The sequence below is a fragment of the Lontra canadensis genome, unplaced genomic scaffold (assembly GCF_010015895.1).
Source record: "Lontra canadensis isolate GAN:19392208 unplaced genomic scaffold, GSC_riverotter_1.0 scaffold1, whole genome shotgun sequence".
Classification (NCBI taxonomy): Eukaryota; Metazoa; Chordata; class Mammalia; order Carnivora; family Mustelidae; genus Lontra; species Lontra canadensis.
The window spans coordinates 89,469,647-89,613,825 of NW_022630995.1; the positions used below are offsets into that span (position 1 = coordinate 89,469,647).

Genomic DNA, 144,179 nt, shown 5'->3' on the forward strand with positions numbered 1-144,179 from the left:
GGCTTAACAAATGTTTCTTAAATTTCAAACCTCCAGAAACAATGAAAAAAAAAAAAGAATACCCAACTATCAGAGTACTCATCCTTTAATCCAATGGCCACTTTTGTTATATCTGTCATATCTCTATCTCTATCATTGTTGATATCATGATGCATCACCCCCACAGAGCAAATTACTCTTCTACGCAAACATTATACCATTATCACAATCAAGAAATTTAATTCTATACAGCAATATTGTTATTTGTAAATTTCCCCAGTTGTCTAAATACTAACATTTTTTTAAAGATTTTATTTATTTATTTGACAGAGAGAGATCACAAGTAGGCAGAGAAGCAGGCCGAAGGAGAGGAGGAAGCAGGTTTCCCGCCGAGCAGAGAGCCCGATGCGGGGCTTGATCCCAGAGTCCTGGGATCATGACCTGAGCCAAAGGCAGAGGCTTTAACCCACTGAGCCACCCAGGTGCCCCTAAGTACTAACTTTATAGCTTTTTTTTTTTTTTTTTAAATACAGTACCCAAACCAGGATCAGGCATTACATTTTGATGATGGATTTCTCTAGCCTCTTTTACTCTAGGAGTGTTCTGGTATTCTCTTTGATTTTCATGACTGACATTTTTGAAGCATCCAGGCCAGATGTTTTGTAGAATGTCCCACAATTTCAATTTGTCTGATTGTTTCCTCATGATTAGAGTCATTTGAAATATTTTTGATAAAAATATTGAAAAGGTGATATGTCTCTCTCAAATGCATTACGTTAGGAAGCACATAATGTCACTTTTTCCCATTATATTTGTTACTTTCTAATATATGTATTCAAAGTTTTATAATTCCTTCCAACTGCCATCACAGTTGTATCCCACAAATATGGATAAGTAAATTCATTTTTATACAGTTCTAAATATCAACTTCCATCGTGGTTATACTTTTTTAAAAGATTTCAAAATTATTTATTTTGGGGGCACCTGGGTGGCTCAGTCGTTAAGTGTTTGCCTTTGGCTCAGGTCATGATCTCAGGGTCCTGGGATCGAGCCCCAAGTTGGGCTCTCTGCTCAATGGGAAGCCTGCTTCTCCCTCTCCCACTCCCCCTGCTTGTGTATTCTCTCTCACTGTGTCTCTCTCTGTCAAATAAGTAAATAAAATCTTTTTAAAAATTACTTATTTTTTAATTTTTAGGTAATCTCTACCTAGAGTGTGGGGCCCAAACTCACAACCTTTACATCAAGAGTTGCATGCTCTACTGACTGAGCCAGACAGCCACCTTCTAGTTTTACTTCTTCAACCCTTAAATTACATAGATGCATGATTTGACATTCTAAATATTTGTGTACTTTTTAACTTAATAATTTGAAATAATTGGAATTGTAGGAAATTTATCTTAAAGTTTCAGAAATCTACATAAAACTCCCATATGCCCTCATTTTTAAGCATTGCCTTATTGTCTGGCATATCAAAGTATTTCAGGTTTGCGCTTTACTGATCCAGACCTGGAAATAGTTAGTTTTCCAAAGTGCCTGGTTTCTTTTGTAGGGGAATGGAATTTAAAAGCAAGATCTGGGAACTGTGCTTCCTGTGTTTTTAAATGAACATAATAAGGCAGCATAAGATAGAGATGCGTACATGAATTTCTAAGTCAAAGCATAAGATTCCAATTTTGACCATGTTACTAATGTGTAATGTAGGCATTATTCTCTCTGAGATCTGGTGTCCTCATTTTTAAAAAAATAGTTAACACAAAAACAGTACTGATAACAAAGAAGTATGATGATATATAGTTCTTGTAATCTGATAGCTACTATTCTAAGTTCTTTAGTTATATGAGTATATTTAATCTTCACAAAAATATTGTCATACCCAGTTTATACATGAAGTAAATCAGGGTGATAATAAAATAGCTATATTCAAGGTTATGAAAACCAAATAAAAGTATGTGAAAGTCCTGTGTGAAAAAACACTATATATGTATATGGATTGGTATGTATATATTTATATAGGTATACATATAATCATTCAGTTGTTTACTGACTCAATCAATAAACATCTATTAGGTATCTACTAAGTATCATATGTTATGTTTATGTTAAGTATAAAATAGAACAATGTATATAAAAGTATTAAATGTAACGATATTAAATACACATATTTATATGTTTATAACCCAAAGAAAATTTCTCCAAAAGTGTACTTTGCAATAGAAATATAATGAGAGTCATATATGTAACTTTAAATTTCTTAGTAGCCACAGTAAAACTGCTTTTTTTTAAAGTGAGATTAGGGATGCTTGGGTGGCTCAGATGGTTAATTATCTGCCTTTGGCTCAGGTCGTGATCCCAGGGTCCTGGGATGGAGTCCTGCATCGGGCTCCTTGCTCTGCGGAGAGCCTGCTTCTCCCTCTGCCTGCTGCTCCCCTTGCTTGTGCTCTCTCTCCGACAAATACATAAAATCTTTTAAAATAAATAATAAATAAATAGATAATAAAAGTGAAATTAATTTTGATTGTATATTTTATCTAGCATATCCAAAATATTAACAAAAATATCATTCTTCCATGTAAATATAAAACAATTATTAATGACATATTTTATACTCTTTTTTTCATTTAAATCATTTAAATCTTCAAAATTCATTGTGTACTTTATACTTAGCACATCTCAGAACAAACTGCATCTCAAGTACACAATAGCCACAGGTATATCTGGTGGCATCTGTGTTGAACATCTCAGGTCTAGAATAAAATACAAATACAAGAAACTATTGGGGAGACAACGGAGGAAAAGAGACTTACCTTTTACTATATATTCTTTTTTGTTTTTTAAAGTTTTACTTATTTATTTTTAGAGAGAGAGTGGGGCAAGGGGGTACAGAAGGAGAGAATCTTGAGCAGACTTCCTGCTGAGCATGGAACCTGATGCCGGGTTCAATCCCACAACCCTGAGATCATGACCTGAGCTAAAATAAAGAGTCAGTTCCTTAACCAATGGAGCCATTCAGGCGCCCCTTATTTTATATTCTTTTGTACTTTTGGTTTTTTTATTCCATGTACTTGTTACCTATTCAAAGAAGTTTGGGAAAATATATTAATAAATTAGAAGCATCATGTTTTTATCTGTATGTGTACACATCCTTCTATGTCAATGGTTTGCAACTAGAGGTGGTTTGCCCCCCAGGAAACATTTTGGCAATGTCTAGAGAGATTTTGAATGGAGTGGGTTGTAACTACTGGTATCTAGTGGATAAATGTCAGGGATACTGTTACATACTTACCACCTGCATATATCACAGCACCCCTGGTCCTCCGCCCCCCAAATGTCTGGCCCAAAATGTCAATAGAGCTGAGGTTGTGAAACTCTGTTCTTTGTATATATTCCAAAAAGTAAAAATTTAAGTGTCTCCTACTTACTAGGCATTGTCAAGGCCATGGCTTTACAAAGAGGAATCGCACACATACAGCTCCTGAACCCCAAAGGCTCAGTTTCATGAGGGAGTGATATAGAAATGAATAACTGCAGGACTATAATAAATTCTCGAACAGAATACAAACAAGGCATTAAGCAAGAACTAAAGTATCTATAAACATATTCATTAACTAGAAAGCCACTTGTTTGAAACATCAATTTGAATGGAATAATTGAAACTAAAACGTCAGTTATTTCCCACTGAATCCTAGGTTGAGAACGCAGCACTTTATTCAAAGGCTTTAATGTTCCTGTGTACCAACATAATGTCAATAAAAGACATCTGAGGGGAGCCCTGAATTTGGTTATAACAACTGTTACTCTATTTCTGTGCTGAGTAACACATTTTGGAACTGTAAATGGACTCAGTGATATATTTTAAAAAGAATGTATAAGTCATGACTAATGTTGCTGTCTGAAAGAGATAGCTATATTTTATAAGAACAACAGTCCAAGGATTATCATGTTTTGCATATCTTCTCCCTCGAAGCCTCCATTTTTCCAAGAGGCTCCCAAGTTCAGCTATATTTCATCAGCAAAGAAACCAGACAAAGCTCAGACTCTGAAATCCATTGGCTTTGTTCAGCTTTTTTTTTTAAACCTTGGTGCTTTATACTTTTGGTTTAGTTTTTTACTGGTGAGCTCACAGAGTCCTGCAGACATCTGCTTGAAAAAAGAAAGCATGTGCCCTTCTTACTGCCTGTAAGCTGCCTGCATTCAGGGCAAGGCAGCACGGGGTCTTGGTGAAGGGCAAGTGCTTTGGCATCTGATAAGGCCTGACTTTGAGTCCCAGTTTCACATCGTAAGGTCTAACACATTATTTACCTCACCAAGCCTCAGTATCCTCATGCAAAGTGTCTGTATTGAAAGGGTTCCTGGGTTGATTAAATGAGATAATATATAGTCAATGTATTTATCATTGCTAGGAATTAATCAAGCAATGAGGACTGTTACTATTGAAATGACACAAAACATAAAGCAGACTTATTTGTCAAAGTAGTGCTGTTAGGGGCTCCTGGCTGGCTCAGTCAGTAGAACATGTGACTTTTGATCTTGAGGCTGTAAGTACAAGTCCCACGTTGAGTGTAGAGATTACTTGAAAATAAGATTTTTTTTTAAATAGTCCTATTAGTCAGAATAGTGCTTGTGTTATTTTTCCACTAGAATTTATTTTTTACTGTATTTTATCATCAGTATTTTTCTGAAAACTAAGTGATTTCCTATCTTTTTGTTTGACACCATTCTTAATCAGATGAAGAATCTTGAGGACTGTTTTGGCACTCTGGGTTTTATTTGTTCACGTTTGTGTTCATTATTCATTTGCAACTACCTTTGACCACTGTTCTGTTAGAATATGGTAGTAGCTCTTGTCTTTTGATGTTTGCAGTCTATGCCTCTTCCCAGCTAAATTCACATTGTCTATTTAAGACCAACTGTGTTTTGAAATTTCCCTTGTGCCCTCATTATCGCACTGACTAAGCCGCACTAGATAGTAACCTAAATCTCTTTGGTAATGAGCCCATCCTCAACAGCTTGAAGAACTACACTGCTCTGTAAATACAGAGCTCATTTATAGACAGAGACAAAAGGCTCTTCTTGATTGTAATTTCAGCAGACCAAGTGATTGTAATGTCACTATGGTAAAAATGCAGTTGCATTTTTCATGCTTTCTAGAAAAGTTGAGATAAAATCTCACAGTCACTCCACACGTTTTACAAATTAAGTCTCCAAGTGGTTTTACTTCATTTAAAAATGCTGAAATTATAAATTTCATTTTAAGTTTGTGTGAAAAGTTATATTGTAATAAATAATTTTCTTCGATACGCTTTTATTTCTTCCTACTATGTTAAAATATTCACAGCAGGCCTCACTAAAAGAGGCAATAGTTTTCTGATTCTTTTAATATGTTGTTGATATTTTATACTACCCTGTTTTAATGATAGCAAAAAAAAATGAAGACCGGATTAAAGAAGGTACATGACAAAGAATATAGGTAATTTCATTGTTTTTTGTTATTGTGATCAATATTAGTAGTTAATAGAGTAGAGCATAAATAAAAGGCAAGCTATTTCTCTAACAGCCTAATGACTGGAGACAGATAATTAAGGTTCCATTCCATCAAGAGGGATAAGAGAAAGCTAGTAGGTTTTTCATAGTGAGGGAGGGCCTGTTCCCATCTTTTCCTTAGCCCCACAGAGGAAGATGAGAAACAGACCCACTGCTTCTTTCATCTTTATTTCTCCTGTTTTTCTCTTTATTTCATTCCTGAGGGGAAAATTTCAGAGCTGGTATGCGCAGAATACAAGTAACAGATTTCAAAAGAGGGATTTTTATAAATGAAGGGGCATATACGTGAAAGGAGAAAATACAAACGGTGCAGAGGGAGAACAGTTTCTGGCTGAGTAGGCTCTGTAGAAAAAAATATCACTGAAATGGGTGTGGGAAGAGACAAAGAGAGCATTCAGAGGGGAAAATGGCTGAAGAAATGAAGGGAGAACAATTGGCAATATAGATGTTCAGAAATTACCATAAAAATCAAAACCCTCAAGTGGATAGTTTTATTTTTTCCCCAGAGGACATGTTCAAGTTGATTCTTTATCAAGTTCTGGAGATCTGTGGAAGTTGTTGGCCACACACCCAGAAGAATTTGAGCTACTCAACAAGCTACTCACAAAAGCATCTGTCTCAACCTGTTACTCGCTTTCACCTCTTACCTGGTCTAGAATTTTAACCTCCTTTCTCATTCCTCTGGGTGACACACCAAAGTGGATGGTTATCTTAAAAAGCTACAATTAAGACTGTTGGAGATGGAGTAGAGGCCCTGAGGGTTCTTTTAGTCTAGCACAAAGGAATTTATCAAATTAACCACTTGAGAACACTAACAGCTCAATGTTGTCCATCAGAAAGTGTTTGAGATTAGGGAATTGCAGGAAGAAGAAAGCTTGTAGCCCAAGGGTTGTACTCCTGAGGCTACCTTTTAAGTAACGGGAAAGCACCAGACCTAGCAAAGCAGGCCTGGGGTTCAGAGGGCACCCAAAGTGAAAAGTATAGAAAGCAAGAAGTACAAAGTTTTTAAAAGACTGACCTGTTTTACATAGGGCTTACCTTGGTTTGATGCCTGTTGATAGCCAAGACTAGAATGGGCCTGGATGGGGTTCTTCCTGGTCTTGAGAAGGCTGGTATGAAAAGTTAGAGATTAGGAGTGCCTGGTTGGCTCCATCAGTTGAGGAATGTCTAACACTTGGTTTTGGTTCAGGTCCTGATCTCAACAGTCATGAGATCCAGCCCCATGCTGGGCTTCCCAGTCAGTAGGGAGTCTGCTTAAGATTCTCCTTCTTTGCCTCCCCACCTCAATAATGCATGTGTACACATGCTCTTTTTCTCTCTCAAATACACAAATAAATCTTTTTAAAAAAGAAATGATAAGAAAAATTAGAGACTAGGGGCTCCTGGCTGGCTCAGTTGCTCAGTTGGTAAAGCATGCAACTCTTGATCTCAGGGTGGTGAGCTCAAGCCCCACCTTGGATATAGAGATTTACTAAAGGAAAAAAAAAATCTAGAAATTATACTGCTTTTCTTCCTAAGAGTCATTGAGTCATTGTGCATGATAGGCTGGGGCCCTCCTGAGAGTCCTGAACTAAGTTTTGGCACAAATGCCTTAAGGGATTTCACACTTGCCGAATAGTCTCTGAAAACAGATTAGGATCATAATTTATTGGTTCCAGCCCAAAATCAAGGAGATCATTTGAGTCAGAGATGACTAGCAACTAAAACTTATGGTAGAGCAGTGAGGAATTCTAATATGTAGTCTAGTACTTTTAAAAATGAGAGCCACACATTGGGGAGGGTATATGCTATGGTGAGTGCTATGAAGTATGTAAACCTGGCGATTCACAGACTTGTACCCCTGGGGCTAATAATACCTTATATGTTAATAAAAAATATTAATTTTTTTTTAAAATGAGAGCCACCATTTCAATCAGTGTTGTGGGTTAGAGTCCTCTGGAAGGATATTTATGGACTTTGATTAACTGGTAAGATTTAGATAGGTGGAGAAGAAGGTGAAGACAGTTATTCATTCATTCATTCCCTCAAAAAAATATTTGTGAAATATCTATGGGCCTGTGCCAAACACAAGGAATTCTGTAAAGAACAAAAGTGACAAGATCCCTGCCCTAATGGGAGTGTGGAGTCAGACATTACACATAGTAAAAGACAAAGATTATTTCAGATAGTGGTAAGTGCTATGAAGGAAAAAGGAAAAGTCCAATGGGACAGAGTGACTTGGTGGGGAGGTTTGATGATGAGTCTTTTAGGTAAAGAACGGAGAGACCTATCTGAAGAGGTGAGAGTTGATTAAGGTCTAAGAGATGAAGCGCTGACCCTGTGAAGGGACATTCTTAGAAGAGGGAGCAGCAAATATAAGAGGCTTGAAATGGCAATGAACTGGATGCGTTTGAGGGACAAAAATCATCAAAAACAGCAGCAAGAATAAAAACACAGCATAGCCAATGAAAGTAAACAAAAGACTAAGTGTCTAAGACAAAGTATTCACATAGAAACAGTTTCTTTTAATTGCAAAGAGAATTTATTTATTTTTTAAAAAGTTATTTATTAGAGACAGAGAGAGAGAAAGAGAGAACAGGCATGCACGCTCATGTGTGCTCAGGGGGAGGGGCAGAGAGAGAGAGAATCCTCAAGCACATCCCCGCTGAGCTCGGGAGCCCAAAGCCGGGCTTAATCCCAGGATCCTGAGATCATGACCTGAGCAGAAATCAAGAGTCAGATGCCTGACTGACTGAGTCACCCAGGTGCCTCTTAATTACAAAGAGAATTTAAATTTTATTTATTTATTTGAGAGAGAGAGAGAGAGAGAGAGAGATCACAAGTAGGCAGAGAGGCAGGCAGAGAGAAAGGGGAAAGCAGACTCCCTGCTGAGCAGAGAGCCCAATGTGGGGCTCGATCCCAGTACCCTGAGATCATGACCTGGGCCGAAGGCAGAGGCTTAACCCACTGAGTGATCCAGGCACCCCTACAAAGAAAATTTAAAGGGAAGATTAAAGTAGAGGACAACTGTGACCTGGAGAAGACTCAGAAGAAGCTTGAGTCCCTTACACTAGAATTGTTCTATGCGGATATGGAGAAAAGAGGGCTGGATATAGAGTTATAATAGTGAAAACAAGAGCTAAAACCCAGGTGACACCCTATGTCAGCAAGCTTTGGTTTAGAAATTCCTGCCTGAGAAAAAAGGCAAAACCCTCAGTGCTACTGTTGCCAGTCGGTAAGCAACCCCAGGGGTCAGTGCCATCTCTAACATTTTAGTTGCCACAGTTGGCACTTGAAATCTGGAGGAAAATGGAGAGGATGGCCACTGATTTTTTAGTAAAAAAAAGAACAGAAATGCGACATGACATAAGATTTGATGGCCTAAGTATTTTATATTTTATTTATTTTTTTAAAAGATTTTATTTATTTGAGAGAGAAAGAGAGAGAACGAGTGGGGGTGCAGCAGAGGGAGAGGAGAAGAAGCAGATTCCCCGCTCAACAGGGAGCCCCACTATGCACTCCATCCCGGGAGCTGGGGATCATGACCTGAGGTAGAGGCAGACACTGAACCAACAGAGCTACACAGGCATCCCCAATATATTTTTAATAAAGCTAAAAAAAAATCTAAAATTTTTGTGTGGGGGGCGCCTGGGTGGCTCAGTGGGTTAGGCCGCTGCCTTCGGCTCAGGTCATGATCTCGGGGTCCTGGGATCGAGCCCCGCATCGGGCTCTCTGCACAGCGGGAAGCCTGCTTCCCTTCCTCTCTCTCTGCCTGCCTCTCTGCCTACTTGTGATCTCTCTCTGTCATATAAATAAATAAAGTCTTTAAAAAAAAAAATTCTTGTGTGGGAACCCAAAATATACAAATGAATAATTTACTCCTTAGAGGTAATATTTTATTTGTTTTATGTTTCAAAGGCTTTGCAACATTTTTAATTTGGTCTAAATTCCTTTGTCTACCAATTTAAAAGACAAAGTTCACTTCTTTCCCAAAGAAGCTAAGATTTTAATTAAGTACACATTTACTAGACTTTGGGACTTCAAAAACACATTGGGTGAAGTTGGTTTTTTGTTGTTTTATTTTCTTTTTAGGCTAGTATGTTCTCAAGGGGCTGCAACAACTTTTCCTTAACAATTCTACTTCAGTCTAGATTATGAAACTGCTTCTTAATGCATACTTTGGTGAGGGAAAAAAAAAAACCATTAGCCATCTAATAATGTTGAACAAACAATGAGCTAATACAAAGGGGGAAAATGGGGCATAAAACCTACCATTTGTAGAGTGCCAATGAAGTAGTCAGCACAGGGCTGCCTGGGTGGCTCAGTCAGTTAAGTGTTGGCCTTTGGCTCAGGTTATGATTCTGGAGTCCTGGAATCGAGTCCCACATCACATTGGGCTCCCTGCTCAGCGGGGAGCCTGTTTCTCCCTCTGTTCTCCACCCCCAGCTCCTGCTCTCACTCACTCTTTCTCTCTGTCAAATAAATAGCAAATCTTCAAAAAAATTAAACTGTGAAGTAGTCAACACAGCACTTTTCACATCTCTGCACAGTATCACTCTGAGATGGTTTTGTCACCCACAGATGCAACTCAGACAGGAGCTAGCAAAGTTCTGAGCTGTCACATGTCACATGGCACTGATGACTATTGGCCATCAGTCTGTTTTCTGTCTGTCAGACATTATAGTATCCCCTAATTTAGATGGGACAGTGACAGTACAAGGAGTAAGTTTAATTACTAACGTTAAGAAAAATTTAGTAAATTCAGCTTGTTAATGGTCACATTAATTGGTAACACTCCCTGCTTCTGGTGGAAAAGTTAACTGCTAGAAACCTGCCAAGGATTTAGGTTATTTTTCAGATAATGTTTGTGATGGAGGAGGCCTGGGGAAAGGAGGGGGAATAAAATAGTTTGCAGCTGACTATAGCTTGCAAGGAAGCATTGGAAACATTATCCATCCAGGGTTGAGCAAAGGGAATTTCTTCTCATTCCTTTGGCCTGTTAACACTCAGGAATTCATGCAAAAGTATAGGATGAGCAGCTTAGAATGTTTAGAAACAAGCAATCTTTGTTTTTCCTTTCTTAAAAAAGCCCAGGTATATAGGAGGTCTTTCAGGTGACATGGATGTTAATGGATCAGTATTTGCTGGTGGCAGAAGATTGTTAGGCTCACTCTTAAGCATCAGTGAGTTAAGACTAGCGAGCCTAGTATTTATCCAGCTCCTAGGCAGGCCAAGATTGATACCGAACTTAGAGTTTCATAAACCACATCCAGAACTTACGTCACCTGTCCCTTTCTCAAGACAGCCTAGTGACCCAGTGTGCGCTATATTCAATTAAAAGTGGTAAAAAAAAAAAAAAAAAGCCAATATTCTTTTCAGAACTTTAGATTCCTTATGCTGTACTTTTTTTTTTTAGTAATAATAACAATATTAATAGCCATCATTTATCCAGAACTGACTGTGTGCCAGGCACTATGCTGGTTATTGTGTTATTTTATTTAATCATCAAACAAGGATCACCTCTGAGATAGGTATTAGAATTATCCTCGTTTTATAAATGAGTAGGCCGAGCTAAGAGTTACAAGTAAGCAATTTGTCTGATGTCACTTGAGTAACAAGAAACAGAGTCGGGGTTTGAACAGCTTAATCCTTAATAATTACATTGCATAATACGACATAATAAATAGAGAATTTCTTTGGGAATGTTTCTGTTATTGGCCAGAAGTTTTCAAAGGCATTTGTTATTTTCAATAATAGCAATTTATGAACTAAACCCTGGTTCAATTTCTCTTTAGTTAATACTCTTTTGATCACCCCCCTCAAACAAACAAACATATAAGCCAGGTACCAAGTAAGCGTTTTACAAAAATTATCCCACTTAATTCTCATAACAATTTTAGGATGCTTAGGGAGGTTACATAATTTGCCCAAATGGTCAAATTGATAGCAGGCTGCTGAGATGAATTTGAACAATGTTACTCTTCAGGTTTTTTTTGTTGGTTTTCAGTGTTTAAACATTTTAAACTCTTCACTTCAAAAAGTCTCTTTCTTACAGGTTTCTTCCTTCTGCTTTAATCATTATATGCCCTGTTGAGCTGGTTACATTCCAAAGGTTAATGTCATCCAAAGTTACTTTTGATTCTTTGAAATAATGTACTTTAAATATTTCTGAAGACAAGCATTCCACAAGACATATGCATTGCATTAACAGCCATTCTTTCACAGAACAAAACCTTTCTAGTTAATTTTTCTTATTTTAGGCTCATAGATGGAACCCAACATCTTCCATAAAGTTGTCTTTGCTTTCTACTCAGCTGTGAGCGCCAGCATAAGTGATGCCACATGCCAACTGTTGTTTTCCTTGTTGAGTGATGGGCCAAGTCCAGCTTTCTAATGACCATTTGATAGCAAAGAACATTAAGTCATATCTAGAGCCTTTTTATATTGGGTAGAGGTTTCTAAGCCTTCCAAAAATAAAGGCAAGTCTAGAGTAACGTCATATTTTTAATGCCCTGAGTTTGTTTTATTACATAACTTAGCTATAAATACTGCCATTGAGTCTTTGTTTCAAAACTGTATCTATCTTTCAGTACCCAAATGAGAGCCTATGTCCTTCACAATGTAACTGTTTTATGAAAGGGGAGAAAAAAAAGAAATTCTTTCTGATTTCAGCTCTACCAGCAAATTTTGTTTCTTATTGATATAACAGTATTATGCATACATATAAGCCTTTTGATACTTTGCGGTCTTTGTTCAGATGAGGGTGTGTAGAAAGCAACAGAAATGTGTGTAACTTAATTTCTTGAATAAGAGATTTTGTTGCATTACAAAATGCTGGGATCTGTTTGTTTTATAGATAGTGAATACAATTTAACTGCAAAAGGTTGTAGTTTTCTCATCAAATTAAACCATGGCTATTAAAAAAAAAAGATTTTATTTATTCATTTGATGGAGAGAGAGAGAGAACACAAGCAGGGGGAGTGGCAGGCAGAGGGAGAGAAAGAAGCAGGCTTCCCTCCAAGCAGAGAGCCCAAATGCGGGGCTAGATCCCAGGGCCCTGAAATCATGACTTGAGCCAAAGGCAGATGCTTAACTGACTGAGCCACCCAAGAGCCACTAAGCCATGGCTATTTTTGTTTTGCTTTATGCTTCTTTGTATGTATTCTAATTAGCAGTATTCTGATATGGACACCCTTATAAATGATACAATTTCAAGAGGCATCTTCCTTATCCAAATCACTGCTCCCCTGGATTCAGTTCAGGCTATGTCTGAAATCCCATAATTCCTTTGTCCATTCCATGCATTCTTTTGTCCAGTTAAAATGTTAATAACGCCAGACTGGTTGACACATTAAGTCTTATCAGGTAGCTGGTACACTTGGGAGTCTTTTACTAGGAGTCTGGATACCTGAATTCATTGATAAAATCTTTTATTTTCTTGCAACCAGACAAAGAATGAGTCTGCTCATAAAGTAGAGTGGGAGATGCAATTGTTGGGTAATTCAGACACTTTTGTTTAGAGCTGACTCTGTGTTTTACATAAAAACAATTGTTTAATTGACAATATACTCCTTAAGATATTTGGTATTTGGAAAATACATAGAGCCACCCTACAAATACCGTATCTGTTTAAATCTTCTGTTATAGAGTGATTTTGCAGAATATAACTATGGTAGCCAGCCTTAGAGAGGGTCCCCAATGACCCCCACCTCCTGGAATTCACACTGTGGTGTAGTTCCCTCCTCCACTGTACCAGGGGTAGTTTACTATGTGATAGAGTGATAGAATGATAGAGTGACAGAATATGTGTCACTTCTGAGATTAGGTTATAAAAGTCTTTGCAGTTTCTGTCTGGGTCATTTTCTTGTTCTCTTGCATCACTGGCACTGGGAAGCCAATGCCATGTTGTGAGTGGCCCTATGGTAAAGTGCACATGGTGGGGCACCGAGACCTCCAGCCACCGGCTCCACAAGTTAGCTCAGCAGCAGATCCTTCAGCAGCGTTCAAGCCTTCAGACTACTAAGGTCCCATCTACATCTTGACTGCAGCTTCACGAGAAACCTTGTGCCGGAAACACCCAGCTTACCCAACCATAGACTCCTGATTTTCAGGAACTCTATGAGATAACCAGTGCTTGTTGCTTTTGAGCAGCTAAATTGGGGGTCAATATATTTGTTACCTTGCTAGAGATACTGAAAAACCACCTATTCATTAGCCACCAGAATCTGTAAGCTGAAATGCCAGTGAAACATCATAGTTTAGCAAGAAATTCCTGCCAGATAAAAGAGTATAAATTAAATGTGATAAACTTACATGCTTAGAAAGTCCAGGCAGGGGGTGGCCATGATGAACTGAAATCTGTTTCCTAGGTCTGAGAATGGAAACAGCTAGAGATGCATGTTCCATGTGGGTATTGGGTTGCGATGTTGCCAGATCTTTTCATTTTTCAAGGTGAAGTATATATAGGTCAGTGTCTTCCCAAGCACACATTACACTCCAGATAATTAGCCCAAGCTAACCATAGTAAGTCTATCCTTTCTGCAGTGAAATTGTTCAGGAATGGGCATGTGATCCAGTAATGACAAAGTAAGTGTGAGGGGAAATCTCTGAGGAAGCTTCTGGAAAAGATTCTTAGACACAGAGGGAATAGCCTTTTCTTTTACTATCCAGCTGTAATGCCTTGTTATTTGCTGAGAGTCTAAGATGAAGCTAGCACTAAGATGACCAAGCAGAGAGATAAACATGGCTAGGCACCGAAGCAGTCAACCTCAGAGGAATTGGCATTTCCCATTGTATGAGGTCATAAAGTCTGTTAAAATACCTTATTTTAAGGCTGTCGGAGTTGAGGTGTCTTTTACATGTAGCCAAAAGCATTCTAACAGATACACAAGGGAGCCTGGTAATCCATAATTTTGTGGATAAACTGATTTTTAAAATGCATGAAAATCAACTTTAAAATGGTTCTGTATCAAATAAAATATATCTGGATGGCATGTCCATCCTACTGGCTGCTAGTTTGTGATCTCTTTTGTAGTCACCATATTACCATATTATAAAAAAATTTTTTTAAAACTCATTTACATTTTATTTGAAGATCTCATTTGTTCAATGACTGTTAATCAGCTGCCATTTTGGCTGCTAGAAGAAGCAGAAAAGTCCTGATAATTGTCTTCACATACTCAAATGATAGTCATTTTCTCAGCACAGTACTTAACATAGTATTTCTAATTCTTACAACTTTGTTACATGGACCTGTTCTCTCTATATTACAGGCAGGAAAACTATATTTAGAGAGGGTAGCGGTGTTTGATGGATGACTAGGGAGCCAGGATCCGTATATGGCATCTACCTGATGCCATACTCGCCACCCCCCACCCCCAGGCAAGAATTCCCCAGAGGACATTTATGCATTGAGGACAAGCCCAGACAAATGCAGACTTTTTACAATTAGCTGGGGTTGGACCCCAAACCCCAAAGTAGTTTCCTTGTAGCTAGGCCAAACAGCTAACCAGCTTCTATCTCTCCCATTCAACTTCAACCTGTAATCAAATCTCTTCATTATGGTTCATAAGATTCCCATGATGAAGTGAGGAAAAACACTATGCATAAGAGAGGAAAATAGGGCATTGATTATTTATGTGGTTACAGACTTTTTTATATTTCACAAGATAATAGGAGCCTAGTAATGAAGACTAATTACTGTTCTTGGACCTGCCCGCCCAGCAAATTGGTCTTGAAGGCCCATAGAGAGAAGTGGGGGAGAGTCTTTAGTGCCCCTAGAGGCCAAGAAACCAAAAACTCAACAGGGATTTGAACTCAGATCAGCTGGATTCTAAAATGATACTAAATCAATAGGAGGACAGAAAAAACAGAACCACAGCTGGGTAAAGTAGGTTTCTGGCTCAATAGAAGGAGAGATTTTTCCAACAATTTGGACTTTCTAGAGATGGAGTATGCTGGCTCCCATGTAGAAATTTGCTCCATCAATAGTTTTCAAGAAAAAGCTGGAAGTCCACTTGTCAGGAAGTTTTGGGAAGGATTCCTGTGCTTGACAGAAAATTGGAAATCTTTTCAGCCCTAGTTCTGTGATCCTCAGATCACTGGCAAGCAGTTCTAGTGTTGCTTTTCTTCCAAACTGTTTATTCTTTTCATCTGTGGCCACAGCCCTCTTGCAATGGAAGGATTTGAAAACCACTCATTATACTTCAGCAAACTCCTCAGCAAATACTTTGTATTTATTTTGAGTAAATACTTAACTCAGTGTTTCATTGGCTTTTGGGGAACACACTTGTTGAGGGGAAGAGAAAGCAAACACCTTAGAGAGGACAAACAGGTGAGTAGAGCTAGAGCAGCCTTGGGATGGTCGTTAACTCAAGAGAATTACTGAGGGGCAGTAGGAGGCACAGGCTTGGTGGGAGGGGAGCTCTAAACACATTTCCTGCTTTTCCAGGCAGGTTTTCGTGGGGTGACTTAATTTGAGTGGTTAAGAGTTCAAAGGCAGTTACTGAGAATATGCTGCCGTTCCATAGTTGGCATTTATTGAGTTCTGTGTTCAACAGTTTACGTGAATTATCTCAATTACTCCACACAGAGACTTATGCATACCATGATCTACTTGTCAAGCCGTTGGCTTAGGGAAGTAAGGGAACTCCTCTAAGATCCCATAGGAAGAGCTAGAGCCAGACTGAGCATTGGTTTGATTCCAAGACTGAAGGAACTATTTTTTTTTAAGATATATATAAAATATATGTTACATATATATACCTCATCCATTTGTATGTACTATTTGAGTAATACTTAAAGGTAATCTGTAGAATTAGTTTCCGTATAGAGATTACACCAACATTAGGTAAATTTTTAAAATAAATAAAAATTTGGGGGTGCCTGACTAGATCAGTTGGTGGAGCATGTGATCTGTAATCTCAGGGTGGTGAGTTCAAGTCCCATGCTGAGTGTAGAGATGACCTAAAAATAAAATCTTTTAAAAAAACCAAACATTTAAAAATATATTTTGTTCTGTTTTATAAAATTCAATTAAAAAATAGAGATAAAGGACTTAAGTAGCAGTTTTCTTTTGCTCTTGAACACTATATATAAGGTCAACAGTCCATATGTATGGTTACTTACAGGGCTGCTGTTGCCGTCATGGGTCCTCAGACATCTTTATAGCTGAGGGCTGGCAGAGAAGAGTGTGGCCAACATAGGCAGAGGTATAAACTTCACCTCCACTGCCAGAGACCTCCTGCTGACAGCAGACTTCTGGATCACTTCTGAATCACTGTACCATTCATTTAGCAATTCATCACGTATATTCTGGACCTCTTCTTTTCTTAAACTTTTAGCTAAATATTATTCTTTTATTGTATTACTCCATTCTAACAGCCTGATACTGTCTTATCATTTCAAATCTCCCATGGTCCCCACACAGGCTTTCATTGGATTTGAGTTTTTCCCCTTTTATGTGAAAGAGCAGTGCTCAGTGTTCTTTTAACGAATTGTATGCACTTGGAATTGTACAAGTCAATGCTGATTTTATGCCATATGTTCAAAAACTCTTTGCTTCTCCATATACAGGCAGTACCCAAATTGCAAGTGGAACTTTGCCAACAGTTATTTTGTATACTGGTTTTTGGAACTCTGTAAAAATGATAGGCATATTGGTTGTATTTCCAAATAGGACAACAGAAGTGCTTTTCAACCCATCATGGATGTGAAGTAAAATCATCTCCTAAACAACCATAAAGCCAACTATTTATATACATAAAACATAGTTGTCCTAGGAAATGCAGATACGCAGATATGTATGTAACCCACCCCTAACCCCAAGACAGCCCCCCTGCTCTGATAAGAGCCCAGTGACATTCCTCTTCACTTTTCTAGGTTTTAAGCCATGAGGCTGTGGGTAGTTCAACTTTTGGGACTGAAATCAATGAGGTTGCAGGATGGAATCCGGAGGTTGCAGAGCTGACAAGGGGTATAATGGGGACCTCCTGGGGCCTTCTAAGTGTTGTGGTGGGGAAATTCCTGCAAGGTGTCAAATACTTGTTTCTTTCAGTTCCTTTTCCTTGCTCCTTTGTTGCTGCTGAAGGGATTGCAGGGCAGATTAAAAAAAAAAAAAATCAGCAGTGAGGTTTTTGCAGTTATAACAAGATGGAATTGCCGTCCCCTTTCCTTTGGCTTTGATATCTGTGATAGAGGGTGATGAGAATCTGAGGAGGGATCTGCGGCTAGCGGCTACGGAGTACCTAATCCAAGCAGGAGAGAATTTCTCCTTGCAAACACCCCTCCTCCCCACAAAACACACATTGTGATGTGCTAGCGATGGGAGAAAGAAATGCATCTCAAGGAATGAATCCAGGTTGGATATCCTAAACGTCTGCATGTTGGTAGCCCCAAGGAGGCATTAAAGAAGAGAGGGAAGGAAAATGTCAGCAGAGGAAGGGATATGTAAAGGGTGGGTCTGTTGAGGTCATAGTTTGCTTGTAAAATAGAGGACAAAACCCAAGTTGAGGCCTGTAAACTCACAGTCCAATTACATAAATGCCATTTTATTTTCTAGGAAAGATGATTTAAAACCTACATGATTAAATCCAGATGTGGAATTTTCTGTGGGTAACTCCACTTTGTCTGTGTCAGCTTTATAATCTGTTAAGTGTAAGTAAACCTTGGATTTGCTCTCTTCTCTCTCATGATTTCCCTCTCTTTAGGATACTAGGTTGGGAACTAGGTTTGCTGGTGGACCCCCACCAAGTGTGAGAACAATTGGTGGAGGAAGCCAAGCAGGGGAGGGAGGGCAGCAGGATCTGAGCAAGGCAGCCAGGATCCCAGGGCAGAAGGTGAAGAAACAGGTGGACAACTCCTATTAGAACTGTGACATTATGACACAGATTGTTGATATAATCACAGATTTTTTTTAAAGATTTTATTTATTTATTTGACAGATAGAGATCATAAGTAGGCAGAGAGGCAGGCAGAGAGAGAGAGAGAGAGGAGGAAACAGGCTTCCCGCTCAGCAGAGAGCCCAATTTCGGGCCTTGATCCCAGGACCCTGGGATCATGACCTGAGCGGAAGGCAGAGGCTTTAACCCACTGAGCCACCCAGGCGCCCCATAATCACAGATTCTTGATATAAAAAATTTATATCAAATATATATTTATATATTATAAAAAATTCAGAACTCTAAAATAAGTACATCAACCTCTCTTGCATGAGTACCCTTTTAATTATGCTTTTGGAGGCAGAAAAATATTAGTAAAAACAAACCAACCAACCAAAATAGTGCATACAAGCATCTTGAACAAAAACATCTTGAATAAAGATCTGACAAATGCACCTTGGGATTCCTAATATATATATCTATTTACCCAATTGATTCTGAAATAAAATCAAATATTTAATTAAATAGGAGTGGGGAAAATCAGTACAACGATTCACGAAAGTTCAACTAAAATGTATTATTTGAGATAGGTTAGAGAATTAAATCAGTTTCTAGTTGAAACCTAGTTTTACAGAAATCTTTAAGTTATGCTCAGGTTTTCTTTGGGATACATTAAATTATGGGACAGTAGTGTTCCCTTATACTTAAAAGTGATTACCAGAAAGTAAATATTGCCATCTCTCTGGCCTTCCTTTTCCGTGCCTTTTTTTTTTTTTTTTTAAAGATTTTATTTGTTTATTTGACAGAGAGAAATCACAAGTAGGCAGAGAAGCAGGCAGAGAGAGAGAGAGAGAGAGAGGAGGAAGCAGGCTCCCTGCCAAGCAGAGAGCCCCACACAGGACTTGATCCCAGGACCCTGAGATCATGACCTTGGCCAAAGGCAGAGGCTCAACCCATGGAGCCACCCAGGCTCTCTCCTTTTCCATGTTTAACTTCAGTGGCATGGTCAGGAACCACTGAAAGGAGAAATCCTAAAATACCCAACTCCAGTGAATTTTTAAAAATCCGAAGCCAACTTTTTTGGGTATGGGGAGTGGAGCTGTTGAAAGGTGCTGCTAAAGTAAGGTCAAGCCAACAGGGAAGCTCCAAAATTACCAGCAGTGAGTCCACTTTGGAAAGGCAAATATGTAGGCTTAACTCAAGTCCGTTGCCCTGCAAAAACGAAGCAGGTGTTAGAGGGATGGACTTTTTGGATAGGATGGAGACCCGGGCGGATGAAGTCTTCTCTGGTTAGAAAGGAAATTTGGTATTAACAGGGCCTCGCTGAATCCCAGTAATAACCAAACAACTGGTGTTGTCCAGCGCACCCGGTGGCAAGTGGGAGGCAGGAAGTAGAAAGGCTCAGGCTCCTTTCCCTGGGTCAGTTCAGGAATTTAATTTCAGCAAATGTTTATTGGAGCCTAATAAGTGTTGGGCACAGTGTTAAGAACTGGGATATAAAGCTAAATGAAACGTGGTCTGGTCCTTGAGGACCTCACACTTCAGTAAAATGTCTTCAACCTTCCTCCTGTGCTTTGTTAACTCTTCTCCTGGGGACTTGTCAGGGGACAATTGTAACTAAATCCATTCACGCTTCTGAAGTTTTCAAAACCAAGAAAACGAGACACGGCACGGGGTGGGGGGTGGCTGGTGGAAAGATGGCTGCAGGGACTAGTGCCAAGCTTGGGAGCCGCCAGACTCGGAGCTCTGATGGTGTTGCCTCCTGGCAAGGAGCAGCCAAGAGCTTCCCCCGCACTGGCACCCTCGAGCTTGGCTGGGGCACAGCGAGGCTGCGGCGGTGCCAACAGCTGGTCTGGTCTGGACCGCGACAGCCGGGAGCCGGCCAGGGGCCGAGCGCAAGTCCAGCTCTCCCGCAGGAGACTGCGCGCCCCGTGCCCGCAGCCAGGGGGCAGAGTTCCCGGGCTCGTGCCACCGCTGGCTACCTGGGGCTCAGTCCCCACCACTCCCCGCCGAGTCCGCGCCTTCTCTTTGCGAGTCGTCTCTGCCAGCCGAGTCTCCGCGGAGCTCAAGATTTCACCACTGGCGGCCGCTTCCGATGGACAGGAGCCGAGACGCAGCGCGCAAAGCGCAACGCGCGGCGGGAGGCGAGATGGAGAGGGGAGGGCTGTCCGCGCGGGGGGGAGCGGGAGGGGACTCGAGTGGGGGATTCGAGGGACGCTGCAGCCCCGCCCCCGCCCCGTCTTGTCCTCCTCTTCAGAACCGGAGGAGCCGGGGAGCATGGACCAAACCCGGCTGCTCTGGAACCATGACGCTCGCCTGCTTTGTGGTGGCTCTGGTTTTAGGGGAGCTCCCCGAAGTGATCGGCTTTGATCTAGTCGTCACTTATCCCCTCCACCACCGCTATCGCCAATCGCCCCCGGCAAGTCCCTGGCACCCTCATTACCTTCCCACCCAGCAGCGACCACAGAGGACGCCTCCGCCGCCCCCTGTCCCGCGCGTCCCGCGCCCCCCGCACGCGCTGCATGCCCAGCGCCTGCACGCCCTCCACGCCGGGCGCACGCCGGGGCCGCACCACCGGGACTGCCCCGCCGGCGAGCTCTGGGTCAACGTGACGGACTTCGGCGCCCCTTGTCTGCGCTGGGCAGAGGTGCCGCCCTTCCTGGAGCGGTCGCCCCCGGCGAGCTGGGCTCAGCTGCGAGGGCAGCGCCACAACTTCTGCCGGAGCCCGGACGGCGCGGGCCGACCCTGGTGCTTCTATGGGCACGCCCACGGCAAGGTGGACTGGGGCTACTGCGACTGCAGACACGGTGAGTGGTCCCGGGACAGAGGCGGCAGCTCGGGACTGGCGGGGAGCCAGCCTGGCTAGCCCAGGGCCTTAAGTGTGCCTCGAGGAGAGGAGGTGTGAGTGTGGAGGTTCGGGTTTGCATTGCCGGGTGTGATGGTTGGCTGCCGCCGAGTTACCAGCAAAGTACATTGTTAGGTGACTTTAAATGAGCGACGCGTGCTTTGTGTGGGAAGGCTGTCGTGAGGTTAGTTTTTGTGCAAGGTGCTGCGCCCTGGGTTCCTGGATATGGTCTCTGGCCACTGTTGTGTGTGTATGTGTGTACACGCGTGCTCGTCGGGTGGATGTTGTTCGTTGGATGGATGCATGTTCTTTAGGTCAGTTTGCCTTGAGGGGGTTACCATATTTACACCAAAGAGGCAAAGTAAAGGAGATAAAGTTTCTAATTACTTGTTATGGAAAGGGAAATACTGTGTTAAATCTAATATGACAACCAATAACCTTACCTCCTCCCGATAGACCCTGATTTGGAACAATGTGATACATTTTTTGCCTTCACTCTCACCATTGACCTATGTTTGAAAAAGTATGGCAAAATTCCCTGATCAGAATACAACTTGTCAAAATGATGTTCGCGTTCTGGGGCACAATTTGGTAAATATTATCAGTGAGTGAAGAGAAAGGAAAGGAAAAAGAGTAACTTAGGGAAGAAGCAACTTGATATGTTCAGATGTACTTCTCAAGGATGCATTTTTTAGCTGTATATGTTCTTTGTGGGCAGTTGGGATTATTGGTGACATCAAGAGATAAAGTTGGTAACATGTTTTGGTTTTATGGTACAATGAAAACATATTAATAGGTTTAATGTAAGTAAGTGATCTGCCTTTGAACAATGCTTCACTTTTAGTCGCTGGGGTTTTGTTTAACATTAGGGCTCCCCCCACACCCCTTTTTTCATAGCTGGGAAGAAGAACTTTGTGTCCTTCAAAGTTTGAATTTTCCTTGGCAGCTCTCCATCTAAGCTATGGGGCAGGGATTTTGTGAATTGGGATTCTGAAATATGTTGTACTTTATTTTTGGAGGTAATTTGGAGGTTGGCTTTCATAGTGCTATTTTTTCCCTACAGACATTTTTATTTATCTGAATTGCATTAGCTTTGAGTTAAAGGAAAGTGATAGGAAGGTTAAGATCAATTATCCTTCAGTCTGGAGAATGAAGTCATTGCTATACTCGTGTTTCATGGACAGAATGCCAATGTGGCTATAAAAAAATTTGAGGTGATATCAGACAAAGAGCCCTAGCATTGTCTCATTATTTACTGTAAGAGATTATCTGTTGTAAAATATCATGTTCAGCAAACATTGGAATTTTTTTCACTTTCCTGTTATTATAAGGTGCTTCTTATTTTTAAATGTATATTAGGGTATATATATATATGCAGCTATAGTGAGGGAAAATGGAATTCAAAGGTAAAACCCTATAGTCATAAATTGCTCTTTCTGACACATAACTCCTTCAACTTTATATTCCAAACGAGGAGAGTAGGTTGTTCTTTGTTTTCTCCCTTGTGTTGAATAGAAATGTAAATCTAACAGCAGCACAGACTCTTTGTGATGTTTTTATGTTCAGAGCTAATTCTCACCAGACAGAATCCCAAACACTGCATAATCGTTGTATGTGCAGTACTTCCTGGGGCAAAGGGATTGAACACAAGAGAAACAAAAGAAACCACCCAAGATGGGAGATAAATGTCACCCCCCCCCCGAACAGGAAAACAATTGTCTGGCTATGTAATAATTAATTACTTTCACAAACCCAGTCTTGATAACCAGAGCTTCCCATCCTTTCATTTACTCACATTCTGATTAGGCATGATCCATTCCTTTGAAATGACTGGCATGTTCTGAACATACTTACGGCTTTTTGGCCTTGGTCCTACATCTCACTGAGGAGGGTAAACAAAGCTATCATGGAGTAGTGAAAAGAATATGGAATTATGCTTTAGAAAACATTGGTGTCTGTTATGGCTCTGGCAGTACTATATAGTGTTGGGTAAGACTCTTAACTCCCAGAGCTTTGGTTTCCTTATCTGTAGAAAAGCAGTTTTTGAACAGATTGATTCAAAGAACTTTTCCAGCTCCGAGCATGTATCAAAATAACCTGGTCTGATAACAGCTAGGATTCATTGAACATTCACTCTATCTTGGATGCTGAGCTAAGCATTTTATGTATTAGTTTTCTCATTTAATTCGCATAACAACATTAGAAGGCAGTGTACAATCTCATGTCACAACTCATTTTGCTCTAGCTCTTTAATTATATAAACATGGAGAAATATATGTGCTGTCTGATGATCCATCCTATTTTTGTAGCTTAAAGACTAGTCTTAAAGGAAAGAGGAAAGGAATTATGTTTGGTCCAATGCACATAGTTTCCCATATCTTAGGATTTAGAGATATCCAGAGGGTTTTTTTTTTTGTTGTTGTTGGTTTTTTTTTTTTTTTTTTTTTACAAAAAACAACTAGAACAAAAGGAAAGAAAATTAATAGTAGTGAGATCCCTCCATCAAGAAATAAACTGGAAGCCAGAGTTACGTATCTAGTTGCATTGAGAGAAAGGAGTCGGTGCCTTCAAGTAGAGACTTGGTCTAAGCCTATTTGAAGGGGCGCTGGGGGGATTTCAGGTAAGCTAAGGCAAGGTGTGGACTCACCAGTGGCTCAAATGTCTGAGAGTAAGAAAGATGATGCCTGGGCCCCAATTGTATGAAACTGTGAATTAGTAATAGAGTCGTTTGGAGGATTGGAATACCTAAATCAGCCCAGGGAGTTTGTTCTCATAATGAATACCTAGGAACTTCTTAAAATGCAGATACCTAGGCTGTAGCCTTCAGAAGCCCTGATTAAGTAATCTTTAGATCTGTCTCAGGAATGTGCATTTCTTTCTTTCTTGTTTTTTAAGATTATTTGTTTATTTATTTGACACAGAGAGAGAGAGAGACAGCGAGAGAGGGAACACAAGCAGGGGCAGTGGGAGAGGGAGAAGGGAGAAGCAGCAGGCTTCCTGCAGAGCAGGGGGCCCGATGTGGGACTCCATTCCAGGACCCTGGGATCATGACCTGAGCCGAAGGCAGATGCTTAATGACTGAGCCACCCAGGAATATGCATTACTGATGAGCAGTCAAGGTGATTTGGATGCTGAAGACCCTTTGTCATACTTGGGAAAACCATGGGAGGACGTCGGAACCCATCTAGAATGTACGGTGGTGGATGATTAGGTAGACTGAGTCCACCATCTGTGACTTAATTCTGCCAGGTGTAGGATCAAGAAGAAGGCATGCCAATCTATGGTACCTTTTTGTGTCATTCTAGGAAATGGCACTACTGTTTTTTGTTTGACTGGTGTGGGATAATATAACCTAGTTCACCAGAATATGATTATTAACTGCATGTGAGCTGGGTTATTTTTTATGTTTCTACAGAAAGAATTAACATGCAGTTGATCCCCCTGTCCCCCAATACCCTGCAGTAATTTAGAGCTTCCTGACTAGGAAGGGAAAATCACTTTCCAGTCACTGGTTGGCAAGGCAGATGGGACAACTTGATGCTGTTCTAACTACTCTCCATTACAAGCAGCCGAGTGGAACTCAGCCACAGGTGACTGATGACTGATGGGCAAAACAGGTACAATAAGTGGTGATAATGCTCTAATATTGGAGGTTTCACCAGAAGGAATGACCCCTAGATCTGACTTTTCGTCATGTCGTCATGCTAAGCTGTTCATAGACATGTACCCTCTGCAGTCTCCTGATTCAAAAAGATGTAGCAGACTTGTGGGACAGTTGTTTACAGGCTGTACTCTTTGACGTCCATCTGGCGTTTGAAGTGAATGTTAATTAAAAAGTTGGCTGGAAACTGTCCCTTTTAAAAAAATGCTGCATCTTGATTCTGTGTAGCGGGTTCTCAGAAACATTAGCAATACCAGATTTTATGTATTTCCTGGCTGGATTGTAAATTTTGAGCTCAATCTGCTTTTCAGGATAAAGCAGATATAAAATACTTTGATTTGAAGCATTATCGGACTCTACTAGTCTGAAGACTTCTTTTTTTGAAAGAAGAAAATGAGATATCTAGTTACTATTGCCTTTTTAAAAAAAGTTTTATGTTGGAGAGAGAGAGAGAGAGAGACTGAGTGGGAGGGGCAGAGGAAGAAAGGAGAGAATCTCAGGCACACTTGGCGCCAGATACAGGGCTAGATCTCATGACCCTGACACGACGACATGAGCCAAAGTCAAGCAAGAATCCAATGTTTAACTGACTGAACCACCCACGTGCCCCTAGATACTGTTGTCTTTTGTGAGTGATTATCTGTGAGTATAAATAGATATGGGGCCATTGTCTTTGTGTGTGAGTCTGTGTGTGTTAAGGTAACCTTTGTAAAAGTAATGCCTGGGTGGCTCACTGGGTTAAGTGTCTGCCTTCAGCTCAGGTCATGATCTCTAGGTCCTGGGATGGAGCCCCGCCTTGAGCCCCAGGTCCTGCTCCTTGCTCAGCAGGGAGTCTGCTTCTTCCCCTCTTTGTCCCTCTCCCTGCTCCTGCTTTCTCTTTCTCTCTCAAATAAATAAATGAAATCTTCTAAAAAGGAAAAAAGGGTGCCTGGGTGGCTCAGTCATTGAGAATCTGCCTCCGGCTCAGGTCATGATCCCAGGGTCCTGGGATTGAGCCCAGCATTGGGCTCCCTGCTTCTCCCTCTCTCACTCCCCCGGCTTGTGTTCCTTCCCTCGCTGTGTCTCTGTCAAATAAATAAATAAAATCTTTAAAAAAAAAAAAAAGAGAGAGGAGAAAAAAAGTGATTTGGTTCATAATCTTGGAGGCAAACCTAAATATATAGCAATAAGATACTACACAGAGGTCCTTCATTTGATGGCTGCTATGCAGCTATTCAAGTGATAATTGTAAAGATTATATATAAAAGATGGAAAAATGCTTATAATGGTAAGGGGAAAAGATGGATGCCAAGTTTATATACATTATGACTGTGAAAAAAAGATGCCTTTGGGAAAAAGGAAGGAAAAGGAAAAAAATATAATTACTTGGGTATGAGTGTGGCTTGGATTAGTTAGGGTGGTTTTCATGGCAAAGACTAGAAAACCCAATTCAAAACAACTGAAGCAATCAGGAGATTTGTTGTTCGTATTACAAAAAGTTGGGCTCCAACATGAAAGAACTGTTTCTCTGCTATTCTCTTGGCTCCTCTGTTCTCTAAGTGTGGCTTGTTCCAGGCTTCCCATTGCGATAGGATAGCCTGCAGAAGAAAGGAGGGACCCCTCCTCATGTAGTTCACATAGAAAGAGCAAGGAAACCTTCCTAGAATTTCACACTCTCACCACGGACTTCCTCTTGGATTTCATTGGTCAAGACTGGATCACATGTTCATCCCGCACTCTCTGGAAAGGAAAATTCAATTAACGCAACTGGATAGTTTAATCAGGGTGAATCCTGGAACACCTGGGAACTTTCCTGGCAGGAGGAAGTGAGGTAATTGTTGGGAGAACCAACAGGGTCTGCTAAGAAGTATGGTTGGAGTTTGTCCTTGCATTTGGGAAACAATGCGATTAAAAAATAATAGGAAGTACTTCTGTGAAATGTTACATTTATTTTTCATCTGAATCTAAATGAATCACATTTAGACCCCGATTTGATTGAAAAAGCTTGTTTCCTTGTTTGAGGATGCTATTTGCAGGTCTAGCAAATTTATGTCTGAAGTGAATAATTCCATAGTTATTAAGATACTGAAGTTAGCTCAATTGTGAGGTAGACACTTTTAATTCTAATTTTGAAGCTTCTCCCATCCCTGAAGTAACTCGTAAAGAAAGCAGTCCTCTGAAATCTCTTCCTTGAGTCTGCATGGTAAACAAGCATTTGGTTGTACACTATGTGAACAATTCATTTAGTTGCCTTCTCTGTGGTTGGCACCTTGTTCAGGAAATGTTTATTTTTTGCCTCTTTCGCATCTTATTTTTCCAGGGCAGTCTCCCCCCTACCCAATCCCCTTTCGTCCTGCAAGTCAGCCCAACAATATTAATAAAAATTTTATTGTATGCAAAGCACTAAAGTAATGAGATTTTTCCCACACTACAAGACACCATCTCAATACTTCTTATTAGGATCACCAGAGGGACGCAAAGGGTGGAAAATGCTGGTTCTTATTAACAAGGCAAGGATAGATTTCATTAAACATTTTCTGAGTTCACCCTAGGAGCAGCAATTACAAAGATGAATAAGAAATCACTTGTGTCCTCTGGTTGAGGACACCTACTCTGTGATTGAGATGTCAGAAGAATACTAAGCATTTTCATTACCTTTCCTGTGATCCCTACTCTAGGAGACAGATAAGAGGATTATTACCAGGAGTAGTTTAATTTCATCACTCAGAGCTGAACAATGAAATGTTAATGCCCATACCATTTGCTTGTGTGTGAATAGTTCAGAGACACATAACTGGTGAAGTTTTCTGCTAGGGCTATACTCGTGTGTTAGTATACCATCATTAAACCATGGAATGAGTCTCCTTTTGCATAATATTGTATAGTGTTTTAAAAGAAGTAATAATTGATAAAATTTATAAATTTCTAATAATCTCAATGTAAATGAGTAGAATTGCTTTTAAGGCTACTCTTTCATTGTTTAGATACTCTCTCATTTTGACTTAGACCAGTTGAGATTTTTTTTTTCCTCAACACTGAAGGTATCTACATGAATAATAAATGAACAACTAATATGAATTATAGATGTGAACTAATGGAGGCATATATAGTTCATTTGGAACTCAATCTGAGGGAATGTTTCATATGTTAAAAGATGATTTAATTTCATTTTGACACGGTATGATTTGAATAAAATCTATTTCACAGTGCTAAAGCCAGTTTTGGTTATGGGTAAATATAATCATAGAAAAACATCAAAATTAAAGCAGCCTCCTGTACTGAACTTTAAAAAATTCAACTAACAACCTCCCAGTTCAGTTGTTTTTATGCAATGAGAATTTTTTCTATATTTCATAATTAAGATAGGACATGCTCATTTAGTGTATTTTCCCAGTGTTGCATTTGGTATGAGACATAGGATTATGTTTAATTCATTTGTGTAATATGTGTACTAAATTGTCTGACATGTAATGGGCTTTTTTCTTCAGAATAGTTCACACATTGGAATTTTTCTATCACTTTCAGCTTTTTTTTTTTCTTCTTTTTCAGCTTTTAAGTATATATTTTGTCTGCGATCTGAACAATAGCTTGATGTCACCAGCGTTCATTCTTTCTGGTTCCATCAGAACAATATCAATGACTAAAATTAATTATTTTGTGCTTCTGTGAAAATCAGTAATAGATGAGAAAGGATTTGTATGGTAACTGTAATTTTATTTTAATCATTTATCAAATTGTGATATTAAAAGATTTAAAAAATACATTATTAAATTTGTTCAGAAAACTCTACTGCTTCCTTTTTCCTGGTATTTCTTTCAAACAAGTGACTGCTATTCTCTAAGTACATGTTAGTTAACGAAATAGGCATAGCTTTTCATTTGGTTTATTTTGGAATGAGCGGGATTCACAGAACAAAGACAGCTGACTCACCTGATTCCTTACCTAGTATTTCTTTTAGGTCTCCTTGAAGTATAGAGTATGAAAAGGATGGTTTCACTAGCTGTCCAAGGAGGGGGGTAATGCTGTCATGGCTCGATGAGTTTTCTAGGGCTGCTGGAACAAGTGCTGCAACTGAGCGGTTTAAACAACAGAAACATACAGGTTCACAGTTCTGGAGGCTGAAAGTCCATGGTCAAGGTGTCAGCAGGGCAGCCCTTCCTCTGAAGACATCAGGGAAAGATCTGTCCATGGGATCTCTTAGCTTCTGATAATTCCAAGGCTTGTGGGTTGTAACCCCGATCCTCAGATGGTGTTCTCCCTCTGTGTGGGTCTCTGCGGCTAAATTTCTCCTTTTTATAGGAACAAAGTCATACTGGGTTAGAGCCCACCCTAATGACTTCATGTTAACTTGGTCATCTGCAAAGACCTTGTTTCCAAATAAGGTCAGATGTATAGGTAGTGGGGGTTAGCACTTCAAAATTTTGGTGGGAGGAGGAATAGAATTCACATCGTAATAGGCTTACAAACTGATAAACTAATGAGACTTATGAAAGGAATTTTAATCTAGTCAGCTATTTTCTGGAAGATTTTTTTGTCTCCACTGAGACTGATAAAATGGTTAAAGGGAGTCCTTTTTTAATGTCTTTTCATTTTGGGAATTCCTGTTTTTTGTTTTTGTTTCTTTAATTTTTTAAATTTTAAGTAAACCATCCGCCACACATGGGATTCATACTCATGAACCTGAGATCAAGAGTCACATGCTGTGCTGATGGAGCCAACTAGGCAACAGGGAATTCCTGTTTTTTAGCAAAATTGCCCTTAAAGCTAATTTGAGTAACATACATTTTTTAAAAAAATACTTTATTTATTTATTTGACAGAAATCACAAGTAGGCAGAGAGGCAGGCAGAGACAGGGGGAAGCAGGCTCCCCGATGAGCAGAGAGCCTGATGTGGGGCTTGATCCCAGGACCCTAGGATCATGACCTGAGCCGAAGGCAGAGGCTTTAACCCATTGAGCCACCCAGGCACCCGAGTAACATACATCTTTTATGTTCCCTTTCTTTTATAAAACTAGAGTTATAACTACAAAGAAGAAAAATAATAGTAAACTAAAATAACAATGAATTCAAGTTTGGGCAGGGAATTAAGGTGGTAGAACTCTGAGCATTATTGCGCATTGACACATTTTTGCTTTTAGGTAATTGTAATTAACGAACAGACAGTTGACTTTTTTGGTGTTTGTGGGGGCGGTGGGCGACAATCTCTTTCAAGAACTCTGGGCAGTCCTCTCCATGACATGGTATCACGCATACCTTTACAGTTCCAGACATTCTTCCGGAAAGTTTTGTTTTGTAATATTGTAATGCCTGTTTTAGTTGTCCTGAAACCTCTATTTGAGACCTCAAATTTTAAAGTTTTATTATTAACACATTTTAAAAATAGAAACATTTAGAATAGAATAATTTCCATCAGACTGGCACTTGAGAAACTTTTTAAGCCAGGGCAGCCCATGTGTTCCAGAGACATTAGCTGACACTGTGAGGAGCATTGCAAAGTGCTTCTCTGGAGTAGGAGTGTGAGGGAAGGAAGAGGGATCAATTTTTAATAATAAAGGAGCTTTATATTACTTTAGCAATGTAAGTGAGTTTACCAGGCTTTGACCTTTGTGGAGTGAGTGCTTCATTGTTTCACTGTTTTTTGTTTTTTTTTTTTCTAGTTGAGTTAAGGATATTTCCCTCCGTTCACTTTGTAATTGTGTACCTCTAAATTTGTGCGAATGTATGGTGTTTCTACAAATTTATACAGCCTGTGGGACTCCTCCGTTGGGGGGTCAGACTCAAATGTAGATCACTGGAAAGTAGTCCGTTCTCTCCTGTTTGCAATGAAGAGGTTAAAACCTCTTCAAGCTGTCTTGTCTTACCTTCCTCTCTGTCTATTTCTTCCCATAAAATGTTTGATAGATTAGTTGCAATATTTCAGACAGAGTATTTCACATAGAATGGTGAAAGCCACATGACATAATGCATAAAGTACATTATGCAAAGAATGTGAATGCATAGACATGAAAAAGACATTGCAGGGTCTTTGCTAGGGTTCAGAGATGGGAGGGTAGCAAGGACAGGACTCTAGGAGATAACTAGAGTTATCTAGTTATCTAGAGATAACTAGAGATAACTAGGAGACAGAGGAACTGTAGGAAGAGTGGGAAACTAGGAAATAGGTGGTCATGGCAGTTGATTTGGTCCAAATCTTCTTCATCCATAAATTGAGAGAAATGAGTTACGGTTTTTGAGATTTTGACCATCTTGGCCATTCTAAGAAAATAAATGTAACTAGAGCAAAGTAAAACCAAAAGCAAATAAAAACTGCTACTTATCTTAAATGTAATCTAAATTGTACATTCAAACTTTTATTATTTTGGAGCATGTTCTGATATTTTTTAAAGTGCTCTTTCAAATAATTATTTGAAGAATTATGCACTATGTGGAATTATCTTCCATTAAGAACTACTCACCCTGAGTCCAAAGTAGATAATTTGTCAGATATGTTAGAAATTTTTATGACCTTAGGAGAAGGATAAACTGGGTGAGGGTGGAGATAAACGAGGAGGGTGTGGGAGCTGGGGAAGTTGGTGATGGGAATGGATTCTGACAGAGAATTCATTAGTCATTGACTTGCAAATTGACTTTCCAGAATTGTAAATATTTGTATTCATTTGTTAAAGGAAAATTGGATGAGCACTCCACATTTCTTGCCATATAGCAGATACAGCTAAATGAATCCAGGCTTTCATAGCATGTTTGGAGAATCTGAGAGAAGATGGTGGAAGTGATAGTTCACCTGGAAGCTATTTCCAGCTTTGTCTTTGCCATTATCTTGATGCACTGGTAGTAATTATACTTCACGCAGAGTTTTCTGAGTCTTATCTCCAAATGCCTTTATCATTTAAATTATAGGCACACATCATTTCTTCTTGGTAGCTTTTTGGTGATGTAGGCAGTATTTTACATTTTATTATGATTTTTTTTAAACATGCGTAAGTAGTGTTCCAGTTTGTTCTCATTACCTGAACTTTCTTCCAACCCTTGACATGAGTAATTTGGAGAAGGGGGTTAATAAAGAGAAAATAGATTAATTTAAATATCATTTCAAGTAATGTTTGTTTGAGGTGAGCTAATAATTTTTTTGAGTTGAAATAAAATTCTGGTATTTGCGATACGCAGGATATTATGTAGGTCTCTATAGAGGAGATTTTGTGGTTAAAAAAGTCATCAAAGTTCAGTTAAACTCTTCAGACCTGTTTCTTTAAAAATGTTTTGCAGGTGGGGCGCCTGGGCGGCTGATTGGTTAAGCGGCTGTCTTCGGGCCAGTCCTGATTCCAGGGTCCTGGGCTCTCCCTCTGCCTGCCACTCTGCTTACTTGTGATCTCTATCTCTCTCTATCAAATAGATAAATATAATCTTAAAAAAAAAATGTTTTGCAGGGGTGCTTGGGTGGCTCAGTCAGTTGGGCTTCTGCGTTTGGCTCAGATCCCAGGGTCCTGGGATGAAGCCCCGTGTCAGGCTTTGCTCAGGGGAGAGCCTATTTCTCCCTCTCCCTCTACTGTTCCCCCTGCTTGTGTGCTTTCTCTCTCTGTAAAATAGATAAATAAAATCTTAAAATTTTTTTTTGCAGTTCACGCTTTTCCTTTAGCTAAACAGGGCTTCCTCTTGCTTAGTCTGAATTGAAGAGGTTTGGAAAGTATGAATGATGACTTCTAGATTTCTCTGCCATGTGAGTGATCCATGTCCATGCTCTCTCCTGAATAATCAGGATTTGGCAGTGTAATGTTTTGCCTCCATTTATTATTCTTTTCTTTGAATTAAATGACACTTTGTACTTGTCTTGAGACAAACAATATGTGTTTCTTAAATAGTTAAATTTTTAAACGATGATGGCTTGGAAAATAATGGGTGCGTAGGTCAGTGCAAGTGAAATGAATGGGTAATTTGTGAATCTAATATTTTGGAAAATTATTTTAAAGCCATACTTTGAAATAAGTTTGAAATATGCAAAATTTGATGGAATTTTTTGGTAGAACTTACTTTCTTAATTTCTTTACCAATGAAATGAAGGTCATCATAAGTGGCTTTAAACGGAGTTTTGTGAAATTCTTCAGCTGTCCGAGTTTACTTCGGTCTCTGCTTAAGGGTCCCACTTGTGGTCTCCCAATAGCCACTCTGCAAACCAGAGCTAATAAGAAGGGAAATGTAGCGCCTCAATCTGTCTGCACTTACGGGATGTAATTTTTACTGGGGTACTTGCATTTTACTCTTGACTCTTTTCAAGACTGAGTGACTCAAATCATGGACTCTGGAGCAGCTAAGTGAGGATAATATGTAAGGGGAGGGGAATTTCCAGTGACACTCAATTAAACCAAACGATTCTGCCTGGTGTGAATTTTCCTAAGACTGATATTAGGCAATGTCATCAACACCAACACCTTTTTGAAATTATAGGCGTAATATTTAGAATTTCATGACTACTGCTTGAGGTTAAAAAGGGAAAAAGCATTTTGCTCTTTTGTGGTGAATAAATCAGATGGAAGGAATATATAACACAGTAACAGCTAATTTATAAGTAGAGCACTGAATTTCATTTCTGTGCTTCTTATCTCTGACCTCAGGTGAAGTGGAAGGTGATACATACATGATAAGAATTTTATATGTGATGTCATCTAATATTTGGGATGTAATATCAGACATTAGTCATACTCTTCCGCTTTTCCCTTTTTAAAATATAATTGGACTTTCTGTTTGCTTAACTAAAAAAGAAAGCATAATTACTATTAACACTATGATGTTAACTACCAAAAACATAAAATAAAATAAAATTGAATCGAATCTGTGAAATCCTCATTTAAACAAAGAACCAGGGCTGTGAACATGGAGGCCAAATTGTTCTGGCTGGATCCGCTTTTGTGGAAAATGTTCACTGAGGACAGGCTCAGTATGTTCAAATGTTTATTTGCTATTAAAGGGTTTTGGGATTCTTTTCTACTTCAGGGTCAGTGCGGCTTCGAGGTGGCAAACATGAGTTTGAAGGCACTGTGGAAATATATGCAAATGGAGCTTGGGGCACAGTCTGTGGCAGCCACTGGGATGATTCTGACGCCTCCGTCATTTGTCACCAGCTGCAGCTGGGGTGAGTTTTCGCAGCCTTGCCCACATCAAGCTGCTGATGTGGGAAAGTAATGGAGGGCACCCATCACTGCCGTGGAAAGATGATGCATGTTTTCCTTCCTTTGGTCTCATTTCCCTCATTGTCACTTTTCCCTAGAGTTACAAAGAAAGGGCCCTACGGGGGAAGGAATACTAACTGGGAAATAAACAAATGCTGAGTGGTCAGACGTTAAAAGCGTCCTTTGGTCTATGTATTTAAAAATCATCCCTTAGGGGGCGCCTGGGTGGCTCAGTGGGTTAGAGCCTCTGCCTTCGGCTCGGGTCATGATCCCGGGGTCCTGGAATCGAGTCCCGCGTCGGGCCCTCTGCTCAGCGGGGAGCCTGCTTCCCTTCCTCTCTCTCTGCCTGCCTCTCTGCCTACCTGTGATCTCTGTCAAATAAAATAAATAAAATTAAAAAAAAATTAAAAAAAAATCATCCCTTAGCCCTGGGAAGCCAGGAACATGATTCTGAGGATTGTCATTTCCCGGCAGCATCATCTGCATTTCACTGGCTACTTGTAGCCGTCCACAGCTTCCATCTTTTTTTTTTTTTTTAAGCTTTTATTTATTTATTTGAGAGAGATCACAAGTAGGCAGAGAGGCAGGCAGAGAGAAAGAGGGGGAAGCAGGCTCACCGCGGAGCAGAGAGCCCAATGTGGGGCTCGATCCTAGGACCCCAGGATCATGACCTGAGCCCAAAGCAGAGGCTTAACCCACTGAGCCACCCAGGCGCCCCAGCTTCCATCTTTTTGTGCGGGAAGGAGGCGGAAGTTCACCTGCGCTCTCCTCCTGAGGTGGGAAGGGTGTGGTGTCCAGGCCTAGGGTTTCTGTGCCCAGGACGTCCTGCTGGAGGGGGCGGCCTCTGTCAGCGCCAGCAGTGCCCGCAGCGGCCCGTTGCTTCTCCGCGGCTCTCAGCACTCTCTGTACACCGTTGGTGCTCGCTACCTGCCACCAGCCCGGGTACCTTTACGCCGGGTGCCAGGGGGCTTCCTCCAGAGCGGAAGGCTCCATTTTGGAACGAAAGGTTTTGCTTTTGTGGTTCTTATTCTGTTTTTGTATCTCATTTATTTTATTGTCTTTTTTTGTAAATACACTTGCCAGATGTTTTTCCTGGCCTTTCTCACTAGAGGTCTTTAGAAAGCATGGAAACTATCTTGTCATGAACAGGCAAGTCCAAAAGACTGAAAAAAGTTTTGCAGTTTACAAGTGTTTCGGATTAATAATCAGTGAGCAGTAATATTTAATAGGAGGATAGAAACGATCAACTGCAGTCAGGTCAGTAAGAATTTTAATTTGTCCACTTCCTCCTGTCTTCCCGTTAGGAAGGTGGGCAGTGAATATTTAATAAAAACAAATCCTTCTGAAGGCTTTAGTTTTGTTCAGATTTTGAGCTGTTAGAGTAGCAAGTAGGCTTAATGTACTTAATTAATTAACAATTTTTAAAAATGGGTATTGGTATAAGTCAGGATGAAAGAAGGAATAAGGCTATATAGCCTATAAAAAGTGTTATGGTGTTTGGGAATGTTAATTATTGATTTGATCGATGAATATTTTGTCTGGCAAATAGTGGTTGGCAGATGGACAGGACACAGAGCGTGTTGACTTGACGCTTTTTCTTTTGAGGGCCTCAATATGTGACAGATTTGTAGACTGGTGTCAGCGTCTTCCTTAAAATACACACTTATATGTGCTTTTATTACCCCTGAAAATCAGGGAACAATATGATTTCCTGTGGGAGTGACATAAACCAACACACTATAGTGGAAATGTGAACTGCTGTATGGTTACTAGTCTTTTGGTTGATGAAGAAATATAAACTATCATTCTGCAAACAGAAACTTCAGATACACTGATCTGATTACTTATATCATCTCTTAGTTGTTCTTTTTTTTTTTTTTTAAAGTAATCTCTACACCCAACATGGGTCTCAAACTCCTGACTCAGAGATTGAGAGTCCCATGCTCTCTGACTGAGCCAGCCAGGCACCCCTTAGTAGTCCATTTTTATTTATTTTTTATTTTTTAGTAGTCCATTAAAAAATATACTTAGAACAACTCAGAATTATTGTTGTTAAGACATGTTCATATTTTGATATACCTGAAATGTTTACTGTTTGGTTGATGGTGGAAGTTACTGTATGGAAATAATTCTAGAGATTACTATGTTAATTAGATAAGCCTTTATCTTTTTAAAATTTAATATCAATTCATACATATTAGAAGTTACTTATAAAACCTGTAGATTAGAGAAGCTAAAAGCAGAGCCCATCTGCATGTTACCATTTCATTAATTGATTGCAAAGTCTTGCAAGTAAATACTATATATAAGGTTTTAAAAATTTTGTGAATGGATTGCCTCTCCTGTGATTATCTTACTTATGTGCAGTAGTAATCATTTTGAAAACGCTAGCCTAGGGGCGCCTGGGCAGCTCAGTCAGTTAAGCGCCTGACTCTTGAACTCAGACTCAGGTCATGATTTCAGGGTCTGGAGATTGAGCCCTGAGTCATGCTCCCTGTTCTTCGGGAAGTCTGCTTCTCCCTCTGCCCACCCCCTGCTTTGCTCTCTCTCCCCGTCTCTCTCAAATAAATAACTAAAATCTTTAAAAAAGAAAAAAAGAAAGAAAATGCTAGCCTAACATGTTGGAGTAGGAAAATTGTCATGCATCCAGACCAGCCCTCTTTTTACACATCAGAAGGCTGAGCTTACGGAAGCTCATAGCTTAGAGCAATTTGCAGCTGAGTCCAGACTAGAATCCATGTCTCACTGAGCCACATGACACACTTCTTCCACAAAACCACCAGGCTTCTTTTTAAAATCTGTAGTATTTGCCCACATATATGTATTTTTCCCTAAAATCAGCTGTAGGTAGGAAAGGCACATGCATACCGTTATTTAAGATGATTAAAAAGATTGCCGTAGGTAATCAATGCAAGTTCTGATCTGACGTTTTGATTTCCTTGAAACTTATGTAATCCATTATGTTTTTTTCCCTCTCACATCTATCCTTTTTTTTCCTCTCACATCTATCTTTATTGATTTCTTCCACTTAAAAAAAATCTAAATACTTTCACAAAAAATTTCATCTATGTTCGATAAACCTAACCTTGATCATTGTGTTTCCAGCCGAAAAGGAATTGCAAAACAAACCCCATTTTCTGGACTGGGCCTTATTCCCATTTATTGGAGCAATGTCCGTTGCCGAGGAGATGAAGAAAATATACTGCTTTGTGAAAAAGACATCTGGCAGGGTGGGGCGTGTCCTCAGAAGATGGCAGCTGCTGTCACGTGTAGCTTTTCCCACGGTAAAAAACTTTCTTTTACTTTCATTGTGTTTTCAGCAAGATTCCAGATGATAAAATTGTCTTTGTTAAATCATTTCCTCAAAGAGTTTAAATACAGACATAAGCCTGAATCATCGTATTATGTAGTCAAATAGTCTTCAATAAGAGTGCGTCTAACATTCTGAATTCCTTTTGACTTTCAAATGATATCTCACTCAACGTGTTTTCTATTTCATCTAATTGGCTTACAGAAATATTGCATATTGTACATGAAACGTTTATTTTGCTAATGGAAGGTCATGATAGAATCAAGATGGAAAATCATCTTGGAACCCAGCAACTACAACAAAATATTTTCACTTTATAGGATAGATTATAACCGTGGTACCAGTGTTCTCCTTTGAGTTGTCAATAGCACATTCCATAATATGGACAACTGCCTCGGATAAAGGCTCCTTCCGAGCACTATATGCTAACCATGAAATGATGAACATGGTTTAGTACACATATATGCATACGGTCATATGAACATACGTGGAGGAGGGAACAGCTGCTTTTCATGATGGCTGATGGGTTTTCTGGAAAGCATGGTTTATTTTTAATGTGTGACCAGAACCTGAAACTAGCACCCTGTCACAGTATCCCTTTTTGCATTCTCCTTGGAGATGGCAGTGTGGTCAGATATTCCAGGTCTTAAAAAGCTAGCAGCCAGCCCAGGGCATTGGTTTCTGCTGGAGTGCAAGAATCAGGAGAGGATGGGGCGCCTGGGTGGCTCAGTGGGTTAAGCCTCTGCCTTTGGCTCAGGTCGTCATCCTGGGCTCCTGCATTGGGCTCTCTGTTCGGCGGGAGCCTGCTTCCCCCCTCTCTCTCTGCCTGCCTCTCTGCCTACTTGTGATCTCTGTCTGTCAAATAAATAAATAAAATCTTAAAAAAAAAAAAAGAATCAGGAGAGGAATGGAAACTCTCTCACCACAAAACACACAGAGCCTCAATTTAGAGTAATTGCTGTGAATTGGCTGGAAGAGCCAAATGGAAGATAGGGTGCAGGTATGGGCTTTGAGAACCATTGTTCTTTTTTGAGTGGGCCGAATGCATGTTAAATCTTGATGTTTTGGAAATTTTTCCTCTTCTTCCTTTGATTCTCCACTTTTGGGTAATGCTACTTTGGGAGGTAGATGTTTATGCATTGCTGCTTCAAGGATGATGGGATTTGGGTTCAACGGTGCATTACTTTTTGTAGATTATTGCTTGTACTCATGCTCCACCTGTTGGGTAAAATGTTTGACATTTTTCAAGTACTAAAGTAAATAAAATCTTGAAAACAATAATTAGTTTTCTTTCAGGATTATCTTTCCACTTAAAAAATTTCTTTTGCTCTCATCATCTATTCACCTGTTTATACCCCAGTTGTGAAGATAAATTTAAGGTCATTCATAAGCATATATGAAAATGTGAGAGGTTGCGATGAGATAAAAGGGAGAGAGAAAAAAGACCAAGTGAGAAAGTGAAAGGAAACCGCTTAGATCAGCAAACACTGAATCTACTTTAAGGCATAGTAATAGATCTTTAATACATTTTTTTAGTTTGGAAATTACATTTAGTGCCCTGTCATCTAGTACTTGTTGTTTTTCCAACACTTATAAAGTAGGAAATTGTGTAGCAGTACTAGATATAGGAAATAGTAATTTAAATGAACATGTCTGGGAGTTTTATTTATCCATAAGTTAGCCATGAGTCAACTACCTCACCAAATGCTCTTTCAAATGATTTTTTGTGTGCTTGTTGGGAAGATGTGAGATGTTGATGAAATTTTGTCTTTGAAATTTTCTGTATTTTCACAATTACTTATACAGCCAGAAAAAGCCCACATGTTTTAAAATAAAACATGACACTAAAAAATATAAGGTAGTAGGCCATACAGTTCTGGGTTGTAGGTGATTTTAAATTTCCTCTTAAAAATTTTTGTTTTCCGGGGCACGTGTGTGGTTCAGTTGGTTAAATGTCTGCCTTTGGGGGCGCCTGGGTGGCTCAGTGGGTCAAAGCCTCTGCCTTCAGCTCAGGTCATGATCCCAGGGTCCTGGGATCAAGCCCCACATCGGGCGCTCTGCTCAGTGGGGAACCTGCTTCCCCCCGTCTCTCTGCCTGCCTCTCTGCCTACTTGTGATCTCTCTCTGTCAAAAAAATAAATAAAATCTTAAAAAAAAAAAAAAAAGAAAGTGTCTGCCTTTGGCTCAGGTCATGATCCCTGGGATTGAGCTCCCTGCTTAGTGGGGAGCCTGCTTCTCCTTCTCCTTTGCAGCTCCCCTTGCTTGTGCTCTCTCTCTCTCTCCATGTGTCAAATAAATAAAGTCTTAAAAATTTTTTTTTTCTGTTTTCTCCAATCTTACCATAGTGGGATGGGGAAGAGAGGCAGGGGAGAATATAATAATTTAAGAAACTAATACATTTTCCCATTGTTTCTTTCTATATTTTCCAAGCTTTTTAAAGGAAAAATAAACATAACATGCAAATATGTTTTTTAGACCACTCAGCATCAGTTTATTATAAGAAGCTAATATATAATGCTGAGAACACTTATGTTTATTAAAACTATCTTTATCCTTTTTACAAATTGTAAATACTAGTTGACTTACATAAATAAGCTAAATTATGAAGATCAGAATATGAGTGTATGTAAATATTCACTAACCTGAATTTCTGATTCAAAATTCAGGTATGATGTTTGAATATAAATATGAATATCCCAATAACACTTACTGACAACTGCTTACACTGTGGGGGAATTAGAAGCATATTTCATGTGGATAAATGGTTAGCATTTGGCAAAAGCTGTAATTAAATTTCTGAAGAGGGGCCCAGCCTGTTCTGAACCTTTTACCCTATTATATCCTTTATTCCAGAAAAATTACACTGTCTTGCTATTTCCCAAACACATTCAACTTTGTGCTTCTGTACATTTGCTCATACTGTTCATTTTGCTGAACTACACTTACCCTATCTCTGACTTCTGAAATCCCATCCATCCACCTTGGCCCTCTTCAGATACCAGCTCCTTCAGAAGGGATTCCAGGCTACCTCCAATGGTAAGCAAGCTCCCTTGCTTCTGAGCCCCCGAGGGTCTTGATGATCTTCTCTGTGCTCATTTTGACCATGTCCTTACGTGGCAAACCTCCTGATGATAGGGTCTGTCTAGAGCTCCTTTAAATGCCCCTGTGGCGCTGCCTGGGTGGCTCAGTGGGTTAAGTCTCTGCCTTCAGCTCGGGTCATGATCTCAGGGTCCTGGGATCGAGTCCCGCATTGGGCTCTCTGCTAGGCAGGGAGCCTGCTTCCTTCTCCCTCTCTCTCTCTCTCTCTCTGCTTGCCTCTCTGTCTACTTGTGATCTCTCTCTCTGTCAAATAAATAAAAAATCTTTAAAAAAAAATAAATGCCCCTGAGGTGCCTAGTATCTATTAAACAGAACTGAGTGAATGAATATTGCTAAGTATTTTTTCTTGTTTGGAATATTCTTTCTAGGCTTCTGGCTGTCACTTATCAGTCCAGTCAGTCAACAAATATCTATTACATGCCTTCTGTATGCTGGGTACCTAAGATACACAGGTGAAAGAGAAAGGCACGGTCTCTGTCCTGAGTTCTAGCTGTTAGGAGGTAGACAACGTGGAAATCAATGAATCAATGACAGTCTTAGATAAAATAAATATTTGGAAGACAATGTAGTAGAAAGTAACTTTGTGTGCTGTGTTGGTTAGGAAGACCAGGGGAGGCCTCTTAAACAAAGGGCAATTCAGGGTTGAGAACTGAATGATGAGAGTGATGAAGCCAGGCGAAGACCTGCGGGAACACTTTTCAAGTAGAAGGAACCGGAAACGTACAAACCCTATGGTGGGAAACAACCTTGACTGTTTAAGGGACAGAAGGAAGAGGGCATCGTAGGTAAAGCCCGGTGAAGGAGGCGAGGTGTAGAGAGGGATGTTCAGGACACTAACAAGGGCTAGCTCAGGGCACTGTGGACCGTAATAAGGAGTTTGCAATGGGAAGCCTTTGGTAGTAGTTCTTAGGAAATGAGTATGAGCCAATTCATACCCAAGTGAATTCTCCAATCTTGTTTTTTGTAGGTATTGGCCATGATGTTCACTACCTTGTTATAATGAGTTAGATGTTAATTTGATTTCTACAAATACAAAAATATTTCTGTACTGAAGACAAGGATGATACAGACATAAGTTCCGTTTTTAAGAATTACATGTTGGTAATGCTCAAGTTACTGTGCATAAAAAAATTAGTGTCCCCACTATAATACCATGAAAATCAAATGTGTTTCCAATAAACTATAGTTTTGAGTGTGTCTTTTCTGGCTTCTGAGGTTGTTGGGAAGAAAAGTGAATTTGGACTACTTCCTCTTAGGAGCAATTTTGTATGGACATAATTCAATTTAGCGTATTTTTTGAAATAATTTTTATTGAAAACTTTTTCTTTTATTATTAAGTAAACTCTACCCCCAACGTAAGGCTCTGACCACTTACAACCCAGAGATCAAGAGTTGCACACTCTACTGACTGAGCCAGCCAGTCAAGAATACTGTATTGGTCAAGAATACTGTAATACATACTAGATGTGTGTGTGTGTATGTGCAAATCCCTGAGGTGGTTTAATAAATATGACTTAATTATTGAGAATGGCAGATAAATATAACATATCTAATCTCATCATTCAATGCAAATGTGTAGGTGTAATTTGTTTCTAATTTCACCCGGCACAGGCCCAACGTTCCCTGCCATACGCCTCGTGGGTGGGAGCAGCGCGAGGGAAGGCCGAGTGGAAATCTACCATGCTGGTCATTGGGGGACCGTCTGTGATGACCAGTGGGATGAAGCAGACGCAGAGGTGATCTGCAGGCAGCTGGGCCTGAGGTTTGTTTTTATTCTTACTTTGTTTCAATTTTGGAATTGAAAATTCCAGAGGCAGGTGGCTGTGTGTTTAAGTTGTACAGTTCCTCAAACAAATAGAAAAAGCCACCTTGCGATCTTTGTGCTAGGTTGTAGGCTCCCTGAAGAGAATTTATGTGTACCAAAGGTCTAGCCTGTTTGTATCTGAATTCAGTTGCTTTTATATCTCTGAGAATCTCACCCTTTTACTTCTTTTCATTATTTGCATTTATATTATTCCCAGGTAATCACCAGCACTGTTGGTAGCAAAGACTTACTGAAGTCATCTGCTGTTAGGGTTTAACTGAAGTTCAGCTTCTGTCTCCAAGTATTATCTCAACTTTTTACTTTGTTTTCTGATTTGTTAGGTATGTGCTTAGAAGAGAAGATGTTTATTAATGTGCAAAGGAAATAATTCCCACATAGGATGTGGAAATGAAGCATGTGTAATTAAAAACAGTGGTATGAAAATGAACATTTCATGTTGTCCTAAGTCCTATTCTGGAATAGTATGCTATAATTTTAGTTTTTAATCCCTTTCTTTAGTGATTCTGAACATTGGTATAACACACCTAAAAGTTTCTCTAAAATCATATTAGGAGATTGGAGTGCCTGGCTGGCTCAGTTGGTTGAGTGTCTAACTCCTGATTTTGGCTCAGGTCATGATCTCAGGGTCGTGAGATGAAGCCCCTCCGTGGGCTTTGTGCTAAGCGTGGAGTCTGCTTGAGATTGCCCCTCTCTCTGTCCCTCCCGCCTCTGGCCCCACACTCTCTCTGTAAAATAGATACATAAATCTTAAAAAAACAAGATAAAATTAGGGGATCTTTTCGAAGTTGATATTTTACTTTAAATTTGTAAATTTCTTCCTTTAGCTTTTTGCAGGTGGTGGTGATGGGGCGGCCTCTTTAGATCAAAGCTTACTGTTCACGTATCACTTTCTTTTCAATTAAACATAATCCTTGACACTGAAGCATGATTTTTGATCCTTACACCATTTTATACTTATTTGTTTTGTGATTGTTTTTACAACTGCCCCCCCTTTCAAAACTCTGTATTTATAATGAAGCAATTTAAAGTAAAATATTGACATTTTAACATTCTATCTCTAAATACTTCAGTATGTGTCTCTTAAAAATAAGAACATGGTGCTACATGGCCAAATTAACATTATCACAACTAATATCATTGGTAATTACCACTTTTTTTAGAGAGAGAGATAGTGTGTGTGTGTGTATGTGCAAGTGGTGGGGGAGGGGCAGTGGGAGAGAAGGAGAATCTTAAACAGATGTCACACCCAGTGTGGAGTCCTACTTGGAGCTGGATATCACGACCTCGAGATCATGACCTGTGCAGAAATCAGATGCTTAATTGAATGAGCCACCGAGGTGCCCCATTGGTGATCATTCTTAACATTTTCTAATACCCCAACACAATGAGTTTCCTGTAGTGGCCCCCACAGTGTCCTTGGCAGATGGACTGTCTTAAGCAGAATTTAGTCCAGGATCATGCAGTGCATCTGGATGTTGTGTACCTGAAGTCTCTTTTGAATCTAGAACAGCTTCTTGTTATTCATGACACTGACTTGTGGAAGAGAGAGACATTCGTTCTTGAGAATGTCCTTTCCTCCTGGATTTGTCTCATTTCTTGCTACTGGTGTCATTTAGTTTACACCTCTGGCTCTTTTAATTCCTGACATTGGAAGCTAGATCCAAATGTCTGATTAGATCAAAGCAGGTATTTTGGCCAGGACTTATCACAGGTGATGTGTCTTGGGGTCTTCCCACTGATGGGGCGAAGCTTGAGCACTGGGTTAAGTTGGCATTAGCCTGATCCTTCACTGTCAAGTTACATTTCCTCCGTAACTGATTCTGCGACCTAATGGCTATTTCAGAGTTCAGGTATAGGACAGGACCCGCATGGCAAATCCTGTGTCTCTGGAGCTTATAATTATCAGTGGTGTGAAGTTACCATTATGATCGTTTTCTTTGGGTGGGTTAGAAATAAGGCCAACCAGTTCCTTTTGAGAAAAATTCTTATTAAGCATTCGTTTTGAGACTAGATTTTCAAAATGTTCTGAGGGGGTATCGATTTCAATACTAATCTTCCTCAAATTTCCAGGTGTTGCTGTTAGAATGAACACAGCATAAAGTTATCATGTACCCTGTACTCAGAACAACCTGGATCTGTGTCCTACTTCTGGAGATGAGAAAAGTTACAGAGTATCTCTTCGTCCATTTCCCCCATCTATAACGTATTTCTTGACATATAGGGACTGTTGTCTAACCCAGGTTCTAGAACAGTTAGCACACATAATAAGTATATAATACACATTGGCTATCAAGGTCAGTCAAATGAGGGACCGTTATAGTTGAAAGATGTTTTTAACATTCAAAATAAACTGAGTATTTGGTGGTAAATTATTTGCTAGTTCTCTATTCAGAACACTAGTTCTCTATTCAGAACTTCCATTTAGTTAGCTGGATCTATGAATTTCATATTTTTAAAACATTCTAGTGTGTGTATATGTATATGTACTGGTGATCAATTATGTGGTGCTAATTGATTTTCATGTTAGTTACTAAGAAACCTATGTCTTTGCCAAAAATATTAAGAACTTGAAGGGTGGATCGCATCTCGGCCTTTTGGCTAAGATCAAGTGAAGAACTTGAAGGGTGGAGTAATAGTGTATTTAACGTTAGTAGCTGCTTTATGGATTACTCTAAACTTAAGCTGTAAGGCATTTTTTAATATTAATATATTTCTGTGGGGGAAAACGCAGGTTTGCATAGAAAATTTAGAGTATCCTGGAGATACACTGTGAATATTGATTATGTTTATAATTATAGAAGTGATTCTAAAAATTTGTTTTAATGTGAAATTCTTTCTTGAGAGCCAAAGATTTCTTTCACTTAAACAGTTCTTAAACATAGACCATGTGTTTTATTTATTTATTTATTTATTTATTTGACAGTCAGAGATGACAAGTAGGCAGAGAGGCAGGCAGAGAGAGAGGAGGAAGCAGGCTCCCTGTTGAGCAGAGAGCCCGATGCGGGGCTTGATCCCAGGACCCTGAGATCATGACCTGAACCGAAGGCAGAAGCTTGACCCACTGAGCCATCCAAGCGCCCTGAACATGGACCATGTTGACAAACAATAGTTTATTACAGAGAAAGGATATAGAGATGGAATCACCAGGAAGACTATATTAATGTCGAAAACATGCGAAGGCCAAGTATTTACATCTTTCTCGAGCATTAGCTTATTGCTATCTTTTGTGTGAGGAAATTCATGTTTGGAAAAGTAATTGAAAGGAAAAATACCTGCGGATATACAAGCCTATGCAGCAACCAATGATTCAGCTTGGTAGACTTTGTTTTTATTGTCAGCACTCTGATGCTCTGAGCTGATATTGTTTGTTTTTGCCTTTCTTTCACTTGGTTTTATAGTTCTTTCCTAAGTTTGCATTAAAGCAATATTCTGCACCTGCTCCTCCTTTATAATTTGTTTGCTTATTTAGTGGCACAGCACTTTCAGATGAAATAGTTTTTAGTGGCACATGGTTGATAACAGCATAATTTTGTTGCTTGTCTCGATTTATGATTTTTTTTCCTAAGCAGATTTCATCTCTTTATTTGTTTGTTGAATTTCCAAAGGGAAACGACATCATGCCTCCCTGGAGTAGTGGTTACAGTTTCTTCGTGAGATGCTGTTTTGTTGGCTTTCATCTTTTAATGGTGTCTGTGGATTTTGGTAGCTGGCAAGATTCCTAAACACAAAAGAAATGACTGTATTTTTGATAGTTAAATTTGAGTAACCCAGAACTTGGAGAAAGATTAGGAGCAGGAAACGAAGCAGCCAGATGTTAGAAAATTGTCTTGAGAATGTGCATGTACACAGCGAAGTTTCAGGTAGAAACATTTTATTTATTTATTTTTATTTAATTTCAATTAGCTAACATACAGAACATCATTAGTTTCAGATGTAGAGTTCAGTAATTCATCAGTTGCATGTAACACCCAGTGCTCATCACATCAGGTGCCCTCCTTAATGCCCATCACCCAATTACCCATCCCTCCACCCACCTACCCTCCAAAACCCTGTTTCTTTCTTATAGTTAAGAGTCTCTTATGGTTTATCTCCCTCTCTGATTTCTTCCCATTCCATTTTTAACTCCTTTCTGCTATGATCGTCTGTACCCTTATATTCCTCGTATGAGTGAATCCATATGATAATTGTCTTTCTTTCTTGCTCAGCATAATAACCATGTTCTAACCATGTCATTATAAAGGATAAGATTTCATCTCTTCTGATGGCTGAGTAGTCTTCCATTTTGTGTGTGTGTGTGTGTGTGTGTGTGTGTATACCACATTTTTTTTTTTAAGATTTTATTTATTTATTTGACAGAGATCACAAGTAGGCAGAAAGGCAGGCAGAGAGAGAGGGGGAAGCAGGCTCCCTGCTGAGCAGAGAGCCCGATGTGGGGCTCGATCCCAGGACCCTGGGATCATGAGCTGAGCCAAAAGCACAGGCTTTAACCCAATGAGCCACCCAGGCGCCCCTATACCACATCTTTTATCCATTCATTTGTTGATGGACATCTAGGCTCTTTCCACAGTTTGGCTATTGTGGACATTGCTGCTATGAACATTGGAGTCTATGTGCCCCTTTGGATCACTACGTCTGTATCTCTGGGGTAAATTCCTAGTAGTGCAATTACTGGGTTGTAGGGTAGCTCTATTTTTAGCTTCTTGAAGAACCTCCATACTGTTTTCCAGAGTGGCTGTACCAGCTTACATTCCAGGTGGAGACATTTTAATCAGAGTTCCTTTTGTGCAGTTAAAGACTTTTCCCATGTCTTTCAAAACTCTTAAAAACATAGTTTAGAACTATGACATCATATTTTATTGTGTGGATATGTCATAACTTACATAGGAATTTAAAAAATTGTAAACACATCTTTCTTAGGTTTTTTTTTGGCTATAAAATTATACAAAACTACTTTATTGTGTGGTTAGAATAAAAATGTGATACAGATTGCTTTAAAAAAATACTTCTTTGCTTTTTTATCTTACTGTTTATTAATTTTTTTTGTATTTTATAGATTTTTATCCTAAAGAGAACCTGGAAACCTTGTGTAAAAGGGAAATTAGGCCTAAAGTCATACTGTTAAGTGAGAACCAAAATCCTCTTTTTCTTTTCTTTTTTTTTTTTTTTTAAGTAGACTCCATGGCCAGCATGGAGCCCAGCACGGGGCTTGCACTCACAACCCTGAGGATCGAGACCTGATCTGATATCAAAATGAGATCAAGAGTCGGACGCTCAACCAACCGAGCCACCCAGGCACCCCAACAACCAGAATCTTGAGATTTCCCAGTGTAGAATTTCTTTTTTCATGTTATACTATTTGCCAAATAGCCAGGGGTTAATAAGAATAAATACAAATATAGGGCTGAGAGAAATAGAGAAGTCAAGAGATAAAAGTTCACTGTAGGGAGAAAATGCTGATAGACTGTATTTGAGGTTCCCCGCTCCCCCCCGTCCACTTAAAATGCCCCCCTGAGGCTTTATATAGCAAAGTGCTTCAGAGTTAGCTGTATAGCCAGACAAGCTTCACCAGCAGTGGTGGTGTAATGCTGGGCAAATTATCTAATTTCTGGGCCTCCGTTTCCTCTTCTGTAAATTGGGGATCAGAATATGGGGTTGTAGGGAGGATTAATGAGTTAATACACATAAACCTGGTAGACCAGTGCTGGCCTACAGTAAGCATTCCGTGTGCATCCAGTATCACTACTGGAAATGCAGGGGATTGTTCTCCAGAGAGAAATCTAGGATATTGATCATTAACAATGAATTTTTTCATCCATAAGTTGTGTCACACACTGATATTTGTAGTTAAAGGACCAATCTTTTATAACCTAACAAACAATTACCTTGCACAATAGAATTGCCTAACTATATTCTGTGTCTGTTCAAAGTAGTAACTTAGTCTGGTGCTTGAATTAGTCAGATGATGCTATTTATTTGGGCTTTTACCAAGAACACAAACTTTATACAAATACAATCAGAGTCGTAAAATAGGTTTAAGAATGTTTTGGATGAGGATCAGACATAGAATCAATTCAGTGTTTATTGGGCATTGCTGTTATAGATGTAGGTCAAATAGACTTACAGAAAATCACTTAATAAATCAGTGTATTATTACAGAGCACCCCTATTCCACAAATTTATTTTGTGGCTAGAGAGTAAGAAAATGGGCAATACTGGGACTTTATTACAAATGAACTGCCAGGGAGGGTGGGGGAATGATTTTCATAAATGAGGGACAATGAACACATAACTATTGAATTCACATGGCATTTTTTTGACTTTAACAATCCATGAGGTTGGCTTTTGTTTTTGTTTTTTTGAGAGGTGGGGAAGGGCAGAGAAATGATGAGTGATTACCTTAAGCTGGGCGTGGAGCCTGATGTGGGACTCCATCTCAGGACCTTGAGATCGTGACCTGAGCTGAAACCAAGAGTCAGACACTCAACCAACTGAGCCACCCAGGCACACCAACAATCTTTGAGTTTTATGTTGGTTTCCCTAATATCACAGAATTTCTTTAAAGGCAGAGTCATGAGTTTCTTTGGTATCCCCTAAAAGCCAGCACAGTCCAGGGCACCAGGAAATACTAGTGGCTGAAGGAATGTGTGTATAAGTATCTTCTTAATTTTAATAAACTTGAAAGTGAGCCAGAAAACCTAGTTTGTGTTGCATCATAGTTTCCTAGTTAACATTTTTGTTGTTGTTGTTGTGATTAGTTCTGTTTTTTTTCTGATTAGTTTGTTTCAATTAAACACTTTTGTGATCATTAAAATGTTTATAAACAGTGGGAAATATGGAAACCTATGAGAAAGATCATAAAACACCCAAGTAGTGTTTTAAGAGTGTATTTTAACATAGATGACTTTTCTCAGAGTCATGATTATGGGGCTGTTGCTCTCCCATCTTGTGTTCTCCGTTAAGGAAGGGACACAGTTCAGAGGCAATTAATCAGGCCTTTTGCTTTTTCCTAGGACCTCTATCACATGATCTTTAACATATTTGGAATATGGTATATATCAGTTACTCTGCTCAGCCAATCCTGAGTCACTCCCAGCTAATCATTATTTTAGGGTGTTTTTTGGGGGGAGAAGGCAGGGGAGGGGGGTGTTGGGTAATAAAAAGTCTTTAGTTTGTAAACTTTTAGCTTAAATATTGTACAAAAAAAGATACTAATCTTTTAAATCTCTAAAAATATGTTAGCTAAGAACGTATTTTTGCTGTGTTAATTTGACCTTTGTAACATTCAGCATCTTATATGCTCAGTGGCCATCGATATTTCTTCTGTGAATAGCCTCATCGACTCCATGCCCCTATTTTTAAAAATGTTTTGTTGTTTTGTCTTTCATTATAATGTAATTATAACATTATTATTATTAATTTTTAGGAGGTTTTATTTTTATTGCTGTCACATATTACAAATATTTCTTCCTGCCTGTTGGTTTGCCTTTTGACTCTGATTATGGTATATTTTGCTATACAGGAGCTTAAATTTATATGTGGTTAAATTAAACTTTCTTAGTTTTTTCTGACTTCTGCGTATCTTACCTTGCTCAGGAAATCCTCTTTGTCCCAAGGCGGTATTATTCTTGTACTATGTTCTTTATTTTATTTCAATAACTTCTTAACCCTCCCTTCTCAACTCCTTCCCTCTTTCCTTCCTTCTTTCCATCTTTCCTTCCTTCCTTCCAGTATTTAGACCTTTAAACCATTTGGAATTTATTGTTTGTTTCTGTTATGAGTTTGGGATCAAATTTTATATTCTTCCATATTCCTTATACCACTTAATCCTGGCTCAGTGAATTGTACCCATTGAAATGTTCTTACATAGGATCTTTTTTTTTTCCTGGCATTTATCCCGGGGCAAAGAGCCAAGAAGACTGTTAATCGGCCTTTCTCCAAAGCTTTCCCTTCTGGCTTCCCCATGACCTGCCTCTATCTCCCTCTCCTCTGTTAAGCAACTTTCAGTATTCTCTAAGTCAGCTTCCATATTTGCTTTCATTAATCTCTTTCCTTTAGAGCAAAGGTCACCAAACTTTTTCTGTAGAGGGCCAGATAGTAAGTACTTTGGACTTTGCAACCACTTAACTATGCCTTTGTGGTGCAAAAGCGGCCACAGCCCCTAAGCTGGGAATGTGTGAGGCTTTGTTCCAATCCAGCCTTATTTCTGGACAGTGAAATTTGAATTTCATAGGATTTTCCCTTGTCAAAAATTACATTCTTGATTTGACTTTTCCCCCTACCATTTAGAAAATGTAAAAGCCTCTCTTAGAGCATGGGTTGTATAAACACAGGAGGTATGCTGAATTTATCCCTTGGGTTGTGGTTCACTCTTCTCCACTCAGGAGCCGCCAGCAAGGGCACTTTGCTCCTGTCCTGGATTCTCCCTTCTCGCAAAGGTGTGGCAGGTCTCAGGAACGCAACTGCAAGCACTTCACTTCTGGTTTGAACTGAGCTTAGTAAATAACACGGTACATTTCAGTTTTTCAGGCTTCCAAATTCCGGAACTAAGTCCCAATATACACATGACTTCAGAGTTTTATTTCCAGTGGGTATCACGTTCCCTTGTTCAGTTTAGTTTGAATGTTGTATTGAGAATATTGTCTTTTGGAAGGGGATATTTATTCTACTAGGGCAACTTAAAACATGTTAATTTATTCACAGCCTTATAGACTACTTTTGCAAGATCATTTTGGTACAGAATATGCTTTTCTGGGAGCGTAAGTGCTATCTTTAGAAAAAAAAATTGCATTGGCCACTACAATTGTTTTTGGTAAAATGCTCATGTGCACTGAAACCCTTGAAATTGTTGGCCTCCGAGGATCTATGTCTCTGCCACAGGAATCCCAAGTTGAGTGATGCAACTCATAGCTTAATGATCTTTTGGGCCATCATCTCATAATCCTTAATAAAAAACAACACAGATCTGTTGGGTATTTTATAGGCTACTAAATTACTCCCATAAGTATATTCTTTAAAAAATGATTTTAAAATAAATAAATGAATAAAACATATTTACAACCTTAAATCCAGAACATGTTGAGATTTTCACTGATTCTCCCTTTCCCATCATTCCACTGACTCTACCTTGGGGAGCGGGGAGAACAAAAGCTATATGATGTCTGTTTAAACTAAACGCAGAATGGTTTTAGATCAGTCGCTTAGCAGTGAAAAATATGCCCTTCATCAGTTGTGAGGGGGAAGCTCCTGATAGTGCCAGAGGGAAAAGGAACCAACGTTTATTGAGTTCTTACTTTGACTTGAGTTATTGAGTTCTTACTTTGCATCAGTTTAATTCTTATAACTCTCTGAGGGAGCGATTATCATCCCTGTGTTCAAAAGAAGCATTTTGTGCTTGGAAGGTTTTTATAACTTCCCCAGGGCAGTTTCACTTGATAAAGATAGAGCCCAGTTTGAGCCTGAGGGCCTGTTTCCAGATCTTTTCTTCCTCAAAGATTCTCCTTGGAAAGAATAAGCTTTTTGACATGACCAGTAATATATGAACACTTATATATATGTCCACTACACTCTTCTTTGGGGACACAGATACACATTGAAACAACTGGAAACGTCATTTAAAAAATCCTATTAGTTGAGCATTGATTCCTTCTTTCTGGAAGAGTAGAAATGGCTTTTTTGTTCTGTCATTTTTCCCTTGTAAAACAAGTTCACTCACAAAATTATTTGATAATATCATTTGCGTTAGGATTTTTTTTTCTTTCACATTTGTCTGATTTACACTAGCTATTAGTCTTTAATATTTGTTTGAGCAGACTTCTCAGAGTCCCCGGTATTACAGATATCAGATAGTGATTTAAGTGTGAGGATTCCAAATGTAAAAATTTTAACTCCAGGGAAATATCCTGCATAAGCTACCCTATTTTTCTTCTCCTTCCTTCTTCACACCTTCTTATAAACATTTCCTTTATTCTTCCTCTTACAAACTCTGAATTTTATTTTTTTTAATTTTATATATTTTTTCGATTTTTATTTATTTATTTGACAGAGATTACAAGTAGGCAGAGAGGCAGGCAGAGAGAGAGGAGGAAGCAGGCTCCCTGCTGAGCAGAGAACCCCATGCAGGGCTTGATTCCAGGACCCTGAGATCATGACCAGAGCTGAAGGCAGAGGCTTAACCCACTGAGCCACCCAGGTGCCCCCAAACTCTGAATTTTAAACAGAAAGTGGCTTAGGTGATAAAGGAATGAGTGTTTGCTCTAATGGTTAAAGGTTTTAAGTTTTGGATGTTTTGGGCTTTGTTTTAAACATGTGTTCTCTTAAAATAAACTTTTGTAATATCTGGTAAAATTAGTCAAACAAGTTCTTCTTTGGCCAGGAAGTTGACTATCCAAGACTTGGCCATTGCTGGAGTACTATAATCATTTAGTAGACTTTTCTTTTTTCCTTCAATATATTTTGGTTGCGTATTCTCAAGGTAGTTATAATGGTATGAGAAAAAGGCAACCAAAATAATGGGAATATTATTGAATATTGAATAGGGAGCATCACTGAAAAACAAAATGAAAATATAAATGCTCTACTCTAAAAATTAGAAGGCTAGAAGGGGTTGACATGGCAATTTCTGAAGTTATTAATCATTTTGACAGTCAGTAGTGAAATCCGGGGTTCTAGAATCACTAGATTCTAGATCACTTTGAATTAAGGGAGAAGTAAATTTAGTGCACATGAATTTGAGTGGAGAGATATTTAATTAGGAATATGTTTGGCTCTGAGTGACAGAGTACTGAAAGTAATAGTGGTTTAATAAGATAAGAGTTTGTCTCTGTAGAGACCAGAGGTAGTCAGCTCCAGGCTAGTCTGGTGGTTCCACAGTCATCTGGGTTTGGGTTTTTTCTTGCTTGTAGTTCTCTCATTCTTAGAATGGCACCTCATGGACCAGTATAGCTTCTCAAGCTCTGGCCATCATCTCTGCCTTGGAATCAGCAGGTAGGAAGAAGTGGGACAAGGATACTTCCTGGAAGTCATACACAACAACACTTCTACCTAAATATCTTTGGATAGAACTTAGTCATCTCAAATGGGTCCAGAGTTTCAGTTTGGGATGACTAAAGAGTTCTGGAGGTGGGTGGTGGTGATAGTTGCACAAGAATGAGGAGGTACTTAGTGCCACTGAACTGTACACTTAAAAATGGTTAAAATGGTCAATATTATAGTATGTATATTTTAAGACAAACATAGTCATCTGGAAGGGGAAGAGGCTTGAAATGGAATCTTTACTCAGGATAGCCATTGCCCTCCTAAAATTCTGAGGTTCCGTTACTAACGAAGAAAAGGGGAATGAGTATTGAGGGGTAACTAGCAGTCTTGTGATGGCCAAAAATAGAAAGAGTGACAAACAAAGGAACAGGAAAGAAGTATAGCAAGTCACATATGATCTGTGGAGTGAATTGGTCAGGGGCAGTATGGATTAATCATAGTTGTACCTTTCCTGGGGCAAAAGAAATGATGTCAGATGACTTTGTGGTGTCTAATCCAGATTTCTTATGTTTGTTCAGTGGCATTGCCAAAGCATGGAATCAGGCGTATTTTGGGGAAGGCTCTGGTCCAATCATGTTGGATGAGGTACGCTGCACTGGGAATGAGCTTTCTATTGAGCAATGTCCAAAGAGTTCCTGGGGAGAGCATAACTGTGACCATAAGGAAGATGCTGGAGTGTCCTGTACCCCTCTAACAGGTAAGAGTTTCACCCCATTTCACCCCATTAATCTATCAACCCTTGCCCCTAGCACCATCTGGGCTTACCTTCTCTTCTCAATTTAGATAATATAACTACATGAACACACCAGTAAATTCTGCAAATGAAACTAAAAACAAAGCAAAACAACTCACAAAAAACAAAAACCAAACAACTGACAGAAATTGTATATCAGCATGGTATGTCTTTGTTCATAAGTATTTCTGAATTTTTCACTTTTTTATAGTCTAAAAAGATAGATAAAAATATAATTTTTTATAATATATAATGCCTAACAGTCAAAATCAGTGTGCAGTGATAAATTTCACATTATTAGGCATATACTTAAGTCCATTTATTTATTGAACTGCCTTGACTCTCAGAATGTGTTTATAGCTCGTGGAACTGTATTGATGGGATTCTTGGTTAAAGCACACCAATAAAGGAACCAAGTTAACTTGGCTGTGCTCAATTCTCTGACTATTCCAGACTATAGCACACTTGTCTGGATATGTCTCATGTGTTATAAGAAGGGCATGTCTGAGTAAAATGAGTGTGTGTGTATGTAGTTACATGTTTTGTGGGAAGAAAAGGGAAAAGGATAGAAGGAAAGTCGGGTCATTGCAAACCCATTGTTTCTATGGTAAAAAACTTAAAGAAAAAAGTTGGGGGTTTTAATCTCTCTTTAAAAAATCAAAATAAAACCTTTGGAGGGCCCATGAAATGCTTAAGTTACACCTTTTTATTTACATAGTTCTCTATGTGATATTTTTATTAGAATAACATGTTTATATACAATGGAATACAATAGAAATATAACATTTATGCCAGATTTTAAGCCAGAGCACATCATCTTCTTGGGTCTCCTTTTCCTCCTCTTTCAAAGGAGTAGAGTCTTGTAGTGTTACTATGATGGTTAAATGAGGTAAAATGTGTACCAGTGTTTTGTAGACTGTAAAGTGTTACAAGAGAAAGTGATTGCGTTATTAAGAGACCATTTATTTTAAAGATCCCAGAGGTTCATGAAAAGTATGACCTTTACCCAGGACTGATAGGGTTCTCTGCGAATTAATTATTCATTGAACTCATAAGCTTCAAATTCAGATCTGTATTATCAATAAAAGAGCAAAAGCAAGACATGTACTCTAGCTTTTATAATTTATGAATGCCTAAGGAATAATAAATGCATTGACATGATAGATCACACTTTAACCAGAATAGCTTTTTCTGTCTTTGTATTTCAGAATTTTTTTCATTTGCAGCTACAATTTCGAACTATTTCCAAGTTACTGTTTTCTTATTTTTTAAATGTAAGTGACTGATATTTTTCCTACTTACCAAGACTGAAGCTACAAGAAATTTCCCAAATATTTGTTTAATCTGGGGAAATCCAAATAACTACTTTGGAATTATATCAGAATATATTTTTCTACTCAGGAAATAGAAGTGCAAGTAAGAAGAATATTTTCTTAGGACGGATATGGTTATGTCATACTTCAGAAACAATTCAGTGACCTCAGATCATTGAGCACTGTCCCAAAATAAGTTTAACAAAAGGCCTTGAGAGAGACCTGAAGAAGTGATAATTCTAGTGAAGTTAAAATGTTTTTCTCCCTTTTTTTGATCATTGATTTTCTTAGTTTCTGTCTCCTCCTTCCCACAGATGGAGTCATGCGACTTGGAGGTGGTAAAGGCAGCCACGAGGGCCGCCTGGAGGTGTATCACCGGGGACGGTGGGGGACTGTCTGTGATGATGGCTGGACTGAGCTGAATACATACGTGGTTTGCCGACAGCTGGGATTTAAGTAAGGCTCATTGATGTGAGGCGGCTAAATGCCAAATTATATTTTTAAGATTCTCATTTTGTAATCCTTACTTGTAATTTCTGTCATACTAACAATACGTGTTCTCCGTCATCTATCTACCTGTCCATCTATCTACCCACCTACCTACCTATTCCCCTTTCTATATATGGAAGGACAAAAAACCTCAGTAAAAAACGGTAACATTGGGGCGCCTGGGTGGCTCAGTGGGTTAAAGCCTCTGCCTTCAGCTCGGGTCATGATCCCAGTGTCCTGGGATCGAGCCCCGCATCGGGCTCTCTGCTCAGCAGGGAGCCTGCTTCCTCCTCTCTCTCTGCCTGCCTCTCTGCCTACTTGTGATCTGTCAAATAACTAAATAAAAAATCTTTAAAAAAAAACACAAAAAGGTAACATTTTCTGTGATGACGAATAACCATATCTTGGGTTATTTATCTCATTACCTTTCCTGTCACCACCCTTCTTGAGTAATTGGTTAGAGCCACGGGTGACTTTTAGATTTCTTTCTTTTTTTTTAAGGTTTTATTTATTTATTTGACAGGGAGAGAGAGATCACAAGTAGGCAGCGAGGCAGGTGGGGTCGGGGGGAAGCAGACTTCCTGCTGAGCAGAGAGCCCAACGATGTGGAGCTTGATCCCAGGACCTGATCATGACCTGAGCTGAAGGCAGAGGCTTAACCCACTGAGCCACCCAGGTGCCCCTAGGTTTCTTTGTGTCTATTCAAGTAAGACTCTATGCTTTGAATGCTCGGTTTTATTCGGACGCATCACTGCTATTAGATGGTGTTGGTTCTGACATCATCGCGTCTGAAATTGCAGGGAAGTCCAGTGTCACATGCTTTGGTATTACATTACTCCCTTTCTCAAATGTGATGATAATTATCACTTTTATTTGAGAAAAATGGCCTTCTTGTCATGAGATGACCTTTCCAATTCACCCTTGACCTGACTCGTAAAATCTAGTATCACACTTTGGGCAGTGGATTTCATGTCACACACATACTGCATTCCAGAGTAACTGCAAATGATGCCTTTTAGCTGCTATTTGAATGAAGCCCATGAATGCCCATTCTTCTCTTTTTTCATATTTCTGGGTCATGCTTGAATTAATTGTCTCAAGCTTGAAAAAATTGACAAAATCATTTCATGCTTGAGATAGAGCTAATTGCAAATATTCATTAAACCTTAAAAATATACTTTCATCCAAGCCAAGTATCATCATGTTTAAACATATTTTTAAATTTGTAAAATTAGTATAAAATACTAGAGCTTAGAAAATAAAAATTAAAAAACTACCCATAATTTTTCCATTCTTATACCATTATTATAATAATTTATGTGTATAATTTTATAACAACTGATAGTGAGTATGTACTTTTTTTATCCATATTACTTACCTTTATATTACTACAGTCAAAATTTTTAATGACAACATAATGTCCATTAAATGTTCATACCATAATTTACTTAATATTTAGGTTAGTTTAATTTTTTCTATTATAAACAATGATACCATGAAGATATAAATACATGTTATTGCCCAATATTTTGCATTTTCATGGGCAGTGTGGTTGTGATTACTGTGTCAAGGGATATGACATACCAGCCAAATAAATATTAATGTTTAATTAATAAGAATTATTTAATAAGTGCCATTTCATCTTTGAATGAATTTCTGTTAGGCCTGAGAACTGTGTTCCATTTTTACAGATTTAGAAAGATTCGTAAATACTATTAGTTACTATATATTTTGCCTTATTAATAAAAACAGTAGAGTGACAGTTTTTCTCCATATTTTTTTAATTTTGTTTCACAAATACATTCAGTTTTTCTTATATATACAGAACATCACCTTAATGGTTTAAAAATGTTCTCACTAATATTTGTTAAAAGTTCTAAATGATTGTGTTAGAAGATAGAATAAGCGTGGGCCACATTTACTTTTTGGTTTACAGAGGAATTTCTAAAACAGTATGTTTTGAACTAAGGAAGGGGTGAACTCTGGGTTTCTTTGTACAAATGAAATCTCAAAGTAAAATGACTTCTTATCTGTTATATAGTTGATGTGGACAGGGAGTAATCAGATTTATGCATTTTGTGGAAAAGTGGTGTAAATTCAAAGTGGTAGCAGTATGAGATTTAGGATAATTTTTTTTTCTCGCTGAGATTTGATTAGTTAGCAAAATGGAGATCTTAGGATAATGAAAAGTTGCAGTGTTTTTAATTTATTGAAATGTTCATCTTCTTAAATGTAATACAAGTGCATTACAAGAAACTGGGAAAATTAATGCGAGAAAGATTTCTTCATATTCTTTATGTAGAAATAATAAAAACATTCAGTAAAGGAAGTGACTGACAAAATTTTATGAGTATGAGTTTAATTACATAGACTCTTAGAACCAAAAAACACCTTAAATAATTTTTAGCTCAGTTATTTCTAGAGGTTTGGATTTTGCAGAATAAAGAAAACAAAATTGGGGGGAGGATGAATGAAAGTACAGATTGTGACTTAGTTAGCAACTTTTTATTTTGCAACTTTTTCCTGTTTCCATAATGTATATATTTATTATTTTTTTGTGGAGCATTGTTACAAAGAAAGTCAATTGGAACTCAATATAATTTATACACTTTTAAAAATCAGATTTATGTAACAACGAAAAGCAAAGAGCATCGCCATTATTCTCATTTTGGTGAGCTGAAATCCGAGTCTTATCATGAATTGGGTGTAGTGCTTGAGGAATCACTGAACTTATACACAGTTTTTATTTTGGAAGAGATGATGCCAAAGAGGTCTAGAGGAACTGATGAAATCAGATGAGCTCAGGCGGCTCTTGAGAGGCCAATACAAGACAATTGTTATAATTTTATGGTTTATGGTGTTATTTCCATTGTCAGGAATGGGAGGTCCATTTCTTTGCTATGCATTCTGTCTGTTTGGTGAGTTAAATTGTAGCCAAAACACAAGAATGAATGGGGGAAAAGGATTAATTATCCATTAGGTACCTGTTGAGTCAATAAAAAATTGTTAAGATGATCAAAATGTGTGATGGGATGAACACTGCTCTTGAACTGTGTCTTTCAGAGTTTTATTTTATTATTTTTTTTAGATTTATTTTGAGTGCATACTCGCTTGAGAAAGAGAGTGAAAGAGAGCACAAGCGGCGGGGGCGGGGGTGGGGGTGCAGCAGGCAGAGGGAGAAGCAGGCTCCCTGCTGAGTAGGGAGCCCAGTGCGGGCTCAATCCCAGGACCTTGAGATCATTACCTGAGCTGAAGACAGACACTTAACTGACTGAGCCACCCAGGCGCCCTGGAACTGTGTCCTTCAGATAAGAGAAAGAACAAGCACTTATCCTATGGAGTTATGATGATTAATCAGGTTGTTTGTTTTATGATTTGTGGTTCTTTGAAACAAGAGACAGCAGTTCTATGCACAATGTTTATTTTTATTGCCACAGATATGGCAAACAAGCCTCTGCAAACCACTTTGAAGAAAGCACAGGGCCCATATGGTTGGATGACGTCAGCTGCTCAGGAAAGGAGTCCAGTTTGGTTCAGTGTTCCCGGAGGCAGTGGGGAAGGCACGACTGCAGCCATCGGGAGGATGTTGGCATCACCTGCTACCCTGGTGGCAATGGATACAGACTATCTCTGGGTGAGGATTGGCAGCAGCTTTGGAGTAGCCGTAATTCAACACCCACTGCACCTCTATCCGCTGGTCTGGAATGGGAAGCATTTCTCAGCTTTGGCTTTTTTTAAGTCAGTTTTCTATGATGTTCTGAAAAAACTTTTGAGTCTTTCCACCAAGGTTATAAAATTTCTATTCCTCAAGTTATTATTCTTTACATAGAAGCCTAAGTTTCTCACTAAAAATCTTTAAAATCACATGTATCTGAAAGATGGAATAAAGAAGCTGCGGTGTCCATTTCCCCCCTGATTGGTCACCGGCTCTGATTCTCATTCACCTTGAATTCTAATGAATGATTTGGGATGGGATTAAAAAAAATTAGAACAAAACAATAGCTCTCTCTTGCATTCCCCACGATTTATTTCTTCTTTAGTCCCAAGGCCTTGTCAGTCATTGGTCACCAGTCATTCATTGCTCTGTACTCACCTAGATCTTTCCAGTTTCTCAGTAGGTTCCTAAGAGGATTATTGGAGTAAATAACCCATCCATCTTTCTAAGATATCCTGTTATTCTAGAAACCCATCTGTGTCCTTTACTATTCCCCCATTCCAAATTTCTTTATATCTCTAGTCAGATAAAATGTGACTGGTTTGTCTAACAGTCTGGAAATATTTGGGGGTAAAAATCCTTCTGTAAGCAGAGGGCAACTACATGTCCTTGACTGACTTAACATCTGACTGTTCTTAACATCTTAACATCCTTTGAGGATGGCAGAGTAATTATAAATGAAAAATATAGAGGGAGATATTAAAAAGAATTGCCAAGACTACCGTGGCTCCATTATATATCGAAACACATAGTTTTTGGTGAATAGATGTTAAAATGATCACAAGTGGTCCTTACTTTTCACCTCAGAGTTGCATCAACCCCTTTTGCATCCTTCTGTTTTGAGACTATGAAGCTTTAATCTTCACATTATAAAATAACACAACTTGTTGAATCCCACAGTATTTATTGTGTACTTAAGTTTGTCAAAGTATGTAGTTGATTCCTCGTTGTACTCTAACCTGTGAGATCATGGTGACTCACTGCTCTAACCTAACATGATACCAAGGAGAAATAGAACATTTTACTCCACCCCTTAGTCATACTTTCAGTTTTGCTTTTCATTTGTCCTCCTTTCTTCTGCGGGATTTCTAATCTTCCCGGGATTATGTGAGGAGTGATTGTGTGTGGCTGGGGGAAATAGAACATGTTTGCTAGACATGGATACCCTTGGCTCCAGATAGCAGGTATTTGGATCACGAAGTGATCTACTCAGGCACATTGCATCGGTACTCCTGGTGATGAAGTACTCTAAATACTATACAAATTATTATAATCAGAGCCCCCTGGAAACCTGTGTGGTTAAATGCATGCATATGGTCAGGCAACTAATTTTTCCAATTCCCCTGAAAATCTTTAATTCTAGGATTCTAGATATATTTTTTAAAATTTAAAAAGCTGAGGATGATAATTATTAATAAAATATGTGATCATTATTATAAATGTCTTTGGTCCTAATTTCAGTAATACATCTATTAACTATTCATTTGTCTGAAGAACATTATGTCTGGGCCAAATATACTTTTGGGATAGAATCATATTACCACTTCTTCATCCAAAGAGATCATTATTTTCCCACTTATCAAAAAGGACTGCATATTTAAAACAAGCTTAGAGAAGGAAATCATGGAATTGTAATATAAAAAAATAGCATTTTAAAAACAATTGAGATTTTTTACTTCTTTGGCACTGTAGTAGTGAGTTGTCAGACTATTACTGTTTTCAAGTATTTGAGAGGTAACTTGTGGACCTTAACTTTAGATGTGAATTGAAGTCCTCAAAATTAATAATTGATCAATAGACACTTTTTATATTTGGGTGTGTGGTAGATGGAATGCTCAAAAGCAATATTCTAATTCAATATAAGTAATTCTAGTAAGAATGCAGTTAATACCCTGTAGGAACTGGGGGAAATTTGAGGGATGGTAAGTATGTGGATTTCTCATTTGAATATTGCACCAATTTTTTTTTAAAGTTTTATTTATTTAAGTAATCTCTACCCCCAGCATGGGACTCGAACTTATGGCCCTGAGATCAGGAGCTGCATGCTCTTCTGGAACCAGCCAGGTGCCCCAGTATTGCACCAATTCTGAATTTCAGAGTATTAAATCCTAGAGAGATTTTGTCCACAGTGAGACGGTCTCTTACCCAATTTTATAGCATAACATCGTGACTTTTAACTTAGCTAAATTTTATCTTCTCTAAAAATATTATTTTCTAGAAATAATGTATTAAATCAATGTTACAGGAGAATTAAAATAAAGAAAACTCTATTGGAAGTCCAAATTTGAAATATAAAATTACATATGATTTAAGATACCATATACCCATTGTACTGTTTAGTTTTCCTGAGCATTTTATATTTAAGATTTTAGAAATAAAACATGTATATTATTGCTACCATAACAAAAAGAACTTAAATAGTAAGATGGTATTGATAGAATGTCATCCTAAATGTCATCCAATTTTCCCTTTAAGCATTGAAAATCCAACAATTTTGTAAAACGAAGTGCTGAAATTAGGTTCAGAAATGCTGCATGCATTATTTGTATGAAGCATGTAATTGAGGTTTTAGAAACACTTTATCATTTTTATTTTTATGGTTTATGAAAAACTGTCCATAAAATGCCTAGAATGAAATATGAAGATCTCATTCCATGTGCATGTGTTTTCTTAATTTTGGACCAAACATCCAAAAATGTAAAAAATTTAGAACTTTAAGAAAAGAATATCACCTTTTTTAGGTTTTTTTTTCTTTGAAGATCACTTTTCTATCTTATTCCTTAAAAGAAACACAAAAACTCCAGACTTTCAGATAGATTAATAAGAAATGTAAAGTTTCAAGTATACTGTGTTTTGTGCTATGGCTAAAACCCCAAGTTTTTTAGCTATTGTAAGCAGTGCATAGAGTAGGGACTCCATAAACATTTGTTGATTTTGACTTTGCTTTATTGATTCTACTATGACAACTAGTAGATAGATAATAGTAGACAGATACCTGGCCCACAAAGTGAGTATGACAGGGATAGAAACTAAAGAGCCGGCAACTTGGAGGATAACAAAGAAGGATGGAAAAGTATAAAAATGGATCAGAAGACTCAAAGTAGGACATGTCCCTGTTGCCAACAGTATTTTCTGTCAGCCAACAAATGCCAATCTAGTACTTTCATATGTTGGTTTAAACAGAAATGATATTTTGTTCTTTAGCTGCTTACTTCACCTCCTTAGTTCTGCCTGAGTTCAGCTTGCTTCATGGTTTTCCCTAAATCCTTATCAGTAAATCTCAGGGGCCCTGAAGCTGAAAACCCTTCTAGAATCTGAAAGGTATTAATTTGCTTGGGCTGATATAACAAAACATCACAGTGGATAGCTTACACAACAGGTATATATTGTCTTACATTTCTGGAGTCCAAAATCAAGGGGCCATCAGGAGTGGTTCCCTCTGAGGGCTAAGAGGGAAGGCTCTGTTCCAGGCCTCTCTCCTTGTCTTACAGATGGCCCTCTTCACCCTGTGCATCTTGACATAGTCTCTTCCCTTTTTACATAGTCATAGTGGATCAGGGCCCACCCTAATGACCTCACAGTTCAACCCAGGACAGTATGCAAAGGGCAGCGAGGGCTTTTGGTTAAATAGCACCATATTTATTGGAGTTGGTAGAGATATGTGAAATTCTACAAATGACTTCATTTGCATAACTTAGATAAACCTCAGTTTGAAAGAGATCAGTTTCTCAACTTTAAAAAAAATAGAATGAGATTTTAGAAAATTTTTATTTTCATTTTTTACTACAGCATTTAAAAAATTGAGGTATGATGAACATATAACATTATATTAGTTTCAGGTATACAACATAATGATTCAATACTTGTATACATTGTGAAATGATCACCACAGTAAGCCTAACACCCATCACATAACATAGTTACAAATTTTTTTTCTTGTGTTGAGAACTTTTAAGATCTACTGGCAGCAATATTCAAATATGAAATATATTATTAACTATATTCACCATACTGTACATAGCACTCTTTGAAATCTTAGTAATTTTTATGACTTAAGCCCTTCTTTTGGAAACAGTAAATAGGAAGACTGAAATGGAAATTGCCCTTGTTAGCTGCTGCCTTCTTTACTTTTTTTCCCCTATACATTCCAGTTACCCATGCAGGGTGTGTGTGTGTGTGTGTGTGTGTATAAATATATATAATATATATATATATATATATATATATATATATCCCTAAAAATCTCAGCTTTGGAGTATAAATTTCTAGTTATGTTCAAGGATAAATGAACATACGTGAAACAAAACAACTCTAAGGAAATGTCTTTTATAATTTAGAAGTTAATGGTAATAAAATAAGACTATTCACAATTTTGCAGTGGTAATCATTCATTCATTCACTCACTCAGCAAACAGCTACCTCATGTCCTCTGTATGTGAGGCACTGTTCCAAGTGCTGGGAATTCATAGTTGAGCAAGTGAGTACTCTGACCCCAAGTCTTCAAATGACATTGCAAAAGTGGATACAGTTTTTTATTAAAACCTCTTCCTCACCCTCTCTTATGTTACCCAGCTGATTTTATAGCTGATGTAAAAAATGAATTGTATTTTATAAAGTCTCTCATACTTTAACATTAGTTTGCTGTTTTGGCTTTTCTAATACTTTCAAATCATACTTAGGTTTTCCTATCAGACTGGTGGATGGAGAAAATAAGAAGGAAGGACGAGTGGAGTTGTTCATCAATGGCCAGTGGGGAACCATTTGTGATGATGGCTGGACTGATAAGGATGCAACTGTGATCTGTCGTCAGCTTGGCTACAAGTAAGAAAAACCGAATCATTTGGCATGATTTCTTGATGAGCATTTCTGACTTTTTAGGTTTGTTCTAATGAGTTATTTCTTACCTAAAAATAATTTCTATGAATCAATTGGAAATACTGGCAGCATACTGACTTGATTCCAGATTATTAAGAAATACTAAGGAGAGTCTGCTTAAATTTTTCTATTTTCCCAAAAGCAAGATACATTGTTACATGAGAAATATAGCTTTGGGGGCAGGTGGCTATCTCAGCTGGGAGAGCATGCAACTCCTGATCTCAGGGTCGCCAATTCAAGCCCCGTGTTGGGCCTAGAGCTTACTCAAAAAAAAAAAAAAAAAAAAAAAGAGCTTTTATTTAATAGCAAATAGTCTAATAATTCTTGAATATTCATAATACTGCTTTTATCAGGTAAAGTTGGTAACCTTTTCTTTTTGATTTAGGTTTCAACCCTGTAGCCTTTTTAAGAGACTCTGGAGTTACTGAAATTGTGGTTGGTTCTCCTTATTCACAGCCATTATACTTTCTAAAGTCACAGTGAACACAGTATCAGCAAATACTGAGCCATTGCTTCTAGAGTTAAGGTTGAACAAGAAGATGCTCTGCCTTCTTATTTTAGCTTTCAAACTTGCAAAATTTTGGTCTATTAATTTTTTTTCATTTTTTGATGATTTCACTGTTTTTTTTTTCTTTTTTAAAGATTTTATTTATTTGACAGAAACAGCAAGAGAGGGAACACAAAGCAGGAGAAGTAGGCTTCCTGCTGAGCAGAGGTGGGGTTTGATCCCAGGACCCTGGGATCATGACCTGAGCTGAAGGCAGATGCTTAACGACGGAGCCACCCAGGTGCCCCAATGATTTCACTGTTTAAAATGCCATCAATGTAGGGTGCTCAAGAGCTATCCAGCATTCCTGAGAGCAAAAAGGCTGTGATGCACTTTCTGGAGAAAATATAGGTGGTAAATAGGCTTCACTGAGGCATGAGTTTCAGTGTGAAAAACATGGCACTAAGTAGACTGCGAAAAGGACACATGTTTCAGTTTGAGAGCTGAAATAAATAAGAAGGTTATCTTCTTGTGAGACCTCAACTGGGCAATGCACATTTGTGGGGGTTTTGAACATGTCTGCAAATGACTGTGAAAACACTATGAGTATTAATTTGGCAGCTGCAAATATATGCAACATGTTACAGTTTAGAGGTTATGAAATTTAAACAAATATGCATAAATTGATGAGCTCATAATGGATTACTAATGTTGGTTTGGATTTTATTTTATTATTTTATTTTTTTAAAGATTTTATTTATTTATTTGATACAGAGAGAGATCACAAGCAGGCAGAGAGAGAGGGGGAAGCAGGCTCCCCACTGAGCAGAGAGCCTGATGTGGGGCTCGATCCCAGCACCCTGAGATCATGACCTGAGCTGAAGGCAGAAGCTTAACCCACTGAGCCACCCAGGTGCCCCTGGTTTGGATTTTAAAATATATCTTTAATTATACACCTATGTATATCTTAAATATTGATAAATTTAGTTGGTTATTCCTATGCAGAATACATTTTATTTTTACAAGTATTTCTAATTTGCGATGCCTGGGTGGTCCAGTTGGTTAAGTGTCCGGCTCTTGATTTTGGCTTAGGTCCTGGTCTCAGAATTGTAAGATCAAGCCTCCTTGGGCTCCATGTTCTGGTGGAGTCTGCTTGTCCCTCTCCCTCCCACTCTGCCCTCCTCCTCTGCCCCTCCCCCACAACATGTGCATGTGCTCTCGGTCTCTCTCAAAAAATAAAATCTTAAAAAAGTAGTATTTCTTGATTTAATAAGAATTCAAATGCTTTTTCTAATTTTTTAATTCAAAGTTTGCTTTTGGTTACCCAGACCCTACTTCAATTTACTGCTGCTCAGTTTTGGACTTGGTTGCAATTCCAATTATCTTATGGTAAATGGGTCCATTATTTGTGACACAGATTTTCAGTTTTCAAACTGGTTGTCTAGATGTCTAGGTGAATTTCATCAATAATATAAGTTTCCTTGGCTCACTACATTTCTAACACTTGTTTCTTTATTTGAAAAAAGTATTATTTTTCTTAACATTTAATTCACAGTGAATTTATCCAAAATCAGCCATTAAAATATATTGCTGTTTGAGACTGGTTACTTTGCCATGCTTTTATATTTTTATTAGAATAATCCAGGAAACCTAGTATTATTTTTGGAAATATGAAGGTAAAGATCAAGTTTGATTGTTGAATTGTGTGTTCTAGGTAAAGTTTAAAGAGAAAATGTTCATAAGCATATCCATCAATGGATTTTCACTTTGGCTTTTTTCTACATTTTTCATTGCTTTTTACTTATCATCAGTCCATTTTATATTTAACTGAAATAGTGAATTTAGGTAAGAAAGAATATAGATTAAATGAACAAATTTGTAGTAATTTTCTTTTTTTGAAAAGATTTTATTTACTTATTTGACAGAGAGATCACAAGTAGGCAGAGAAGCAGGCAGAGAGAGACAACAGGGAAGCAGGCTCCCCGCTGAGCAGAGAGCCTGATGTGGGGCTTGATCCCAGACCCTGGGACCATGTCCTGAGCTGAAAGCAGAGGCTTAACCAACTGAATCACCCAGGCACCCCTATAGCAATTTTCAATAATATTTCTGTAAGAATTATCGAGAAAAGCATTGGAAGATCTTACTTTGTAACTGTTTCTTTAAAAAAAACAAACATCTTATTTATTTATCTCAGAGAGAGCAGGAGGGCAGGGGGAGAGACTGAGAGAGAGCGCGCATGAGTGGAGGGAGGGGGAGAGGGAGAAGCAGATTCTACCCTGAGTAGAGAGCAGAGCCTGATTCGGGGCTCGACCCCAGGATTCTGGGATCATGACCTGAGCCAAAGGCAGATGCTTAACCAACTGACCCACCCAGATGCCCCACAATTGTTTCTTTAAAATAAAGTCTCTTGGGACGCCTGGGTCATGATCCCAGGTTCCTGGGATCGAGTCCTGCATTGGGCTCCTTGCTCAATGGGGAGCCTGCTTCTCCCTCTGCTTGTGCTTTCTCTATCTGACAAATAAATAAATAAAATCTTAAAAAATAAAATAAATTCTCTTAGTAAATCAGTAATTTAATGTTATTATAACAAATTGGATAATCATCTTCTAGTGCACAATCTGTAATTTACTGTCTAAAAATATTTACATGAGAATCATTTGGATATTTGTTCAGTCTAAACATACTTAAATGTTTTTATAATTTCCCACTAGGGGAAATGGATTTCATGTTAGAACATATATATAAATGTAAACAAGTATGTGACTAGAGTAGATTTTTTTCCTCGAGGTCTGCTTTGAATTGGTACAAATCTTTAATAAGGCATTTGTTTGTAATAATCAATCCAGAAAACATCTAAGCTGTCCAAAGGTTTGGTTGGGTCTTATTAATAGGAGTTCCAGAGCTCTGTCCCCCAGACAGCTATATCATACGTGACGCTTCCTCCTTGGAAGTACTGAGAATCAAAATAGCATTCGAAAGCATTTCCACAATGGGAGAAACAAAAATGAATAAACACCAGGAAACATGAATGATAACTAATGTAGATATGCTTAAACAGAAAGTAAAAGGCATTATTTAATTATGTTTTACATGTTACATAATATCTGAAAAAGTCATATTATTTTTAGAGGGTTGAGAGAGAGTGTGTTGATATCAGTTACACTTGTTAAGGTAGACTAAATAACTGTAGTGAAAATTCTATTCTATTTGAACTTTGTTTGAATCCATTAGCATATGTTTTCAAGATGACATTGTTCTTGAACTGTGTATTTATTGTAGCATCCCTTGAAAGAATCTGCAAAATAGCATGTCCCTACCCGAGTTAGTAGAGACCTAAAATTAAAACTAGGTATCTAGTTTTTGTTTTATAATTAAATTGAAACTAGATATCTAGTTTTTGTCTTATAATTAAATTGATGCAAAAGATTTAATTTCTGGCATATTTGTATATGACACTTAAAAATAGAACTGTTATATCACTCTTAATTATAATCCAATGGAGTATCAGTATCATAGTGACTCGACGCTCTCTGTCATCTATTTAAAAAATATAGGAACAAACTCTTCCTTGACCTTCAGAAATTTTACATAGTTCCTTTTTCTCCTTGAAATTATATTTAAAGTATTCCTTCTCCACAGAAACCTAATGTTATTATGCTTAAAAAAAAAGTGTATATGAGTATATATATACATATGTTGTGTGTATGTATACGGCAATTGTGTGTGTGTGTGTGTGTATGTGTGTGGACACACATGGAGAAAGCAAGAGAGAAATTAAATCCTTCTGACATGTTCCTCTCTGGATTTTATGATTTCTAGTATACAATTGATTAAAGACAACAAAAAAAGAAGTTTGAGAAGTAATTACTAAACATAGGAAATAAAAGCTGACTAAAGCTCCCATTTCTAACTTAGATTGATGCGTTGGGTTTATGGTGCTTGGTTAAAGGAGGCTTTATTGCTATCATATATTTAGAACTGTTCTTTTGTCCACTTGAGAGGCTTTTAAATCTTGGAGCAATGCCCCGTGGTAGGATTTGGGATGAGTGGAAAAATACGTTTTTCTTTTGTGTAGGAGGAGAAGGAAAATTTTGAAACAAAAGTTGATTTTGATTTCAGCAAGACCAGTTTTAGGAGAGAATACCGATGTAATTCGAGAATCTGAATATCGATTCCCTTAAAGCCCATATATCCCTGGGAAAGTCATCTTCTACTTCCAGGAGCACTTAACACTCAGTTTAAAGACTGACTAAAGTATTGGATGGAGTCTGTTGTCTGCTGGGAATTACTGCATGCCTATAGCTCAGTGGGAAATCTTTCCCCCTTTTTCTAAAGATGACACAGTCCTTAACTGTTAAAAAAAGTCACAGGAAATTTTTTTAGACTTCACTATATTGTTGAGAATGTCTTTATTTAATCATGTACTTTTATTAGTTTAAATGTTCCCTAATTTCTTCTGTTGATGTATCTAAAATGGTACATTCTTTTAGTGTGTAGATTGATAAATTTCTAGGAGATCATCCTTTGTTTTATTTAATTAGTCTAATTTTGTTTTCTATATGTTTACTTCTACCTGTCATCTGCTTCTATGGTATTTATCATGCTTTTTTGTCTGTTCTTTGTGTAATCTTATGTTTTTTGATTTGCAAGCAACCCAATTTTCTATTGTCATTCTTTCTCTAGTGGTTGTTCATCCAGCATTCTTATTGTTTTACTAGAAGTTGTTTTAAAATTTTTAAGAAACACGCTGGCATATTTTCTTACCAATTTCAAAAATAATTAACTGTAAGTTTCCCTTGCTGAAAAATATCAAGACATTTGGCATACTATTATTTACTTTTACCTCCACTAATCCTCACTTTCCAAACTCATGGGAATCACCTAGGATTTTAACTTCAGAATGCTATTAATTTTTTATTTTCTTTGAATTATGCCTATTTGAATTTCAAATTGCATTACATTACACACCCACATCATCTGCAGTTATTACTATTTTTTTAAAAAATGGGGCACCTTGGGTGGCTCAGTGGGTTAAAACCTCTGCCTTCAGCTCAGGTCATGATCCCAGGGTCCTGGCATCAGGCTCTCTACTCAGCAGGGAGCCTGCGTCCTCCCCTCTCTGCCTACTTGTGATCTCTGTCTGTCAAATAAATAAATAAAATCTTTAAAAATAAATGATTACTAAAGGGGTGCCTGGGTGGCTCAGTCAGTTAGGCTTCTACCTTGGGCTCAGGTCATGATCTCAGGATCCTGGGATAGGGTCCCACGTCAGGGTCCCTGCTCAGTGGGGAGTCTGCTTCTCACTCTCCCTCTGCCTCACCCCTTACTCATGCTCTCTTTCTCAAATAAATAAAATCTTTTAAAAAAATGATTACTAAAATAAGCAACTTGTGGCAATTCTGACTCAGAAAAAGGAGAGAGAATACAAGTAAACATTGGAGGGAAGAAGAGGAATATGAGAACAGATATATAGAAGGTTAAAAAAATTGTGAAAGAGTACTGTGAATTACTTTTAGCTAATAAACTTGGAAATCTAGATGAAATGGACTGGGATGAAATTATCTGGGAAACCACATTTTCAACAAATATATAATTATGAAAATTGATAGAAAACCCAAATTAATGATCATTTTTTGCTCAAAGAGTTTTGACTAATCTTCAGTTCAGATAAGTCCCAAGTTATATATTGTTGCAGAGTGAGAAAAATATGAAATATGAAATTCTTTTCATTCATTTAAGGAGGATAATATAAATTGATTTCAAGACTGGACAGTCTAAGTACACACACACACACACACAGAGAAAACTACACCCAGTCTCATGAGCCTACATACAAAAATTTAAATAAAATGTTAGCAAATTTAATCCAATGGTGTACTTAAATAAATTTAAACAAATGGGAGTCTATTTTAAGAATAAAAGAATAGTTCCAAGTGAGGCATTCAATTAATGTATTCCAGTGTGTCATCTAAAAATGAAAATAAATGTGATTGGTTAGTAATGGTGAAATGTTATATTTTAAGAATCATCATTCCTTCATTATATCTATTAGGAAGCTTAGAATAAAATAAAACTACCTTGACTTTATATCACAGTCATCAAAGAGGAACAAAACAAGGGTGCCTGCTATTACTGCATTGACTCAGTACTATCTGAAGGTCTTTACTAAGCATTGAGGTATCAGTATTGGAAAAAAAGTCAGAATTGTTACATGAGTAATATGCTATTCCACCTAAATAACACTAGAGAATCAATGGGAAAGGCACTAGAACTAGTGTTTATTAATGTAATAATGTAAATACAAATATTTTAAAAATGTAATAGCTCCTATAAGTGAGGTAAAAAATAAAAAGAAAACAATGTCATTTAGATGGTACAAAAACAAACAAACAAAAACAAACAAAGAAATGACTAGGAATAATCACAAGAATTGAGACCTATGTGAAAAAAAGAAAATCTTTACTGGAGGTAGAAGAGCTAATAAGTGATACACCACAATGGAAAGACAAAATAGAAATTAATGTAACTATTAAATGCTGTTTTCATAAAAATCTTTTATTTTTCTTGATGTATTTGGTGGGGTGGTGGTGGGGAGAGAGACTTGATTTCCAGGTTCATCTGAAATCATATCCATGTGGTATAGGTACAGGAACAGGCAAGAAATCAACGACACTAACTGCACCAGTGGTTAGCAACCTTGGTTGTACAATTAAAATAACGCTGAGAGTTAAAAAAAAAAAAAATCCATGCCCAGCCCTATTCCTGTGGATTCTACTTTAATTGACATTAGGTGGGTTCAGGTTTTGCTATTATTTTAAAGACTTCTAAAGGTAATCTAAATGTGTTGCCAAGGTTGGGGATTACTGAACTGTAAAGACCAAGAAATGGCTTCTGTACATGTAATTGTGATAAATGATTAAATTAAAAAGCCTTTCAAATCAGTAGGAAAAGTTATTAGGACAGTGAACTTAGAGACAAAAATTAAGCTAGATCCCTTACTAACATTAAACAGAAATAAATTCCAGACAGAACTATGATACACAAAATAAAACAGAAAAAAACTGTTCTTTAAATAATCACATTTTAATTGTATGTATTTCAAATGAATAACTTCCTTTCCAAAGACTTGCCCTGTATTCAGCAATATATATCCAGAACCTTAAAAATCTTTATACCTGTTGAACAAAAATTCTAATTTTGGGAAGAAATCTAAGCTATCCACCAACACTTACATTTAAGTATATATCTATAATTGTAAAAAGTCTTGAATTTTATTTTTATTTATTTTTTATTTTTTTATTTTTTTAAAGATTTTATTTATTTATTTGACAGAGATCACAAGTAGATGGAGAGGCAGGCAGAGAGAGAGAGAGAGGGAAGCAGGCTCCCTGCCAAGCAGAGAGCCTGATGCGGGACTCGATCCCAGGACCCCGAGATCATGACCTGAGCCGAAGGCAGCGGCTTAACCCACTGAGCCACCCAGGCGCCCAAAAGTCTTGAATTTTAAAAGTAAATGTGCAGCAGTAGGGAAAAAACTTTAATTTTTCTATGTTAAGGTTTTTCTTCTAAGGAGATTTTATTTATTTTGAGTGTGAGAGAGAGCATAGGAGTGTGCACATGTGGGGCAGTGGGGGCTTGTGCAGAGGCAGAGGGAGAGAGAATCTCAAGCAGACTCCATGCTGAGTGTAGAGCCTCAGGCGGGGCTCAATCTCAGGACCCTGAGATCATGACCTGAGCTGAAATCAAGAGTTACCAGACTGAGCCACCCAGGAGCCTCTAGGTTAAAGTCTGATGCAGAGCTTCCTGAATAGGAATCATGTAGGGCTTATTAAAAAAAAAATAGATTGCTAAGTCCCATTGGTGATACACTCACTCAGAATCAATCCAAGTGGCCTTTTAAGTACTCTGAAGTTTGAGATGCACTGAAGTGTTCAATAAATCTTTTTAACCAGTAAAAATTATGGTTAGTATTTTCCCCATAAGTATGTACAGGAAGGGAATATGCCAAATGCTAGCAGCGTGTTGTTGGGATTTTTTATACTTTTATTTTGTAAATTTGATACAATGAGCATTTATTACTTCTGTAATTAATAAATACGTTTCATATTATAAAAGATTTACTTTAAGAGTACTGTTAGAGTCATCTGTTCGGGTATAGGGGTCTTCTATGACTAAAAGTTTATAATGGGTTAAATCTTATTTTTATTTGCACTTTTTGTCAGAGTAGCAGTTAACTAGTTAGCTGTACCAGTTTCTGAAGTAACTGTGCTGCCAACCACAAGCATGTGAGTTCAGGTTTCATTGCTGAAGGAGGTAATTCAAATGAATTTCTCAGAGAAACTGTATCAATAAATGACTTTGCTAGAGATCCTGCAAAGTATAAGGAAAGTATAATAACTTTAAGTAGAATATATTTTGATGAGAGAAATATGGTCCAAATAGTCATTTTTAATGAATCAGTTTCTTTGGATTTAAAACCTGTCTTTTGCCCATTTTTCTCTTGGGTTGTTAGTTCTAAAAAAAAATTAATGAATTTTGAGAATTCTTTTTTTTTTTTTTTTGGTATGATAGTCCCCTCTATTGGGTGTATTCACCAACAAATATATTTGTAAGTACGTATTACAACTATATGCATCAACCTTTTAATTTATCTTTTACTTTTCCTTAGGGTGGTTTTTAGTAAAATAGCATTCCTAATTTTTATTGAATTTATTAGTCCTTTAAAGTATATCACCTATGTCTTGTTTAATAAGTCTTTCCCTAAGTTGAGGTTGTAAAGATAATTTCCTTATGATTCAGAATTTAAAACTTTGCCTTTCCTAATTTTGCCATTAGTTTATCAAGAATTGAATTTTGAATATGGTGTTAGTTTGAAATATTTCATGAATAAAGCCCTAGTATTTGGATATTTTAAAAAAGTACTGTGCAATTAAAAACAAACAACAACAAAAAAGTGACATACCAAAATAACTCTTACTTCTATTTGTGATTCCTGGTTTTGTCTTTCTCTGTTAAAAATTAGACTTTAAAAAAAAATTAGACCTTTTTATTTCTAAAGAGGACTTTAAAATTTTTAGCTCCCTAGGCTATTATTTGACCTCATATTTTTCTTGGCAGTTTTAACCAACTTTAAAAGAGTGTTATGCTCTATAAAAGAAAATTTTGAGATGATTTTTTTTCTTGCTTAAACTAGAGTTTAAGACTATCATGAATTTCTGACATGCTATTAAATGTGACTTTCTCAGCAGAAGCTAAATTAGAGGCAACTAACTGATGCAATAAGGAAGCTCTGGGGTAGGAAAACAGATAAGGTTTAGTTATTACCTCTTTTAAGCTTTTTTTGGACAGAGTCATGAAGTAAATATTTTTTAGCACACATAGATGCTAATTTTAATATTTAAGAGTTAATTGAATTAGACTGTATGTTGTGGTGTATTCAAATGTACGATCATCTCGTCCTCCACATCCTCAAGAATGCTCTGTTCCCAGGGGCCCTGCCAAAGCAAGAACCATGGCTTATTTTGGAGAAGGAAACGGACCCATCCACGTGGACAATGTGAAGTGCACAGGAAACGAGAGGTCCCTGGCTGACTGTATCAAGCAAGATATTGGAAGACATAACTGCCGCCACAGTGAAGATGCAGGAGTCATTTGTGATTATTTTAGCAAGAAGGCAACAGGTAACAGTAATAAAGGTAAGTCATTTTCTGGGTCTAATACAAGTCAGAGTACTTTTCACTTCATTAGTATAAACAGTATTTTGATAACAAACTCCTTCCATAAGACTATACCTACTTTGTGTTCGTATTTAGAGGCGGTGGTTCCTGACAAACTTGACTGATGAGGCTTACATGGGGAGCAGAGTTCAGGGGTGGGAGTCAATTTATAGGATTTGACATCATGCCCTTTTGACATTCTCCCACTTCTGTCCCATTCTTTCTCTGGATGTAATAAAACAGTCAAACTTGTTGGTATCCTTGAAGATTTAGAATTGACATAGAAAGAAATGAATTTTTCTATTATTATTATTTTCTTAGAGGAGGGAGAGAGGGGAGGGGAGAAGAGGCAGAGGGAGAGAGAGAATCTCAAGCAGGCTCCATGCTCAGTGTGGAGACCAGTGTGGGACTTGATCCTAACCACCCTGAGATTAGACATGAACCGTTCAAGGGTTAAGTCAGAGACTTAACTGACTGTGCCACTCAGGCGCTCCCAAAAAAGGAAAATATAAAGATGAATCACAGAAAGGAACTTCTTTTACTCTTACTGATATTTTAAACAACCAGGATAAATTTAAAAGTAATTGCAAAAAGAATATTATCTTTTGTAGAGTTTAGTTTCTGAAATTTAGAAACATTAAGGAAAATGAGAAATAGTCTTATAGTATAGTACAGTAATAGATGTTTTGTACTTAAATAAAAAGGTCCTTTAAAGCTGAGAGTAACTTTTATGAAACAACAACTGGTTTAAATGAATAAAAAAGTAGCTATTTTGTAGAAAACTATGGTTACATTTTATGAAAAGAAAAATCACCTCTTCATGTATGTTGAAAGTTCATAGTTTTGATGGATTGGACTTTCTGAAAATTAGGTACCTGTATTTGAGCATTCTCATTTTCTAACATCTTTTAATTGCTAAAGACAATGCAAAAATAAACTGGATGCTGTTAATATGATTCTTCACTGTCTGAGGAGCTTCTCAGCTTACCAAATCACATATATTTAATATTACTAAATAGTATACATATATAAATATTAATTTTAACATAATGTGTTAAATTCCTTTCAATAATTTAAACTACAGTTAAAAATGGAATATAACTAATTCTTTGGATTATATCAAATTTCTGAAGCAGTAGAAAACATAAAAACTTAAGAATTGTAAATGTTTCTACCATATTCCTATATAAACCTACTTTAAAGTATGAAATACCATATGTATTTCATTACTTATACATTTGTTTTCGTAAATTCCTAGAGTTGTAGCAACACTTATTTTGATACCTTTTCATGGTTCAATACCACCATACATCAAATAACAAGATTTCATTTTAGACCAGCTGGATTACAGAATCTGGCTTATTAACCTATTGATTTTGTATTGAGGTTCAAGACCTAGTGACTTCTTGTTTTTCTTTTTCTTTCTTTCTTTTTTTTTTTTTTTTAAGATTTTATTAATATATTGTAGAGAGAGAGCACAAGTAGGGGGGAAGGAGAGGGTCAAGCAGACTTGGCACTAGGCAGAGCCCAGTGTGGGGGCTCTATCTCATGACTGTGGTCATGACATGAGCCAAAGTCAAGAGACCCCCACTTAACAAACTGAGCCACCCAGGCACCTCCCTAGTGACTTCCATAAGGGAATTCACACTCAGGCCATTGGTTATTGGTCATCTGATGGGATCCTTTTATAAATGAACTTCATTTTGCTTTCTAATTTTTTTTGTTTTTGTTTTTGTGTTTTTTTGGTAACTGTGGATTTTATGGCTTTAAATAGATTTTACGTTTTTGTAATCGGGTGCCTTGCCCCAGGATGATGTAAACTTTCAGTTTTGCTTGCTCAGTATTAATTACATCATTCTTTTATTTTGGTGTTCTATGCATTGACTTGACTTGGACCATTATTTGAAACTTATGTTTTTCTCATCTCTTATAATTTGCTGTGTCATCTAGAGGACTCATAGCCTAAAGAGATGAGAATTAAAGATTGACAGCATGCCTCTGAGATCATTTGGCGAATTAATGATTTTGGTACATGTTATTGAACCTCTTTCTCTCTGAAGAAATAACTAGTGCTGATTCCCTACTGAGCTCCCTTTTACCTGATTATTTTGGGAGAATATTAGTGTTGATTAGATTTTTTTTTTAAAGATTTTATTTATTTATTTGACAGAGAGAGATCACAAGTAGGCAGAGAGGCAGGCAGAGAGAGAGGAAAGGAAGCAGGCTCCCTGCTGGGCAGAGAGCCCGATGCGGGGCTGGATCCCAGGACCCTGGGATCATGACCTGAGCCGAAGGCAGAGGTTTTAACCCACTGAGCCACCCAGGCACCCCATGTTGATTAGATTTTCATGGTCATGGTGCAATTCTCAGCCTTTTCTTCTTACACAGATAGAAAAACTATCTATCGATATTTTAAAACATATACTTAACCAAGGAAACAAAATACTATAGAGATTCTCCTCCTTCCTAAAATTATTTTTGAAATAGTCATACTTTATTTACTTTCTTTTGTATACCACTTTTTCATACATTTTAATTCTTAACTCTTTTTTATGCTCTTGATCGAGTCTGTTATGTTGGGAAGTTTGACTATATTCCCTCAAATTTCACTTAGACTGTTTAGTAAAACTTTCCATAAGTTAATTTGCTATATGATTAAATGTAAATGTGAATTTAGATCAGAATCCCATTCCACGAATGTGCTTTGCTCCTTTAAGTTACATTTTTGTAGACATGGCTTGGCAGTGTTGTGTATGAAGAGCAAGTAGTTTAGACCAGTATTGCCTTTGCTGTTCTCTTGCTTTACCCTTCCTACACTCCCAAATGATTTCTGAAATCAGCAGAGGAGGAGATGTAGGCACCTGTAGGATGATGTACTGGGCAGAGTCCACACTGAATATGGGAAACTTCCTCAAGTTCCTGATCTGCTTGGGAATTCTTGGTTAAGTGAGAAGATTTTTTAAGTGAGAAGAATTTTTATTATAAGAAACAGTATCCTATAATTTGAGGAGAGAAGACATTTTAAAATAGAGAAGGAGGGACGCCTGGTTGGCTCAGTGGGTTAGGGCCTCTGCCTTTGGCTCAGGTCATGATCCCAGGGTCCTGGGATTGAGCCCCGCATCGGGCTATCTGCTCAGCGGGGAGCCTGCTTCCTCCTCTCTCTGTGCCTGCCTCTCTGCCTACTTGTGATCTCTGTCTGTCAAATAAATAAATAAAATAAAATAAAAATAGAGAAGGAAGCAGCAGGTAATGTATCACTTGTGTCTTTATCCCACTATCAGCAATATGATAATCTGATTAATAACTTCTGTCTGCTTCAGAATCCCTCTCATCTGTGTGTGGCTTGAGATTACTGCACCATCGGCAGAAGCGGATCATTGGTGGGAAAAATTCTTTAAGGTAAAATGTTCTTTTCCATATTACAGAATTATCTATATATGATTATCTCTACACAGTGTTACCAATTGGGGTTTTTTTAGTGTTATGTAAGGGATTTATTTTATTTATTTAATATTGGGTAAATTAAATACAGATTACACTAATAATTTCACATTTTTTGACCTACATTTACTTTATATAGGTCATGTTGTTAGATCGCTACCCTCTGATTTATAAAATAGATATGTTGCTGAAAAGTTATGTGGTAGAAACTGATTTAACAGGAGGTCTGAAAAAAACACATAACTACAAAATTCATTTAATTTAGAATATATTTGTTTTAGACTTGACTCTTTTAATATAATTTTATTTGTTGCATTTACTCATGGAAAACCAGTACTTCACTTATTAAATACTTCTTTAGGCTGCCTAGGTGAGTGAGGTAGTGGGGAGAGAAAATACACTTCAAACAATGAAGTATAAAGAAGACTCAACTTGATTCTATGACTGTCAGAGATAGGTGGGATGCATACAAATACCCACAAGCAAATCTTCAGTGTGGACTGCTCAGAGTTCTAGGGGCATGATTTTTCAAAGTAGGAAGGGATTTTTATATCCGAGGGTCCCTTTTGTACTGCTTTTCTCCAACCTGCAAGCTTTCTGAGTCATTGTTTTAATGGATGATTTTCTCTGCCTTTTCTACCTTATGTGGAGTTAAGTGACTTACCTTCTTCTTAGGGGTGGTTGGCCTTGGCAAGTATCCCTCCGGCTAAAGTCATCCCACGGAGATGGCAGGCTTCTTTGTGGGGCCACGCTCCTAAGTAGCTGCTGGGTCCTTACAGCGGCGCACTGCTTCAAGAGGTATGTGTCTACCTTTCCAGACGACTCAGTTAGGCTCTTAATTGCCTTTCTTCTGATTCCTTCTTTCTCTATTGCATACTGGAAACTTGGGGTGACAGAGCCAGGCTACTAGTCTTCCTTATCTATGCCAACAGCACTGTGGAAGTGGGGGGAAGTAACAGAGGAGCAAAGAGATCCTTCCAAAAGCTACTGGGGTACTAAAGCAAGCTATAGGGAACAAAGACGATGTGTTTTCGGGGGTGGGGGGAGGTGGCTATGTTAGTGCTTTTCTCGAGAACATATCTGAGGGTGACATCATAACCCAGCAGACCTAGAAGAGACCTCAGATTATCTAGTTACAAGACACTAAGAATAGGGAGTGCAAATTTTATTGTTTTTGATCTTTTGGGTCTTCTTTGTGTTTTGTGCCTTTTAGATTTCTTCATTTGTACCTTCTAGAAAGGTTGCATCCTGATTATTTTCTCATGTCCTATTTTATCAGTCCAATCTCAAGTCTTCCCAGTTCAGAGGGGAGGCCACTCAGAGAAAATTAATGTGCCAGAATCACGCTGCTCTTGGTAGCAATGCCTGCAATAGTACCTGGCTCTCCTTTCTTCTTGTCCTGTGCTTTTTGGTTGGCCTGGCTCATGGCCATTTCCTCAGCATGAATTTTGTTATGTCTAAATGCATACCAATCTTTGGTAAAATATTGATAATTAATGAGGCAAGGTGATACGTATAGGAGTCTCACTATATTATGTATTTGAAAATGGTCATAATAAAAAGTCTTACATAAAATGTGTAACATGTCATTGAGAAATTCTTACAAGCAAAAATTTGTTTTATATTTTTCCATATGTGATTTCATAAGGCTTCACTGTATATTTGTAATTTATCCATATAGATTTTGTTCACTTTAACCACCATGTGAATCTTAACTCCTATTGGAAGACTACATCACAGCTTATTTATTCCCATACTAATGGGTAGTTAGGTGGTTTCCATTCTCTTATTATGAAAAAACTGTGTGGTAGTAGATATCCATTCTATGTCTCATTGGGTACATATATGTGGGAGCATTTTGCTAGAGTATGGGTACATTTCAATTTCACTTGGCATTACTAATTTCCTTTCTAAAGTAATTGTATCCATTTATATCTTGGCAATGTGTAAGTCCCTCTGTACTCAGATCCCCAACTCAACTTTATACTATCAACAGTCTTACTTTTTGCCACTATTAAAATTTTGGATTTCTTTTTAATTCCATTTCCTCGATTAGTGTCTTCCTCTTTCATGACTTCTTTGTTTATATCCTTTACTTATTTTTCTGTTGGATTTTTTTTGTAATTGATGTAAAAAATTTGTTCTGTGTACATAGTCTTTGTTGTTATATATTACAAATACCTTTTCTCAATCAGGGGTATGTCCTGTCACTTCTCTAAAATCTTTTTCTTATAAAGATATTTTAATTTTAACATGTTTAGGTGTGTCAGTTTTTTAAGTTTGATAAAAGTTTTTATATTTTATAAAAAAATCCTTTCCTAGCCCTACTTGATGAAGATATTATCTTAGTTTTTCTTTAAGAAAATTTATGTTTGCCTGTCATGTTTAGGTTTTTAATCTGTTTACAGTTTATTTTTGTATATATGGTATGGGAAAGGAACCTAACTATACTTTCATGGATAGTTTACCAGCACTTTTTATTGAACATTATATTCTTTATGCAATGATTTAGCACCACTATGTTGTATGCCAAATGCAGAGTCTGAGGTGGGGCTCAATTCCATGACCCTGATCATGACCTGAACTGAAACAGAGTTAGACACTTAACCATTTAACTGACTGAGCCCCAGTTTCCCCAGGGGGCCATTTTTAAAGTGTGATCTTTCTATCACAATATTAGATACATTCAGCTTGTTAAAAATCCAGATTCCTGGGCCTCTACTCCAGATCTACTGAATCTTTGGAGCTGAGCCTCAGGAATTGGCATTTTTATCAAGCATCTCTGATGATTCTTATGAACACTAATGGTTAAGACGCACTTGCCTGGTGGCCAAAATAGAATATGATCTGGATTTTTGAATAATGATGATGAGGAAGAATATATTGGAGTTGACAGGATACTTATCCATGTCCTATTCAACATATTAATCATTAAACTGAAAAAGATATTAAATATATTAATCACTAAACTGACAAAGACACCAAAAAGATGGTAAATTAATTATATTTTTGGATGTCAGAAGATTGAGATGGACACACGTTGGAGATAAGATCCATGATAGCAAAAGATCTTGATATGCTGATTCTAACAAGCATTGTGGAATAGAGAGGAAGTAGAATGCTGACTTTAGTTCCAGGAAACTTGGTTTATATGTTGCACAAGTGAAGAAGACCTCATGAGTTTTAGAGTCCTGCAAACTTCATATAAGTCAGTGATGTAATGAAGTTGCCCAGAGTTAATAAGTAGTGGGCAGCACTGACAGAACAGCATTGATGAGTCTTGCTATTCTTATTGTACTCAAGCTATTGGCAGAGACAAAAGCACTGTCACTATCAAACAGAGAGAACTGTGTTCAGTTCTAGGTGCCACATCATGAAAAAAAAATGATGTGGTATACCAGGGAAGGCAAAAAGACGGGAATTTGTGTGAAATTGGATTAGATTTGTTACCTGTTGATTCAGGTACCATAGATGTTAATGGGAGAAAAGATAATTTTCTTTTTTTTTTTTTTTAAAGATTTTATTTATTTATTTGACAGACAGAGATCACAAGTAGGCAGAGAGGCAGGCAGAGAGAGAGGAAGCAGGCTCCCTGCTGAGCAGAGAGCCCGATGCAGGGCTCGATCCCAGGACCCTGGGATCATGACCTGAGCTGAAGGAAGAGGCTTTAATTCACTGAGCCACCCAGGTGCCCCGATAATTTTCTTTTTAACATGAAGAGTTGTTTATTTTTTATTTCTTTAAGACTAGGACCAAAGATGGAATGGGCCGTATGTGGGAGGAAGAGTAAGTTCTTTTATGAAGTGTGTTCAAGCACAGAGGTTGGATTCATGTATTGGTAGAGGCTGAAGGTGGATAATGTCTCATGTTGAGAACATGGTGGTGAAAAAACCTGGGACATATTTGAACAGTGGCGGTTATTAGTTAAGATAGTGATCTGGAGCTTTGGTAGTGGACTTACAGTAGAGAATCAGAAAAGGCCTGGAATGCCAGGATAGTGAATTTTGTTTCATTCATGAGGTGGTAGAAAATCACTAGTTTTTTGAGGCTCGAAATGAGATCAGAGAGTTTTAAGAGATGAGTCATTTGGAGATATACAGGATAAATCTGAGGAGTTAAAGCAGAATTACTAATCCAGGGGTCTGTGAATGAGCTTCAAATTATATGAAAAATCTCTGCATACACGCTTCTGGAGTGACTCGAATTGGTCTATATTACCAAGTGATTAAGACTCATTGTGGCTTGAACTAGGTGGAGACTGATTACAAGGCTATTATAATAGAGACAGAAGGTAGAAAAGGAGGGAGAGAAAGTAGATCCACTGTGACAGAAATCAGTAGAACTTGGTACTGTGTAACAAAAGACTTGGATCTGGCCATTGAGACCAAGGTCACAGTTCTCCAATTTTAGCTTTAATTTGTGGAAATTATTTAGCCTGTTGGAGCCTCAGTTTTCCCACCTGTAAAATGAAGGCAATAATGAAGGAGGAAATGATCTGCTAAGCATCTGAAAAGTTAAAAACTGTAAAATTCAAAACAAATAATGCCTATTAGTATGTTGAGTTTCAAGAAAGGGAATCAAAGATTATTATTATCAAAAGTAGGAAATTCAGGATGATTTTAACACACTGACTACTGGAATAAAAGAAGGTAGGAAATTATAGAGAACCTGGAGAAACCTGTCTTAGGGCTTAGAGTTTGGACAAAATAACTACAGAGGTTCAGTTTACATTATCCTCCTCTTGATTAAGATACCTTGTCTTTCAGGTCTCTTTTAAGTTATGGACTTCAGGGTTTAAGGCTTAAAGTTTTAAAGTAGGGAAATTACCCAAAAATTGTGCTTGAGGTTGAAAACTTTTATCTGACTTTTGGGTTCCCTGGATGGTCTTTTTCTTTTCTTTCTGGTACATGTTTGAGTTTGTTTGTTTACATGTCATTATTCCTCCCCTGGCATGCTCCTTCTAGATTCTTGCTTAAAGTCAGTAATCATCTCACTTCTGTTTATAAACTGAGTGTCTAGTGTATTACTTGGCATAGAGGAGATACTCCTAAATGGTTGTTGCATGATGAAAGTGGGGGCTCAGTTGCCAGATAGTGGATCTATTTAAGAATGTTGGATGCTTTAGAGGATTGTGGTATCTTAAACCTAGATCAACAGATAATTCCTTCCATATGTGATTTCTGAATTTCTTCCCTTTATCTGCTCAGTATAAGATAAAGACAGTTAATTAAAAAGCAGAGGAGCAGATGATGATACACAGCATTTTGAGGTGCTGTAGATATAATGCAAGACTCTCTTACTATGTGTAGGGGGAGAATTGTTTTGCAAATGTGTTTTATATCCATCTGACTTGGTCTGTAACCTTTACCAGATTTCATAGACTTTCTGTTTTGCAGTGCCTAAGGAGGCTACAGCTTACATCTTTATTACAGTGAATATATTAAAAAACTAAGGACACTTACTAGTGATTGCAAATAAGCTCCCAATTTTTGTTTTTTTCTGGGTTCAAGGACTTTGGATTAAAACAGCCCTCCTTTAATCATCAGAAATGCTGAAATTTGCAAAAATCAATTATCTTTGGAATTGCAGGGAAACTGCCCTGTAGAAGCAGGATCTTCAGGTTCCGAGAGGTTATCTTCCTTTTAGATTTCTTGGGCGTCTGATTTATTCACTTTTTATTTTTAAAAATATTTATTTATTTATTTATTTATTTATTTATTTATGAGAGATAGAGTGTGGGAGGGGGAGAGAGAAAGAGAGAGAAAGAGAGACTCTGAAGCAGACTCCATGCTGAATGCAGAGCCCGATGTGGGGCTTGATCCCACGACTGCAAGATCATGACCTGAACTGAAACCAGGAGTTGGATGCTTAACCAGCTGAGCACCCAGATGTCCCTTGGGAGTCTAATTTAAGGTCTACTAGTGGGGGACCTAAATTTCATGTTTAGAAGTTAGCTCTCACTTCCTTTTTCTATTGATAGCTCAACTGCTTTAACTACTGGACTTCTGCATATGTTCTATAATGGTTTCTTGTTCATCAGGCCTTCCTTGATGTTAAATTCTTACAGTGATGATATAGGCCAGTGTTCTTGAACACTTTTTTTGAAATAAGGTTTTTTTTTGAATAAAGCATAGACTGCTGTTACTGTCTGTGTTATTTTATACTGTGGAATGACAGATTTTTATGTTTATTTGTTTTGCCTTTATAGTCATTCTTTTAAATAACCCTCATGTCAGAATAATCTAAGAATGATGGCATGGGATGTTGAGATCGGAATGCAGTTACTTCAGATCCACAATTCTGTCACATTCATTTTACATAGGGTAGCCTCTTTACATGATAAGGGTACTTTATTGTAAGGCTGACAGAGTTCCAGTGATCAAATTCTAATTTGTTTCTAACTTTCACATGTGCTGTCCCAAACACTTTTTTATGCCATTAAAATTAGGGTAACTGAGGTAATTGGGGAGTCACCATTTATAGGCCTTCTATCTCATTTTTCTCATTTTTCCTAGTGTTAATGCAATGCAGACTTTGGAATGCAATATCCTGTTGGCATTTTGAAATGGAAACTTGGAATAAATCAGGTTTTTTTGTAGTCCCTATGAAACTTACATAATATAAATTACTTGCTTTTGATATTTTCTACTCTAAACTATGAGTATCATGAAATGACCCTGTCTCTACTGTGGCGCAGCAATATAATTGAGAGAAAAGTTCATAAATATTACACTTAATTCCTTTTAGTTGCTTATTCTGGTATCAAGCATCATTTGGTGGAAAGAATGCAAAACAAGACTCTCTTTTTTCTGTAGTTCTATTGCAAATTTGATTTGATCATGAATATATAGCTTTACCTGATTTTATCTTTTTGATTTTTTGCCTAGAAACACTATAGCAGCTAGATATTGTCCAAGACGGTTGCTCTGAAAATCAGAAATGTCTAAATCTTTGTAATTATGAAGATGAGCCACAGATATAGTGCAGTCACTTTTTAAAAACATGGGAGTGTCAGGTGCTTAGCTTATGCTTCAGCATAACCTAGAATCTAGTAGAATTCATTAGGAGCATGGTCTTTTAGTGACATACATAATACCATCAATCATGCTAAAACCATTTCCCGAACACATACACAACACACACACACTATATATGTGATCTGTCTACACACACATACACACGCACAAACACACACATATGACAGTGCGAGATCCTGCAGAGAAGGTCACTTCTAAGTAACTGTAACCATTTACACAAGCAACTTCAATCACTTTTTGAGTTTCATCCAGACAAAACAAAAAACAGATTCTAGTAGTAGCAGATGTGTACAGGCTGAGGTAGAGTACTTTTTAAAGAGATGAAATCTATGTAGAAAACACATATGAAGATAACACCGTGCAACATGAATTAACTCTTTTATTTTTAATTCCAGTAATTTTTTGTTCTTAAACTCTCATATCTCAAGAAAATGGGGGCATTGGATTTTTTACTAAACTGCTGTGTTTCAGATCCTTTCTTGCTCAAGCTTGTCTGGCAATTTCATCCAATTTTTATTTGAGGAGGAGTTGAAGGCATTTCAGCAAAGCAAACAAGTGGATGGTGTGTCAGCCAAACCTAAAATGTTTGTTTTAGAAGGACTTTTGAATATAATAAAGTCTGTCAAAGAAACAGAAGCTCAACTAGAGTTTTTATGTTGGCGGGGGGAAGGTTCCTTGATATGTTTTCTTAAGAAATCTAGAACTATAGTAAATGTTTTCAGAGTCCACAATCATATTGAGAACCTCAGCCAAAGTGTTATCCCTGGAGTATATAATCACACCCACTAAGAGAGGTGACAGTAGAAGACAAATATTTGGTTAGCTAACTAATCCAGTCTTGTGTTGGATGTTCTTCAAATTCCAAACTTGTGATTATTTCTAAGAATAACTGGAGTGAAAGGAGTGTGGGAATCACTGGTTAGGTTTAGAGGGTCCTTAAATTAGGACAACTTTAGAAGTATAGGTACTAATAGATTCATTTTGACAAGAATGATGCTTTTCCTCTTTTTCTCAGGTAAATATTTTGTTTTCAGTTTAATATCAACTCCTGATAAGTGAGCATAATAAATTTGGAGTATATTCAAAAGTATTGGCTGAAATGTACTTGATTTGAGAACACAGTATATGCATGTAATATGTGTTGGTTTTGCGTTTTGATGCCTTTATGTAATCTCTTATGATGCTCATTTCACCTGGTGAGATTCCAGGCATACAGGGGGCAAGAGTTATCACTATGCCTTTAAGTCTTTCGTGTAGTGGTTCTTAAGCCTGACTGTGAATTTGAATCACCTATGGACCTATGTCAGCCCAATTAATTTAATATTCTCAGAGATTGTGTAGCCTGAACATTTATATTTTTAGAAGTGGTACAGGTAATTCTGGTAAACAGCCAGCATTAACAAGAATATTAGATATTTGGGGGATTTTAAAAAATGTAATAGGGGGTGCCTTGATGACTCAGTTGTTGAGTGTGTGACTTTTTTTTTTTAAATTTTATTTTTTATAAACATATATTTTTTTTCCCCAGGGGTACAGGTCTGTGAATCTCCAGGTTTACACACTTCACAGCACTCACCATAGCACATACCCTCCCCAATGTCCATAACCCCACCCACCCCCCCCAATCCCCCTCCCCCCAGCAACCCTCAGTTTGTTTTGTGAGATTAAGAGTCACTTATGGTTTGTCTCCCTCCCAATCCCAACTTCTTTCATTTACTCTTCTCCTACCCCATTAACCCCCCATGTTGCATCTCCTCTCCCTCATATCAGGGAGATCATATGATAGTTGTCTTTCTCTGATTGACTTATTTCGCTAAGCATGATACCCTCTAGTTCCATCCACGTTGTCGCAAATGGCAAGATTTCATTTCTTTTGATGGCTGCATAGTATTCCATTGTATATATATACCACATCTTCTTTATCCATTCGTCTGTTGATGGACATCTAGGTTCTTTCCATAGTTTGGCTATTGTAGACATTACTGCTATAAACATTCGGGTGCACGTGCCCCTTCGGATCACTACGTTTGTATCTTTAGGGTAAATACCCAGCAGTGCAATTGCTGAGTCATAGGGTAGTTCTATTTTCAACACTTTGAGGAACCTCCATGCTGTTTTCCAGAGTGGTTGCACCAGCTTGCATTCCCACCAACAGTGTAGGAGGGTTCCCCTTTTTCTGCATCCTCGCCAGCATCTGTCATTTCCGGACTTGTTAATTTTAGCCATTCTGACTGGTGTGAGGTGGTATCTCATTGTGGTTTTGATTTGTATTTCCCTGATGCCGAGTGATATGGAGCACTTTTTCATGTGTCTGTTGGCCATCTGGATGTCTTTGCAGAAATGTCTGTTCATGTCTTCTGCCCATTTCTTGATTGGATTATTTGTTCTTTGGGTGTTGAGTTTGCTAAGTTCGTTATAGATTCTGGACACTAGTCCTTTATCTGATATGTCGTTTGCAAATATCTTCTCCCATTCTGTCAGTTGTCTTTTGGTTTTGTTAACTGTTTCCTTTGCTGTGCAAAAGCTTTTGATCTTGATAAAATCCCAATAGTTCATTTTTGCCCTTGCTTCCCTTGCCTTGGGCGATGTTCCTAGGAAGATGTTGCTGCGGCTGAGGTCAAAGAGGTTGCTGCCTGTGTTCTCCTCAAGTGTGTGACTCTTGATTTTGGCTCAGGTCATGAACTTGGAGTTGTGAGATCTAGCTCTACAATGGGCTCCACACTCCACACAGTCTGTTTAAGATTCTCTCTCTCTCTCTCGATCCCTCTCCCCCCATGTGTGCACTCTCTTGCTCTCTCAAAAAAAAAAAGTACTAGAAATTTTAGTGATGGTGTTATAGAACTGATGAGAAGTGGACTCTGATTTCAGTTAAGTTAGGGATGACAGTGTATATATACAGATGTGGATATCTTTGAAAAGAAGTTTAACACACACTGATTAAAACTTTTTCCTGTGCCACCCACCTTGTCTAGTGCTGAGGATACAAAAATGAGTATGGCATAGTTCCTACACTTACAGAGTCTTTACCTGGGAGGACCTGACATCTTAACTTAGGCTTAGAAACTGGTATGAATGTGAGAACAGTGTGACTGGGAGTGTTCAAAGACAGGATTGGGCAGTTTTCGGGCAGGACAGGAAGAGCTTCCTAGGAGGTTTTTAACTTGAGACTTGAGTGATAAAACCAGTTTTTGCCATATTAGAATGGGAGGGGTGGGATGATACTGTAACTAGTCTGAATAAAGACAGGTATATGAGACACCTCTTCAAGCAACTAGAATGATAGGGGCATAGAGACCAGGCTGGTATCTGGTGGGCAAGGGCCATTCTTGGATGAATTTGCATATCATGTAAGGCATTTGAACTTTATTGTGTAGACAGTGGAGACCCCTTGAAGGGTATACAAAAGAGTAGTTGTGTTGTCAGACTGAAATCTCACTCTGGCTGTAGTATGAAGAAGGGACTGAAAAAGTTAAAACTCAAAGCAGCAAGGCTATTGGACAGACTACTGCAGAAGTCCAGGCACAGGCATGAGGTGACACATTAAGGCAAGATTGCCCAAGACTTTAACACTGGAGTATTTTAAAACAAAACTTCCTTGTTGCAGTAATGTCTTGTTTCTTTGTTTACTGGCTGAAGAACCAATTTTCAGATCACGTAGAATATATTTATATGGCTAGTTTAGATACAAGGATTACTTTAGAAAAGTATCACATCTGTATTTCAAAGAGGGGAAAATATTGCAGCCATGACTATTTTTTTTTAACTTAGGTGAACAGTAATGTAATTATCTAAAAGGATATAAAAAGTTCACATATGAAGGGAATGTCCATAATTCAGGCTTAAATATTATAAGCAATATAAGAGACTGCATTAAAGAGATATAATAAAACAGGGTACCTGGTTTATGCCAAACTATTTCTCTAGACCAGTGCTATCTAGCAGAAATACAATGTGAGCCACAAATGTGACGTTAAGTTTTCTAGTAGCCACATTAGAAGATTAAAAAAAAAAACAAAAAACAAAAAACAAAAAAACCCCCCCAAAAAACCCAAATAGGTCAGGGGCACCTGGGTGGCTCAGTCAGTTGAGCGTCTGAATCTTGATTTTGGCTCAGGTCATGATCTTAGGGTTGGGAGACTCATCCCCACATCAGGCGCCACACTCAGTGGGGAGTCTGAGAGTCTCTTCCTCTCCCCCTGCTCATGTGTATTCTCTAATATTTAAATAACTATTAAAAAAAAACAAGGTTGAATTAATTTTAATTATATATTTTATTTAACTTGGTATATCCAAACTATTATTGCAAAATATAAAAATTGGGATATTTAATACTTATTATCTATGAAGACAGTATATTTAGCAATCTTTTTCATACTAAGTATTCAAATCCATTGTGTATTTTATACTTTCAGCACATTTCAGTTCAGACTATCCACATGTGGCTAACTGGCTACAGTACTGGACAGTGGAGCTTGAGATAATTTCTTCAACTCTATGGTAAAGATATATGAAACATTTCAGCAGCACTTTCAACGATGTATTGGCAATGCTTTTTTTTTTTTTTCCCTTAAGATGTATTTATTTGAGAGAGAGCACACAAGAACAAAGCGGGAGGGGCAAAGGGACAGGGAGAGAGAGAATATCAAACAGACTCCACCTTTATTGTGGAGTCCCACTCAGAGCTCAGTCTCATGACCTTGAGATCACGACCTAAGCCAAAACCAAGAGTCAGATACTTAATCAACTGGGCCACCCAGGTGTCCCTTGGCAATTATTCTTTTTAGAAAGGTGTTAAATCACTTGAGGTTTTACTTCAAAACCTGAATACATTAATTAGGCATACTGAATTTTTATAATAGTATCAGTACACAGAAAGTAGAAATGATGTATTTAAATCTGATTTTTCTCCATGAGTATTACTTTTTGTTTCAGGATGTGAAATAATGCCAAACTTCACTTAAAATTTGAAGTGGAATCCACAAGAGTGTATTCTCTGGGAACAATGTATAAAAAGCCTTCTGAATTTTAAAGATCTGTGATGACTTAAGGTTGGAAATGGAGAATCAAGGAATCACAGGAAATTATTAGTATTACAGATCAGCAATAGGTGGCAGAAAAAGAGAAATCATCTTTGTTGCACTGTTCAGTTTTTTGTGCTAACATAGTTAAGTAAACGCCAAGACCTACATAGGGGTATTTAGTGTTTGAGCAACGTAGAGCTTCCAGTAATTTTATAGGAGGAAATGAGAGGTTGTACTTAAATAGGCAGTCACTAGAAAATCCCAACTTTTGAATACTGACTTCTCTAAATTCACATTCAAGTACAGGTCTCCTATCCAGTGTAAGACTTCCAAGTTTTCTTAAAAAGAATTAAGGTGAGAGCTGTACCACGTATGTTTTCCCAACTCACAATCAGATGCTAGCCCAAAGTAGGAGCTGAGTTGATGAAACCACAGTTGGAAATTTGGCATATGAAAGGAATGAAGGACTGAGTTTTTGCAAAAGAGGGATTGTGGAATCCAAGCCTGTTAAAAAAGGGAAATCATAGGTGATGTGAGATTGCAGTGAATGAAACTAGTGGGATTAAAGGATTGAAGTCTAATGGGGTTGAAAGAGTATAGAGCTGTTCAAACTGTAAAAGGTGGAAAGTAGGAAATGCTTGAAATCAAGACTTTAAAAATGTGTAGTATTTGGTGAATACCAGTTCTGGGTATCACGATGGGAGTAGGTGAGAAAGTTAGGGAACTAAAAGGACATTTTGGAAATTAAGCCATCAAGAATTTTTTTTTTTTTTTTTAAAGATTTTATTTACTTATCTGACAGAAATCACAGGTAGGCAGAGAGGCAAGCAGAGAGAGAGGAGGAAGCAGGCTCCCCGCTGATCCCCGCTGAGCAGAGCGCCCGATTTGGGGCTTGATCCCAGGACCCTGGGATCATGACCTGAGCCGAAGGCAGAGGCTTTAACCCACTGAGCCACCCAGGTGCCCCAAGAATGTTTTAAGTAGTGGTAGGTGGTAAGTAAGCAAAGTGCCATATAATCTTAAGTGAGAAAGAGGAAGTAATCAGGAAGTGGGGTGGATCGTGTAGTCTATGTCAGTAGTTCTCAACTGTGGCCAGTTTGCACCAGAGGGGACACAGGGAAATGTCTGGAGACATTTTTGGTTGTCACAATTGAGGGGTGTGTGCATGTGCTTTACTGGCCGCCTTGGGAAGAGAGGCCAAGGATGCTTCCAAACATTCTACAATGCACAGAATAGCCTTTCTCTCACAACAGAGACTTATCTGGGTTCGTAGGTCTGTAGTGCTGAGGTTGGGAAACTGCTTTAGGTCGATGCACCATAATCAAGGTATGTGGTTAAAAAAACAAGCTGAGAACTATCAATCTAGTAAATATTGTTTCTACTTAAATTGAATAGTTTAAGGGAAAAAGACACATTAAAAATATACATTCATTCATTTACTGAATCAAAACATATGCTGCATTTCTACTTAACAGCGACCACTGTTGTAGGTGTTTAAGATTCATCAGTGAAAATAAAGATTCCTGCCCGTGGATAGCTCTTGTTTAAGCAGAGGGAGACAGAGTTACAAATGTAATAGTAACTCAGATGGCCTGTTAGAAAGTGGTGTTAAAGAAGAGAGATTAAAGATATTGGGAGTGCTGGGGAATGGAGGACAAAGGGTAGACTGCAGTTTTAAATCAGGTCTCACTGGGATAACATCTGGACAGATTTGAGAGAATATACTGAATTTATGTCGCCCTGAAAATATAGTTTTGGTTTGCATTCAGTTCACAGGAAACAGGAGTCAAGGGGTTGTGCTAAAAGCTTTGAGGAATACAAAGCTAGACCAGCCATGATTCCTGCCCTCTAGGAGCTTTGTGATGAACTAACATCTCGGAAATGATAGAAAAACGAAGACAGCAAATACAAGACAGTAATTTTACTCTATACTATTTGTTCCTGTTTTTATCTTTTTTCATGATGGGAAAATAACAAGTTAACAATTAGCTGTTATTTGCTACTTGTGCTCCACATTTGCTTCTTCTCAGAAAACAATTTCACGGGAACCTGGATTAAGCTGTGAAATGAAGCGATGAAATGGGTTTGAAGTACACAACCGAGAGTGGTGGGCTCAGAGAACTGGAAAGGGTAAACTTACAGAAAGGGATAATGATTAGGAAGAAATTATCTCAATCCACTGTACCTGAGTTGTTTCCAACCGCTTACTACTCTCTGCCCCTCAGGTATGGTAACAGCACAAGGAACTATGCTGTTAGGGTTGGGGATTATCATACTTTGGTGCCAGAAGAATTTGAAGAAGAAATCGGAGTTCAGCAGATTGTGATTCATCGGGGGTATCGACCTGACAGCAGTGACTATGACATCGCTCTGGTTAGATTAGAAGGACCAGAAGAGCAATGTGTTAGATTTAGCAGCCATGTTTTGCCGGCCTGTTTGCCACTCCGGAGAGAGAGGCCACAGAAAACCGCCTCCAATTGTTACATAACAGGATGGGGAGACACAGGTAATGTAGATAATACAAAGAACAAATGGGCATGTTCTTGTGTCTGGGATTACCAGTACTTTTTGGGTGTACAATGGTTATGAAAATCTGGGTTCAGGCTTAGTTGTTTAGAAATTCTGCCAAGTGTGTGCTGCACGCATGTTATTTGGATTCATATCCTGAGGGTACTGTTGGTTACCATTACTATTAGCACAAATCGACAGAACTCAGTTGCCTTATGGGATAGAGAATCCTGTACTCTCGGTTCCAGACTAGCAGGGAGTCCGAGGAAACCAATTTTTAAGACCCTACTCCAATACCTGTGCCTGCTGACTCTATTTTAAGCTTTTCCAGGACTATGATACAGCTACACCAGCAGAGGGCTTTGGTATGTGATGGCCTTGCTTTTTCTGTAATGAAGGCCATTATCATGCTCAATTTTATGGAGAATCTCTAAATATAGAACAGACAAAAGAGCAGCTGCTTTTAAGTGGAGATCCCACCCTCCCAACCCCAAAGCTAGAGCAAGATACTCATTTTATAGTCAGGCAAACAATTTTCTGGACTGCCTTTGCTATAGAATTAAATCCATGTATATCAGCTAGTGCTTGTTCAGGATGGTTCTTGAAACAGATGTGGGGCTTACCTGGACTGAGTGCTTGATTCACAAATGGCTATTGAGAAAGTGATAGGTTGACTGCTCTCCGTTAAAAATGACCAACACTGATCACTGTGCTCTTGAAAGACCATCAAAGAAGTATTTCTATGTGTGATAATTTCAGTGTTTTATTTAGTAAACACTGTGTTCATCACACACTGCACAAAATATGGGCTTTGTAACTGCATTATTTCATAACTGCAGAAAAGCAAGAAAACACTTTCTAGATGATACAATAATCTAGAGTACATGCCTTCTTTGTACACTATGGGCATCTATGAGGCAAATCGAGTCTCTGGGAAAGCTTAATTATATCCATTACAATTCATGAAGGAAGGTTCATTTACCTTCCTGTAGACACATAATTTAACAGAAATGATAAAGTTGAGTCAGAGTCAGTTTCACACAATGTTTTATTATGTTATTTCAATTGAGTAAATAGGGTACAAAACAATGGAATTTACATCCAGGACAAGACTCGTAGAGAACATCAGTTCTACATTTTAGTCACTGTACAATGAGTGGCTTACCAGTAGAGTACACTAACCTCAAATGGTCACTTAGGCCGGTTTGGTATATAGTAATGTTTTGCTTCTCAGTTCTTATGAAATGCCATGCTTCTATTTAGAGTAGTTCTTGCCACTTTATGTCCTTCTATACCATTTAGTTATCACTCATTTAAACTACACTAGATCTTAATACGGTTTATATTTTTAAGAATATTAAATGTTCACTTAACTATTAAATGTTTTCTATAAGGTCTTTAGCTGTCATCTAATTCAGATTATTTGGTCTGATTAGGAAAAGCCTATTCAAGAACTCTACAACAAGCAGCCATCCCCCTGCTTCCCAAGAGGTTTTGTGAAGAACGTTATAAGGGTCGGTTTACAGGAAGAATGCTCTGTGCTGGAAATCTGCAGGAACACAAACGTGTTGACAGCTGCCAGGGAGACAGTGGAGGACCACTCATGTGTGTTCGGTCAGGAGAGAGTTGGGTTGTGTATGGGGTGACCTCCTGGGGGTATGGCTGTGGAGCCAAGGATTCACCTGGTGTCTATACCAAAGTCTCAGCCTTTGTACCTTGGATAAAAAGTGTCACCAAAATATAATCCTTCATAGAAATCTGAAGGGAATATGTTGGAAAATTTTCAACCTCTACATTAGCACTCAGCCAGAGATGCCAACTTACGGGGATGAGAGCCATGTTCCTGCTTTTGTGTTGTGATTAAATCATGTATACCATTGCTGCTTGAGAAATTTGTGATGTGAACATTCTTTGTTAGATACCTCAGTGTAGTACTAATTATTCTTGATTAGCACTGAAGTCTTTATTCTCATCTCTCCAGAGATTACTGTATATCAGTTGTGCAATAAGGCAGTCTTTATTCATTTGGCTTACGAGTTTATAATTGAATCAGTACTCTTTATTAAAAATAGTATTGTATGATTAAGCTCAGATTTTCTTCAAGACTGAGAAATTTCCACAATGAAATCTCTGTAGCCTTTGACAAATGAGGAAATCAAGGGCCAAAAAGGTGAAGGAATCCATTATAAACCTAAACTGGAATAGGATCAGTCACAATACATTCCTGAATGAAGCCTTTGTACCATGCAACATATTCTAGTTACCTAGCAAAATTTGGAATACCTGAGAGTAAAGAAAGCCTTCAAATTGTTGGGATGTACAACTTAATTTATCCATCTTACTTGTTAACATCCTCTAGCAGTTACTTTCAGCTACCCTAAAATTTACAGCTTTATTTTTCCTTGGCATCATGCCAATTTGCTGTACCATGACTGAGAGTGCCACCTATTGCCAACTTTCTTGTAATGACCAAAACATGTAGATTTCTACTATCCTGTCCCAGCTAGTAAAAATAACTATTAAAAAAGCTCTCTCTGCTTACGTAGTGGGAAAAAAAACTCTGTAACTTGTGTCCACTGATTTAATTCATATACCACCTATGTGCCACGCCCTGCGTTAAGTGGCTATGCACCTCACTGATAATTTACAAAAGGCTGGTAAGAAACAAACCCAGAGGCCAAAGTAAGCCAGTGGGATCCAGTACTGACAATGTTCTTTCCTTCCTCCACTGTTGTCTGCAGGCCATTTTCCCCTTTGGCCATTTCCCAAACCAATAAGGGACAGCTGCTTACCACGTACCCGCAAAATCTCTGCTCAAACACAGAAGGCATGCCCCTCAGGCTACCTAAGCAATCACCACCATATTATGATTGCTAACATCAAGAGCCCTTAGGTGGTTTAAACAGTTTTTGTATATCCAAGAAATAGATGCATAAAGCCAGGTAAAAAGGTCAGTGTGAACTTTAGGATCAGGATCAGTTAAGTAATCCTCTTCAAAGGCTAAATCCACGTGAAGGGGACTTCACTACTTTCTCCACTGCATCCACTTGTGTTCTTTTTGTAAAAAACTGGTGCTAACATAAAGGTGCTTTAATAGTTTATAGAACTGTAATGCTAGATCAGGCAGAACATTAAAACTTTTCTGAAAGCTCAAGATTTTTGATAAAGGAAATTTTTAAAAGCATTTACATTTACAGAGATGATAGAGCTACACAATGCACACCTGCACAAGGGCTTGAGAAAATGTGCAATACAGGAGAGAAAATTTATCTCTACCGAAATGTCGCACAGGCCACCTTTCTAATTAAACTATAGTGCAGATGCAAGCAACGTTTATATTGAAATTGGTCGGACACTTTAAAGACAAGAGAGTGAACAGGCAGACTACAGTTTGCTCAAACTTGAATACTTGGTTCATAATGTATGTCTTTATTATAGCTAATTTTTTCTTGTTAAGCATTTTTAAGTGTGACTTTTAAAAGACACAAGTGTTCCGTGTACATTTGTGTGAATAAAGTGCATAGTTGTTCACCTTATATAGTAGTCTTAATCTTTTGTGTGGTACAAAATGACTGTGCTGTCCCTTAAGGGTATCTGCCTTTAATGCTGTTTCCCTCCAAATATGGTAGTACCTCACAACGATACTCATTGATACTATAGCAACACCAGTTCTTACCCTAAGAGGTAGTCTTACTTATTATTTGCAATAACAAATACCTTTCCACCTCCTTATCATTTAGTCAGAGAACACGGATTCTCCAGACAAATCAAGCATTTTACTTAATTATAGCAAGCAAGGAAGTGCTCACATATTCTCTACTTACAGGCTATAGGCAAAAAATTCAGACCTATATTGAACACACCACCCTGATAGTTTCCAGAATATTATTCGCCATTCAATACGCAAGCTGTTGATCACCTTTTGGCAGTGCGCCACAGGCTTCTAAACAAACAGGACTTCACCCATACCACACTGAATTTCTTGATTATCTGCAAGAGAAGATAACCAACGTTATATCACTGATCTGTACTCACATCACGGTGCTCAAGTCTTAGCAACTATCTGTTACTCTCTATTTAGCTGGCTATCAGCCCCTTTCAAATTACAAAGGAACAGCAAAAACGGGCCAATTCTGGCCTTCCAATTCCTTAGCACTAAGGGTTTCAGACTAACTATGAAATATTAATAAAAAGTTACCTACCAGGTCATGTTTTCTATTATCCATCGGAACAATTACTTCTGCTTCCTGGAAACATTTGAACCAATAGATGTGTGCCCGATAACCCAGCACCCTCCAAGTTTTCGTAAGTGAAGAATGTTACTTGTGCAAGTCAGAATCTGATACCAATTAAATGGTGACAGCTTTGCCAATAAACAAGAATATGCTCTTCCATGGCTAGGAAGGGAGACTGCCACAGCTGACAGGTCCCAAAGATACATGGAGATTCACAATCCGATAACGGATGCGCATGCACAGCGAGACACTACTCACCTAGATCTAAATGGGGGAGTACCGGGATACGGTCTTAAAATTTAACAGCGGCGAGGCAGTTTCAAGATGGCCACTTGACACGGACCGCGGAATTCACGACCTTTGCCGAAGTCGCCACGTGTTTCGAACCTCTGCCCGAGGACCCAAGACCCGAGCGCGCTCTGCCTCTCAGACTCGGTAGCCAGGGCTGCACGTGGCCGCCTCGTGACCTCATGAACACCTAAGTCTCCTCAGATTTTCAAACCCAGAGGTTTTCACAGCTGAACTGAACCTACCACTACAAGGCTCTTGAAACTCCTGCATTTTAACTAAGCCAAAAAGTTCTGCCCCAATTACCACCGTGGTCCACAAAACACGACAGCCTACCTTAATAACAGAACCTAACCCCGACGCTTCCCGGATGTAAAAGGCCCCCTTTCTCGGCGCACGCTCTCTTATAGAGCTGGTGACGCTGTTCCCGGGAAGCGCCGCGAGGGGCGGGGCGCACACGTTTTTCCCTCCGCTCCTCCCTTCACGGCCCCTCCAAGATTCCACCCCTTCCTGCTGGCCCCTCCCTCCTCTCAGAGTTTGCTCCACCTCCCCCGCCCACCGTGGGGACTGGGAGGCTCACCAGCTCTTCGATTCTGACGCACGCGCATACATGAGTCAGAAGTTCTCGCGAGACTAGGGAATCCTGATTCTCTGATATCCGGCCGACTGGGAAGGTGAAAAGTTTGTTTACTGTTTACTTTAGAGTAGTTACGTTTGAAGTTGCCGTAGTTACCAAAACAGGAAGTTATATAGTTTTCAGCTTCTAAATTTTTAGGTAGGTTAATATATATGGAACTAGCTGATTTTTTTGTCTATTAATGAACTATCCCGGACTTTGGTCTTCCGCGGGAATTGCTGTTCCTGAAGCGCAGGTGTCAGTGATCTGCAGTCATTTTTTTTTTTTTTTTTCCTATTTCTTTTTTCTGGTCTAATCTCTTAGGAGTATTTACACTCGTTACGGAAAGCCTCGCCGAAAGAGTCTGTAAACACAAGCTTAGAAAAAGCAAAGGACATGGAGCAGGAGAGCGTGTGGGAGATTTACGTGTCTTTCTGATTTCCCGCGTTGCAGACTGACCCATAATGTGTTCGTATCTGGCCGCAGCCGGGCGCGGTTGACGCTGGAAAGCGGGCGTCTGAGTCTTACCTCCCTTCTGTACGTTGAGGGTGCAATTAAAGAAAAATAGAGTCACCTTTTGTAAAGTTGAATTAAAAATATTTAGGAATACTCTTAGTCCAAGACATGTGCTTATTAACTGCTATTAAATTTATTTCCTGTTTTCCCTTGTCCTCTTCTATGAAGCGAAAGGGAGGTTCCAGGCGACGTTTTGGGGTAGTAGTGGACCCTCTGGGAAGGTTTGTTGCCGCCAGGAAAGATGGTATCAAGAGGCCTGGTGAATAAAGTACCATAGTAGACCTCTACAGAATCTTCATGAAATCCCTACATACTGTTCTGGGGGGAAATAATTTAATTGGAGCAAAAATTGCTATTATGGTTAGCGTTGGAATGACAAGTTTATAGGAAATAAATTCGAACGTGAAAGAACTAAAGTTGTTTCTGAGGCTCTTCTCTCACCCTTTTCCTTTCTTTCTTTCTTTTTTTTTTTTTTTTTAAGATTTTATTTATTTATTTATTTGACAGAGATCACATAGGCGGAGAGAAGGGGGGGAGGCAGGCTCCCTGCTCAACAGGGAGCTGGATGCAGGGCTTGATGCCAGGACTCTCGGATCAGGAACTGAGGGGAAGGCAGAGGCTTTAACCCACTGAGCCACCCAGGCACCCCATCACCCTTCTTCTTACTCTATCTTACTGCATCTCACTAATGAAGGGAAGGTACTATTCAATAACAAAGTTTAAATACTAAATCACTGTGGATAGTTTTGCCAAAGTAGATTTCATTTAGAATCTCTAATCATCGGGGCGCCTGGGTGGCTCAGTGGGTTAAAGCTTCTGCCTTCAGCTCAGGTCATGATCCCAGGGTCCTGAGATCAAGCCCCACATCAGGCTGCCTGCTCAGCGGGGAGCCTGCTTCCCACTCTCCTACTCCCTGTGCTTGTGTTCCCTCTCTTGCTGTGTTCTCTCTGTCAAATAAATAAATAAAATAAAATAAAAAAAAAGAATCTCTAATCATCTGTATTTGCAAAGGCTGTCCTAACAAAATGCCACAGATTGGGTGGGTTAAACAACAGAAATTTATTTTTTCATAATTCCAGAGACTAAAACTCCAAGATCAAGGTGTCCACAGATTTGTTTTTAGACTTTTTGTGGCCTGTAGATGGCTCTCTTCTCTTGGTATCTTCAGATCCTTTGCACTCTGTAGCTTCTGAATTCCAATCTCATTAAAAGGACACAGTCATTTTGGATTAGGGCCTATGCTAATGACTTCATTTAACCTTAACTGCCATTTTAAAGATTTTGTCTCCAAATACTGTCATATTCTGAGGTATTGGCGGTTAGGAATTCAACATGGGGATGCATATATCTTCTTGAGTTAGTGGGTTTTTTTTTCCTTCAGATAAATACCCAGCAGTAAAATTGATGGAGCATATGTAATTCTATTTTTAATTTTTTGAGGAACCTCCATACTGTTTTCCAAGTGGCTGGATGAATTTACATTCTTTTTTTTTTTTTTTTTTTTTTTTTTTTTTTAAGATTTTATTTATTTATTTATTTGACAGAGAGAGAGAGAGAGCACAAGTAGACAGAGAGGCAGGCAGAGAGAGGGGGAAGCAGGCTCACCGCCGAGCAGAGAACCCGATGCGGGGCTCGATCCCAGGACCCTGAGATCATGACCTGAGCCGAAGGCAGAGGCTTAACCCACTGAGCCACCCAGGTGCCCCATGAATTTACATTCTTATCAACAGTGCACAAAGGTTTTCTTTTCTCCACATCCTTGCTAACACTTGCTATTTCTTGTTTTGTTTCTTGTTTTTTGTTTTTCTTTGATACTAGCCATTCTGACTGGGGTGAGATGATATCTCATTGTGATTTTGTTTTGCATTTCCCTGATTATTAGTGATGTTGAGGATCTTTTCATGTGTCTGTTGGCAGTCTTTATGTCTTCATTGGAAAAATGTCTAGGGGTGCCTGGGTGGCTCAGTTGGTTAAGCATCTGTCTTTGGCTCAGGTCATGGTTTCAGAGTCTCTCCTCAGGAGAGAGCCTGCTTTTCCCTCTCCCTCTGCTGCTCCCCGTGCTTGTGCTCTCGCGTGCACACACTCTATTTCTCAAGTAAATAAATGAAAAATCTAAAAAAAAAAAAAGTCCGTTCACATCCCCTGCCCATTTTATAAATTGGTTGTTCAATGTTTTGCTATTGAGTTATATGAGCTGTTTATGTATTTTGGATATCAACCCCTTATTAGATATATGATTTACAAATAGTTTCTCCCATTTAGTAGGTTGGCTTTTCATTTTGTTGAAAATTTCCTTTGCTATGAAGAAGCTTTTTAGTTTGATGTAGTCCCACTGGCTTATTTTTAGAGTCGGATCCAAAGAATCATCACCAAGATCACTGTCAAGGAGCCTACCACCTATGTTTTTCTCTAGGAATTTTATGGTTTCAGGCTTACATTCAAGTCTTTAATCCATTTTGAGTTCATTTGTGTGTGGTGTAAGACAGTAGTCCAGTTTCATTCTTTTGCATATGACTGTCAAGTTTTTGTAGCTCTACTTATTGAAGAAACTGTCCTTTCCCATTGTATGTTCTTGGCTCCTTTGTTGTAAGTTAACTGACCATATATGCATGGGTTTATTTCTGGGCTCTCTATTCTGTTCCATTGATCAATGTATCTGTTTTGTTTATTTTTTTTAAAGATTTTTAAATTTATGTTAGAGAGGGGAGGAGCAGAGGGAGAGGGAGAATCTCAAGCAGACTCCCTGCTGAGCATGGAGCCCAATGCCAGGCTAGATCTCACAACCCTGAGATCATGAAATACCTGTGCCAAAATCAAGAGTTGGATGCTTAACCAACTGAGCCACCCGGATGCCCCTGTGTGTCTGTTTTTATGCCGGTTTCTTACTGTTTTAATTACTATAGCTTTGTAATATAGTTAGCAACCATGGTGCAAGAGGTCTCCAGCTTTGTTGTTCTTTCTCAAGATTGCTTTGGCTATTTGGGGTCTTTTGTAGTTCCATGCAAATTTTAGCATTGTTTGTTTTAAAGATTTTATTTATTTATTTGACAGAGAGAGAGAGATCACAAGTAGGCAGAGAGGCAGGCAGAGTGAGGGGGGAAGCAGGCTCCCTGCCGAGCAGAGAGCCCAATGTGGGGCTTGATCCCAGGACCCTGAGATCATGACCTGAGCCGAAGGCAGAGGCTCAATCCACTGAGCCACCCAGGCGCCCCACATTGTTTGTTTTAATCCTGTGAAAAATGCCTTTGGAATTTTGACAGAGATCTGTCAAATCTATAGACTGACAACAATCTGTAGATTGCTTTGCATAGTATGGACATTTAAACAATATTCTTCCAATCAATGAATGCAGAATATCTTTACATTTACTTATGTCATTTTCAGTTTCATTCATCAGTGTTTTATAGTTTTCAGTAAACCAAGGTTTTTTACCTTCTTCACTAAATTTATTTCTAAGTATTTTGTTTTTTTTTTTGATGCAGCTGTAAATGGAATTGTTTTCTTATTTTCTCTTTGTGATAGTTCATTATTAATGTATAGTAGTACACTTGATTTTTATATAGTGATCTTATATCCTGCAACTTTTCTGAATTCATTTCTTCTAACAGGTTTTTTTTTTTTGGGGGGGTGGAATCTTGGGGATTTCTATACATAATATCAGGTCATCTGCAATAAATGACACTTATTTTTTCCTTTCCGATTTGGATGTCTTTTTAAATTTTTCTTACCTAATTGCTTTTGGTGAGGAGTTTCAATACTATGTTGAATAAAAGTGGTGAGAGTGAGCATCCTTTCTTGTTCCTGATCTTAGAGGAAGAGCTTTTACCTTTTCATCATTGAATGTGATATTAGCTGTGGCTTGTCATATATGGCCTTTACTATGTTGGCATATGTTCCCTCTATACATACTTCCCACCTTGTTCAGTTTTTAATCATAAATGGGTGTTCAATTTTAATATATTTTCAGGTGTAAAAATACTGTTCAGTTTTGAGTGCTTTGCTTGAATATCCCTTGTTCTTTGAAACTTTTCATTACTCAAACTGAATTTGATTTCCTTTTTTGACACATTATAGTACTTGGATTTTTCTTGTGGTATCTTTATTATTTTATATACTCCCTGTGAAGGACTGTGTCTGACTCTTACTTAAAGTGCCTGTCAGAGTGACTCATATTAAATAAGCATGAAATTGCATTATGGAATGCTTTGAGACAATCAGTATATGTTTTAAGGAATTGAGAAAGTTTTGTATTTATTTTGAAAAGCCATTTTTCACCAGGAGGTGGAGTTTGATCCCCCTTCTCTCCTCTAACACCAAATTGAGTATGGGTTGTACTTAGAGTCTTGCTTTCAAAGGGTAGGATAAGACAAGAAGGGGAAAGTATAATTGTATGGTGGAGAAATATAGCAAACACTACCTAGACCAGGTGATCAATAGTAACAGAGTGAGAAGTCATAATGGTAGTGTATACCTTGATAAGATGTGATGAAAACATTTTTTACCGCCTTTGTGGTAACAAAACCCTAACCCTAGTCAAACCAGGAGAAAAAAATATCAGACAAAATCAGATTGATGGACAGTCTACGAGTTACCTAACCAGTACTCAAAATTGTCATGGTCTTAAAAAACAAGAAGTCTTTGAAACTGTCACACCAGAGGAGATGACCAATAATGCCTAAATGTAATGTGTATCCTAGCTGGAAACCTCAAGCAGAAAAAGGACATTAATGGAAAACTAGTGAAGTCTGAATAAAGTGTGAAATTTAGTTAATAGTAACGTGCCAATGTTGACTTCTTAGTTGTGACGGATGTATATAGTACTGTTAATTGTTAAGAGTAGGGGAAATTGGATGAGGGATACTCCTGTGTACCATTTTTTCAACTTTTCTGTAAACCTAAAACTGTTTTAAAATAAAGCTTAATAAAACAATCAAAACTTTATAATCTTTTATTTTTGTTTTAAGACAAGTTGTGCTTTAGTGATGGTTTCTATATACCGTTAGTGTGAAATTTGTGGCTGAGATAGTGATATTCCATATTTGTGGGCATTTGAGATGAAACCTAACGAATTTAGCTGCTGTTTCAGCCAAATCTTTAAGACTTAGAATACTCAGTAGACATGTGGTAATATATAGAATTTAAAAATTTATTGTAAATGAAGGTTGGTTTAAAGATTTTAAAGGTAGAATGCAAAGTAATTTGTTAGAACTCATAAAATGATGGTGGGACAATGCTTTGGTCCACATTTGATACACTAAATGAAACAGCTCATTATAGAATACTCATTATTCAATTATGCTACTTCTCCCTACTATATTTCCTTTTTCCTTTTGTGGTTTTAACTATAGTAATCATCAGAGAAGCAAAATTAACACAACTGCACATCTCTCATGAATGTTGAACTGAGTGGGAGAAAATACCAGGAAATGGCCTGTGGATTTATTTTCATTTTAAGATACTCAGGGAACCTAAGCCTACAGTTGGTTTGTACTAGCATTGTGATAATGCTAAGAAAATTGTAATAAAACTACAATGTCTAGAAGAGAGGAGATGAGAGTTGTCCCCTATTTCTACTGGAATATGGTTTTTGGTTCTGAACACTTTGTTCAGTTGTTAAACATCTATAGGACTCTCAGATGTTTTTTATGTAGACATGAGCCTTGCCTAAAAACTTCAATGGAATTGAATAACTTATAATCAGTGATATTGCCAAATTATTCAAAACTCAAAGCCTAGGAGTCAGCTTTGATTTTTCTCCATCCTTCATTTTTAATTTTTAGTCTATTTCTGTATTAGTCAATGTATTAGTTATTTATTGCTGTGTTTCAGATTAGCCTAAGCATCATGGATTGAAACAATAGGATTTATTATCTCACAATTTTTGTGGATCAGGAATCCAAGAGCAGTCTGTCTTAGTGTATATATCTCATGAGGCTGCAGTCAAGATATTGACTGAGGCTGTAGGATCCTCTCCCAAGGTGGCTTGCTTATAAGCTTGGCAAGTTAATGTTAATTGTTGGCAGGAGGTCTCATCCTCAGCTTGTGGATTTCCTTTAGGCTGCTGGAGTGTCCTCATGGTATGACAGCTGGCTTCTCCCAAAGCGAGTGATCCAAGAGAGGAAGTACCAGTGATTTTATGACCTAGTCTGAGAAGTTAACATGGTATCACTTGTTTGAAGTAAGTTATTAATTCCAGCTAACACAAAAAGGGAGAGAAATTAAACTCCATCTCATAAAGGGGGGAATATAAGAATTTGTTGACACACGTCAAAACTGCTACTGTAAGAATGGGTGAGGTTATGTTACAGTTACAAACAATCTAAAATCTTTGCTGTTTAAGACAGCAGGTGTTACTTGTGGTGTTTTCCATTTTAGAGACTCAGGCTAATGAGGCCTTCACCATTTGTAATGTTTCTAGGCAACAGGAAGGGAGATGGGAAGATAGAGAATCACATACATGTTTTTAAAGGCTTCCATTCTGAAGTGAGAGTCTTCACATTTCATCATACTGCGTGGACAAAAGCAAGTTGCATGGTTACACATAACTTTGAAAGGATGGGGAAATGGAATCTCACTCTGTTCTTATAAGGATAAGAATCAGAGCAATCATTGAACACGACTATTGATTAATGCAGTTGCCATCTTACCACTTTTTGGACAATTATTTTTAGATTTACCTTTTCCTTTCCTATCCTCTATTGTCTTAATCTAGGACAAACCAAAGACAGCATGTCTGAACTATCTTCCTACTTTTAAAATTCCTCCTTTCCAGTCAACCCAGTATATTTTTGAGAGATTAAATTTCCTGAAATGCCATTTTCTTCAGGTTAGTCACTTGCTACCGAAATTATAATAGGTTCCTACTTCTTATCATGTTAAACGTCTAATCTCTGGACATACTGCAATGTATGTTACACTTAGCATGCCCATTCTTAGTTTTGTTCATGCTATTTTTACCTATATGTCTCATTTTTCCTACCCATCCATTAGGACACATCTCAGTTCTTTTTTTTTTAAATGTTTTTGGTAAAGATTTTATTTATTTATTTGTCAGAGAGAGATTGAGAGCACAAGCTGGAGAAGTGGCCAGCAGAAGGGGAAGCAGGCTCCCTGCTGAGCAGAGAGCCCAATGTGGGGCTCGACCCCAGGACCCTGGGATCATGACCTGAGCCAAATGTAATTACTTGATTGACCGAGCCACCCAGGCATCCCCAAATCTCAGTTCTTAATTATTTTTTACAAGAATCTTTCTTCCAGAACATCAGTGAATATTGGCCTGTTCCCTTTCTTGCCATCCTTAATATTTATTCTTTGTGCCTTTGTTTTTCAAAATTGTTCATCACTAAATATTACTAAATAATGTTCCTATCATGTGGTTTTCTACTGTATGATGGGCCCTGTTCTTGGTGTTGGGACAGGAGCAGTAAACAAAACAAAATTTCTTACTCATGGAGTTTATATTTTAGCAGTACAAAACAGACATAATAAGAGTATTAGAGTTCTATCAGAGGAGCAGAACTACTAGGATATCGATATTGATATATCAAGTGTAAGGTCAAACATAGCTGTCAAGCGGAAGAATCAAGAAAACTGGCAACTGCAACAATGAACTAAAATCCATGAAACTGGAGTGGAATCTGCATTGATTTCTCCATGCTTGCAAGGTTTCAACTTTGATAAGAGAGGTGATCTGTAGGAGGAGCTGGTCCGTTGTCACAGACCCATGAATTGCAGAAGTTGAAATGGGATCTGTCAAAAGTTGAAGAAGGTATAGACCTGGCTGCAGCCCCACATGGACAAAATGAACTAGCAGATTAAGTGACAACTTGCATAATCCATAACATTGCCTCATGCCCTGAACTGACCTTCCAAGTGTGAAGGTATATACAGCTGTTTCACTTCCAGCTACTATGCAAAATGTCTCTTGTGGCCTGTGCTAGCCTGGAACTATTTAGGCAAGGAAATGGATCTACAGGACTAGCTTAGCTAAATTAACAAAATAGAAATCAACCACAATAAGTAAATTATATGAAAATTTAGAGTCAGTGCTATGGAGAAAAATAAAGAAGGGGATGAGAAATGTTTGCAGTGAGGATAGGAATTATAATTTTTAAAAAACAAGAATTCAGGACAGATCTCCTTGAGAAGGTGATATTAGGCCAAAATGACTGGAAGAAAGTGAAGGAATAAAACATGTTGATATTTGGGAGAAGGATTTTTTTTTAAAGATTGATTTATTTTGGAGAGAGAGCGTGAGTGGGGAAAGGGGCAGTGGGAGAGAGAGAATATCAAGCAGACTCCATGCTGAGTGTGGAGACTGATGTGGGGCTTGATCCCACCACCTGAAGATCACCACTTGAGCCAAAACCAAGATTCGGATACTCAATCAACTGAGCCACAGGTGTTCCTGGAAGAAGAATATCCTAGGTGTCCAGTGCTTCCTGAGTGGCACCATAACTGATGTGATTGACAGCCTTTTACAAGACCCCCAGTGATTGCCACATCATGTTACCCCCTCCTTTATGTAATTCCCTTCCCTTGAGTGGCAAAGTGATGAGATGTAACTTCTGAGGTTATGTTATAAAAGACGGACTTTTTTTTTTTTTTTTTTGCTACCATTCCTTTTCTTGTCTTTTTGGATTGCTTGCTCTGATGAAACAAGCTGCTACATTGGAGAGGCCTATGTGGCAAGGAACAGAGAGTGGTCTCTGGTCAACACCCAGTAAGGAACTGAGGCTGTCAGACCAATAGCCCCTGAGGAAGTCAATCTTGTCAACAACCATGTAAGTGAGATTGGAAGTGGATCTTTAACCATTTGAGCCTTGGAATGACTACAGCCCCAGATGTTGATTGCAGTGTAGTCTGTAAGAGACACTGAAGCAGAGAATCCAACTAAACCATATAATACTGTTTTAAGTAAGTACATGCAGGAATAGTTTGTTATTCAGCAATTGATAACTCATATACATGGCATGTTCAAGGAATAAAAATGAGACCAGTTTGGCTGGAGTGGGGTAACCACTAGCAAGTGAAGTTAGAAAGGTAATAGCTTTCCTAGAGCCTTTTGGATCATTAAATGATTTTTAGGTTTTTGTTGTTGTTGTTGTTGTTGTAGTTTTTTGTTTGTTTTGTAGTGAACTTGGTAGCTTTTGGAGAGTTTTGAGTAGAGGAGGGGCATGATCTGACTTAGGATTTACGGTTTTTTTTCCTCAAAGCTCTATTGAGAAGACACATAGTGTCTAGGGATAGGGTTTGAGCAGGGAAACCAGTTAGGCTAGTGCAGTGATACAGGTGAGAGAATGATGATGAGAGAGAATGATCCCAGTAGAGGAAATAAGTGATTCAGTTCTTGATATATTTTATGATAGAGTTGACAGAATTTGATGATTGGTTTAGGTCATAAGAGAAATGGATATAGAATATGAGAAAAATAGCTCAAAGGTTTTTCTGAATATTTGCTGAGATGGGGATGACTTCTTCAGGCATGGGTTTTGGGGGAAGTAATACTCAGGAGCACAATTTTATATATGTTAAGTTTGAGATATCTTTTAGACATCTGAGTAGAATTTTGGAGTAGGGAATTTAATATAAGAATATGGAGATCTGGGGAGAGGAATGGGCTGGGAGCTGTCAAAGTGTAGAAGGCATTTAAAGCCATGAGATATTTTGCTAATAACACAGGATTAAAGGATAGATAGAAAATAGATAAAAAATTTAAGAGGCAGGGCGGGGAGTTGTGGGGAGTAGGGAAGGAAAAAATGAAACAAGATGGGACCAGGAGGGAGACAAACCATAAGAGACTCTTAATCTCACAAAACAAACTGAAGGTTGCTGGGAGTTGGGGACATAGTGATAGGGTGGCTGGATTATGGACATTGTGGAGGGTATGTGCTATGGTGAGTGCTATGAAATGTGTAAGCCTGATGATTCACAGATCTGTATCCCTGGGGCAAATATTACATTGTATGTTAATAAAAAAAAAACAGGATCAAATACTGAGCCCTTGTACATTCTAAACACTTACCTACTGGAAAGAGTAGCAGGAACCAGCAAAGGATATTGAGAAGTGAGGTAAGGAGGAGAGCAATTGGCATGTGGTATCCTGAAAGTCAAATCGAAAGTTTTTCAAATAAAAGAGAGTGACAGCTGTTCATGATACAAGTAAGATGGAAGTTGAGAAATCGCCATCGGATTTAGCAATATGGAGGTCATTTGGGACCTTGTTGAGAACAGCTTCATAGAGAATGGGAAGAGAATTGAAGCCCGTGGATTTGGGTAACCCATTTGCAGAGTTATGCTAGAAAAGGGAAAGGAAATGGGGCAGTATCTGGAGAGGGATGTGGGCTCAGGAGAGGACTATTTTTTTTTTTTTTTTCTGGAGGTATCATAATCCCAGATTTCAAGATACAGTACAAAGCCATAGTAATCGTAACAGTATGGTACTGGCACAAAAAGACACATAGATGAAAAGGACAGAACAGAGTTCAGAAATAAACTCACACATTTATGGTCAATTAATCTTAGACAAAGGAGGTAAGATGTCTCTTCAGTAAGTGATGCTGGGAATAGTGGACTACTTTCTTATACCATACACAAAAATAAATTCAAAATGGATTAAAGACCTTACTGTGAGACCTGAAACCATGAAACTCCTAGAAGAAAACATAGACAGTAATTCCTTTGACCATAGAAACACTTTTCTAAATATGTTTCCTCAGACAAGGGCTACATAAGCAAGAAGTACTGGGACTTCAAGATAAAAAGCTTTTGCACAGTGAAGGAAACCACCAACCAAACAAAAAGGCAACCTACTGAATAGGAAAAGATATTTGCAAATGATATATCTGAATAGGGGTAAATGTCTAAAATATATAAAGAGTTTATACAATTTAATGCCAAAAACCCCAAGTAATCCCATAGAAAATGGGCAGAGATCTTGAATAGACATTTGTCCAAAGAAGACATACCGATGGCCAACACATGAAAAGATGCCCAACATCACTAATCTTTAGAGAAATGCAAATTAAAGTCACAATGATATATCACCTCACACCTGTCAGAATGGCTAAAATAAAAAAAAACTCAAGAAATAGCAAGTGTTGGTGAGGATGTGGAGAAAAAGGAACCCTCGTGCAGTGTTAGTGGGAAAGCAGATATGTGCAGCCATTGTGGAAAACAGTATGGAAGTTCCTCAAAAAATTAAAAAAATGGAATTACCATAAGATCTAGTAATTTCACTACTGGGCATTAGTCCATAGGAAATAAAAACACTAATTCAAAAAGATGATATGCACCCCTGTTTATTGCAGCATTATTTACAATAGTTAAAATATGAAAAGCAATTCAAGTTGTTCATCAGTGGATGAATGGATAAAGAGGTGGTATAAATATAAAATGGAGTGTTGGTAATTAAAGAACAAAATATTGCCATTATCAACAATGTGGGTGGATCTAGAGGATATAATACTAAGTGCAGTGTGTCAGAGCAAGACAAAAACCATGATTTCACCCAAATGTGGAGTTTAAGAAACAAAACAAACAAAGAAAAAAGAGACAAACCAAAAAACAGACTCTTAAATAGGGAAAACAAACTGGTGGTTGCCAGATGGGATGGGTGGGGGATGGGTGAAATAAATAAAGGGAATTAAGAGTACATTTATCTTGATGAGTACTGAGAAATGTATAGAATTGTACACCTGAAACTAATATAACGTTTAATCATTATATTGTAACCTGAACCAATACAACATTATATGTTAATTATACTTGAATTTTAAACAAAGGAAAGAGACGAGTGGATTATTTCTTAATAAAGTAAGAAATTGGGAGAATGTAAAGCATGCTTGTGTTCTGATGGGAAAGATCCAGTGGAAATGGACAATTGGTGGTGTAGGGCAGATTGGTGAATTTCTTATGCAATTGCTTTGACCTAAAATGGTTGTTCCAGCAAGTTCATCTACAGAAACAGGAGTATATGGGCGTCGATGCTGGTAGGTGAGTGATGTGGTAGTGTGGCCTTTTGAATATTCTTTTATATTAATGTTCCCACAGTAATAGAAAGTAAGGTCATCAACTGAGAAGTTGGGGGAGGGAGTTTTGGATATTTGAGAAGGGAGGAGAAGGTATAGTGAAGAAATAGTGTGAGTAGACTAGGAAATGTAGGACTCCTGGGACACATTCAGGAGCCACTTGAATTCTCATAATGAACTTAAGTTCATTTAAATTAAAACGCTAGTGTGATTGTATATTTTCTCCACACCAATCTTTTTTGCATAGGTATAGGTGTCAGGCTGATGAGGAGTTGGAATTAAGATTGAGGTTTGCCAAGAAAGTAAGCAAGGTGAGCAGTGGGAAGGGGACTGTATGGAGGCTGTGGTCATATTGATTTGTTATGGAATTTAAACTAGATAAGGAGCCATGATAACACATTAGAATAGTGCGGGACCTGAAAATGTTAGTTGAATTAATGAATTTCAAGGTAATGGTGGGTCTAAGGAAGTTTGGAGCTTAGGTGCTAGAGTAAATGACACCATGAAACATCTGTAGTGTGTATATTTATTAGAAAGTATAGCAAGCAGCATACTGAGCCCTTTATTGTTTAACATAACAAGTTGTGGAGTTGCCCAGTTGTTCTCTGATCTTAAATTGGACTTTATTACCTCAAGAGTGATTCCTTGGCTTGGCTGCAGAAGTGCACATGTCAATGAGAATTTGTATACATATTTCATTAAATATTTAAAGTCTCAAAAGTCCAACTTTTTCTTTTTTCCCTTCTCAGGTGGCTTGTGATTGTTGCTCTTTGGTATATTTACTAATGAGGCATTTTTTTGGGAGGACTTGCATGCATTTATGCAAAAGAAGATGATTTATGTAATAATATGGCAATATAGTACATTAAAATGGAAGGTCTTATTACTGTTTTAGAGTATAAATTATATTTGTAAAATATATAATGTAAGCTATACTACACATATTAAAGAAATTTGAAAGTTTAATGATCACTTGCTAAAATTCTTTTTCTATTTTCTCCTATAATACACTTCATAGATGTTTCATGATGTCAAACAGTTACTTTAGTACTTAGACCCCCATTTTTTTTCAAAGATTTTTTGTATTTATTAGAGAGGGAGAGAGAGAGAGAGAGAGAGAGAGTGCAAACACACATGAGCAGGGGAAGGGGCAGAGGGAGAGGGAGAGAAGGAATCTCTCTCTCTTTTTAAAAATGATTTTATTTATTTATTTGACAGAGATGACAAGTAGGCAGAAAAGCAGGCAGAGAGAGAGGAGGAAGCAGGCTCCCTGCTGAGCAGAGAGCCCGATGTGGGGCTCAATCCCAGGACCCTGGGATCATGACCTGAGCCGAAGGCAGAGGCTTTAACCTAATGAGCCACCCAGGTGCCCCAGGAGAGAAGGAATCTCAAGCAGACTCTGAGCTGAGGGCAGAGCCTGACGTGGGACTTGATCTCACGACCCTGAGAGCATGATGTGAGCCAAAGTCAAGAGTGAAATCTTAACTGACTGAGCCACCTGGAACCCCTCAGACCCAAAATTTTTATGATCTGTCATCCATAAGAATTACAAATATCTATGTTAGTGAAAAGATAAACTTAATGGAATGAAAAAGTTAAGAAGCAACCAATTTTTATAACATGCCACTAGGTGGCTCTATTACCCTATTATTTAAGTCTATTTAAAAAAACCCTGGAAGGTTTTAACTTAAACACATTATTGTCAATGAAAGCATAAGTGAATGTATAGATAATAAACATGAAAATGTCATCATATATAATGGGTCCACCAGCTACCCTCTGGACTCCAGTTTTGCATAATATTCATAGTAAATATTGGAAACTTAGATTCTACTAGAAAGGAACGACTTTCCCCTAGATGTAGATTCTAAGAATATGATTGAAAAATCACAGACCTTTTTTATATTTGAACTTGATGTATAAGTCTTTAAAAATACTGAATTAATCAGGTGAAGATTTAATTCATTTCCTATTGTCTGAAGTATTTAAGTTGACATGTATTTTAATGTGGAGTGTATCAAAGTAGACAATGATTGTATTGCAGGAATAAAATATTTCTGCCCAATCTACCTGAGGACAAGGATATAATCATATTCATCTTAGCTATAGCAGTACTCGGTTCATGGTGCATGCTCAACGAATGTTTGTTGAATGAGGAAGCTGGCATGATAAAAGCGAAAAAAAATTTCTGGGAAATTATACACAATGTTCAAAAGGAAAAATGAATTTTAAGTTAGTATTTTTTACAAAGATTTTATTTATTTATTTGACACAGAGAGACAGCTAGAGAGGGAACACAAGCAGGGGGAGTGGGAGAGGGAGAAGCAGACTCCCTGCTGAGCAGGGAGCCCGATATGGGACTCTATCCCAGGACCCTGGGATTGTGACCTGAGCCGAAGACAGATGCTTAACTGACTGAGCCACCCAGGTGCCCCATAAGTTAGTATTTTAAAACAAAAATGACAAGTGTTTTTTTGGTCCTGGGCACACCTGAACTTTGTCTTTGCCAAAAATTTTAAAGTGAGATTACCCCCCCACCCCCATTTAGGGATATATTTTAAATCTTACAATGGAAATCATTTCACAAAGAAAATTTTATGACAAACTTTGAAACTGATCTTTATAGGTCCATATTTGTAATTGTAATAGTCTTTACTATCTTCACAATCTTGGTATTAGAAGTTTATATTCATTAATTCATTAGTGGATTTCTATTTGATTCTTAAACAAATGGCAAGACTTGTATAATTCTCTCTGAAAAATTTTCGCTTCAGCTGAATCTAGAAAAATTGTAACATTCCTTTTTTTAGAAGTAAAATCCTAAAACTATAAAACACTGATGTAAGAAATTGAAGATGACACAAACAAATGGAAGATATTCCATGTTTGTGGATTGGGAGAACCAATATTATTAAAATCTCCCTTCTACTGAAAGCAATCTACAGATTCAATACAATCCCTATCAAAATACCAACACATTTTTCACAGAACTAGAACAAATAATCCTAAAGTTTGTATGGAACCACAAAGGACTTCAAATATCTAAAGCAATCTTGAAAAAGATGAACAAAACTGGAGGTATCACAATCCCAGATTTCAAGATATACTACAAAGCTGTAGTAATCAAAACAGTATGGTGCTGGCCAAAAAACAGACACATAGATCAATGGAAGAGAATAGAGAGTCCAGGAATAAACCCAGGCTTTTATGGTCAAGTAATCTATGACAAAGGAGGCATGAATATGCAATGGGAAAGAGTCTTTTCAATAAACGGTATTAGGAAAACTGGACAGCTACATGCAAAAGAATAAAACTAGACCACTTTCTTACACCATGCACAAAGATAAACTCATAGTGGACTAAAGACCTAAATGTGAGACCTGAAACCATAAAACTCCTAGAAGAAAACAGTAATTTCTTTGACATTGGCCATAGAAACACTTTTCAAGATATGTCTCTTAAGACAAGGGCAACAAAAGCAGAGTTGAAGTATTGGGACTATACCAAAATAAAAAGCTTTTGCACAGTGAAGGAAACCACCAACAAAACAAAGAAGCAACCTACTGAATGGGAAGAGATATTTGCAAATGATATGTCTGGATAGGGGTAAATATCTAAAATATAAGGAAGTTATATAACTCAATGCCCAAAAATAATCTTATAAAAAATGGGCAGAGGAGTTGAATAGACATTTGTCTGAAGTGGCCATACAGATGGACAATAGACATGTGGAAAGATGCCCAACATCACTAATCATCAGAGAAATGCAAATTAAAGTCACAATGTTGTATCACCTCACACCTGTCAGAAGGGCTAAAATTTAAAAAAAAAATGCAAGAAATAGCAAGTGTTGGTGAGGATGTGGAGAAAAAGGAACCCTCGTGCACTGTTGGTGGGAAGGCAGATTGGTGCAGCCACTGTTGAAAACAGTATGGAAGTTCCTCAAAAAATTAAAAAATGAGGGGTGCCTGGGTGGCTCAGTGGGTTAAAGCCTCTGCCTTCAGCTCAGGTCATGATCCCAGTGTCCTGGGATCGAGCCCCACATCGGGCTCTCTGCTCCGTGGGGAGCCTGCTTCCTCCTCTCTCTCTCTGCCTGCCTCTCTCTGCCTACTTGTGATCTCTGTCTGTCAAATGAATAAATAAAATCTTAAAAAAAAATAAAAAATGGAATTACCATATGATCTAGTAATTCCACTACTAGGCATTAATCCATAGGAAATAAAAACACTAATTCAAAAAGATGATATGCACCCCTGTTTATTGCAGCATTATTTACAATAGCTAAAATATGAAAAGCAACTCAAGTATTCATCAGTGCATGAATGGATAAAGAGGTGGTATAAATATAAAATGGAGTGTTGGTAATTAAAGAACAAAATATTGCCATTATCAAAATGTGGGTGGATCTAGAGGATATAATACTAAGAGCAATGTGTCAGAGCAAGACAAAAACCACATGATTTCACCCAAAGTGGAGTTTAAGAAACGAAACAAATGAGGAAGTGTGCTTGGGTGGCTCAGTTGGTTAAGCAACTGCCTTCAGCTCAGGTTATGACCCTGGAGTCTTGGGATTGAATGCTGCATCAGGCTTCCTGGTCAGTGGGAAGTCTGCTTCTCCCTCTGCCCCTCCCCCTTTCATGCTGTCTCTCTCATTCTCTCTCTTTCAAATAAATAAGTAAAATCTTAAAAAAAAAAAAAACCCAAAAACAAATGAAGAAATAAAGAGACAGTAATCCAGACTCTTAACTATAGAGGACAAAATGATGGTTGCCAGATGGCAGGATGCTGGGAGAATGGTGAAAAAGGTGAAAAGTGATTATCTATCTATCTATCTATCTATCTATCTATAAAAGATGAAATAAAAGACTTAAAATGAAGATGCTTGGGTGGCTCAGTTGGTTAAGTGACTGCCTTCGGCTCAGGTCATGATCTCGGAGTCCTGGGATGGAGTCCCGCATCAGGCTCCCAGCTCCATAGGGTGTCTGCTTTTCCCTCTGACTTTCTCAGCTCTCATGCTCTCTCTCACTCTCTCTCAAATAAATAAATTTAAAAAATCTTTAAAAAAAATTACTTAAGATGATATACAAGAATACTCAAAGTAATATATTAGATATTTTAGTATTTTTAAATTCTGAATAAATTTATAGAAAACCAAATAGAATTAGAACCAGAGAAATGACTTTTATATTTCTCTAATTTAAGGCACTTTTCTTTGTATAATAATTTAGGTAAATGGAAATGGATAGTATGTGGTAGGTATTAAGGAGGGCACATATTGAATGGAGTGCTGGGTGTAGTGCATAAACAATGAATCTTGGAACACTGAAAAATAAAATAAAAAAAAAGAAATCAGAAGAATTCTAAAAGAAATCCTTGGAATTCAGTAAATTTGATAAAAGCAATAAGAATTTTTGAACATTCATCATTCTTTAGGGCACTGACAGTAATTGAGAGGATACAAGGAAAATTATACAAAATGAGCAGAGAAAGTGTTTCTGAAAAGAACAATTAGTTATTATTCCCTCAGCAGGTAATAATCAATGATAATGATAATAGCTGATGTTTATTGAGTACTTCCATACTTAACTCATTTCATCCTCACAACAATTGTACAAGGATATACTATTGTTATTTCCATTTAACAGATGAGTAAATTGAAGTACAGAGTATGAATGTAAGATTAGATCTAGGATTTGAGTGTTGTGTGACTGGCACAGAGTTCACATTCTTTTTTTTTTTTTTTTTTTAAAGATTTTGTTTATTTATTTGACAGAAATCACAGTAGACAGAGAGGCAGGCAGAGAGAGAGAGAGGGAAACAGGCTCCCTGCTGAGCAGAGAGCCCGATGCGGGACTCGATCCCAGGACCCTGAGATCATGACCTGAGCTGAAGGCAGCAGGTTAACCCACTGAGCCACCCAGGCGCCCCTAGAGTTCACATTCTTAACTGGTATGTTATAAAGAAGGAAGAATGATATTAGGTATAAGATAAAGATAAATCTTCAACTTTGCTTCTTATGGGAACTAGGGGAAGCTAGCTATCTTTTTTTTGTTTGTTTAAGATTTTATTTATTTATTTGACAGAGAGAGAGAGATCACAAGTAGGCAGAGAGGCAGGCAGCGAGAGAGAGAGAGAGAGAGAGAGAGAGCGGGAAGCAAACTCCCCACTGAGCACAGAGCCTGATAACAGGGCTCAACCCCAGGACTCTGGGATCATGACCTGAGCTGAAGGCAGAGGCTTATCCCACTGAGCCACCCAGGTGTCCCTTAAAGCTATCTATCTTTTTCAAACCTTTTTATTCATTTGTAAAAGGGAGCTAGTGATATTTCCCTTTTTAGTATTTTTATTAGAATAATTTACATGAATAATGTGGCAAATAGCACTATTTAAAGATTGGTTTTGTTTGTTTTACATGTAAACATTATTTTGCTAATTTTAATTCTTTGTTAGAAGTTCATTACTATTTAAAGTCTGAATAGTTTATTGTCATTTAAAAATTTTTAAAAAGTTTTTATTTATTTGAGAAACAATATGCATAATCAGCAGGGAGGGGTAGAGGGAGAGGGCAAGCAGACCTCCTGCTGAGCAGGGACAAACCCTCCTCCGTGCCCCCCCCCCCCCGCAACCCCCAATGCAGGACTCAATTCTAGGACCCTGGCATCAAGACCTCTGCCAAAGGCAGACATTTAACAGACTGAGCCACCCAGGCACCCTGTTTATTGTCATTTTGAAGAAAGCCATGGAATTATAAATTTTTGCATGATTGGGGAAATATATATCTTTCTTATTCAAACTTATTGGTTTGTATATTTTTTCTAACACTTAAATGTAAGAAAATATGCAATTGTTTAAATTATCATCATTTGCCTTTTTTCCTTTCCTAGTTTTTATTGCCAAATGAATTCATTCAACAAAGTATTTATTGAACACCTATTATGTGTCAGAGACTAGATATGTAAATGTGGGGGTACCCTGATGTTAAGAAAACTGATGTGAAAAACTTCAGTAGAAGACAACAGATACAATAAAGTTGTTAGTTATATAGTTATGAGATCATAAATGTAATGGTAAAAAATAAAATTAGGGTAATGGGAATCAGGAGTACAGAGGATGAGGAAAATTTTATAGGTAAGGTGTTGGCCTTTTCAAAAAAATAAATTGCAGGGGTTAGCCATGTGGACATTTGAGGAAATGTCAGTACAAAGGCTTAAAAATAGCAAAGAAATCAGTGCAACTGTTGCATAATGAGAGAGGGGGAAGAAGAACTAAGGTCATAAAGGCAATGGATGTCAGATCATGTAGGTCATACTGTGACTGGAAAGGAGGGCTATTACAGGATTTTTAATAGAAGATTGCTCTGACTTACTTTGTGAAAAGTTCCTTTTGGATGTTGAGTGACAGTAGATTGTTGGGCTTAGAGATGGAAGCAGGGAAGGTATCCAAGATAAAGATGGTGTTAGAACAGGGTGGCAGCAATGGAGTTGCTGAGAAGTGGTAGGTTTGGAATAGACCTGAAGATAGAGCCCACAGGTTCCTTGACAGAGTGTATGTGGGATGTGCTAAGCAAAGAGTGACTATCCTCTTTAAAGATTCTACCAACTCTCCAGGCAATTTTATATGAGGGCATGACTCTTAGGGTGTGTCCACCACAGGATGGGACGGATTACTTTGGAGGAAGATCACAATTGGCAGATGTGTTCCATCTGTAGTTTCATGCCTACTACATCACTGTGCACGTCCCCAGCTCTTCTTAACTGAGGCTGTGTCTCTCAGTCTGTCAATAGTCAATGCTAGCTATTGCCTCTTATTCCATGAGTCTCCATTGTTGCTAATTGAACCTGGGATGTATGGGTATATGTATGAGTATGAATTCCATAATCCACAACCTGTGTAGAATGTAGTTTTCAATAATTGTCCCCATTTGGGATATATTTCATCACTGGGAACTTTTAGGTCTATTTCAGGAAAGCCCAGTCAAATTCAGGATTCTTCTATCCTTTTCTTCCCAAGGTGGTCATGATAATGGACATGAAGTGAGAGGGTGACATCTGGGCCTCAGCTGCAATCTGTCATATGCTGGCATTGGGTGAACTTTCTCAAGTTCCATCTTTGGTAAGTGACATCTAGCTTCCATGGTCTGGGATCCTCTCATGCCTTACAGTCATCAGTTTGGGAAGGTCATTATGTGTCCTCCTGGTTCTAGCTGCCCAGTCTCTTTGGATCTAAAAGGCCTGTTAGTGATTTCTGCAGTTTCCATAGAGAATGGGAACTTTTATGTTCCTGTGCCATCCTAGGTCATATATGCTTAGATTACCATGTGCTGTTTTAACTCTTTGGCTCCCACACCACTGGTGAGCAGAGCACATAGAAGAGGTTGCTGCTTTGCAGAGTTTTAGATGGAAAGTAGGACACAGCTTTCTCTATTCTTGGATCCTCAGATCCCTAATCTTTCATTTTCAAAACTCACTTTCGTGGCAAGGAGGAAGGGCAAGGGGAGAAGAATCTCATTCTCAGGTGTACTTCTCTCTTTTCCCTTTTCAGTATTTTTAAATTTACAGCCAGGCAACTTCTAGTCTGGGAGTGGAATGGGAAGATGATAGGAGGTATAGTTTGGATTTCCATCTATTTTCCTTCTAGTCTGTTGTTTATGGTATAAGTCTTGGCTCTTGGTACTTAAATTACTTCCAACTCCTATGTCAGTAGCTTTCACAATTTTTGGTGTGAAATCCCTTTACATTTAAAAAAATTATTGAGGACTCCAAAGGAGTTTTGTTTATAAGGGCTATATCTATCAATATTTACTGTATTAGAAATTTAAATTGAGGAATTTTAGAGTGTTAATTAATTTAAAAGTAACAAGAACAAACCCATAATAAAATCATGGTTTTAATGAAAAATAACTGTTTTCCAAAACAAAAAAAAGTAGTGAGTGGCCCATATTTGCAAATCTCTTTAATATTTGGCCTAATAGAAGACAGGGGGATACTGATATTTATTTTTGTATTCAATCTATTTTGATTCGCCGTTTTTGTTGAAGTATATGAAGAAAATCTGACCCTACACAAATATATATTTGGGAAAGGGAACTGTATATTTATAGCCTTTTCAGATTATTGTAGATATTTTTCTTTGATACTACACTTAAACTTGATAGGTGACATTTTCTTAAAAGATATTTGTAATAGAGAGTTTGAAACCAACTTAATAAAGTTTTCACATTCTGCTACATTTAAAACTATTGGTTTGTTTTGCCCTAAGGATTGAACTTTTACTGTTTTTTAAAAGTATTTTATTTATTTATTTGAGAAAGCATGAGAGAGAGAGAGAGTATGAGCAAGGGGCAGGTATAGAGGGAGAGGGAGAAGCAAATTCTGTCCTGAGCAGGGAGCCCGATGCAGGACTCGATCCCGGGACCTTGGGATCATGACCGGACCAGAAGGCAGATGTTAACAGGCTAAGCCACCCAGGCACCCAAACTTCTACTATTATAATGATGTACCATGAATAATGATTCTGTAACTTCATGCATAGGTCATGTGGAAAATATTGGTTCACTGAATTATTCAGGTCTTCCAAATGTTAATATGTTTCATTATATAATATTAGAAAATAATATTTGTTAATATCACCATCAACCTCATCAGAAAAAGTATTTAGATGTTAGTCTGCTTTTAACATCTTAATAGCAGATACAAGTTCTACAAACTTTTAATTTTCACTTGAAAGCTCAAGTTTTATCACTGGCAATAAATACAGTCAATTGTTTTTCTTGAAGTGACAGGCTCACTTTGTTAATTTAAAAAAAAAATCTTTGCCAGTTACTGAAGTCTGTATAACCAGAGTTCTCTGTCAGTCATTTTTTCAAGTAAAGATGATCCTCCACAAATGAAGTAGCTAGTTTTCTTTTAGTTTTGATATAGTGAATAAAAATAAGAAGAAAACCAAGTAGATCATTCAATTTGCAGCTCAGTTGCTCAAGTGCTTTTGCCTGAGACAACAGTACTTCGGTAGGTGGCAGAAGTATTCTAAGCATACTTCACGTTTTGTCACAGCAAGTATTAAAGACAGGTACTCAAGGTTGAAATTTATTAATATTAATAATTCTTACTGCTTCATCAGGGCATACTAAAGTGCAGCTGATTTTTTTTTAATGAGTGTGTGTAATTGTGAAGAATATAATGACTACTAGTACAGATTAATGTCACTACCTTAATTTATGTTAAAGTACCAGCAGTTTCATCCATTATTGCTATTGTAAAATTGGGGTAAGATCAATTAAAAAAGGGATATAATACATTAGTATTTTTATAAAAATATTTTTACCCTGCAGACCCCCTGGAGGGGACTTGGTTTGGCCAGAGGTCCACAGACTCTACTTTTAGAACCACTGCAGTAAGGTTCTAAGTAAGGCTATGCACCAAGATGGAGGTCTTACCTATTACTCAATCTGGATAATATCCAGTATCTGATGTGCTGAAGTCAGCTGCTGCTTAGATCTCCTCCTCTGTGATCTTCCCACTAAACTGGGCACTGTTGGTCCTGAATATTTAGACTTTTTAAGAAAAATGGTAGATCGGGGCACCTGGGTGTCTCAGTGGTCAAGTGTCTGACTTGGGCTCAGGTCATGATTCTGTGGTCCTGGGATCCTACCCCTCATTGGGATTCCTGCTCAACAGGAAGCCTGCTTTTCCCTCTCCCACTCTCCCTGCTTGTGTTCCCTCTCTTGCTGTGTCTCTCTCTGTCAAATAAATAAATAAAATCTTTTAAAAAATGATAGATATTGCTATTGTGATAAAAACAGTGTATGTACTTAGAAATAAAAATTCAAATATTTCTCCCTTGTCCCATAATATAGTCCCACTTTTTAAAGGTAATTCCCTTTTACCTTTTCTGTTCAAATTATTGTTGATTATCTCCATAATTCTGGTTATCTTTTACCTTAGTTTCTTGGTTTGCCAACTTTAAGCAATATCTGTTGGCTTCCCACTGAAGGATCATTTAGCTCATTTATATTATTCCTCTTGTACTTTTTTTTAAAGATTGTGTTTCCTCATTTGAGAGGCAGAGACAGAACACACAAATCGGGGAAAGGGCAGAAGGAGAGGGAGAAGCAAGCTCCCTGCTGAGCAGGGAACCTAATGTGGGGCTTGATGCCAGGCTCTTGGAATCATGACTTGAGCCAAAGGCGGACAGTGAACTGACTGAGCCACCCAGGTGCCCCCTTCTCATTTATACTTGTTCATCCTCATAATTTTTGAGCATATATTCATATTTTCATTTTTTGTTTCTAAGCTCTTTTTGTTGTCTTTGTGGCTTTAAATACTGCATTTAAACATAGAGTTCTGCTGAAATTTCTGCTGTGAAACCACAGGCCACAAGCAAACCAGAGTGTTCTCCCAAGAGAAGTGAGGGGTGACAGGTTAAGCTACTTGGGCCCAGTTTCTGCTTGCAACTTGACCACCTAGGTCATTCATGGCTCCTGCCTGGTGGGAGGTTATGTGAGAGACAGGGAAAGCCAAATGTTACAATAACTAATGATAAAGCAAGAAGAGAATGGGTTTACAGGGATCACATTTGACTTCTTCCATTAACAGATGGAGAAATTGAGGCAGCAAATGGAAAAGTGACCTATCCAATGATATTTAGTCAAGGATAGATATTGGACTACAGTCTGACCTATCCTCATTGCTACTCTAGTTGTCCTGAGGACATCCCTATAATAAACTGGGGATAGAAAAATATGGTTTTATCAATATCGACTTTCTCAATATTATATTTTCATAGCCTTTTGTTATTTTTAAAATGATAATCCTTAACTTTTTAAAAGTTTTTTGAACATATTCATTTGTATGGGATAGACTTTATTTTCTGATAGTAGGTTTTGTGGACCTTTAGGAATTGTGTTTGTTTTCATAATTATTAAACTTGTTCTGGTGATTTGTGATCAGTGATTATGACTTGCTGAAAGTTCAGATGATGGTTAACATTTTTTATCAAGAAAGCACATCTTAATTAAGGTGAAAATAAATAAAAAAATTGGAGTTGTGTTTGCTTTAAAGGACATAAATTTCCTAAATTCTGAAAAGATACATTAGAACCCTAGGAATATATAACATTTTGAGCTTGCATTTCTGTTTAAAGTGGCTGACACTTAAAAAAAGAATCATATTCAGAATATTATTTACCAAATAGAGAAAAAAAGAGCAATCTTCTCTGGTCCGACTGTACAAATTATGCATAATATTTAAGAGCAAGATCTGGTTTGCATTTTAGTTATTGATTTGAAATAGAGCATTTTGGCATCAGATATGTAGACAGCAGGCAGTTCCTGTACTTAATTTATCCCCTCATAACCAAGAAGCAGCTTGATGTAGACAGTTTTATGTAAGGTTTGTCACAGATCCCGTGTGCTTTGGAAATGTTTCACATTTCATTAAGCTTAATTCAGTTTTCTGTATGATAAAATGTGGGTAAATACATTCTTCCTAACAATATCTTGGAGACTTTATGCTGCGGGTAATAAATTTGTGAAATTTTTTTCACTTCCTTGAAAGGGATTGCTAGGCAAGTAAAATATTTGCCTAAATCTGGAAAGTAAACGTCTTTCTTAAATACTTACTGACACTAGTCATGATTCCTTTCTCTAAGAGGTGTTCCAGAGGAGATGGTGAAAATATAGTGGGTTCCAATTTTAAGATTTACTAGTCTTTATAATTATAACTTTTGGACAGAGGCTGAGAAATTATAGAAACTCACAGGTTAAGATTGATATATGATTAATGGAAGAAGGTATAAGGGGTACCTTCGAATAATAATAAATAAGGTACAAGGAGTACAATTTGTATAATAATAAATAAGTGAATAAATTCTTTGTGACCTTTGTTGAGAGCAGTGAATGTATAGAGAACTCTATCAGATAATTTATTGAGGACAATAAATAGCAAGAACTAGTGGTAGCACTGGGTAGTGGGACGTGGCCCCAAAATTCTGTTAGGTGCCTTTGGCTGCAGGTGAGTGGCATACTCAAAGTAGAGTCTAGGTTTTCTTGAGAATGGAATAAATGTCACACTGTCTTGGCTTGACCAAGACATGACTTGACCTTGTAAATTTAGTCTGCTCTTAGGTAAAGTAAGTGAAGAGAAGGTAGATATTTCTATCCAACACAAATAATTTCTTAAGGATTATCCACGACAAGTATTCATTGCTCTTTCCATGACTGCCAGCTATTTCAGGATGGTGGTATGTGTGCTTGGGGTGGGACGGGCAGGAAGAAGGCAGCAGCTATGTTGTAGGTGGTAACCAAGAAGAGTCAGCTTTGGGAGAATAGAATTCAGTGATAGAGTATAATTTAAAATTAGAGAAATTCCTCTATACCAAATGTATGAACAGTTCAGTGCCTCCGCATTAGTTAGACTTCGGGTTAAAACATCTCTCTTGGAAATTTCAGTACTGATATCTCTGGAAAGTATAATAATATTTTAAGTCATAAAAAGCCACTAACATTGATGCTGTTGGTTTATTAACCATCACCAGTTGGTCTTGGAGAAGATGGAACATAAGATAACATTTAGAGAGAAAATGAGTCGTCTGATGTATTCCATACTAGAGAACTCTGTGTGTGGGAGACAAACCTATGGGGAAATCAAATGGTGCATGTAGATGGGGGTGGCTGGGGGGCATTGCAACATGAGAAAATCTGAATTCCAAGGAAGAAAGGGGCTGTACTAGAGGAAAAAAAATTTGTGGAAAATGTGGATAAATGGCTGCCTCCCTGCACATCTGTTTGTTTGGTTTTGTGGTTTTTTTTGGCAGAGATTTTTTTGATAGATTTTTAATAAAAGAGAGATTAGTTGACACCTTTTAAAGCTCTAAAGAAAGGAGAGCATTTGTGGGCGGCAGAACAGAGTACTGGAAGTAAGAAACACTGTAATCATTCAGGTTCTCAAGTTTGTTAAATAACAGCTGTGTGTTTCTCTTATTCTCTGACTCTAGGATCCCACAGTGACCCTAGTTGTTGCTTTGTATCTATTAGAACTAAAAAAAAAAAAAAAAAAAAAAGGCTACTATTGATTAGAAAGATCTGTGCAGGGTTATATTATTAAAAATAAACTTACCTAGGGCACCTGGGTGGCTCAGTGGGTTAGGGCTTTGCCTTCGGCTCAGCTCATGATCTCAGGGTCCTGGAATCGAGTCCCACATCGGGCTCTCTCTCCAAAGGGAGCCCACTTCCTCCTCTATCTCTCTGCCTGCCTATCTGCCTACTTGTGATCTCTGTCTGTCAGATAAATAAGTAAAATCTTAAAAAAAAATAAACTTACCTATTTTCTAATTGGAAGTTTTCCATGCGTCTCTCCATTTTGAGTTATATTAGTGGTACTTGGGTTCTATAACCACCTCCCGCTCTGTCCCCGGCAAACACAAACAATCAAATACCTGCTTATTACCTAAAATCACCAGGCCCAAACTTTTCATTTTCTTATCACAGTTTATTGTTGTACATGTGAGGTACCATGCTACTATCAGAATTATATTCAGCTTTTTTATTTAAAAAAACTCAGAGAAAAAATGTTTCCAGTAATTTTCATTCAATGTGAATGACAAGAATATCATAGCTATAAACATTGAAATAACCATTTCATTCTTCCTGAGGAAGTTCCAATTTTAAGCAATGAAAAAGGAATTCTATACAAAGCTAGTTTTAAATCACATTAGCTCTCATTCTTTTCTCATATGTATTTATGTTACTTTTAGAATATCTTAATAACCAGCTGGAGTATATAATGTAGAAAGTATGTATGTCCTCTAGAATTTGATGTTGCCTCCAAGATACATTAAGTGGTCAAAAATCTTTTCAAAGGTTTGCTACTATAGATAGCATAATGCCTGTCCTGTGAATGAGTAAATTTTGGTATGATCTTTTCCTTTTTCCTTCATTATACAAGCATCCAGTATGTTTTTTAACATTTATCTTAAAGGGTATGATGTTCCCTTGACTCAGTTTACCTAGACAAAATTGTGCCAGGAGCAGCTTTGTATAGAAATTTAAATGCACGTCTCATCATTAAAACACAAATGTATCATTTTTTCTTTTCTTTTTTTTTTTTTTATCAGTAGAAATGCCAAAATAAAGCCATGATACTGTATGTAACTGCTGGGGCCTACTCTCACTGTGTGTGCCCCTCTTAAGCCAGTTTTCTTAAATTAGTGGAGGTGAAACACTACATTCATTTTCCTACCATGGTGGGCAAGTGCTGCTTTAAAAAGGCTAGCAGTAAGCATGAAGATTGAGTTCACCATATTTGTCCAAATGACTTTGATATTGCTTTTACAGTAGGGGTCTTGAAAACTTGTTTTCTCCAGTTCTTTTGGCTATTAGAGTACTTGTTTAAAACAGTGTATCATTTGGGAGCATAAGACCTTAAAAAATATTTAATAACTATAATATAATTTAAAAATTTATAATAAGTGGAAGGATCTCAGAATTTGTTTTCTAATTAGTGAATAATTGATAGAGTTTAGTTTCACGCATTATAATGACCAAGAAAATATTTGGGCTATGACTTTTCCTTGCATATCCTTTTTTTTCCTTGATCATACTTTTGATAACATTTTATAACAGCTTATGTAATCGTAGCAGGGAATTTGCTACTTAATTTTTTTTATATGTACAGTGAATTTAAAAATTAATTAAATGTAAGCATAGGACAATAAGTATGATTCTTTTCTTTTCTGAATACTTTATTAACCATATGATCAATTGAAGTTTAAGTTAAGGAATCATGTCTGGCTCATCTTTGTACTTCCTCCATTTAATTTAATAGATAATCCTTATATTTAACTATGTTTTATTGCCTTTCATGAGAGAACATACAAAATATTCTAAAAAAAAGTGGACATGGCCCTGGCTTATTTTCTTCTGCCTTATATTAAAAGTATCATGGGAAATATGAGATTAAAAATCATATATCAATTTGTTTTTTTGTTATAAATCTCTACATTATACAATTTCATTTTGAACTATCTGGAAAGATGCAATTTTTCTATATTTTAAATATGAATAACATCATCTAAAGACACTGTGCTTAGTTTTCATTTAATAGGTCTTGATCTGGAGAAAATTTTAAAAAAAGTTTTTTACTTTTAAAAGTCAGTATGTTTCTGGAGATGACAAATAGCTCACATTCTATGCAAGTGTTTCTGTAGAACCAGTGAGGACTATTGGAGTAGGTTTATAGCTCACAAAAAGAGAATACAAATTGTCAATGATAATATCTTCAGACCCCTGCAATTTCTCCCTTTTAGAGGATTTCATGAGTACAATTTACATTACTATTTACTGTTTTAGTATATTCAGCCTGTTTCCATATATGTTTTGATGGCTTTACAACATATCTCAGTATAACAATTACATTACAGCAGAGGAGTTAGTAATTTTTACATAAATGCACTAGAGTATGTGTATGAAAAATCAGGTTTTTTTTTTTTTGCTATAGCACTTACCTTTTTATTTTGATACAGATAAACCTCGTATAGAACTTTTCCACTCTCTGATCTAGCAACAAATTATAATTTACAATTCTTTCTAAGTATCCAGTGGATTTATATCTTGGCAAGCATTCTTCATGGGTATTATGCCTTTGGCATTTTATGCTACATTATGATGTTTATTTCACTTCTTGTTTTGTAGGACACTTTATAGGATCAAAGAATAAAACATTTTACAGGCAAACAGTGATCTAAAAATCTACAGAGACACAATTTTAGTTGATATATAAAAGTGTAAATATTACTATGAAATGGAACAATTCTGCATTTGCGTCTGACACCTATATTGGTTGCAGTTGACTTCCACATGAGTGCACAGTAGTCTACAATAATCCCACAGGCTCAGATATGGATTAAGAGAAAGGCCGTAGGCCTCAAGGCTTGTAACAGGTATGTTTTCTTTTTTTCTTTGTTTTTTGTTTTTTGTTTTTTTTTTCCCCCTAGTCATCCACATGCCAGCACATGGAAGGAACTTTGTTCTTTTTTTCTTATTTGAAGAGGTATATTTTTAAACAGCCTTTTGGTAGCTTTTGGAAGCTTTGTGAAAGGTGAATGTTACATGGCAGATGGATTCTCGAGATGTTTTTTCAGTGCTATCTCACTTTCTGCAGCTCCTGTCTCAGCCAGGATGGCAGAGGCTGCCCCAGTCTGTGTAGCAGTTTGGACAGTTCCACGTTGTGATCTCGGTAGTAGCTTGACAGAAACGCTCTGCTCTGAGGTGGGATATAAGAGGACATTTCACTTTGAGGATTAAAGTATATTTCATCTACTGTGATGACGTTTAAATCTGCGTCAGTTATACCATACCTGGGTTGAGATTTATATTAAGCATGTGGGCTATTTATTTAGCACAACGCAAACCCAGAGACTCTCTTCTTCAAAATAGATGCTCTAGGTACGTACACTGTTTTAGCAGGGAAAGAGATTTTGTATTAAGCATGGGATTTACTTGATTGTGCAGAATTAAATGTTACAGTAACTTGATTGAGTTGCTAGAAAAGTAGCTGTGACAATGGTTGGGTCTAATATGATGCTCTTATTCAAATCACTCCTGCTTTGGAGAATGTTAGTTTGGTACATGTACAATATCAAATACTCCTTGGTCATCATTAATTTACATTTAGATATAGAAGGTACGTAATACTTTCTTACAAGAATTTTAAGGTGTACAAAGGCATACTGCTAAAAACAGTATTGTGGTAGGCTTGAAAATGCAATAGGTAAGCCAGGTTAACCTCTAGCTTGCTATATTTGTATGATTTGACCCAAGGAAGGAAAAGAATGCCTTGTAAACTATCTTGACTTGGAGGGAGGTAGATTTCTCTTCACTAAAGAAAAGATTTTAATAATTGAATTTGTCAAAACTGGAAAGGGCTGTGCTGTGAGATGGCATTTAGTGGCATTCATATATAGGTTGGATGACCGTTGTTAGGAATGTTGTAAAGGGAGGATTTCTGCATCTGTATCTGTACCTCCAGGCTTTGTACTACTCTGAGATTTTCAGCAGAGTTGAACCTTTAAACATTTTTGTTATTTAATTCCTTGTGTTGTTCTTTCAAAATGTCATATCTGGTACTCGATTTTAAATGCCATAGAAGAAAGTCTCATTTGGTATTGATTGATGTAACAGTGATTTTTGTAGGAATCATGATCACTGGAATTAAATAGAATAGTTGTGCTATATTCTAACCATTACCGGGATCAAGGGAGAACCCAAACCACTGTGTGATTTGTGCCTGTCTGTCTCATTTATGTTTTGGGTCTTCCTCAGTCATTAGCTCTAAAACCACTGACAGGCTGAGCTGGCACACTCAGGACAAAAGAAAACAGTACAGATAAATTTTATTTCCCAGATACTATATCTGGGAGCCTGATCATTCTGTGCCTCCTTTGCTGCCAGCCAGACCTGGAATCTAGGGAAGAACCTTACATCTTTGTCTTTGAGTTTCTGTACTTTCCCACTTTTTTCTCTCTTGCCAGCTTGCACCCCAATATTTTCATATGGTAAGTGATTGCACAACATCTTATCTAGGTCTAGGACTGAACCTCCTGGGATCTATTTCTACTGTCCATCCCTTTGGTATTTGAATTGAACCTCTGATACTGAGGATTATCTCAACCTTACCTCTACCTTTTGGGCATCATTTTCAAACCTCTCTGCCTGTGTCAATGTGCAGTTGCAGAAAAACTTTGTCCTGTGTCCTATTGTGTGTATGCATGTCACCATAATCATGTCCACTTACTCAAGTACCCTTTCCTCTTGTTGCTTCACTCCCTCATTATGGCAAGACAAATGAAATGAGATTTGCAATGTATGATATGTTCTATTTTGGAGTCTAGTATGTTTAGGCCAAAAGTTACTAGGATACAACTTTGTGGTATGCAGAATTTATTGAACATAAATTGTTATCTCACAGTCATTCAGAAGGGGGGATATTTTAGATAAAGCCACAGATAGGATATATGCGAATGTATGTCTGTAATCTGACTACTTCATACAAACTCATGTAAAATAATGTAATAAGAGGAGATAATATATACATTTATGATATAAAAGTATAAAAAGAAGGAATCATATAACACCTTCAATATCAGGTTATTTATTGGCCTATTATTAAATTAAAGAATCTATTACAGACTTTTGAAGAGATTATTAGATTTAGTGACTTTTTGTTTTTTTAAGATTTTTATTTATTTATTTGACAGAGAGAGAGATCACAAGTAGGCAGAGAGGCAGGTAGAGAGAGAGGGAGAAGCAGATTCCCTGCTGAGCAGAGAGCCCGAGGCAGGCCTCGATCCCAGGACCCTGAGATCATGACCTAAGCCAAAGGAAGAGGTTTTAACCCACTGAGCCACCCAGGCGCCCTTAGATTTAGTGGTATTAATTTAGAATGTCAGTTTTTATTCTTTTACACTGTTATTTTCATAAACAAAGTAAAAGTAGGAGTAGGCCAACAACTTTCTTAATTTACCTGGATTAAATGCATTCTATGATGTTTTGGTGAGTTGGGTGCTGGCATTTTTCTGTAATAGGGGGAGAAGCAAGCAATGTGATAATACTGCCTCCTCTCAAACATTCTCACATTCGTGTTTCTGTTGTTTTTAAGAAGCCTCCTTTACTCTTGCCTTCTCTCTGGTCTCTATTTGTATAAAATCAACCACTCTATGCCTTCAAATAAATCCAGTATATACTTGATATTGCGACATAAGAAATATATATAATTGGTTTTCATCTCAGGTTCCTGGCACAGAGCTTCTAAAACCATTTTTTTCCTCAGTGATACGGGTGAAAAGAGTGTGTTTTGTTATTCATAATAAGCCCTTTTAAACCATACCCAAGTTTATGCTAATGAGGTGACTCTTGCTGGGACCACAGATAGTGTCAGATGGAGGGGGTGGGGTGGTAGTTACTAGAGGAACCAAACATAATATTAGAGGTTGGGAACTCTCAGCCCTACCCTTTGACCTCCAAAGATGGGAAGAGGGACTGGGGATTGAGGTAATGACTAATGGCAGGTGATTTAATCAATCATGCCTACGTTAATGGGACCCCCATAAAAACCTGAAGTGAAGATTCTGGAGAATGTCAGGGTTTGTAAATGCATCCATGTGCTGGGAGGGTGGCACACCACAAACTCTACAGAGACAGAAGCTCCTGTGCTTTAGCACCCTTCTAGACCTTGTTCTATGTGCCTCTCACTCTGGTTATTCATTTTTTATCTTTTATAATAATAGAAAATAAAGTGTTTCCCTGGGTTCTCTGAACTGTTATAGCAAATTTTAAAACCTGAGGAAGGGGTCATGAGAACCCTTGATTTATAGCCACTTTGGACAGAAGTAAGTAACCTAGGAACCTGTTACTTGCTATTAGAGTCTGAAGGGAGGGCAGGCTTGTGGTAGTAAGTCCTTTACCTGTGGAGTCTATACTGGTTAGTGTCACAATTGAGTTAAACTATAGGGCACTTAGTTGATATCTGTAGAAATCTGCATGCTTGGTTGGTATGAAATGCTGCACATTTGGTGTCAGAAGTGTGAGTTAATAAACCCTTGGAATGTATTACACAGTAACATTTCTGGAGTATCAATATGGAAGTACTGATATTCTAAAATTTGTTTTTCTTATCTTTCTCTACCACAAAATCTAATATTATGTCTCATTATGTCTGTGTTTGATAGGAGTAAAATCAAATGCTAAGAAAGATGTTCTACAATGTCTTTTAAACATTTTAGTTTAATAAATAGAGAAATAGCCTGGACATAAATGAAAATGATGTATTTTATATTACTTTCTTGAAATACCATGGAAATTGCCCTTGAGTTTCTATTAATGTGTAAGGATTATTTTTATAGTGCTCGAAAGTAAATTTTAATAATCATCCAAAGAAAACTGTCAAAGAAATAGTATTATGCAGACCACATTTCCTACTATAGCATGACTTAATGGGGGAAAAAATAGAAATCTTTTGGTCCTGTTTTCAATTTCCAGTTGATGTATTTCCTGTCTTGGTTTAAATTAACATTTTTAGTGCTAAAATTTCTATGAATGTATCATTCTTTTTGTAATCAGACGTTGCCTTCTATGTTCTGCTTCAAAATAGAAAATTCTGTTGTTTTCCTTTATTCCTGCTTGACGTGTATCATTGGAAAAATCCAAATAAACAACCTGGATACACTGAAATCCACATGTCACTTGTAATTTTTAGAAGGGCTAAATTTTTATTTTAACCACTTTTATAAGAAAATACATATTATTTATTACTTTGCTTATTTAGTTTTTATTTATAAGCTTTATACTTACATCAGGATCCATTGGAGGGTATTTTCTTCCTTTGCTCTTTCCCAGGCATTTTGTTTTACCTTCTTCCAATAATTGACACCAGAAACCTTTATGAGAATCAAACCTAAAAAAAATTAAAAACACAAAACACAAAAAAGTATTTTTCAAGCAATTTATAAGTTATAATGACCAAAACCATGAATATATTTTTGGATCTTAATCTATAACCAGAGAAACTGGCATATTTTTTGACTAAGTCACTTTGCATAAATTCTTTTGGCATACTTCTGAATTCTTAGTCCATCTGTCATATTTGTAAGTTTGCCAGATTCCTAATAGAAAAATTGTCAGCAGAAGGTCTTCTATTAATAGAAATTAATAAGCCTACCTCCTTCATCTGGAAGGAAAAAGTTTTATGAATTTCAAGTCTGTTCTTTTCCTTTGTAGGGTTTAAATATGACAAGTCAGGTTTCATCCATATCTATGGACTTAGGTAGTATTTATACCATACAATTACAGAATAATAGAAGAGAAAGTGTTTGGTGTGCCATGGAGTGATTAATTTTAGGATTCTTCAGCTGTCATCCACTTAATTTTTTTCCATAGCCCCTTTCTTATTTTGGTATGAGCCTGTATTAAAGTCACAGTACCTATAAATGTGGATTTTCATGGCATAACTACAATCAAAATAATAGTAGCACATTACATTTATATTTTATCTATTTTTAATCTTTCACATGGTTTTATTTATTATTTAATATTTTCTTACATTTTAATTTTAATTCCAGTTAGTTAACATACTAAACTTATATTTTAGTTTGCCAAAACATATTTTTTTAAAGAAGTTATTTATTTATTTGAGAGAGAGAGCCAGACTAAGCAGGGGGAGGGTCAGAGGGAGAGAATCTCAAGCAGACTCAGTGCTGAGCATGGAGCTGAATGTGGGCCCTATCTCATGACTGTGAGATCATGACCTGAGCCAAAGCCAAGAGTTGGATGCTCAACTGACTGAGCCACCCAGGTGTCCCAGTTTACCAAAATATTTTATGTAATTCTTTTTCCTTTTGAGTTTTCATTAAAATCCCTTAATGATATGGAGTACAGGATTCTTCCCATTTTATGGCACTTAACAACGTGTTTTTGGCTCTTCATCAATGTTCACTAAATGTTAGCTGAATAAAAAAATGAAAAAGGAAATGTTTGTCAAGGTTTATTTCTCTTGGACTATATATTTTTTCCATACCTGGGTCATGACTTAAATCTAGGCCTCCTTACTCTAAGTCCAGTGTCTTTTCTTCTTCGCTGGTCTCTGGTTATGTTTTATATTATTATTCATTATGAATAAATAGTAATTTCCATGCTTGAATATAAAAACAAAAGTAAGAGTCAGCAATGATAATTCTTTCACATTGCTTTTGTAATTTGATAATTCTATTGTCTTACTTTCTTCTTCATTAGAAAAAAATGTCACTTGGGGTTACTTTTTCATTTTGTTTTAAAATCCACATTACTAAAAATACTGTTTCTGACTTTTTCTTAAAATTATAGTGTGAGCAGTGAAAAATTGGCAACTGAAATAACACATTTAAGTTAGCCTAAAAATGTGAAATACCTAGGGAAAAATTTAACAAAATATTTGCAAGATCTGACACTGAAAACTATAAAACATTGTTAAGAGAAACTGTAGAAGACATAAACAAAGAGGGCTAAACCATGTTCACAGATCAAAACAATAAGTATTTTTAAAGTATCAGCTCTCTCCAAATTTATCTATAGATTCAGTGTGATTCCAATCAAAACCCCAGTGGAATTTGTAGGAATTGTAAGGATGATTCTAAAATGTGTATAGGAATGGAAAGGACCTAACAAGCTATAACAATTTGAAAGCACTATGCTAAATGAAAGAAAGTAGATGAGTGGTTGCTGGGGATCAGGAGTGAGGGGGGAAGGATTGACTGCAAAGGAGCATGAAGAAACTTTTTGGGTAAATGGAAATGTTCTGTGTCTTGATTGTGGTGGTATATATAACTGTAACCATTTGTCAAAATTCATCAGTCTGTACAGTTAAAATTGGTAGATTTTATTATATATGAATTTTATTTCAATAGAGAGGATTTAAAATTACACTGTGATTGAATATATGTGTATATGTATGGATTTGGAAGGTAGTCTTCATGTAGCTAATCTTGTGGAGCTTATAACATAGCTGTATGAAAAGAATGCACACCTAGATTTCTGCCTCTGTACTGGTTTGGATATTAGAGACACTGAAGGATTATCCACATCCCACTTAGGCAAAACCTAATTCTCATTATTACTGACACAACTGTATGAGATCACGACACAACATGCTATGTCTTCATGTTATTTATATTCTTGTTTGAATCAGTAAGGCAACTGAATAAAGTAGTTCCACACTCAGAGGTACAAGAAAAAAAAGCATTTAAAAGACCATTATTTAAATAATCTGTACATGAAATCTGGAAAGCTCTAATATGACACAATGGAAGTCTGGAAGTATGCTATCGATGTAGTATTTTTCATAAACATTTTGTCCTTAGCAACTTCTACAATTGAATTCTGGCTCGTTTTATGTATTTAAGTGATCAAAATTTAGAATCCAGACCAACTATTATTTTTTTTTTGTAATATTCTAACTATACATCATCCATCTCTGGAACATACATAGGCCTTATGTTAAAATGAGCAGCCTTCTGACAGAATGATGTTTTCTTATGAGACACTGAACTTCACACATAATATAATTGAGAATCAGAATAAAAATGGGTTTTTCTTTCATCTCTGTTCATTGGTTACATGTCATGCAGCAGGCTGTCATGTGGGCTTTATTGAGAAAAAGTATATATGTGTATGTGTGGCTGGCATGTAGCCCAGGCATCTGTAGGCATAAGCTCACAGGCAATGGCCTAAGTGTGTTGGAGTGGAAAAGGAGAGGAAGGCAGAAGGGTGATCATGTTTATTTTCCAGGTGACTTGAGCTAGAGGTGAAGGGATTGATGTTGACATTGTGAGTTGGAAGACATCAGCAATGTAATTTCAGAGTTCAGGTGAAGAAGCTTGACGTGAAATAGAGAAAGATCTCCCTGTATCTGTTTAGAATATTACCAGTGTTTCTCTTAAGATTACCCTTGGTACCACTGGTATCTGGTAGGACAGTAAGAAACCTTTCTTTGGGTAGGCACTCAGTAGTCATGGCTAGGACCTCTTTTAGAGGACTTCAGGAAGTGAACCTTTTGGGGGAAATTTTTTGTGTTGTTTACTTTATCATATGAGATCCTTTATCTTTGTATCCAGAGTGTTGCACATAATAGTCATCCAATAGAAACTTGTTGAATTAGACTAAAACAAGAATGAATTGGTTCTTCTCTCAGTCAAATAAATAAAACCTTAAAAAGGCGGGGGATCCTGGATGGCTCAGTCTGTTGAGCATCTGCCTTCGGCTCAGGTCATGAACCTGGAGTCCTGACATGGAGCCCTGCATTTGGCTCCCTGCTCAGCAAGCAGAGTGCTTCTCCCTCTCTCTCTGCCCCCCTCCCCCCACTGTGCATGCTCTCTCTCAAATAAATAAATAAAATCTTAAAAAAAAAAAAAAGAGAATGGATTGGTTCTTAAATTTCTATAGAATATCACCTGGAGATGTTTAGAAATAACTGGAAGAGACTTGTAGGCAGGGACAATTGAAATTCTCCAATGATTCAGCCTCCAACTGGTAACATTTGGGCAGGTGAATCCTAGGGAATATTCAGATTATACTTAGAAGTTCAAGTATGTTTAAAATACCTTTAGATTGAAATAACATTTCCATGGGAGAATAGTGAGTTGCAAACAGTGCTGGTAAATTTCAGAATCAAAACACCATCATTCAGGTGTCACTAATATGGAATAAACACAGAAGTTAGTTTTTGTTTGTTTTTGTTTTTTAAATCAGTTCCCTCTCCACAAATATGCTTTTATGATTTAATGAACCACTTTGCTGATACCTGTTTTATTTGTAACAGTTTTTTTAAGGTATAATTTACTTAGAACACCCATCTTTAGTATACAATTAGATGATTTGTAGCAAGTTTATATAGTTGTATAACTATCACCACAATCCAGTATTAGAACATTTCCATAATCCCCCCAAATTCCTTAGAGCCCACTGGAAGCAATCCCTGCTGTTACCTCCAGGCCCAGGCTAGCACTGATCTGCTTTGAGTCTTTGTCTTTTCTGGACACCTTTTTTTTTGGCTGGGGTGGATATGCCAGATTTTGTTAATCCATTTACCAGGTGATGGACATTTGGGTCAGTTCCAGTTTTTGGCATTCATTCATTCATTTACTTATTTATAATTTTTTTTTTTTTGTCATTTCAAACACATAGATTTCCTCACTTCATAAGAGCATTCTGAAAGCAGTATCAATAGCATACAATCACAATGCTGGAAAACATTGACTAAGCATGAGCCTTAAAAAAAAATCACAGGGCAGACAATGGGATGATAAACTGTTAATTTAAATTTATGATGTAGAGTCCAACAAAGTAGGAATCACGTGTGGTTCCCACCATGCGATTATCAGTTTCTGGCTATTATTAATAATGCTTCTTTGAACAAGTATTTGTTGGACACAGGTTTTTATTTCTCTTGGGAGTGGCATTATTTGTAAGCCTCTGTTTAATTTTTAAGAGAATGCAAAATTGCTTTTCCATAGTGGCCATATATTATACATTGTCATCTGCAACATATGAGGGTTCCAGTTTCTCCACATTTTGGCCAATATTTGGTATTGTCTTTTGGATTATAGACATTCTAGTTGTATTTCAGTGTGATTTTAATTTGCAAATCACCATGATCTCACATTTACAATGCCAAGTGATCGTGTGTCTGAAGATGGATTCTTTTTATAAGAAAGCCTGAGACAACTTAAAAAGCTCATTTTAAAGTTTCAGTCTTTTAAAGAAAATACTTCCTGTTGGTATACTATTCATTAGTCACAGTTTACAGTATTGTTTTTCTCTGGTTCTAACATCTTGTGCCAACTTAAAGAGCTTAATAGATTGGCAGCACAGTCCAGTGGGCTGATTGAGTTTTAGTCCTGACTCCTCAATTTATTTGCTGAGTGACTTTTGGCTTAGTTTTTCTGTGCCCGTTTTCATTTTTGTTTTTGTTTTTTTTTTAGCTGAGAAATGGAGCTAATAGTACCTATCACATCTACTGTTGGTAGGAAGAGATATATGTAAACATAGAAATGTAGAATATATACATGCATATTGATTTTCAAATGTTATAACCACTTTTAAAACAAATTGATCTTAAGAAATTAGGGCACACTATCTTTTTCACTACTTACCATTGCTAGGTGCTTCTTTCATGGGTCGTCCAGGGAACCAACAGATTTTAGCTATTATGTCTACGTTTTTTTTTTTTTTTTTAAATTTTCTTTTTGCTACTGAAAAAAGTTTTAATGTGGCACCTTTTTACTCAAACTCATCCAGAATGGGATAGGAAAGACTTCCTCGGCAATATAAATTTGGTTGATAGGGGAAGTGGGATGAGACACAATTGAAGACCTTGAATTCTGAAGCAGCTTTGATTCTTTATGACTTAGTTAAGCCCTACCCACAGAACAAAACAAACCAAACCCATGATCTTTATCCAGCCCCTGGCCTTCAAATTCTTACTGTTCATTTATTGAAGTTTCACAGGAAATTTGTATTAAAAATTCACATAATTCAATCCAGTTTCATCTGTGTTAACAAACAGGTTAACTGACTGAGAAATAAAGATGTCAGGTTCAGGTGTTTAACCAATATTTCTACATATGAAACCTCTTGTCATGGTCATTGATGGCTATGTATAATTGTGAGTTCATAGTTCATGAAAAAATAAAAAGTTTATATTTTTCATAAATTAGTTTATACAAATTAGCACAATTCCACACTAAACATGATTTTTGCTGATTTCTCTCAAATGGTCAGTCAGCCTAAAACACTATGTAACCTATAACATGAAAGCTAAAATAGTTTGAGTATATCAATCCTATTTACACTTTAAGCATGAAGGTTATATTGAATAAGAATTGTAAAATACTCATTCCCTTAATTGATTTATATTAATCATTTATATTGTTAAAACTTTTATATTGTTTACAACTTTTCTGCTTATTTAAATCACATCCATTCTGACCAAGAAAATCAGATTTTTTTTTTACATATTCAATGTCATTTAAAATTCATTATGCCAGTACTAATTCATGTTAAGATCATAGACTATCCAATGACTGCATGAAATTTGGAAGTCGTGAATACTTTTTTTTAGCAATTGCAGAAAGGAATAAAGAATACTCTTACAATAGAAACTTACTGCCATTTTTCTTGAAAATAGTTTTGAAATTGGAACTGTTTTTATATTGAAGAGAATCAGTTTATAGAGTGCTTAAATTGGAGTACTTTTTCATGCCAAGACTGTATAGTAAAATCTTTGTGTAGACCTAGTTTCATTCATTTATTCTTCTGTGTGGAAAAAAAAAACAAAACCCTGGATTTATGTGGTTAGTTGAGACTTCATATGTCTGTTTGCAGTTCAGTACATTCTTAGAGGATTTTAATTATTTCTTTTAAGTACTTAAGAGATAGTCTTCACTACCACTAGCAGAAAAAATATGAAGCAATAAATTACATTCCTGAGAACATACATTTTGTTTGACTCCTGCTCATCCTTGATGAGAAAAAACTTATCAGTATAGTTACTTTAACAAGAGTAACTAAATGATCAGGGCAGGATTTGGAACTGCAAAGGGCTTGGTGAAGGAGGATATGCATCAGTTCAGACCTAAGACAATGACCTGAAAATCCAAATATTCTACAACAGCTCCAGGGCTGATGTGTTTAAGGCCGACTGATGATTGACAAGAAAATCTAAAAAGAAACTGAATGGCTGTGCATTATCTCTATCAGCAGGGTGAGAGCTTGGGCAGCCCTGTAGGGCGAGGAGCTGTGGTTTCAGAGACTACACATATCTTATCTTGCTGCTTTACCCACTGAGCCCCATACCAGGCTAGAGCAGCATATAACAGGCAATTTCAGCCAGATATAACCCGGGTGCAAAGTGATCCACAGTTCTTTGTATAAAGTGCTTTCCTTTGATACTACTTCTCTTAAGTTTACACTCCCTTTTCTCGGCAGTGGAGGTGAATAAAAAGCTTGCCACTGAGCTGGACACAAAAGGGACGAATAACACAGCATGCAGGTCAAGGACCATTCTATAAAAAAAGGAGATTATGTCTTTATAGGATACTTCACTTCTTTTTTCTGAAATACAGTGCTTTGCTATATGCTCTATAAAAGAGACCCAAAGATAAACCAACTTGAAATAGAAAACTGTTTAGAAAATAAAAGCGTTCTTTTCTGAGATACTTAAAAAAGATATAAAGCAAAGGGGACTTGAATTTCTAACTGCAAACTACAGTCACTCAGGTTTCTTTAAGGTCAAGCTGAAAGTTAAATACCTAAGGCGAGTAGAGTCTGTGTTAGTTAGTACTTGAACTAAGCTCTACAAAGCTCTAACAGTATCGTAGTATAAAAACACAGAAGTCAGAAGGTTAATAGTAATAACAAAGTAAATGGCTCTTGGGAAGGAAGCTCAAAACCCAAGTTCCTTTGTCCTCCACACCAAAATGTCTTTCTTACATATGTCTCTATATATGATTTGTTCAAGACATAAGCAGTATTTGATGTTTTCCTGCCAGTCTTTGTTGTAAGGGATGCTGAAAGGTAAAGGAATCCTCCTGCCTCTCACAGCTTCTAACTTGCTATATGATGAAGCACACAATGAAAAGAGAAAATCAGTTGATCTATAGAAGTGAGTTTTATAATGAGAAATACAATGGAAGAAGTCCATAACAGTCCTTTTCAGTTTCTTTAAGGTTCAGTCTATGACCCTAAAATTAAAAAAGAAAGTGTTATAGTGGGGGTCAGGTCCATGGCCCATCCAACTCAGTATCTTCCACTTGCTCTAGGGGTGTGAAATAGGAACAAAAACAACCCTCAGAAATTTGATTGCTGACCATAATAGTGGAGAAAGTAAGATGGAGGTCTTATTTAAAACGCTAAATGGAGTCCAAAGTCAGGATTAAGGTAAGAGAGGGACATGAGGTGCAAAGATTCAGGAGGCACCCACGCTCAGGCATTTGCATGGACCTGAGAGTGAGTGCCTCCTTAAATCCTAATGCTTCTCTTGTGTTATCCTAGTCCTGGCCCAGATGGAGTCAGTTACCTAAGAAAATCAGAAAAAAAGAGGAAAAGAAAACCAAACCAGAGCTGTAATTGCTTTGGCCCCTGAAGAAGAGCTGACGGGGTCAGATAAACAGTGAGTAAAAACACAGAAGCAAAAAGCGGAAGTATGTGTAAGAGCACATCTCCCGGGGCACCTGGGTGGCTCATTGGGTTAAAGCCTCTGCCTTTGGCTCGGGTCATGATTCCAGGGTGCTGGGATCGAGCCCCGCATCAGGCTCTCTGCTCAGTGGGGAGCCTGCTTCCTCCTCCCTCTCTCTGCCTGCCTCTCTGCCTACTTGTGGTCTGTCAAATAAATAAATAAAAATCTTAAAAAAAAAAAAAAAACTAAGCAATTAAAGAGCACATCTCCCTCTGCCAATTCAGTCGCCTATTGGGTGATTTCTTGTTGCTTGACTTTGGTTTTGAAAATTGCACAAAAGCCGGTGGAGAGAGTTCATAAACCATCTAGTTAATCACCTCTTTATGCTTCCACCGAGTTCCTACTATTGTCTGTTGAACAGGGTCAGGACTTACTGACTTAAGTAGCCTCTTTTGAGGTTAATTGTTGGCTTTAAGATTTACAATTATTTTGCTTCCCTACTTTCCTTCTAGGGGATATCTTTCATAGTTAGAAATCAACATAGGATTTAGGACATTTCTTTGCTACACTGTTGAAGTTTGTTTCCAAGTAGCTGATGTCAAACTAATCAGAAAATAGTCAGTATGTTAGGAACAGTTAAGACAATAGCTGCATCACCAAACTACAATTTTTAAAAAACCAATTCTCTCCTGAAATTTCAATAAGTTAATTAGAATATAAACTTACGTTAAAGCTTCAGAGTAATTATAATGAGGAGAGACTCCTAGAAATTTCTGTACTTCATCCATCACTGTAGCAGGATCCATCCTTAGCTGTTGCCCATCGATAATTAGCAACTAAATTACCGAAGGGGAAAAAAAAGACAATGCACATTGAAAAAAGATGTTTAACTGTATAATAAAAAAAATAAAGAACTCTTGAATTTATTCAATGAGAGAAATTCTACTGAGGGGATTTGCACACGTTGTTGTGTCCTTAACCAGGCCCTTTCATTAATGACCTGGAATAAGAAATAAATCACACTAATAAATTCACTCATGTTTTTGTAATCTGAGAAGTCCTGAAAATACTATGAAAACAAAAAGTTGTTTTTTTGAGGGAACCAAAAGAGCTTAAGAAATGTGGCTACACAATCACAAGAAGAAATCAAGCAAACAGTGATTCCATCGCTCAAGCTGGGAAGGAGCACTGTAGAAAAGAAGAAAAGTTGGAATAAGACTAGGTGTAATGAGGCAGAGGACATGTCATTCTCCATGAGTCCATTCAAAGGAGTGGCACTGTAAAGTTTTAAGAAATGATTAGATAACCCATTTGGAGAAAAAGGCAAACCTCCCAGAGAACCTGAATGTGGACAGCAGTTCCTCAGTTGACTAAGGAGAAGAATTTTCTTGTTACTCTAAGGAAGGAGACAGGTGGCTAGAAAGATAAAATGCCAGGAGATCATGACGGAGGACCACAAAGTGACCACACTCTGTTCTTCCATTTTGCTCATCCCTCTTCTTCAGTATTTCTGTTTAGTCTAGACTGACATTGTTCACTAAGATGTTTTGTGACTATGGGCATCTTCTATAGTTGTGGAGTCTAACAGGAAGCTATTGAGAATTTAAGACTTGACTAATGTGACTGAGAAACTGACTTCTTAATTTCATGTAATTTTAATACAAATTTAAATAGCCAGATGTGGCAGCAGCTGTCATGCTGGACAGCATATGTAGACACATAGGCATGCACCACGCCTGAGTGACTGGACTGCTTTATGCAATCCAATATAGGGGCTCAGTTTAATCTAGGTTGGTGCCTGGCAAAAGAGAGAAGCAAGGAAGGCAAGAAAAACACAGGGGTCATGAAAAATTCAGCAAGGTGGTTCAAAGGGAAATAATGGCACTTAATTAAGCAAAACAATATTTGCCTTATTTGGTTAAGAGGTTCTTAAGCTTTACAGGCAGACTAAGAATCAGGGATATGAAGCTTTTGAAGCTCTTTATAATCAGGATGGGCATGTGCTAGAAAATACAGCAGGGAGAATTATTATGAAATACTTTTAGAAAGAAAATTAAGCAGTTTGTCTACCTCTGCCTAACTAGTATTCTTTGCCACAGTCTTATTTACAACTACAGAGTAAAAGCTAGTAATGTTTTAATGAGTAAAAATTTCCTCTATCCTAGAGGCAAAGTCATCAACTTAATGAGATTGTAACATGATGTAAATTCTTATTGCTCAGTACCTGAAAGGGAGGGAAATAAACAAGCCATCTCTCGATGTGGCTGGCATACCACCCTGGGACCAAACATCTCTTCTGCAAGGCTCTAAGCTCGGAGGGTGCACGGGGCCCAGCTGAGATCACTTCGTAGAAGCTAAACTTCAGAGCTGCAGGGTCTTCATGTGATCGCTGATGCTGTGATGAAAAGGTGGATAATTAAACTAACTTGAACCACAGGCATGAATAATTAAAAACCAATCTCTGTGACAAGTCTCGAAGCTAAAGGAAGGAGCAACTCACTGCTGGAGAGGTATTTGTTTCGCAATTAATAAAGGAGGAAAACGTTTGCTTGGAGCCTCAGGATTTAAAGTTATGATACTGATGAAGATATCTTTTTTGAGAACTTGTTTGGAAGAGGCTGAATTCTTATTGATAGGCCTCGTTAACCAAACTTACTGAGTTTTTTCCGTTAGTGTAGGTATCTATTCAGAAAGTAAACTTTTCAAAGTTGCATTAATGCCCCCTTTGCAGCCCATAAGCAAACCATTTGTTATGTCCATTGAATATCCATAACACACAAGCACTCTGCTAGTTCTGCCATATAGTTTTGCTCCATCTAGTAATGCAGTTTTAGATTAGGAAAGCCCTACTGGCTATTTTAAATGGAGAGACTACTGAAAACTCTGACATATACATTATCTGAAATCCACAGCTTTTATCACATACCACCTAGCATCTAAAAGCCAAGATTATTTTACCTAATGGTAACCTTCCTTTGTGATGAATCAGAATCATTTATTGTACAGAAATGCAGAAAGCAGCAATCCAAATAGGAAAGTGTTTCATAATGGCTCAGGCTGAGGCCCATGGGTTTGAGGAAATCACCTTTTCCCTAAATTGACCAATAAATATTCAGGCTTAGTGGTAGGTTTGTGGATGTTTACCACATCTAGTTGAATAGCAAATTCACTGCAATTGAGATTCAAATTACTATAGTACAACCACTACTAGACTTTGTTAAAGCCTGCATTTTGCTACTATAGAGTGATTTATTTGTAATATTTAGGACATTTTGTTAGCTTATAGACTTGAAATCTCCCTTTATGGTAAATTCTCAATTTTTCAGGGGCTAAGCGGTTGCCAAGTTCCAATTTTCTTTTCTCTTTGAGTCAATTAAGGCTTATTTCTCTTTTTCTCTAGATACCTGGTGGAAAATGTAAAAGACACAGAATCTAATCAGTCATTTTGCAATTTGCTATATACTGTGATTTAAAAGATGGCTGTAGGAGTTTGGCATCAATGCTTAGGGTGGAGTTGTGGATTTCAGCTTTCCAGGCTGTCTCACTTTCTATTATGCAGATTATTACCAACTTGCCTATCTAAGATCCCATTGGTTTTATCATGACCTTTTCCCACCCTGTCCCAGGCACAAAACCTTTCCTGACAATCTGTTCTTCCTTTTCCAATCTGGAAAAACTACTTTTGTTAAATAACAAAAGGACCTGTGCTGAGAAACTTTATTGTCTAATATCCTAGATTGTCATGAATTATCTTTTTGAAATCCGATCAGTGGGAATGGAATAGACTACACTTGTCTGGAAGATCAGAGCTATGTGCACTCACTTTAATACAAAGAGGCAGCCTTATTTCCAACCCAGATACAGAGATTCAGACAAGGAGTTTTTGGTTTTGTTGTTTTGCTTTTGGTTATTACCTTTGTCATTATGCGGTATCCTTCTTTGTCTCTTTTTGTCTCTTTGTCTCTTGTTTTAAAGTTTATCTTGTCTGATATAAGAAGCATTGCTACCCCAGCTTTCTTTTTGCTTTTTGCATGTTAAATGCTTTTCATCCCTTCATTTTCAATCTGTATGTGTCTTTAGGTCTGAAGTGACACTCTTGCAGGCAGCATATAGATAGGTCTTGCTTTTTTTATCCATTTATCTATTGATTAGAGCACTTTGTCCATTTACATC

At 37.6% G+C, this 144,179-nt stretch overlaps 2 protein-coding genes, 1 long non-coding RNA gene and 1 other non-coding gene across 8 annotated transcripts in view; 1 reads left to right on the forward strand and 3 right to left on the reverse strand.

Annotated features, from left to right (window-relative positions):
- The first annotated feature begins 20,538 nt into the window (after positions 1-20,538).
- On the forward strand, positions 20,539-94,695 carry PRSS12 (serine protease 12). Of its 2 annotated transcripts, XM_032858799.1 has the most exons (13): positions 20,539-21,184; positions 33,848-33,986; positions 37,129-37,307; positions 42,044-42,194; positions 53,810-53,988; positions 55,652-55,793; positions 59,264-59,460; positions 64,221-64,362; positions 74,393-74,598; positions 77,940-78,018; positions 78,736-78,858; positions 92,344-92,624; positions 94,063-94,695. In XM_032858799.1, exons 1-13 carry the CDS (start codon positions 20,683-20,685, stop codon positions 94,368-94,370), a joined length of 2,628 nt encoding a protein of 875 aa, XP_032714690.1. In that variant the 5' UTR covers positions 20,539-20,682; the 3' UTR covers positions 94,371-94,695. The 2 variants fall into 2 exon arrangements, with proteins under 2 accessions (XP_032714690.1, XP_032714700.1); XM_032858809.1 differs by lacking the exon at positions 78,736-78,858 and having other exon boundaries at positions 20,572-21,184.
- Positions 85,544-97,231, reverse strand: LOC116868482. The gene is made up of 3 exons (XR_004382848.1): positions 97,120-97,231; positions 96,546-96,873; positions 85,544-85,674 (listed from the first exon to the last, which is right to left on the reverse strand). It is a non-coding gene; the product is annotated as an uncharacterized LOC116868482 (long non-coding RNA).
- Positions 96,941-97,071, reverse strand: LOC116871886. The gene has a single exon (XR_004383549.1). It is a non-coding gene; the product is annotated as a small nucleolar RNA SNORA24 (small nucleolar RNA).
- Positions 97,232-124,835: 27,604 nt separating the features above from the next.
- Positions 124,836-144,179, reverse strand: part of NDST3 (N-deacetylase and N-sulfotransferase 3) — a 182,007-nt gene continuing 162,663 nt past the window's right edge. For 3 of the 4 annotated variants that reach the window (XM_032858859.1, XM_032858829.1, XM_032858839.1), the window contains 4 exons: positions 142,231-142,401; positions 140,733-140,842; positions 131,654-131,756; positions 124,836-127,568 (listed from right to left, as the gene is read on the reverse strand). In XM_032858859.1, coding sequence (XP_032714750.1) covers positions 127,449-127,568; positions 131,654-131,756; positions 140,733-140,842; positions 142,231-142,401 — 504 coding nt within the window. In that variant the 3' untranslated portion in view covers positions 124,836-127,448. Of the gene's footprint in view, positions 127,569-131,653; positions 131,757-135,282; positions 135,384-140,732; positions 140,843-142,230; positions 142,402-144,179 lie in introns of those variants that run through there. The other variant, XM_032858849.1, reaches the window with a different exon arrangement.

Bases quoted from the DNA above. Each gene is read 5' to 3' on its own strand.
- PRSS12 (XM_032858799.1), top strand. From the start codon at position 20,683: ATGACGCTCGCCTGCTTTGTGGTGGCTCTGGTTTTAGGGGAGCTCCCC. The intron at 74,599-77,939 runs GTAAGTCATTTT...TGTCTGCTTCAG, and splicing joins AACAGGTAACAGTAATAAAG to AATCCCTCTCATCTGTGTGT. The intron at 78,859-92,343 runs GTATGTGTCTAC...TCTGCCCCTCAG, and splicing joins GCGGCGCACTGCTTCAAGAG to GTATGGTAACAGCACAAGGA.